This window comes from Gymnoscopelus braueri, assembly GCF_963280865.1.
Source record: "Gymnoscopelus braueri genome assembly, chromosome: 8".
Classification (NCBI taxonomy): domain Eukaryota; kingdom Metazoa; phylum Chordata; class Actinopteri; order Myctophiformes; family Myctophidae; genus Gymnoscopelus; species Gymnoscopelus braueri.
The window spans coordinates 24,214,128-24,358,306 of NC_137609.1; the positions used below are offsets into that span (position 1 = coordinate 24,214,128).

At 41.5% G+C, this 144,179-nt stretch overlaps 3 protein-coding genes across 6 annotated transcripts in view; 1 reads left to right on the forward strand and 2 right to left on the reverse strand.

Annotated features, from left to right (window-relative positions):
- Window positions 1-8,510: 8,510 nt before the first annotated feature.
- Window positions 8,511-31,257, forward strand: p2rx1 (purinergic receptor P2X, ligand-gated ion channel, 1). 3 transcript variants are annotated; one of them, XM_080436295.1, is made up of 13 exons: window positions 8,511-8,833; window positions 16,073-16,223; window positions 19,130-19,201; window positions 19,552-19,621; window positions 20,996-21,083; window positions 21,235-21,315; window positions 22,572-22,713; window positions 28,616-28,761; window positions 29,146-29,236; window positions 29,536-29,601; window positions 29,719-29,820; window positions 30,426-30,470; window positions 30,653-31,257. In XM_080436295.1, the coding sequence occupies exons 1-13, from the start codon at window positions 8,697-8,699 to the stop codon at window positions 30,659-30,661; spliced, it is 1,200 nt and encodes a 399-aa protein (XP_080292421.1). In that variant the 5' UTR covers window positions 8,511-8,696; the 3' UTR covers window positions 30,662-31,257. The 3 variants fall into 3 exon arrangements, with proteins under 3 accessions (XP_080292421.1, XP_080292422.1, XP_080292423.1); XM_080436296.1 differs by having other exon boundaries at window positions 29,719-29,809; window positions 30,424-30,470; XM_080436297.1 differs by having other exon boundaries at window positions 19,552-19,609.
- Window positions 31,258-31,389: 132 nt separating this feature from the next.
- camkk1a (calcium/calmodulin-dependent protein kinase kinase 1, alpha a) lies at window positions 31,390-79,816 on the reverse strand. Of its 2 annotated transcripts, XM_080435844.1 has the most exons (17): window positions 79,544-79,816; window positions 60,520-60,898; window positions 54,930-54,977; window positions 54,462-54,515; window positions 51,471-51,522; window positions 50,469-50,602; window positions 49,130-49,166; window positions 48,493-48,514; window positions 47,327-47,415; window positions 44,362-44,561; window positions 42,169-42,222; window positions 41,823-41,896; window positions 39,944-40,031; window positions 39,036-39,164; window positions 38,020-38,123; window positions 36,359-36,406; window positions 31,390-35,285 (listed from the first exon to the last, which is right to left on the reverse strand). In XM_080435844.1, exons 2-17 carry the CDS (start codon window positions 60,772-60,774, stop codon window positions 35,216-35,218), a joined length of 1,458 nt encoding a protein of 485 aa, XP_080291970.1. In that variant the 5' UTR covers window positions 60,775-60,898; window positions 79,544-79,816; the 3' UTR covers window positions 31,390-35,215. The 2 variants fall into 2 exon arrangements, with proteins under 2 accessions (XP_080291970.1, XP_080291971.1); XM_080435845.1 differs by lacking the exon at window positions 36,359-36,406.
- Window positions 79,817-95,989: 16,173 nt separating this feature from the next.
- Window positions 95,990-144,179, reverse strand: part of atp2a3 (ATPase sarcoplasmic/endoplasmic reticulum Ca2+ transporting 3) — a 62,006-nt gene continuing 13,816 nt past the window's right edge. Inside the window, 21 exon segments of the mRNA XM_080435515.1 lie at window positions 95,990-100,019; window positions 100,349-100,466; window positions 101,056-101,173; window positions 102,342-102,475; window positions 103,677-103,762; window positions 104,823-105,025; window positions 105,117-105,337; window positions 110,443-110,778; window positions 110,959-111,177; window positions 111,367-111,483; window positions 113,195-113,239; window positions 113,241-113,327; window positions 115,246-115,348; window positions 116,802-116,890; window positions 122,278-122,742; window positions 123,233-123,318; window positions 123,782-123,862; window positions 130,423-130,561; window positions 131,719-131,823; window positions 134,851-134,933; window positions 135,497-135,514. Coding sequence (XP_080291641.1) covers window positions 99,976-100,019; window positions 100,349-100,466; window positions 101,056-101,173; window positions 102,342-102,475; window positions 103,677-103,762; window positions 104,823-105,025; window positions 105,117-105,337; window positions 110,443-110,778; window positions 110,959-111,177; window positions 111,367-111,483; window positions 113,195-113,239; window positions 113,241-113,327; window positions 115,246-115,348; window positions 116,802-116,890; window positions 122,278-122,742; window positions 123,233-123,318; window positions 123,782-123,862; window positions 130,423-130,561; window positions 131,719-131,823; window positions 134,851-134,933; window positions 135,497-135,514 — 2,897 coding nt within the window. The 3' untranslated portion in view covers window positions 95,990-99,975.

Consider the following 144,179-nt stretch of genomic DNA (forward strand, 5'->3'; position numbering starts at 1 on the left):
AATAGCTTTATAATAATGTTTTACATTATCTATGAAACTATTATGCCCTTATTTTTTAACTATATGATTATGCCTAAACTGAGCTCCGAGTGCTGCCACCAGGGGGCGACAAGAGCGACAAAAAGCAGAGTAGCACCACGAGTCTACTCCATAGAGGTATAATATCATAGGTCTACTGACTACTCCATAGAGTTAAAGGTCTACTCTAGTCTACGCCAGTGTTGCCATGTTTTCTTATTATAAGCGACTTTGGGCTTCTTTTTCTGAAAAGTTGCTTGTAAAAATGGTAGCTGCAGGTTGAAGTTTTTGGCCTCGTTTCTAAAGTGTACTTAAGTTGCTTATTTAGGCTTGGTTCCAATGTTCAAAATCATTATTTTAACCAGTGGTTCTCTCACAATTTTTCATGAAAATGTTGTGTGTCCAACGGAGCATTTGTGTTGTTAGAATGTTTAAAAAATATTCAAAATATTCCAGATCTACAAGCTCACACAATGCAGGTTTAGAGTGCTCATGTGGCCTATAGTTGCTTCTTTTGGGCTTGTTTTCATGATTTGTGTGCGTGGGCCGTGGGAACTCATTCTAAACAAGCTTAGTGCTGTATGAGTTATCCAGTTTAGTAGACCTTGTATTGTGAATAAGTGAATTGTACTCCCATGTACTGTTTCTCATGTCATACTAAATAAAGTACATCAATCAAACCTGGTTGCTTCTTTCTCTCACAAAATATGGCAGCACTGGTCTACGCCACTGTTTACAGTAGCAGCACTAGCATCCATGTCAGCTCTAGACATAGCCTTGGATCAAGGCTATTATAGATGTATTTGATCGATTTTTACATTTGCATATCTATGATGCAAATATCAAAATCGATAAAATACATCTATAGTCTTGATCCATGCAAGGCTACTCCAGACAGCTGTGGGAGTTGGAACATACATTGTATTTGACAGTTTATGGTTTACTTCAGATTCATTTCTGCTAGGCTTTTTAATTCTGAATGTAGTTTACTGTGCTGTGCATGATATAGAAATTAATCTGTCGAAGGATTAGGAAGGAACCTTCTAATCAGCTTTAAGGGGGAGTTGCAGAATGACTGAAATGCACTCAGATGGATTTGTCAATGTGGTTGGTGGACATAGCCTACATTAGTCTGGCAGGTGGGGTATGACATTTGGTTAATAGGTTTTTTTTATTGGCCTAAAATATTGTCTATGTAAATACATTCATGAAACCACCTGCTGACCGGCTGTCAGCATTGAGCAATTATTTTTATAGCGGGTTATATGTGACCATACCTCTGTATTACAAAAATACACTACTGGAATTTTCTTTGGCTCAGAAATGTAGTTTTCTATAAAATGTTATTATTTAAATGTAATCCATAGGCCTTGTGTATGAAATTAAACTTTGCAAAAAATATAGTGTGAATTTTGCACAATTAGCATAATAAGCCAATGAATGGCCTAATATGCTAATAGAGAATAAACTTTTCTCTAGTAAAGTTAATGCAGTCCAACTTGCATGACGGTTAGACATCGACTTCTTCCTCATCAGAATATTCGACTTGGAGTTGCTTTGTTTTGTCATTGTTGCAGACTAACCTCGCATCACCAGTCTTTCCACCTTGGAGGAAAGCCTGGTGTCTGTTACTAAAGACCCATATGATCCGGTCTAGGCCACGCCTACTGAAAAAGAAAAAAGAAAAAAGAATCCTGTTTCCGGATTGTCGCGATCCGGTTTTGCGGTGCCGCTTTGTTTTGGTTCCCCAATCCCTATTTAAATGGAATAGAATTTCCCCGTGGGATAATACGGATAATACAGACGCTAAATAGTCTCCGGAAAGTACACTCACATTTATATTTAAAAAATAAGCTAAACTACGCCGCATCAAGGATTTTATAGGACGGACCTATTTTGGGGTGAGACGTGTTTCCGGTTTGTCGCGATCCGGTCGCTGATGACGCGGATGACGTAGAGCTCCCGACCGGATCATATACCCGAAAAGGAATGGTGCCCAGGCTAGTTGCAGACAGATCTCCCTTGACATTTGCAAAATATTGTGCAAGCCAGACTGGCTGATGCGCAATCACATTCCTTGGTTTTACAAGGGTTTTCTGCTGCACATGCACAACACACTATCTTTCATGATACAGTCTGGTGCAGGTTGTCTGGTATTCAATGGTAAAGGGCCTGGCTTGAGCTGGAGGGAGAGCAGAACTTTGGTCTTGTCTTTCTCCCTGTCTTTGCCATCGATGCCTTCACCCTAGCACCGGTTATTGATGTGACTTGAACACCTTGAACAGTTTTCCCCCATGCCTATTCCATGGTGCATTGGAACTTGGTCGCATCCAGTCACAGCATGAGCTGGTAATAGTTCGAGGCATAGTTCTCCAAGTTAATTTACTATAGCTCCTATGCCAATGAGGGCTCTTTCTTGGCATGTTGGAATTAATGTCATGGGGTAGTGATTGATTGGCTGTAATAGTCGGTTGCTGCATAGATAGCCTGTGCCACGACTATTTAATCTGCCTCCTCATGGGTCTTTAGATCCTGTCTTGATATAGTGATGCCACATTGCCACCTGCTGATATCTCAGTGGGGGTAGGGTCCTGGCCAGTAACAAAAAGTTTGCTCTGGTATCCTCCAGGAATTGTGGCTTCAGTCACAAGAGCTTCTACAATGATCTGAATAAGTTGCTTCTTATTGTTGAGAACTTGGTTCTGAGCAGGGAGTGGAGAGTTGGAGGACAGTTGGAACACCCTGTAGCCACCAGCGCCTCTAGCCTTGTGAGCAGAACACTTGGTGCTAAACTCAATGTAACGATCAAACACAAGATAAACATCTCCAATTCTCAATTTTTGTTGCAGGTACTGCTTGAAGGACTCCACATAGTCACTGTCCGACAAGAGCTTGGTTCGTTTCACTTGATGCTGGCCATGGGACAACCCATAGGATTGCACAGCCATCCAGAATAGTAGGCCTACAGTCCATCTAGTCAGCATTCCTCAAAGACACCTCAACCCTTGTTTTGGTCTTCAAATTTACTTTGGACTTGCATATCCTCATTTCCCCTGAGTCATCAAAAAGAGCGGTTGAGATGGGCTAGTTCATAGGAGAGAACATTTTTTAAATCTATAATTATGCAAATGTCTCAACATAAACTGTTTTTGCAACAATTTCATACACTAGGCCTATGGATTACTTTTCAATAATAAAATTAAAATAATTAATAAAATTAATAGAAAACTAAATTTCTGAGTCCAAGAAAATTCCATTAGTGTATTTTTGTAATACAGAGTTATGGAAACATATATCCCCTGATTTAAAAGAGTCAGCAGGTGGTTTCACGAATGAATGTATGTATATATATATATATATATATATATATATATATATATATATGTATACAACTTTTCATACTGCAGCCAAAAAAGGCCCTTTGGCTGCCGGACTACATGACAAACCTGTCAGCATGTGTTATTATTATATGTGTTATCGTATTTATTTACATAGTTTAAAAACTAAATATATTTGAATAAACAATTAATTTGTATTGGCTAATTATGCAATTTGCTCCTACTGAATGGGAATTATTCAAATGATCTATTTAGTTTGGGTATTGAGATTCTGTCTTGCTAATTAATTTAAAATTCTATAAATTCCAGTTTGCATACTTAGTCCATGAGCCAGAGGCCCAAAATTGAGCAATGATTATCGAAAGAGTGGGCAAAACCAAACCTATATTAAATTGTTCATAGGGTCAATACGAGTAAATAAATATATGATAACCTTTCCACAGGAGCAGCTTTCTCATGGTTATCACACATTTTGTTATTTTCCCCATACGTACATGACAGGTGAAAAAATGACAACATTTTAAAAATAGTTATCATAATGAAACTTCCCCAGTTGATTACTTACATGAAGACAATGATTTATTGTATTACAAGTTTTCTGAAATTGTATATTTAAATATGCAAATTAGGCATTTAGTCCTTGAGCCAGAGCCCCAAAATTGAGCCAGATATTGAATATTCCCTCGTTAAAAACCTTTGACTCCAACATCTTAACAAAATGAAATAAGAATGTTGACTCTGGCTTTGTCCAATGTTCCAATGTTGATTCTGGAAAGTTATGCAAATTCAGGCATATTTTCCTAATGCCTAATTTGCATATTTAAATATACAATTTCAGAAAACTTGTAATACGATAAATCATTGTCTTCATGTAAGTAATCAACTCAGGAAGTTTCATTATGATAACTATTTTTTAAATTTTGTAATTTTTTCACCTGTCATGTACGTATGGGAAAAATAACAGAATGTGTGATAACCATGAAAAAGCTGCTCCTGTGGAAAGGTTATCATATATTTATTTACTCGTATTGACCCTATGAACAATTTAATATAGGTTTGGTTTTGCCCACTCTTTCGATAATGAAATCTTGTCTGGCTCATGGACTAACTGTCTCAGACAGTATTACTGAGAAGTGAGAAACCAGAAATCTAGGAGTCCCAGCTTCCTGAAGACAGAAAATAAATAAGTTATAAATCTTGTAAGTCACGCCTTGGCTCCAAAATCTCTATGCTCCAAATATGGCCAACCAGCCACTGGCCAAGTATAAGCCTATGTATGTACTGGCTGTTTAACTCTAAATGTTGCCAAATTGTGAATTACAGATAATGCATCTTCAATAGCCTAAACATTTCAGGCTATTCAATTGTATATAATTCTCTGACTTATAATAGACTAATTACCAGTGGTGGACAGTAACTAAGTACATTTGCTTGAGTACTGTACTTAAGTAAATCTTTTTAGTATCTGTACTTTACTTGAGTATTTGTATTTTTGGATACTTTCACTCCACTATTTCAAAGACAAATATTGTACTTTTGACTCCCCTACACTTCTGAGGGAAAAGGGAAAGTATGAATTAACCACCCTAATTCAAATAATAGTGAAATTAGCAGATCTACAAGCTGTTACTTTCACTACATTAAAGCATGTACTTTTGAATACTTTTGTTGTAAGCAATTACTCTAGTACTTTAACTTGAGTAGGCCTAGGCCTACATAAATTTGACAGAGCAACTTTCACTTGTAGTTGAGTAATATTTGACCAGGAGTATCTATACTTTGACTCAAGTACTGGGGGTGGGTACTTTGTCCACTACTGCTGAGTGCATTTTAATAAAGGGAACTTATCTTAAGAAAATATCCACAAATGGCTGCTTATAAAATTCACTTCTGTAACGCTCCAGTCAGTACAATATCTCCCTAACATCAAATGGCAGTACAACAGATGACTTATAAGCTCTAGATTTGATCAGCACTGCTGAAATGTCATCATACCATAGAAACAAATATAATTTTCTTGAATCTGTTATGGCCTTTAAGAGGAGTTATTCACCTACAGTATATGCAGGAACCAAATTGAATCGGGGCCTCTAATCTAAATCTACTTGACAGTCAATTATTGCATCCTTGGACCACCCCTACACCACTAATTTTGTCATACACTGTATTACACTCACCTACAACAGTGACTGGACGTAATTCCCACAAAGGGAAGAGGGGGATGAATCAATATGTTTAATAACAATACCCAGGAGCTCCTGCAGTTGCATGCATGTGCAATGCAAGCCTCACAAATACTGTACACAGGGTTCTTACACTAACAGGAGGACAACAATAAATGGAGTCATGGTTGGTGAACATACTGTTAGGGCTGACACTGTGCTCACAACATTGAAACAAATGTATTCCAACCTAACCATTATTCAAGATCAATCACCTCTCCTGCATCCCTTCTAATACAGCCGCATCATGTCCCACCTCTTACACTGAAAGAAAGCAGCCATGGTATACGTCCTCAATATGTAAAAAATACTCTCTTATTGTATATAAACCGAAGGACTGACAGACTCAGTTGCGATGTCTTCATATAATTGGCACAATTTCTATCTACTCACTCTGTGTGACTGTGTGTCATTGGTGGGCTATGGACAGTTCAGAAACCTGCCTACCGATGACATCATCGATGGGGTTTCCAAGCTAATAGAAACCGCAACCTTAATCTTCATGGAAAGTTAACATGCTGAAATAGAAGCCATACAGTAGTTATTGCATTAATACAAATTTTAAAAAAAGTTTGAAATCTCGTTTGAAATAACCAAACTTGCCGACTACACGGTGCCATCTTATAATGAGCATTAGTGAGGACCAATTATAAGATAAGTTGAAAATGGGCGAAGTGGTCCTTAAAGTTTCCTTATTTCATAACACATGTTCCAATGGTACAGTGAGCCATACATCATGTAAACCACTTAATGCATCACAATGCTAGTTGAGCTTATCGTCCCTCTCTCTGCCTACCGTATATGGGTATTTACACTGACCACACAGAAAAGCATCAACACAAACCCTAGATGCTATAACTTCAGCTTACATGGTAACTAAGCATACCTCAAACCCTGCTAGTAGTACATGGTTTAACCTAAAAGATACATGTACCTAACTTCATGCTATTTAAGTTGCCTCTGTTATGGTGAGATGAGGAATAGGACCCAAATGCAGACGAACCGTGGAACTCAAAAGTTTATTAAACAAACAAAAAAGACTAGCCCAACTTCAGGGCAAGCAAAACACTAGAAACAGGAACAAGAACAAGGCTAAACAGACTGACGGCCAAAAGCCACACAGACTCACAGTGACATTGAATGACAAACTGACGAAGAGCCAGTTACACAGGGGAGTATATATAGACACAGGGATAACAGGACACAGGTGAACACAACTGACAATCAACACTGGGATAGGCTGGGAGACTAAGAGGACACAGGTGGAAACACAGACAATCACAAGACTGGTAAGACAAGGCAGGCACAGAACTACAGAGGCAGACAGGAAGGCACAGAACATACTACAAAATAAGATACAGGCAAAAGGCAGCAACAGAAATACAATAGGAACGATACAGTCCTAATAAGTCCTTATAAGGGCAAAATAAGTCTGAGGCCCGAGGAGCGGACCGTGACAGCCTCTTCATCATCAGTGCAGAATCTTATATCTCACGTTTGCTATTAACAATAGAGTTGCATGGTTTTTCTTTCATCCCATTTTGTGTTACCATTTACGAGTGCTGTCATAGTTGTCACATTATCCATACACTACAGTATAATGTATGCGCTAATGAGATGAAGGTGAATCCCTCCCTGTAGTCATTCTACACTAACAAACCCTTTGATGGGTAATGCTAATGCTAAAAATGCTTGAATGAATATCCACACTACAATGACACCAGTTTCCCAGAGACTGTCAGTGCCACATGGTGAATTCCACTGTTGTGAAGTAATTGCATGTCTTGCAAATTGATTTTTATTCATTTATATTTGGCTTAAAGACTTGACAGCAAATTGAGAAACTCCACTTATTCTAGCCTGGCATGGCCAGACTAATATCACTGCGTAGATATTAGTCTGGAATCTCTGTGTGGAACTTGCATTTCCGAGGGGCAAATTAAAAAAATGCCCCATATTTGCATACTGGGCCCTGATTGGTCCCTCACAACTTCGGAGGGAGAGAAATCAGATCTCTATTGAGAGGGGCCAGACCTAATCTGCCAAGGGCAATTTTTTTTTGCAATGGAAGATTAGTCTGGATCCAGGCTACACTTATTCCCTCCAGAAAGTACTGTACAGTTTTTTATTTATTTATACTATTTATTATGTGTCAGTTTAAGTCTGAGGGACAGTATGTGTTTAAACACATTGTTAATGGGATTATATATATTTTTTAAGTAAATATGTTAATTGTTTTTAGGCAAGGCCAGTGGCAGAAATATCAAAGCGCACGGCACAGCACTACAAGAGAAGGTATAAAGAAATGAGAGAAACATCATTCTGTTCCTCTGTGCCCCCCCACCCCCCAACACAACACCACACACACTCACAAAATAATGATAAGACATAAGGAGGCTTAATGTCTGCATTGGGTGACAGGAGAGTATAGGCAAAAAAAAGAAAAGGGAAAAATTAAAACCCAACTGTGACATGTTTGGATATTTTTGTTAGGCTTACAGTATGTGGTCTCTATCTCTGCATACCACACAGGAAGAGTGTGTCAAGGGGAAGTCTTATTGCATGAGGTTCATAATTTGTGTGACAGTCACTGAGAATTGGTGTCACTATTTGCTGCAAAAAAATTAAAAACAAAAATCTTCATAATTGAATATTCAAGGAAGAGATAAGGATAGAGGGAGTAGGTGGGAAAGACAATAAGAAAAATAGAGAGCAGAGGAAGAGAGTATAGAGACAATGATAAGAGTACAGGGTCAGAAAACACAATTGAATAAGAGGATGTGCAGGAGTGACAGAGAAGGGGACTGGTGCATGTGTGAGAGAGAGAGAGAGAGAGAGAGAGAGAGAGAGAGAGAGAGAGAGAGAGGGGAGGGAGAGAGAGAGAGGAAGTGAAAGTAAGGGAGGGAGGGAAGGAGCCCAACACTTCAAGACTAACTGCTGAAGTCTGTCAGCTGTTACTTATGGGTGGAGGCAGTGGACCTCTGGCATTAGTGGGAAGTCAAGGAACAGAAGCACATATCCAAAGAGTGGGAGAGAGGAGGTACGTGAATATACAGGTGGTTGTATCTGCACAAGTGGAGGGGAGAGACCCTCATCTCTCTGGGTCAGCCGACACAAGATGAAGAGTCAAATCACCAACGCCCTGTCGGACTTCTTCTTCGAGTACGAGACCCCACGCCAGGTGCTGGTGAGGAACAGGAGAGTGGGAGTGGTATGCCGACTGATACAGCTGGGGGTCCTGGCTTACATCATCGGGTAAGATCTCCCTTGCTTGTTTACTGTGTTGTTTGGGGGGACAACAGGGAGAGCCACAGAGATACATTGGCTGGTGTGGCTGCAGAGTCTGTGCGAGTTTCAGCATGCTGGAGGCAGAATCAGGGTCAGAATCTTAATTCTTTGTTTTGCCAGGTATTTTTGCACATACAAGGAATTTTACTCAGCGAGGTTGGTGCATTGTAGTAAATATACTATAACTAATATGAACCATACAAATTTACATTTTCTCAATACTAGATTAAGTAAATCCTATAAATTGCTATGTAAATAATTAAATTAATTAATACTTATTTAAATAACATTTCCTTAAACATGTTTTTGTTTCTGAGGGGTAAAAATATATATAATGTATGCATCGGGGAGAAAGTTTACAGTTTTTCACGAATAGGAGCGCTTTGCGGGGTGTTGACCTGATTCTGTTGCTGTGGAAAATAGACTTAACTTCATTTAAGAAATAGTGCAAAATAATGCCGCAAACATTGTCTGTGCTGCAAACAGGCCAGGAGCACAAAGGAGAATGACCCCACATAATTAATATTGCCTAAAGCATGCATACAATGCATTCTTCTTACTCCTAAATTCAAGTCAAGGCAAGATTACAGCATTCCTACAAACCAACTCATGTCGGCCTCTAAATATTGAAATACATGTTCTCTGGAAGATGATTCATTGTTGTACGTGTGCTGTGCGTGCATGTGTGTAATCTGAGGTTGCACCTGTAGGCGGGGGAGGAGGATTGTATATGATGAATAAGTTTAGACACATGCTATCACAGATAACAATCAAATACAACAAACATTTAAGGTATTATTACCATATGTTGGAGGCCACCAGAATGTAAAAATTGTAACAGCCAGACGATTCTATTGATTTACACTAATCTGGATTTACATGGCCCTCATTTAGTTTTTCTTCTATTATCCAGCATGGTTTATGGTCAGAATGGTCTTCTTATAGACAAGGATGACTTGTGGTTATTAGTTATTAAGTAGTTATTCAATTATAGTTATCAAAAAACACATAGCATCATCCTTCATTAATAACCACTTTCAGTCTGGTGTCCCAATTTAGGGCATCATTATAGGCACAAAAAAAAGAGAAAGAAGATCTACAAACTCAAAACTCCTCAGAATGCGACATATTGTGAGCTTGTAGATTGGCTATATTCGCTATTCATCGTACAAGGAAGTATAGGCTATAGGACACACAGGTCAAGTGGTTAACTCTCTGGCCTCGATAGCCTTAGGATAGCTGACATCGTAATGTGGGTTTAGCTTGAGCAAATGCAAGCAAGTACAAACAGTTCAGTGGTAAAGGATTTATATGTTTTTCAATATCAGGGATCCCTTAACAGAATTTGGCAGAATTTGGCCACTCCACTGTTCTTCCAATTTCCCTCCCTTTCCTCCCTTCCTTCCATTTCCCATCATCTGCTCATCACCAGCTATACCAGACATTGATGGGCTTTGGGGAGGGATGATGATTAGAAGAGACCGTCTAGGGTTCTGCTCTTCAGAAGCAGCCAGCAGGCTCTGACAGCCTTCCTGTCAGAGCACAGGAGCAGACAGCAAACATGCAGCGAGAAGATTCAAAGTGAAAGAATCTTACTCATGTTAATCTTGCCTGACATTTTTTTATTTTCAATGTAGTATTATTATTATTAGTAGTAATAGTTTAATGTAGCAGTAACAGTAGTACTACTTTGTGTCTGATTTGGTCAACAAACTAATTAAATTCATAGTTATCGTTTCCAAAACCAGACAACCAGCAATTAGGATTAAGCTGTTGAGGTCAAATATTCCTAAAAATTTGCCTAAAACCTATGGCTAAATACATTTCTAGAACATCCTTTGAAATTAGACAGAAGAGAGTAATGTGTATTCTTTATCTCTATTTCATAATCAAACAAAGTTTGGACTATAAAGCCCAGTCCACAATGATTCGCAACGCAACGAGTTGCAACTTGCAACCAGTTGCAGCACCCGTTGCAGGTCGGTACAGTTTTGGGATTCTGTTGCCACTGGTTGCAAGTTTCAAGTCGTTGCAATGATTTGAAACGACTTGAAACTTGCAACCACTTGCAGCAGAATTAAAAAATTGTGGTTTGCAACTGGACAGTCCACATCCAGGCACCAACCTGCAACTAATTGACTATATTCACACAGCTGCCATTTTGCTCTCACGTCATATTTGCGGGTTGGGATGAAATGATTATTTAATTAACTTAATAGAAAATTGCCACCGTCGGGGCGTCCGCTGGTCTAGTGGTCCAGGCGCATACCATTTATTCTGGTAATCCAGCTTGACAGCGTGTCGTGGGTTTGACTCCCGATCCCGGCGACCTTTGCTGTATGTCATCCCCCCATCTCTCTCCCCATTTCCTGTCAGCCTACTATCCTATCAATAAAGGCAGAAAATGCCCCAAAAAATATCTTTAAAAAAAAAGAAAATGGCCGCCGTGTGAATATGGTGAATTGCCGTTTCCACAGCAATAAGTGATAAACAGACAGGGCTGTCCCTAAACTGGACAGTGACAGATGGTGGCGCGCAGACACATCAAGACGAAGAGCAGAGATAGTTTTCCATTTACATAGCACGTCAAGGGCTGCCAACATTGGACTGTCAGAATCCAGGAGATTGTTTTTTGGGGGGGGGACTTAGATGTAATTTCCTGTGTTCTGGTGAATTTTGGGAGTTTCTCCTGGATTATCAGGAGACATGGTTGAAATCAAGGAGACTCCTGCAGGATCCAGGAGTGTTGGCAGCCCTGCATATGTTGCAACTTTTTTGTTTGCGATTGGACAAGTTTAACCTGCTAACAATCCGTGGGCCCGCTGGCGGGCCTGCGGCCGTTTTTGCATTTTTTGAAAGGTACATTGACGCTACAATCAACGCCGAAGTCAGACATACACAAACAAAAAAAAACATTCACAAAGCTGCAGCGACTTGTTGAAAGTTGAATTCTACTCGACATCAAATATTTCAACGTGTGATTAAGTGATATATAAAGTCCAAACCACTTTTTTACTTCAAGAACCCCACAGAAACCCCCATAGGACATAGCAGTGGCGGCCATTTTGTGATTCCACTCAAAAAAAGGGCATTCGTTTTTCCCATAGAGATTTCCAAAAATATTGATATCAATTATTTTAAGCCTAGAATCAAGCCATCCAGGCTACTGGTGAATCATGACCATAACACATTTGATTCTGTCAAAAATACATTTTGAAAACCGCAAAACAAAAATTTTAATTAAATATAGTAGGCTATATCATAAATTAATTAAATATTTTTTTTTTTCACAGAATGAAATGTTTTATGGTCATGGCCATGGGCTAGGTAAGGCTTCATACTGTGGCCACATTGTGTTTTCCAGCTCATATATGATAATAGCAGTGTTATAAAGGAATCTATTTATAGAAAATATTTAGCCGAAAATCTTAAACCTTCTATTCCAGTCATTTCAAACTTGTATAACTTAATGTCAGTTGCACAGAGTTGATTATTTTTGCTGGGGACAAACATCAAAGTGTTACCTTCAAAATGAGACCATGCCCATGCATTTATTTACAAATGGTTCAAGAACAACAATCAATTTACTTTGGGTATGCTGTGTATAGGCATTTTTTGCAAATTATACAGGATTGTTAACAGGTTAATCACTTGCGACACAATGAGCCGGCATACGCCGACCTGCAACGGGATAATTCAGACTGCTGTGACAGTCACTGCAACGTTCTGCAACGGTTTTGTCACTTGAGAATCTTTTAAGTCCAGTCCACACCAATGATTCGCAACGCAACAAGTTGCAACTGCACAGCAATTGCAATCACTTAAGGCAGCTACATGCTCCAAATTAATCCACCCACCCACCGAACTGGTAGGGTGGATTACTACAAAATGACGTCACTGAGCAGCGGTGATAAGTGGTGAGGTAGTCACCTAAGCACACGTAATACTCACCATCACCCACTCCTCCATTGGCGTGTTCGGGACCAGAGGGAGGCACGGGGTCAACCCTACCCGAACATCAAAGGAGTATGATGGTGTCTTATCAATAAGGAACTTTAGGTGGATAACTGAGTTCGGAGGGTGGATGGATTCATTTGGAGCATGTAGCTGCCTTTCCAAGTTGCAATCACTTGCAATAGAATCCCCAAACTGCACCGACCAGCAACGGGTCAATTCAGACCGCTGCAACTGGTTGCAAGTTGCAACTCGTACAACGTGCAAAACATAGGTGTGGACTGGGCTAGGTTTAAAACGGTCTACGCTATACAATCAACCAAAAGGCTACACTTGACAATCAGTGTTAATTTATCCATTTGTAACCCTGAGAGCATATAAATGGATCCAAATGGGCTCTTGTTGCAATTATGTTGGCTTCCAGTTCCAACTATATCAAGATCCAGTAATCATACACCAGATTATGGTGTAGATTAAGGCTAGTTCATAGTGGAACAATGCCAATATGGTTTGGGCAAACAAGAATATAAAATATTCTTTGAACTTTTTGAAGAGTGCCTTGTATTAATTTATTTTGTATTGTTGATGCTTTTCTCCTATTTTGGACCGAAGAGCACCTTCCAACTTTTTTTTTTTACCAGCCTTCAGAATGCCGTAGGCTTCCTCCTTTTCTGTTCTTGTACTGGGCAGCAAATCCTAAAGAAGATTACAAATCCTCCCTCTCTGTGTGCGGAACCAGATAGCGATCTTACTTCGCTTGCTAGAAGTGTAATAGTTATGAGCTCAGTTTTTTTGCCTTTCCCCTTGATTGCCAACTCTAACTTTCACAATCTGATTAGTGTAACCAGTTAGCTGCTTCTACTTGGTGGTGAAATTAATATGTTGAACACATCCTGTCTTGAAGGCTTTATGCCAACAAGCTGTTGCTTTACGTACTTGATACCAAACAGCAGTGTGTGTGTACAGTATGTGTACGGAGCCCCTGAAGGGACATTACTAGGTAGATTGTTTTTAAGGGTAGGTACAATGTTTTGAAGGGTCACTTTCTGTGTGTGTGAGTGTGAGTGTGTGTGTGTGTGAGAGTGAGAGAGAAAACCTTTTTCAAAGGGGGTCATATTTGAAAATACCGTAGGGCCAACTGCATCTCCTGTCATATACTGTACTTACATAACAAAGTCACGTACAAATGCATCACATAACAACAATATCAATAGTCTTTTGTTTGCAGTGTAGCCAAATGTCAGCCACTCATGCACGGCATTGCTAATATATTAACATATATTGTCTTTTGTTCAAATGGCAGTGTAGCTAAATGAACCGGGTGTTCTCTACAAAAATAAAATAAGAATTGCCTTTCTTTCTCATCTTGAGAATGAGACAACACAGCAGTTAGAGAACAAGCAGTAAGAAGTCCTTACAAATTCTACTCAGAAATAGCCTATCTGACCTGGTTAATTTCAAAACACTCAGAAATGATATTGTATAAATTTCACATAACTATATTGGCGGGCCATAGATAATACATTTTTAGTAAAGAAACCACAGGCCATATCAAATCTGCCCTTGGCCCCCGGGCCGGGGGCCAAGGAGAGAGAGAGGAGAGAGAGAGAGAGAGAGAGAGAGAGAGAGAGAGAGAGAGAGAGAGAGAGAGAGAGAGAGATGCCACCTTGCCAACGTGCATTCAAACTGCCCACCAGCTGTTATCCTGCTAGTTATAGTACCTGATTCAGGCTCATCTCCTAGACAAACAGAAGCACACAAACATGATTTCTGTCTGTCAACACTTTACACACAAAATGGTCCAACTTAAACAAAATGGATGAAGACATTACTATAAAACTGATATGGTTCCCATTTCACACATATTTAGAGATGTAACTGCAATTCACTGTAACTTACAGAAATATTAATAATCTGTGCAATTGGACAGCAGTTTGTCATTTGTGCCTGTGATAGTAAATAACGAGTAGGTACACCACCAGAGATCACATACTGTAACTACAATCTCTGTCATTACTCGCTACATGCTGCTTGAGGGGTGCCGTTACAGAAACGCTGAGCTTACCAATTAATCTACCCTTGCCTTGAGAGTTTGGCTGCTGAGATGCTGACAAGCCTAAAGCCTAATTTATACTTCGTCATAGGATGGTGCCTCATCACGTCATGTCATATTACACCGTTTACATTTTTACAGGTTGGCAAACCTGTCAATAAACAGACGCTGCAACTAGTCGTCACTTTCTCATCGCTTTCTCCTCACTGGCTGGCATTGGTTAAAGCGATCGGCGGGGTGGATCGTTGTGAAGAAAAATATTCTACGATTTTTCAAAGCTTAGTGAAAACGCTCGGAATCGCTGGCAAGGGCAGCTATAGATGATGTTTTAACTCTGGCAGTCAATGAGTTCGCAACAACCTGTGGTGACGATGTGCTCAATGTGATTAATCTTATAATTATTTCCTGTTAGTTTGCTTCTTGAACAACGCCTATGAAGGCTGTTTGAGCTGAAACACGTCCGTTGTTGGTCTCTGTGAAGAAAATTAAATAGTGAAAAGGACATTATGGAGTGCTGCTGGCTTGTTTATCTTCTCGTTGTACTTTTGGACCGTGCACCTAAACTTTCCTAAAGCCTTGTCAGTTTGGAAAGGTTTGGTTTCTGTTTCTGGATCATTGCCAGGCATGTCACCTAGTGGTTGACAATATTAATGCAGGACGCCCGGCACACAATATATCAATGAAAGTATTTAAAGTGGGCTATACAGTGTTACCGGTGTTGACATGCATTTATTAATTTCTATCGTCTGAAACCCTAGTGCCAAGTCTTCCGCATTTGGTTTAAACACACACACACACACACACACACACACATTTTTCACAACTATTGTCTTTATATATGGTAACCAACCTCTAAATGACATTTCATGCCAGTCTTGTTTTTCACTTCATTCCATTTTCGATGAGCGGCACCATTGTACGATGAACTATAAAATAGGTTCAACATTGATTAACAAATGCTAATAACGAATAAACCGCTGGGATCCACTGCTACTAGAAGGCACTGTAATTTTGACTATGCTTTCAAGTGCTTCTCCCATGTACTGTAGCTACATACAGTACAGTACAGTATACTTGAGTTTTACCTCTGCATTACACTTTCCGGTCTTTTTTACCTGTTGTATATGCTTCCTATGTGCCAAGCCAAATTTGTTATATGTGCACATTCAGTTTCTGCATCTCATTGTGTTCCCATACAGGTGGGTGTTCATCTATGAGAAAGGCTACCAGTCCGCTGACACGGCAATCAGTTCTGTCTTCACTAAGATGAAAGGTGTGGGCTACACCAGCGGGAAAGGACATGAGAGAGAGAGAGTCTGGGATGTGGCAGACTACGTCTTCCCTGCACAGGTTGGTGATTGCTTGGAGGAGGACCCATACTTGGCAAAATATGGAGAAGTGCATGCCTATGTGAATGTGCGCAGGAAGAAGGAAATACAATCCGCACTCTGTAGAAGTCTTAGGAGTCTTTTTTTAATAACGTTTATGATCCGCAGCAGCAGTCTACCTAACAGACGCGTTTCGGCACGCAGGCCCTCGTCAGTGTTGGTGACTAACACTGACGAAGGCCTGCATTCCGAAACTGCACCCAGTATATTCATAAACTTCTCCAGACCGTCCTCGAGTTGAGGAAGCCTTTTCCCTTAAAATACAGGAAGAAGACTGTCAGAGTGAATGAACATCACAAAGTCTTAACTTTGGTCGTCAAGCAAGGTCAAAATGCTTTAGAGCCTCAAGCTTCAAGTCAGTCACCAAATACATTTTTTATGATATTTTCCTAAAGTGTTTCCTAAATAGCCTTAAAGTGATTACGTAATATTGTGTTGGCTGAAGCGCATGAAATCAGTAAAGTTTCCACAAATTTAGAATTGCTGGAGGTATGAAGACACTTCCTTCCCACAACTTATTGCGTGCATCCTGCACAAAGTTAAGCAAACAAAGTGGGCAAACATAGTGTACTTCTTTGTTTGCTTAAAATGTCTTGTTGACTGTAGCAGAGAAATAAAAAAAAGACACAAAGATTGCTGTGTTTTCTTTGAAGTGTGGGTGTGCACACCTGTGTAATTCAGAACTGGTTGTACAGATGGGTAGACCGTACCACTCACTGACAAACAATATAAAAACGTCACTTGTTTGTAAGGTCGTACACTTTGATCTGATTCACACAGGACTAATATTACGTGGTGACCTCATCTAATTTAGACATTCAGCTTGCTCTTTCTATGAATTGTTCTAACACAGTATAATACTCTACTCTGAAAGTGTACAATTGTAACCAAAATGGTTAAGGTAAATGAACACTGAGGATTTTACTGTGCATGCTGTATGAGATGAGATGAAGTTTCACCATCATTTCCAACATAGCCTCTATAATTCTTGACTGGGAAAGAGGCAGAAGAAAGGTGAAACTGAGATGCAGATTCACACATAGCAGATGAGATGACCTCTGTGTTTGTTGAAATATGGTAGGTCATTTACTCAGGAATCTTTACTTTACAAATTATAGACTGGGCTGATACGTATAGGATTAAGACAACAGACAACCTCAACAGTTATTACAAATTACCAGAGGTCTCCATTTAATAGTCCCATGCGAATAAGGCTTTTGTCAGAACAATTTCCCTTGTACACCATCAGCATCTCAAGAATCAAGGAGGATTATTTGTCACTACTCGTATAAACTTCAAAAAGTAAGTGTGGTAAAGGCTGCAAGACAGTGTTAACACAACATAACAACAATAATAAAGATAAACAGAGATAAAAAATAACCCTATAGCTATAATAAATAAATAAAAAACAAAAAAATAACCCTATAGCTCCCTATAGCAGTTACAGTATAGGGAGGGCAGGGGGTAGCTCCAGTGTGTCATCTCTACACTTCCATCTAATTGTGTCACGTGTGTGTGTGTGTGTGTGTGTGTGTGTGTGTGTGTGTGTGTGTGTGTGTGTGTGTGTGTGTGTGTGTGTGTGTGTGTGTGTGTGTGTGTGTGTGTGTGTGTGTGCGCGTGTGTGAGAGAGAGTGAGATGAATGTTGACATAATACTGTATACCATAGTACAAACATCAGCTGTTCCTTTGTGCAGAAAGGACACAGGCGTTCAAAGTCATAGAGTTACTCACTGTGACAGAGTCACAGGCAGAAAAGCTCTTCAGCAACAACGCCTCTGTCATAAGGACCCTTATGGTCAACATGACCCAGGGGGAATCTGCTGGTGTCTTGTTTCCATGGTGACCGTTACAAAATGTTATTATACTTTTATCAGAAAAATGCCTTTTAAAGGACCCTCACCTGGGTCAAACGTTAACCTCTTAAATGACATATGACCTCACACCCCAACATCTTGACAAGATGACCAGCAGGGCCCTTACGGGTCAAATAGTTTTCAATGCATACATACATCTACCCATAGTAACAAAATAGCATTGGACTCTGCCTGTGTTTGCCACCTCCTGTAGTACCGGGGAAAAGTTTCACATCCTGCCTTTGGGGAAAACGTTTGTTTATATTTACGTGGCCTGAACAAATACCAGCTAATTTGTACTAAATGAAGCAGTCCTAAAAGTAAGGTCCCTCCCATTTATTCCCATGCTACAATAGCCAGTCTACAGATCATTCCACTGGAACTGTGACTGGTGGTAATCATCATAATTATATCCCTTATTAGGATAAACTATTTTGAAGAGGAATTCATACCGTTGAATGTAGTGATGATGTCATTGCATCCCATTGATAGAGTATAAACTGGTCAAATTACTAGTTTGTCCTTGCACACATTTGAGCTGTTTTGTTTTTTCCCTTACATTCCGATTACGACATTAGACACATGAGTCAACACGAACCCTTCAGAATTCTAATGTTCTATGGTAGTAGTTCTCTAACTTCCCCAAAATTAATGTATTTGGCTGCGGAAAATATTTTGTGCCACGGACCGCCATACACAATTTGTGTTAAAATGTTTCAAAAATATTCTCTATCTTTTCACATTTCTTCTGAAAAATAGCAGATCTACAAGCTCACAATGTGCCGCACTGTGACGCGTTGTGAGTTTGTTGATCATCTATTTTCAAGGGTTAAAGTGGTTAGACAGCTAAATTTTGCCGGGGACCCCTTGGAAGCTCTTCAAGGACCCATGGGGGTCCCCGGATCCCACTTTGAGAACCACTGTTATAAGGAGACTCTCATAATGTTGAAGACATGTGATTGTGATTGTATAAGACCTAATTCTTCTATCCTGCTCTCATTCCAAACATCTCAGGGAGATGCCTCTTTTGTGGTGATGACAAACTACATTATAACTGAAGGCCAGAAGATGGGAAAATGTCCAGAGGTACAGTATGTGAACATTCTCCATGTTCCTTAATGCACTTCCCTTTTTTTTCCTTTGCTGTTTTCACTCGCATATTCACTTGGAAATCATTTCCATATAAAGGAAAACAACATGCATAGTGGGGTCTATTCATCATCTTGAATCCGTTTCCATAACTGGGCATTCGGTCTGAGTTCTATAATCTGTATTGATGCTAATCATTTTAGGTTGTTTGAATGAGGAGGATTCTTTGATGCAAATCTCTTTTATAATGTCAATGTCTCAATCCGCTGGTTCAGAAGCATGCACACATTTACAGTACAGTACCAAAACACATATACAGACTGACCACGCATCCTTGTGTCTTGCAGCTCCCGGACAAGCATGGCTGCAGTTCAGACGCAGACTGTGATGAAGGGAAATACAAACGTACGGGACATGGTAAATCCTGACGGCGTGACAGTGTGTCCTCAGCACCGCTCACTGACTAACCGTCACTGTCCTCTTTAGACAAACTTCTCTTACCTAACCACACGCTTCTCATACCACGAGAAACCTCTGCCACCTTTTATTGATTCTGCTATCAATTGATCATAACCTACTGATTATTATTCTGTTTAGTTTTTTGGGGTCGTTTTGTTGTAATCAGAGAGAAAAATAAACTTGACACACGTTCTCATTACGTGTGGCCTTCTCAGGACACACTTCAATGACAGGTCTATCATCGTCTCCCTTGTGTCAATGAAGTGAACGACCACGTTGTGTTTTGGAGGAGTATATTTACAGAGGGTTGTGGTTATTTGGTACCCATAGCTGACACGAACAGCAGAAGCAAAGACACACTAGCCCACATCTAGCCCCCATAGCCCTGACTAATAGCAAATACGCAAAGATAAACATTTTAGCTATTCATGCATTCCTCTGCTCCTGCTCCAAGGGGGGAAAAAAAGAGATTAGGATCAACAGCCTTGGTCTTAGTAACCACACACAATTTGAGAGTAGCTTATCCCGTGGCTTGCAAAGTTGGCAGAAGTCAAGCCTGCCCCTGGCCTAGGCAGGTAGACACCCATGTATGCATATTGACAGGTGTATGCAGGTGGCAATAAGTATAGAGAGGCTTAAACACACAAATTACTAAGAATATTTTTTATAGGACTATGACCATAATCGCAGCCCTTTGAAGCGGCCATTATGTACTGTACAACCTCCCCACTGTCCCTAGTATATCCACATCTCTACAATAAAAATCTGCTTCAATCAGACTTATATTGGCTGATGCTTTAGATCTGTCTGTCACAACAGTCATGTTTACCTTGAGGTGCCTGCATCCTTGTTGAAGCAGTCAGAGTCACTAACCCTATAGACGTCTAAACAGAGGCACCACCCCTTAGCTATACACGCACTCGTAGACGCCAGTTAACAGTTAAAGGTCAAACAAAGATTCAGCTGAGTAAAAAAAAACAAAAAACCAGTGGATCTCCATCTATGACGTTCACACTCCTCCGACACAATGGGAGATGGTGATAACAGAAATGCTAATCACATGGAGGAAATTATACTTTGAAATCAGAGATAAATGGAAGTGCTGTTTCTGCATTTGCTTCCAGCTCGCTGAACCAATTTCCTTCCGTGTCTGCACGCTAATTGAAGATAAGACCAAAAGAAGTAGAACAATGTTTGATAGAGCTTTGCTGTGAAAGACAACTTACTCTTTCCTCTCCGGGTGCTAGGCACATGTGTTATGCTGTTACTCTGTTCGTGCTCTGGGTCTTTAAAGATTGCCACTCAATCATGTCTCTCCTCTGTCTCCCCAAGGGCACATGACCGGGGTCTGTGTGAATGAAACTCAGACCTGTGAGGTGATAGCGTGGTGTCCTGTGGAAGACGACCACACCATACCAGAGTATGTACAGGATTTTGTAATGGCTTTGTTCATGTAAAATATTATGAGGCTGCATATATATTATATACACAGTATATGTATATACAGTATTTAGTATGTATATGTAGAGTGTTTTCATGGAGCTGTTACTCTGTTATTCCATTCCCTCCAGTCCTCCTCGTTTGATGTCTGCAGAAGACTACACGCTGTTCATCAAAAATTCGATCACTTTCCCGTTATTTAAAGTTATGAGGTAACAGACTCTTTGTATCATGTTAAATTGCACGCTTAGTTTGTTTAAGTCATCAAAACATGTCAAAGCACATTAACAAATACAGACATCATCAACAATAGCCTAACTTTGATAAAGCGTGTGGGATTATCTATCTCAATAAAGTTATCTCTGAAAGTTGATTTTCATACACTGCTGAAATGTCGAGAATCGAATGGAAAAATCAAACAATTGACAAGATGTTTAGGTAAATAATCAGCAGTAATGTCAAGTATGCAATGAGTCGCATTCAGTGTATTAAATGCCAGACCGCCGAGTGAGTGTATATGGCTATGTAACTAGCCATGTTAGAAAAATGGCTTTTAAACTAAAATCCAAGTATTTTTTTTTTGTTCCTGCACTACTGCACTACTGAGGTTTGTCTCCTTGATATACTATGGCTAGTCACTCTATTCAGGGAGTAGATAGAGATGTTCAACCAAGGTTATATTTGTTCAAGGTTCAAGGTTGTTCTTTATGATTACATCTTGTGTACACTACAGACACATAAGAGTAAAACATATTTTTTGTTCGGCACAATGTAGCAGCATAGGTAATAATAATAAAGAAAAAAGGAAAGAGAAAGAGAAAAACAAGAGCAAAAAATAAGTCTGTAGTTTTATACTAATAGGATAATCAAAATATAATATATGTACAGTATATGCGTGGCATATTATATACACCATAAGCATTCATCAGTAGCTGCAACAGTACCTTATATATACAACAGTTTAGGAAATCAACATTAGGAAGGTGCTACTGAAATATTTTATACTTAAGTAGACTTATAGTCTACTTAAGGATAAAATAACACTAGGACACCAGAACATGACTGGAGCCAGACACGCAATCTATATATTCCCCAGTTAATGTTGTCCAGGACAAAATTCCAAGACATATGTGGTGAAACAGCACACTAATCTAAATAAAAGTTTTTCTGGATAAGACCATATATGATCAAGGCAGCAATGCATACTGTAGCTGGATAACTATTTAACCACTTAAGCCCTATATGCCGAATAGCGAAAATAGCAGATCTACAAACCACAATACATGAAAAATCATATGGTAGGATGTATGGAATAGGAGAGGTGCTTATAACTGATCATGGGCAATACAAGCACAATATTGTAAATCACAACACACTCTCTCTCCCCAAATGGCATAGTTTAATGCAATACAGCATTATGTCCTCATTTATCATTAATGATAACGACCACAACTAATTATCTTTTCAGGAGTAACTTGGTGGAGAATATTGATGCCAAGTACATTGGCAAATGCCTCTATGAACCAGAGAAGGATCCACTGTGTCCCATATTCAGACTGGGAGACATAGTGAAGTATTCTGGCTTTAATTTCACCACAATAGCCAGAGTGGTAAGTGTGCTGCATAGGATGTGTTGAATGTGTATGTATGAGTGAGTGAGTGAGTGAGTGAGTGAGTGAGTGAGAATGACATGCAAGTGAATGAGCATTGTTCCATTGGATTTAAATCAATATTACATCTGCACCTAGAACATTTTTATTTTGTTTTGCTTTTGTTGCTGACAGTAGGGGTGCAACAGTTAATCTTTTTTTTTTTTTTTTTGGTACAACAAGGTTGTATGACGAAGTATAGAAGGGCTTAAGTGGTTAATGAGACTAACTGATTGAGTCGATTATACTTTTTTTTTTTGATCGATAGGCCTATATAGACTGCTTCTGCTCTTGTACAGTGAGGACGCTTTTGCTGCTCGCTCTGCCCTATGCTTACATTCCTCAGCTGATATCCATGTTTTATTTTTATTTTTTTCCCCTGAGAAACCACGAATGGATCCTGGATATTTATAAACACATGGGACTCTATTTCTTCTATAGATAGAAGCTTTTGCCATATTTCAATATACTATTTTTCGATCTATTTGTCGACCTCCAGTGACTGGGTACGTGGCATATAGCCAAAGCTAATTAGCATCAGGATGTACCCGACTGTTTCAACAGAGGAATACCAAAAATTGCTTCAAAGGATTGCAGTGCTGGAAACGGACTTAAACTTTTTAAGAGTGAATGTGGAAGTGAATCAACATTATGGAATTCCACAGTCTCAGAGCAACGGACAAGACCATGACAAGGCTTTCTCATGGAACACTCTCGGGGCAAAGCCAAAGGCTTTGAAGGGGCGAATAACTGGCAGAACTCGGAGCCCTGTGATTACAGATCTGACCGGCTGGCCTGCGCTACCACCCGCGCGTCACCATCATCGATGCCCCTGGACACAGGGTACCGCGTCTTCCACCCCCCTTCAACAGCGGAAAACTGCCAACGGGAGATCTACAAACAAATCTCCCAAAACATCGAGTGCTGAGCGTCAACAGTGGAAAACTGCCAAGGGGAGATCTACAAACAAATCTCCCAAAACATCGAGTGCTGAGTGTCCGGTGCGGCTGGGAAATAGATTCAGCCCATTGCTTCAGGACCCCAGATGCCCGTCTGATGACAGACCAAACAAATCCTCTTCACCCAGCAGGGTAAGAACCAAGAGTAACTCAGAAGGAAAAAGGCTATATGATGAGCCTGAATTTCTGATCATAGGGGATGCCGCTATTAAAGATGTTAAAAGCATGATAAGAAGAAAGGCAAAAGTGTTATGCTTCCCCAAAGACAAAGTCTCTGACATGAATGACAGAATTCTGAATCTTGTCGCTGAACACCCAACGGTGAAAACCCTGATTTTGCACGTTGGCACATGTGATACAGAGGACAAACAGTCAGAAATCCTAAAACGGAATTTCACTGCCTTATTCAGCAAAATCAGCTCACTTGATGTGAAGGTGTGCATCAGCGGCCCAATACCACCTACAAGAGGCGGCAATGAACGTTTCAGTAGACTGTCTGCACTGAGCAAATGGCTATCAACTACGTGCACCAACAAATCTGTACATTTTATTGACAATTTCAATTTTTTTTGGGATAGAAGACACCTATTTTCCTCGGATGGGCTTAAATTGAACAAGCTGGGAGCAAAATTGTTTATGTCTAACCTTTTCTATAATGTTCCTATGTCTTCTGCCAAGGCCAGAGCACAAGATTCCATAACAACAGATAGTGCTCTGTTATCTGCTACCGCTGCTGAAAAACATGAATGGCTTTGTGTAGATGCTACCACACCACCCCCCACCGCTGCTGAGGGGGAGGGGGGCGCCACACCCCCCCCTACCAAGGGTGGTACCACACCACCCCCCACCGCTGCTGAGGGGGAGGGGGGCGCCACACCCCCCCCTACCAAGGATGGTGGAACATCCATAACAAATGAACTCTCTGATAACTCGGAAACAAAAACAAAGGACAGCGCAACTGCTGATAACAGCCTAACTCCACAGAAGGAGATTGCCACGGAGGAGTCGACTGCTGATGACAGCCTGGAGGAGATTGTCGACTCTGATGACAGCCTGGAGGAGATTGTCGACTCTGCAGCCACGGTCTGCAGAGGGTCACGCTGGGTCACGCTAGAAGAGGCCTGGGTCACGCTAGAAGAGGGAGGAGACACAGAGGAGTCTCTCGATGAGGAAGATCAACCAACTCTATCACCTTCCTCCTCCTCATCATCATCTTTTTCCCTGTCCCCAATACCCCTTCTGGAGTTCACCAGTAGCATGAACGACTTGATTAAAGAGGGGACTAGAATCACCCCCCAAATCAAACGCCAGGCCCCACAACCATCAACCGTGCCCTGCCCCCCACCCATCCCCCCTCGACGGTTGACGCTGTTGGCACTAGCGATACAGAGGCGCAAGATCAGGAACGAAGAACGTCAAGAACAGCGCAAGAACAAGAACGTCCTGTCGGCTTCCCTACGTCTAGAGAATACATTTGACTGCTGAGATAGGCAGGGTCCATTATGCATAGCCAAAATCATGTCTGGGCCCAAGGCTATTTCAGTTAGCCTTGTAGAAAACAAGGTTTACAATATTTCCACCGTTATCTCAAATAGAGCCTCCGGGACAAGGAGTGACTTTAAACACTCTGCAAATATAGCAAATTTAACACGCATTCCCTGTAGAGGCAACAGCCAGATAGTTGAATGCCTGAAGCTAAACCTGGCCCTATTTAACATCAGGTCACTTAATGACAAGTCTTCCTCTGTAAATGATATCATCTGTAAAGAGAAACTAGATATTATATTTCTAACAGAAACTTGGCTTGGATCTGATGGAGCGGTGCCCCTAGCTGCAGCATGCCCACCAAAGTACAGTTTCATTCACTCAGGACGTGAGGGAAAAAGAGGAGGTGGTCTGGCGAATATCTTTTCTGACACTTTAAAATTCAAACCTCTGCCAAACCTCGGCAGTTTTAAATCATTTGAATACCAGGCCACCATATTGGAGAGTCAATCCTCTGTGCTTATGATTAGTATGTATCGACCTCCAAAGTGCAGCAAAGCTTATTATTATTATTATTTCTAACAGAAATATCAGAACTTTTATCTATCTGTTCCACTAATTATGACAGAACTCTGATTACTGGAGATGCTAATCTACATGTTGACATTGTTTCGGATGTTGTGGCTATGGGTTTCCTACAGTTACTGCACAACTTTGACTTTATTCAACATGTTGTTGGGCCAACACATAAACATGGCCATACCCTGGACTTGGTGATCACTAAAGGTTTGAATATCACTGTTGTCAGTATTATTGATAAGCCCGAACTAACAGACCACTATTTATTGTGTTTTAATATGACTGTCTCTGATCTAGGGAAAAACAATACAGAATATACTATAAAAAAACGTTTTTTTAGCTCATCTGCAGCAAACGAGTTTCCTCGTCATCTGACGTGTGTGCAGGTGCCCCCCCTACTTGATGCTCCCTCAGTGAATGATATGGTTCAACATTTTAATCTCAAATTAGAGTCAGCTCTCGACATAGTGGCTCCTATGAAAACTAAAAAGAAACTTAACTCTAGAGTAACACCCTGGATCGACGAACACATGCGCTCACTCAAGAAAGAATGTCGTAAAGCTGAGCGAATTTGGAGAAAAAACAAACTCACTGTCCACCTAGAGATCTTTAAGAAGTCAACAGTGGCCTATAACAAAGCACTGCGCTTGGCAAGGCAGGCATATTTTTCACGCATTATCAATGACAACAAGCAAAATGCCAGAGTCTTATTCTCTACCATTGAACATCTCTTAAACCCCCCCCCAGGCTTACAAGGAGTCGCTCCCTGCTTCTAAAGCTAAGTGTGATGAGTTCGCATCCTTTTTTGAAAACAAAATTTCTAGCATTCGAGCTGGTATTATGAATGCTGCTGCTAGCACTGCAAATGCGGCAAATGGTGCATGGTGCAAAAATGTAGATCCCTCCAGAGGAAGCCTAATATCATTCTGTGCAATTAATGAAGAGGAACTCCGTAAAACTATATCACAGATGACATCATCATCTTGCTCACTGGATGTAGTACCCACCCCGTTTCTCAAAGAGGTTTTAGACAGTGTTATTGGAGATATCCTAAGAATTGTAAACAGCTCTCTACTTTCAGGCGTCTTTCCAGACTCACTGAAAACGGCTGTAGTCAGGCCGCTACTCAAGAAACACAACCTTGATCCATTGGTGCTGGGTCATTATAGACCAATCTCAAATCTGCCATTTTTGGGCAAGGTCTTAGAAAAAACTATCTTTCATCAACTGGATGTGTTCCTACAGAACAATAAGGTTCATAACAAATTCCAATCTGGCTTCAGGAAAGGTCATAGTACAGAAACAGCACTTGTAAAAGTAATTAATGATCTTAGGGTGTCCGCTGACGACAAAAATGTATCTGTTCTCCTACTCCTTGACTTAACCGCTGCTTTTGATACGATTGATCACACAATTCTACTACAGCGTTTGGAGTACTGGATTGGTTTGTCAGGCACAGCCTTGTCTTGGTTTCACTCTTACCTAACAGGCAGAAGCTATTTTGTCAGTCTAGCTAACTTTGACTCAGACAAACACAACATCTGTTCTGGTATTCCACAGGGCTCAATTCTGGGTCCCTTATTGTTCTCCCTGTATATACTACCGCTGGGAGAACTCATCGCCGATCACGGAGTGAACTTCCATTTCTATGCTGATGATACCCAGCTGTATCTTTCAGTAGCTCCAGACGACCCCTGCGCTCTAGACCCATTGTTGACCTGTCTGTCCAGTATAAAATGCTGGATGAGTGAGAACTTTCTTAAGCTAAATGAGGATAAAACAGAAGTTCTCATAATTGGCTCCAGTGAGCAGAGAGAATCAATAACAAGTAGACTTGGTAACCTGGCTGTAGAAAGTAACACCACAGTAAAGAACCTGGGGGTGATTATCGATTCTGAATTGAATTTCAATACACACATTAATCATGTCACCAAGATTGCTTTCTTTCATCTTAGAAATATTGCGCGAATTAGAGACTATCTGTCGTTAGACGATGCAAAGACGCTGATCCACGCTTTTGTTTTCTCTCGGCTTGATTACTGCAACGCACTCTACTCTGGCCTGCCAAAGAAAACAACTGACAGATTACAACTTGTTCAAAATGCGGCAGCCAGAATTTTAACTAAAACCAGGATGAGAGAACATATCACTCCAGTTCTTGCTTCACTACACTGGCTCCCGGTTGTTTTTAGGATTGATTTTAAAATTCTTTTAATAGTTTATAAAGCTCTAAATGGTCTGGCACCTACCTACCTCTCTGACTGCCTAGAGAGATATGTTCCAAACCGGGCCCTCAGGTCTTCAAGTGCTGACCTGCTCGAGGTGCCTACAATGACATATAAAAAATACGGTGAAGCAGCATTCTGCTTTTACGGACCGACAGTGTGGAATAAACTCCCATTACACTTAAGACAGGCAGCCTCTGTCGATAGCTTTAAAGCACAGCTCAAGACCTATTACTTCACTCTTGCTTTTAGCTGATTCTTTGGTTGATTTTTAATTCCTCACTGTATTTCCTATTTTAATGTTGTTCTATGCCTTTGCTTTTGCCTTTGCTTTTATTTTATTTTATTTTATTTTTGTTTGCTTTATTGTTAAATTGGTTCTAACTGTAATTGTATTCTTGCTATGTAAAGCACTTTGAGCTGCATTTCATGTCATGAAAGGTGCTATACAAATAAAGTTTATTATTATTATTATTATTATATAATAAACAGATCATTTTTAAAAAGGGGTTCTCGATTATTCGATCAATCGAAAAAGTAATCGATAGAATAACCGCTAAGGAAATCGATAGTTGCAGCCCTAGCTGACAGTACTTACCGTTTGTGTATCGTCAGGGAGGGGCCATTGGCATTGTGGTTGACTGGACATGTAACCTGGACCTGGATGTCACTAAATGTAAACCCAAGTACACCTTCCATGGTCTCTATGGAAACCCTGCTGAGACAGACAAAGCCAGAGCATCAATTGGCTACAACTTCAGGTAAAATATTTTAGCACCGTGTCGTTTGCTGAGTTTATATTACTTACATGTGAGATGCACTGTTACTGTATAAATTGTCAAATTAAGACATTAAGTTGGTGATGTTTTAAATTCAAAGTTTAAGATTTGGTCCACCTCACTCACTCTGTAGGGCTGTTCAGCAATCTTTGACCATAATGTAATAAACCGGGTCCATTTTTACCCTCCCATGGTTAAATTAACACTCAAGATTTTACACTGCAGGCTCTGCAACTGCTATATACAATTTTTTAAGAGGCATTTACAAAAGCAATTCCCACCGTCCCTCATTTATTTGATAATGTAAAACCTTATTTATACTCCAGAGTGTGACTGTTGCTTGACGATGACCTCTCCTATTTGTAGGTTTGCAAAGCATTTCTTGGAGGACAAGGTGGAGAAAAGAACCCTAATGAAAGTGTTCGGCATCAGGATAGATATCATTGTGCAGTCACTGGTAAGCACCATGTTGGAAAAGAGAAGAGAAATAAATATATATATATATATATATATATATATATATATATATATATATATATATATATATATATATATATATATATATATATATATATATATACACATACGTACACACAGCCGGACACTTTATTACCTTGACACATCTCTCCAGCTACACGTTAAAGTACATTTCTAATCAGCAATGCATTTAGGCCTGTAGACATGGTCAACACACAAATGCAAACAGTATATATATATGATTTAAAGGTCATTTTAACATCTTGCGGCTCTTTATAGGCAAGGAAATTTGATATCATCCCAACACTGACGGCTATAGGCTCTGGAGTTGGCATATTTGGCGTGGTGAGTTTCAACATGAATATACTGTATTACCAATGTGAGTTACAGTTTTCTATGATTATAGCCAATGTTTCCACTATGAAGGAGCATAAAAGTGATCGCTTATGATTTTCTTTACAGGCAACTGTGGTTTGTGACTTGGTGCTGCTAAATTTGCTCCCAAAGAGAGAATTTTACCAAAAGATGAAATTCAAATACACGGACACACAAACCTGTACACAGGTGAGCTGTATGTTGTACCCGAGTTTTCAGATAAGACAACCAACAAACATCCAGTTTAAACACAAGATGGGAGCAGAACGGCATTGAAGTACAGCTGTAATCACTTGAGTGTGAAAAGATGGACCCATAAGGGTCAGGATATGACTGTGGTACAGCTACAGAGAAGAACTTGTATGCGCCGTCTCTTTGAAGGTCACTGTGTTGTCCCAGTCCTCTTAAAGGAATGCAACAGAGCTTAAGTCAGCGTCTGCACAACATCTACAATACATCACTACCAACACCGATGAGATCTGATAAATGTTGTCTGGTGTTCTTTGAAAAGAACACCATGTTCAGTATGTACAGTAGATCATGTCAAACTCTACTAAGTCAATCATAGTTACAAGGCAACACAGGCAGCCCTGTACTCTTACAGAACCCCTCCTATCCCACATGGTTTAGACATTGATATAAATACAGGGACACCAAGCCAATGTTGAGTTCAATGTGCTCAATGAGTTCATCCTTAATATATTCTATCAGATGACAATTATGTAATGATGGGGAGATGTAGAGGGTATACACAGGGTTGAGAAATGGGAGTCTAACGTTGCGGATCTTTACAGGAACAAAGTTCAGACATGTGTATCACAGAGAAGAACGGATCCCAAGTAAGTGGCTATTGCCATTCCACTTTCCAGCTTATTTAACTATTCACGTCGGCATGTAGCTTCATTGTCCTTCAGTGTATTTGAATTGATATAGTTGGTAATAATGACGACATTTAATGATGACCCTAACCCTAACCCTGGAGTGATGATTGTCTTACCTGCTGTTTATGTGTATACTGTAGGAGGAGTGATGGAAGGGTCTACCCATGGGCCATGCTGCTGTGACTATACAATCTGCACTGGGAACCTGGATTAGCATTAATAGATTAATGCACACACACAAACAAGTGCGTGTGCACACGCACACGCACACACACACTTGATCAGAGTTCAAATAATATAGATTATGAATTAGAATATGACTTCAGTCTTCAGCAACATTCGGCATCTACATCTTTGTAAGTAGAGAACAAAGGACCGTCATCACATTCATGAGGTCACCCTTGGTGACTGACTCTAGCCATCGTATGCAGAGCCACAGATTTATTTTATTTAGCTCAGTTGTTCTTTTTTTTGTAGATATAGCTTTAAAAAAATGTGTTTTGTTTTCTTGATAGCTTTTGTCTTTCATTGTACCCTTACAAGTGAAAAACATTTATTTGTGAAACTCTTCCACTCTTCTTAATTGTGACTGCTTATATTCTTTTTGTATCAAAAACACAATCAATACACCTACAACTGGCTGTACCACTAGGCGACAATCAGAGGAGATCACACAATCATTTGATGCATTCCTCATTTTACAGTTTGTGATTGACAAGTGAAATCAATAAAACTTGTACAGTAATTTTCTCTCTTCTTTGCCCAATGTCGGCTGGTTGTATCGCATGACATTTTTTACAAATAGCATACAACGGTAGACAGACGCAAAAGCAGTGACTGAATATCAAGTAACTGATATTTGTTTTATTGTCTTTGATTATGTCTAGGTGTACAAAAGCATGCAAAAAATAGCATTTTTATCAGTACATATTTACATTGTAACAAATGCATTCCATATAGGGGTGCCATGCCTTTTTTTGTATGTAGGATTCGACTTAGGTCAGTGGATACATTCAGAGACATATGACACATTACAGACATCCAAACCACAGTGACAAAAGAGACCTTCAACACAGGTATCAGGACAGTAACATAACACATAGCAGCAATCCATGGCTTAACATTATGTACACATTGCCTTTTACACAAATCCTCTTCCAATGCATACATGGAAACAAGTATCTACCGTGTGTTGATGAATGATTCAGTGTTTAACCACTTACAACCTACTTATATACGTACTTTATCGTCCGGGTCCCGCAGTGGTCGATACGTTGTCTCCTCCTTTATTCTGCTCTACACCACATCTCTTCACCAAAAATATTTCTGCCGAATGTTTGCCTATTTTAAAATGCCCAGAATGGGGACGCTACAGTTTATGTGGTTAAGCACTGCAGTAGCAACGTGAAATTAACATGACAAGGTATTAACTGTATACTTTTCCACAGTTGTATGATTCAGGGGTGATCTGTTGTTAGAACAAGGGTACCCAAACCTTTCAGGCCGCGACTCCCCAAAATAATCATATTTGAACTGGTGACCCCCACCCTGACAATCACTTGGATTAGTAAGCATTACATTTAATTTGACTTGGTTACACAGATAAATATTGTGAAAATAGCCAAACTACAAACTCACAACTGAGCTTGTTTTCCTCTTTCTTACGTAATATTTGACAATTTGGTATTAAAAAGGTCTTAAAAGTAATTAAATTGTAACTTAAAGGTTTCATGACATCAAATTTCAATTATTATAAAATTTTTTCGATATTTATTTTTAGGTTTTCTGACCTCAATTACACCCAAAAGAACAGAACTTTGAACATTCTGTGGATTTTCTGTGGTCTGGGGTTTTCTGAATTGGGCTCAGAAAAGCACTGTGATTGGCCCGTGGACTTTGACATCACAGTCCATTCATCCCGGCGATGATTGACAGCCAAAATCCCTCAACAGAGACACCTGCATGCAAATCTTTAAAACCTTTGAAAGAAATGTGCAGATACCCTGTATACATATACTGTATGTTGGTTTCTTTACCGTTTACTGTTGAACATTAAGCTAATCATCTGGGGACCCCCCAAAATAATTTGGGAACCAGTGTTGTAGAAGGCAGTGGCTCTTTGGAAGTTACTGAAACCTTCCTTGCCACAGGGCCAGGGTGCCATCTGTACTCGTTACCACAGGAGGGAGTGTGCAAATTAAGTGATAATTGATTCCTAATTGTAATGTATGTGATACGGTAACTGGCCTATATTTCTTGAATTTATTAAGAAGAAATCATTTCAGCAGTGAAAATGTGCCCCAATTGACAGTATGACATTTAAAATGATAATCAACAGTTCTGGGAAGAGGTGATAAGTCAGTCAAAGAGAAGTCAGTGTAATTTAGTTGCAGCGCTCATTGCACCCTTTGACTTTGAAGTTTGATGTGGGAATATAAAACCAATCTAAAACCAAGTATTAATAGTCTGCCATATGAAATTATAACAGAACAAAACTGTATGAAACCACAACAAAAAAAAGGGGGGAGGGACATTGCAAGTGCATACAAATATACTTATTGTACAGGTGAACAGCGCTTTGTCCTTACTTCACAGGTTATTTTTCAGGTCAGGATTGAACCAGATACAATATTAACACGTGTCTTTACAGTAATAGAAATATGAGTGCTCTATGATAAGGGTTATGAAGTATTCATGTATCTATGACAACGATGACAACAATATTGCACTTCTTACATTAACATTTTCAGTACAAACACACAAAGTGAAGTCCACACACCGTTAACAAGATTCTCACATGTTCTTTGACGTGTTCGGTATTTTTTCTTTTGTGAGAAGAATGTTATTTTGAGTATTTCTGGAACACATCATTTGACATAGGTGGTTCAAGCAGCCCTTTGGTAAAGGTTTTCCTGCAAGCTGAGTCAGCTGACAAATTATGACAAGTTGACACCAAGTTCTTTTCAATTCCAGATAAAAGACTGGAGGAATGCAAAAGTTAGCTTCATCAAAGTCAAGAACTGTGCAAATCATGACTTGAAATTGCATATTCTGGGAAAAGCTGAATTGGCAAAGATAATTCATGCAGGTAATGACTATGTAGCTAGAAGCAGAAGTCAAGCACCCCATCACTTACTGTGCACAAATGTCTCAAATTGTTTTGTTTTTAGCATGCACTAAAAACAAATCATTTAGTCATTTAGACATGTACAGTATCCAGGTGATGAGTTGATATTTTACTGAATACAAAGTGCATGACTTGAACATACAGTACAGTATAGTAAATGTACTATATGTGAAATGGAAAATTCCACAGAGTACAATTTACAAGTCTGCATTATGCTTTCCTTTTAAACATTACCACTTCCTTTCTCTTGGTTGATCCAGCAATAGTAAACCCAGGACTAAAGGCTCATTTATACCATTGTGTCGAACAACAGTGATGCATTTACAACTGAGACAAAGTATAAATGAGTCTTGAGGCATTGAACTCACAGATTCTACTCAGCCACATGGGGATGGTGCTCAAGTGAATAGAGTGTTTGTGTTGTTGTCATAATCACCACATGTAATGATTTTTTGACGGCAGTGCATAACATCATAGACGCACTATGCCTTTCAACGTGTCTTCATTAATAGACAATCTATGCCGGCTGGCAGAATGTGGACGAAATGGAGAGAGAGTGGGTGCCTGCTCATCAACAGAGCACTTGCTTGATAATGACAAATATCTTGATGGCAGGATTACATCATGTACAGTATACACACATACTGTACATCAGGGACGGTATTTCCCCCCAATCACAGCCAACACCTACTGAACAGCCCCTCCCAACATGTAGGAGGCACTAGTGCAGTGACAGAGAAAGCACTCGCAAATATGGCCAATTGTGTTCATCGCAACCGCACAGGAATCAAACCCTATTTTTTTCAATGGTGGGCAGCTACCCCAGATGACCAACCAAGAGCACGGCACGACTTCTTCAATATTGACTGTCTGGTTCCAAAAAGAGAAGTTATAGATGGCACAGACACAGGAAAACAGATAAGAGGCGGATAAACAACCCCTAACAGCACACCAACACATCTACTATTATGTACAGTATTAAAACAACGTATCAGTGTAGATGGAAAAGCCCTGTGGTTTGACTTATTTCAACGAGTCTGGTGCGGTAGAGTTACATTTGCATGCATGCCATAATCTCTATAAGATCCTTGTGATGCGTGCCTGCCTGTGGAGAGGCCGATGTTCACCATGCATGTGATAGGTCAAAGTATTTAACATTTGACATGTGTTTTGTACACTTCTAGCACTGTCTGAGTGCTGCCAGTCCCACCAATAAATAGTGCAGCGGTTGATTTAAGTAAGATGATATATAAATTGGTCATTGAGGTGCTAACTGCTAAGAGACCTGAGACAGAAGTAAGGAATTGAGGAAGGTCCCTGGGTAAGGAAGGATCATCTGATTTAGATAGGAAGAGACATAGAAAGCGAAGAGCAAGCCTGAAGGGGAGGTGATTTACCACCATCTGCAATATATAGGATTTAAAAGTTGAGTGTCTGCGCAGCGCCTAGAAAGATGAGCCCAAAGTGCATTTCAGAGTTGAATGGAATGTAAGGTGAAGTGTTTTTGAGCATACTGTCTATGAGCAAATGGATGAGGAGGAGAAGTGGGCGTCAATAGAAGCCAGTCTGACTGGACTCAAGAGGGCTCATCTTCATGCAGGTCCTCCAGTTCGGCTTCCCTAGCTCCATCTCCACTGCTTCCCTTCCTGAAAGATGGGAGGAAAGAGAGATAGATTAGTCAGTAAAATGGCTGTTTGTACAGTATATGATCGCTTCTGCATACGTATTTGAGCTGGAAAGCTGCTCGCTCTGAAAGTTAAAGTTGTACAATGCAGATTCACAAATAACGATTTTTAGCAACCTCTGCTGGTCACTACCGTCACTGCATACAATTTCCTTAGTCCTCGATTACCCAGAATTCCATTTGTTTTCACCGGAAGCCGGAAGCGTTTCAAAAAGCGTTCTTTTAATTGTTTTATACTATCTGCGGATCGTTTCTCTTAGCCAGTGGAGCATTAGTTACCATGAGCTGTGCTTTCTTTTTCTGTTCTTTTTCGATCTTCCAATCCTACATTCTCTTAAAATCAGCGTGAGGTTCCTTTTTGTTATTAGCGCGGTAGTTCCTGGCCAAACAGGAAACCGTTGCGGTAGTTCCTGGCCAAACAGGAAACCAGTGCATTTCCGCCTCCGTTTTCCGTCCAGATGACGTCATTTTCCCGGGAAAGTCCCCCCCGACAGCGTTCAATAGAAAATATATAAATAAAAGGCTTCCGGTGGTGAAATTCATGGAGTAGGTGTTGTGAAACTTTTGCCACTCACAAAAGATATACAATTTAACTTTAGTTTTGTTGAAAACGTTACCTAGTATTACTTTAAGTAAAGAAAGAATTATTCACCATGGTTTTTCCTGCATGGATTAAGTTATCTGCATTATTGAGTCAAACACAGCAGAAACAACAAGGGAACACACAGGCAAACGTTGTTTTCCTCACATACTGTAAGCTCTGACTCATACTGAATGAATGAAGGTGGGAAAACGCCACAACACTCTTGACCCATTTAACACAACGTTAAATGGCAGCAACACAGAGATGACAAGGATCTCAGGATGGTAGATGGAGAACAGGCTCGTCCCCATACTACTCATGAGAGGGACAAACAGTGGCTGAGGGGTATGGGGTATGGGGGGTGTGTGTGTGTGTGTGTGTGTGTGTGTGTGTGTGTGTGGGGTAGGGGTAGATTTGGACAGACAGCGTGCCAGACCACATTGCACTGTTACCTTAGTGAGGGGTGAAGTTTAAAAGAGGGACGGAGGGGCCACGAATCCCTGCAGCAGGATGAAACAAACAACAACCCTGAAATGTCACAGCTGAGGGCAAAGGTCACCTACGGAGGCCAGAGAAGATTTGAGGAGTTTGTGCCACACGCTCTGCCAAATAGCTGCACCCCCGATCGGTGACCAGCTCATAAGCTTTGTTGAACTGCGTTGAGGTTTGAAATGTAGTGGCTATAAATGGTTCCTGGTGCTATGCCTGTACAGAGTGCTCATGTTGATCTCGGGCTTATTCCTTCCTTTGTCAGCAGGGGGCAGTAGTTCTCCAAACCAAAACCTCAGAAACCATTCTCCTCAGAAAGCAGCCTCTAGCTCTGAAATCCTGGTGCAGAGGCAAAGGAGCAAACCCAGGGTTTGAAATACAGGATTGCTACAGGGAGCTTGGCTCCCCTGAAAGACACAATCTCCCCGAAAGCCTCATTTGAGAAATTTAGGGGGATATATCAATTAATATTTTCCTGTATATTTAGGTTAAAATGAAATAAATCATAGGCTAAAAGTAAAGCACCTCACTTATCAATATGGGTGTTTATTCATGAAAAACTATTTCTGATCATTTGTCTCTAATAAACACAATGTTATCTGTTGCTGTGGCCATCCATCCATGCGTGCTCACTCAACGCATGTTACGCACATACGTCGTCTCTCGAGTGAATGTTTTCTAGTGTTTGATGTCCATAATAGTCATAGGATGCAAACTATGTCTGTTTAACAAAGTCATGCAAACCATAACCTGTCCACTGTGTACGTTGGCATTTTTATTGTTTAGCGGAGAGCAATTAAATAAAACATTGCAACGATGAATAATTTTTCTGTTTCTCTGTTGTCCCAGACTAAATATTCTCTGTGTGAATTTAAACGTGTCGATAGTATATTATTTGCATGTAGACGGGTACATTCATGTATGCACGTGCATGTATACAGTACCCTCTACCCACCCCTCCCCTCAAACCCAATCATATACTGATCCTGCCTATGCACTGGTGGAATTACAGTATAATCTGCTATTACCAATGACCCACAAACAGAAACACATAGGGAGGACCTAATACACAAGCAGTGAGACAGCCATAATACAGATTATCTTCCACTGTCATAACACTGACTGCACTGCATTGTACATGCTCCAATTTTCCCTGGGTTGGCTAAGGGCATGATGGGAGATCAGCTCTTCGCCCTTTAAAGCTCTCAACCCTCGACAGAAGCCGGTGGCAACAGCACTGTGGTGAGTCGGTCTCATTCTAATAACCTTGAAAGTTGCAAGAAGCCCACACAGAAACACTTATAAAAGACCTAAGCGCCACAGCATACGGTACGAGACTTATGAGTTATGGTGCTATGGCAACAGACATCAGCTGCTCCTGCTTTAGAAATGGATGCTAGCAGGGAAAGTGGTGAGAGTCTTTAACTAGCACCAATGTCAGGCAGACTGCTAAATACCACACTTGTATAACAAGTCAAAAGACAACAGGACTCCTGTGTGTGCGTGCGTGCATGCATATATTTGGGAGGTGACTTCGGTCTTCAGGGATTGAGGTAAAGAACAGTGGAGTGTAGTACGTTGGGTAAGTCACAGGTTGTTTAACTAGCGTATTTACTATACTCACATGAGCAGGTTCCCAGGAGCTGACATGGACCTCTCCTCTCTCCTGCTGGGAAGCTCAAACGGGTTACTGAAGGAGCGCTTCCTCAACATCGCCTTAACCAGGATCTGAAATGGGATCATGTGGGCAGGTTGCCAGTAGTGTAAACACCAGTACATACATTACAGGCTTGGCGTTTGTAGCGTTAACCTTTTCTAACCTTTTCTAAGCAGTGCCATTGTGCTAAATCTGCGTACGCACACGCACACACACCCCCCCCAATGGCAGCATTGCTTATGCATAAATCCTGCCAAAATGATATGCTACATATACATTAGTATCTATCTGCTAGCTAGCACTAAAAGCAAGTCAGGATAAAATAATGGCTACTGGATGAAAAGGAGTACCACCACATCCCCATTCTTTTGTATGTTTAGTGCAATAGCACTAGCTAAGCTAGGAGCCACTCTAATTCATTCACATTTCATTTCAGGAGATAAATGCCTGGAGTTTGCATACATGCATATGTGGTGAATCAACGGGCCAAGATAGAACACAATCTAAACTCACTGGAGGTTATTTCACATTTAAAAGTCAAATAACCTAACCCGGTGGTTCCCAAATGGTGTACTGCTGTACCATGAGACAAGTCCAGGTGTGCCTTAGTATTTTGTATCAACTGATGGTGATACAAAATGTTTTTAATGTACTAATCGCTGTAATTTCTGCATTTACTAATACAGAGGCAAATTATATACCCTAAATAATATATATATATATAAATATAAATATAGGGGTGAGTAGGGGCAATACAGTCTACCGCGGCAACTCCTTTGCTTAATTTATACTCCATAGGACTGTGTTGCACGCAGAAAACAGAAGATCTACAACTAAGCTCATGACACATCGCAAAACAAAGTCTAAATGAGGCTAATGAAGTGATATGGTCTTCATGGAAGTCACACGGAGGGAGAGTGTGCTAAATATTCCATTCAACAGGCAGTTGGTTGTGAACATGTCGGGTCCTGAGGGGGTCTTACCACTGCTGAGAGGCTGGGGACAAACTTGACTGAGTTCTGCACCTCCTCCTCAGTCACCTCCACCACAGAACAGTGTTCTTCCTCAAGAGGCAACGGGTCAGTACCTCCCTGGGTCACCCATGGGTCCAACTGCACACACACACACACACACACACACACACACACACACACACACACACACACACACACACACACACACACACACACACACACACACACACACACACACACACACACACACACACACACACACACACACACACACACACACACACAAACAAACAATTACTATGAAGCTCTCGCGATACCAAGCTTGTAGATTGGCTATTTTCGTAAGTATAATTTAAGCATAACGCTAATGGCCATTGGATGTATAAGTGTAAACATCTCTATTGTATTGCATGTACTCGCTCACATTTTCTATGCATGCTTGATGTACCTTGAATACATTGTGTTTGTATAATGTGATTTGTATTGTGTCCCAAGCTAGATCCATGGGACCAATGACACAATACATGTTATGCATGTACTGCAGAGTGTGTGTGTGTGTGTGTGTGTGTGTGTGTGTGTGTGTGTGTGTGTGTGTGTGTGTGTGTGTGTGTGTGTGTGTGTGTGTGTGTGTGCGCGCGCATGTGTGTGAGAGACTTGACAACCTAATTATATATTCCTTCACAAACAGTGTGTTTGGAGAGAGGGAAATTCACTGATCACATTGTGTCATGGAAACGACAAAGAGACTAGGGAGCATCCTTCATCTGTCCAGATTAACTATCTGCTCTATAGGGACAGACAGGTTCAGTCATGCCAACATAGTGTTGTTAATGAATCCCACTGTAAACTACTTCCCTAAGTCAACACCAAACGTCTAATTAATGACATCTTATTCAGGGGGGGGGGGGTGTCTCTACCTTTATCTCTGGGATAGTGATCCTGATGTCTGGGTCCTTGTCTAGCATCCGTAAGATCAGAGTCCTCAGCTCCTCGCTGATCGTCGGCCTGGGTGGGGGGGGGGGGGGGGGGACATGGCAATGTTAACATTGAGCTGTGGAGGGAAAATGGGGCTGTTGCAATTGTAAACAAACAATGCTGACTTTTGGGGGGGGCAGCAGGCCAGCAGCGTTTACTTTTTGAATGCTTGAGATCTGATCTCATGGAGATCGTAAAGCAAAGCAAGTGAAGGTCATGTTGTTATAAAATATTTCCAGTTGCGAGCTAAAGCATCAGATACAGTGTTATAATTCACAGAAAGGTATGAGAATGTGACATCACTTGCAGTTGGCTATAGCTTATAACCATAAAGAAATGAAAATTGTCCAAAGACACAAAGACAAGGCATGGTACAAAATATGACTATGCACCATAACAGCAGCGGTATAGAAATTGAATGTGATGATATTGGTAGCATAAACAGCTGTACAGCCATCAATTCTAAACATATCCTTCAACTGAGACCCCCCGCCAGGGCTGATTGTGGCTTGTGGCTGGTGGAGGACGAGGTAATATATATATTGATTTGTATAGAGATGCTCCATCTAGTACAGGGGGTTTGCTCTGGAAGCAGGATGAGTGTGCTAGCTCCCTACCAGCATCACACTAGGGGGAAGACACTCATCATTAGCAACATGACAGCCGACCCCAGCACATACTTCAGTTCCCACTCAAAGCCCCCTATATTTACACTTGAACCTCTCCCTCTAAATTCAATTAAATTCAATGGGGCTTTACTGGCATGAGAAACATACGTTACATTGCCGAAGAAAATGAGAAATAAAAGCAAAAAATGTATGTACAATTAAAGCTAAAGAATAAAGAAATGGGTAAAAACATATAGCAAAATTGTAATCAAATATAGTAGGTACAATTAACTGCAATCAGGCTGCAATCCATGTTCCACCCACCTTCTGGGAAAGAAGTCTTTTTGCAATCTTAACAGTACACTTGCCAGTAAATTGAATCTTTTTTGTGTGTGTGTCAACAACACAGGATAATTGGTTGTCAATTTGGGTGCTGAAAGTGAAAATACTGTATGGTCTATTATAACTAGTAAAAACCTCATTTGGGATTTGATCAAGACATTTAATATATTTTCAGTTCTCTCTCTCTGGATACAAAAACAATTCTTTCTCTTTTCAAGTTGTTATACTGTAGAACAGGCTACTCAACTTAAGATGGCTCAGGGGCCACTCAGCAAAATACCAAAAGTCCAAGGGCCGCAAGCTGAAAATGACGGTCCTATTTTGGATTTTTCAGGTGCGTCAACGAAATTGACGCACCTGTACATGTCTGTCTGTTTGTTTTTGGAAAAAAAATGAAGCAACCCATATATTTGAACGGAAATGTATATTTTTATCCTGTGCTTAAAAACTAAAAAAAACTAAAACTAAAAAAAAATACGGGGCCGCGGGTTGAGTAGCGCTGCTTCATGACCCCCCACCCCTCTCTCTCTGCTGATTAGTTCTTGTTCTCCTAACATTGGCTTATCCACCCAGGTACAGTAGTTCTCCATTTTTTGTTTTAACCTGCCGGTTGTGCAAAACAGGACAAAAACAAAGAAACTCAGGTATTTCTAATGACAGCACAACATGGGTGAAGTTTAGAGCTTAGAGCAAATGCGAGACATTGAGACAAGATAGGATATTTGAGATGGTACTGCGGGTACATATAGGTGAAGTGACCTCACTGTGAACAGACAAAGAAAGAGTGGAGGGAATGAATTTCCCTTGGGATCAATAAAGTTCTAACTGTCTATCTAAACAAAGGAAAGAAATGACAAACTGATAGACTTACTCTTCTGGGAATTCCACACACTTGCTCCTTATCATGTTGTGCAAAGCTAGGATGTAGTCATCAATGAATGGACACTGCATGCAGGGAGAAGGAAAAAGTGTGAAGATACAAAAATCTGACACTGACTACTGCAAGATTATGTAGGGACTAATCATAAAAATAAATCATTAAAAAGGGGTGGCCCTATTGACATTCTACCAAGGCCGACAAATGGTGTTGCTAATGGGCATAGCATTATAGAAAACAGCAACCAGCCAGCTCACATCACATTAGCTGAGGCTTGTGGGTCAGTTGAAGACAACCTATAAAAGAGGGACAAATGGTCAGAGAAAGTGTGCTGACTTGCCTTTCCAAAGACAAAGCAGTAAAGTGTCACTCCCATTGCCCACACGTCCAGCGCCTGAAAGGAAATACCAGTAGAGAGGTTAAATGATAGGTGAAGTGTAAACCCAGACACAAACCACAGACATTTAGTCACAGGATGAAGTTAACCACACATGGATGGAATTTCACAGATCTGTAAACACACAAACGTGCCCCACATAAATCAATGCCTAGTCTTTTTTTGGGAGTTTTCCAGCCCGTAAGAGATGGATTTTGTTTCAGATAGCCACGCTAGGCTGCCGCTGGGGCCATCCATCAGTCTCCTTGCCACTCTCTCACACGCTTTCACAGTAGCAAGCAATCTGTCTCTATGGTGTGATGTATAAGGCTTGACGACAGTGGCTTGGACCTGGTCAATCTATCAAAGAGCCACAGACTCCTAGCCAGTCTTTTTGACTGGGATACCAGTCCTACTGTACATTCAGACGTCCTGAGATTGACATCACTGGATTGCCGTGACCATTTGATGATTAGGCTGATTGACAGCCAATGATACGCGTGCAAGTGTTCCCATGCTCAGTGCGGACGTGTAAGCAAGCCACAGCACTTCTCAGAGTGGACACAGGCGGCTTTCGCTGGCCGGTGCTGGGAACAGGGCTTGGAATAGACAGACTGCCGCAGCTTGTTTCTAAACAAACTGTTCATTGTAGTAGTGTGTGTATGTGTTCGATCTGCTTTTTTTTTTTCTTGCAAAAAAATGCCAGGGATAAAGTGGTTACTGGTCTGACCAACGGCCTTGTTTTTTTTTCTGTCTCTAAATAGCTTCATATCACATTCAAGAATTGAGATCTCAAAAAGTACATACAGTGATGATAGTTAACACAGAACACAGAGCAGTCCTGAGCATGGCTTAAACACAACCTAATCACATATAGAACAGACTACTAATCAGAGAAATAGTGGCTCACATTTTCCTTAACAACTGTGAGGTCCAACCGCCTAAGGCACTCAAAACCCACTTAGGCCCTGATGGGTTCTGCCCACAAATCAAACATCTATTCTGGTCCGTAATTTCTGGACATGCAGGGGCTTTCCATGGCCGAATCCATTAACCACAGGACAGCCCATCTACAAGCTCACAAGATCGCCTATTTCCGGCGAATGTTCGCCTCCAGAATAGGGATGCCAAATCAATAAGCCTAAATAGTGATTACCATCGAAGGCTTCAGAATGAATCACTATTTTGTAAAAAGATCAGAGGATGACAGGAATGTGGAGGTGGGTGCGGTCAACTTCAATTGTTCCTAAAACGGCACATTACTGTAGCTTATTTTAGCAATATGGTATAATGCTGTCCATTACAGAGAGGAGCGAGGACAGATTATAAAGGCATCTCAGCTGGCACTTACTGTAGTTTACTAGACTGGTCCACCCCTGCGGTTATTGTTATCATGGCAATGGTTATGTTAACACATTCTATGCCAGAGTTTAATATCATAATGTACTCACCAGTGCCAGCGATTTATTGTTTTTTTCACGTCGCCACAGACATCGCTAAATCCGTTAAAATCGCGCGTTCAACTGTTTGTAAACACACAGGGGATCTGTGTGAAAAGCCCAGCGAAATCCGTTTCGATCGGCGATCCGCCATCTTGAAGCTACAGCGGTTTCATCTAAACAGCGATCAGCGATGAGAAAAACAACAACCGAGAAAATCGACATTTAGTTTCCGGTTTAGAGTGGAGGCGGATTCCGGATCCCGGATAATTCCGTTTCCGGTGGTGCTACAATGAAATGTGTCGTACCGAACGAGGCCTACAATGAAATGTGAACCTGTGAGTAAAAAAAAATGAAAAAAATACCACTTCGCGTAAATCTACGCGACTGGCACGCTGCGCAATTAAGTAGGTTCGCGTAGATCGACGCGATTGGCACTCAATGTGTTAACATTTATTATTAGGCAAACAATGGAACAGGAGTGCACACCAGTAGTACGGAGGTGCTGGCCACGGGAGATATATAACCGTTTCAAAGAAAAGAGGTTGCACAGCTCGTAGCCACGATGCAATAACTTTTTTTATTTCACCAACGTTTCGACACAATAGTCTTCTCCAGGGTTCATGTATCAAAACATTGGTGAAATAAAAAAAAGTTATTGCATCGTGGCTACGAGCTGTGCGACCTCTTTTCTTTGAAACATTAGACAACAACTCACTTTTCCACTGAAGCTTTGCCGTTTGTCTGAAAGGGCCTCTGGAGCCATGAATGCAGGAGTGCCAGCAGTACTGGAGAGCTGGGCATCACTGCCCTCAAACTCGTTGCTAACGCCAAAGTCCGCGATTTTCACATGGCCATCGTCCCCCAGTAGCAGGTTAGAGGGCTTGATGTCCCGATGCACTATCTTCTGGTAATGCACTGAGAAAAGGGAGAGAGAGAGTGAAGTGTCAGATTCCTAGAATTAGGCTACACCAGCTCCAAATGGCCCTTGTGCACTACTGAATCATGGATTATAATCCAGGTCCAATGTTGTCTCGTAATGTTTATATCAACCACATGAACTCTAGAGTTGCTATTGAGCTGAGCATGTCGTGATAGGCAAACATTCTGTGAAAACAGCAGATGTACAAGCTCACAACACGTCGCAACTCGATGCGTTGTGAGCTTGCACAGTGGGTATGCTATTCTCAGCAAAGAGATTTGGTGTAAACTGGCTTAGACTTTTTCCTTTTTACAGGGGCCAGTTACAATTTGCAGCCACCTGTAGGTGCTCTTTTAGACCGTTTTTTGAAGGAGGGAAAGGAGTCACACTGTTTTATGACTGTTGGTAGGGCATTCCATATTCTGGCGGCATAGCAGAATTTGACCCAATTTTTGTGCCGAAACTGGGTTCAGTGAGATCAGTGGGGCTCCTTTCTGGTGTTATGCCTGTGTGTGTCCTTTACGCTATTGGAGTAGTCTGACAGGTACATGGTTAGCAGCAACTGTTTTCTTGCTTATCTTGAAGATACGCGAGAGAACAGTTTTTTGAAAATAAATACAAAATAAATAAATATATATCTAAAAATATTTTGTTCCAGGGACCCCCAGAAGCAAAGATTTGAGTCAGATATGGTCACTTTAAAAAATATATTTTCAAATATTTTCAGACATTTTTACCATTATTTCAAAAATAGCACAGCGCGGCACCTATGAGCTTGTGTATCTGATATTTTTTGATAGGCAAAGAGATCTAAAATGACACTGATGCGTTCCCGACTTCCCGGTCTTAAGGGTGAAGTACCACGAGGTGCATGCATAGTCGAAATGACATTGGATGAGTGCTCCTGCTTGTGTCCTCGGTGTGTTCCTACTGACCACCGAGGAGGTCCTTGAGCAAGACACTGGCCCTCATTTATCAAAGTGGTGTAGACCAAATATTGGGCGTACGGCGAGATCACCGCCATTGTCGGCATTTATCATTCTATCGTGACTTTGACTTCAGCAAACGGCCTGCTCAGATCTCACGTCTAGTCTGAGGGCGAATAATATCCCTACAGTAACTGCTCCCGATAAGCAGGTTGGTGCCTTGCATGGTTTCCTCTGCCATCGCTGAGTGAGTGAAGGTGTGTGTGTGTGTGTGTGTTGAAATTGTGAATGGGTGAATGTAATAATGGACATTGTAAAGCACACTGGATAAAGGCACTATATAAATGCACTGACCTTGACTTGACAGCTCCAGTATAAAAAAACACAATGTGAATCACTGTCATTGTGAGTTCCCTTTAGGTAGAGAGGGAGATTAACATCTTCCACTTAAACTGTTGTCTAAGTCTGAACACTTGACAACCATCTGAGGCTTAACCGTGGACTCACCAGTGATTGGTCACGTGGTGCCCTCATGTCTAAAGAGACCAATGAAAGATTAAACACTTGACATTACGGGCCTCAAGATTTAAAGGAGCACGTCTTCACCCTTTTTTTTAATACCTTATTTTCATATAATTGGTCCTCCTCATGCTCGTCATACAGTGAGAAGGCACCATTTCTGTCTACTCACTGACTCTGCATCTCAGAAGAGTGGGCTGTGGACAGTTCAGAAACCGGCCTACCGATGACATCATTGATGGACACACACGCACGTGTGTGTGCACTGCAGTGCAGTCTGTGCACGCATGCTCAAAATAGCAAATACAAAAAAATATAAAAAAAATAAGTGAAACTGTGGTTTTCAAAGTGGGGTCCAGGGTTCCTTCAGGGGGTTTCAAAAGGACCTTTACAGGTCTGATGCTGCATGTCACACTGGCAGCAACAAAGATTCAGGCTACCATTCATTTTCAATGGAAGCCAGTGACATGAAGATATAAAGATACATCCGACGTATGTACAGTAACTGCTACAAAAGCTACAAAGCTACAAAAAATCTGGTTGCACACTCTCAGAGTTAAATAAAAACCACTGGTTTAAATAAATTGCATTGTTAAACTTTCACATATTGAACTGACCATAGTCAATTGGGTGCATCTCAAACCTCTGAGAGTTGTTATTGATCTACACCAGTGACTGAGCTCATGGCCCTGTGAAATGGATCTATTTCAGTAAAATGAGGGCAGATCCAAAGAGAAGCCCTTTTACTGACCTGAAGCTCATTACTGATTAGATTTATGACACAAGCCAGGCCTCTAGGGCATGGCCATGGAGAGACAATAACTATTTTACTAGTTTTCGGTTAGGCACGCACACACGCACACACACACAATTTGATTTACTGTGAGAGATGTACTACATCAATTATTATGGTTATTCTCTTCATTTATTTATTTTCAAATGTCCTTTAATGGTGTGTTTATTTTTGCTCTGTGTCTTAATATAGTGCTTCACAGGCAGGTCAGTGTTCAAATAACTAATAAAGCCATAAGTCAGTCAATAAAGTCTTGATACTTGATGTAAAGCACTATGAATTACCTTGTTGTTGAAATATACTACAAATAAACTTGCCTTGCTTTCTGTCATAGTTTAAGTATTACAATTGTCACTATCATTGACAAGAAACTAAACCAACCAAGTAAAAATCCTTGTAAGGGTCCATTTTTACCCCCTCAGAGTTAAATTAACACTCACTGTGTTATTGGCCAATAAAATGGATTCCGATTCTGAAATCCATACTGTACATGTTGCACACGGCACCTACATGTTATACTTACAATATTCTATGCCAAGGATGATGTCTCTGAAGTAGAGCCTGGACTGCTCCTCTGAGAAAGGACTGTCTGTGGGTACCTCCATCACCGGACTGAAAATACATGAGGCAGTCAGATGTACTAGATAAGAACCAAGCATTCCGACAGTACATTAGAGTAATACCCAAATAAAGAGCTTATCACCATCAGAGTCCACCCCACACCTCACATGCAGTACAGTGGCCATTTAATGCCCAAGAACATCTCTGTATCCAATCTGTGCCTGCCTCCCTGAAATCTTGTCAAAACCCCATTTCAGTATCTATTTGAAAGTGCAGCAAATTGCTCACAGGATTTAAAAAGGCCAGACCCTCACTTGCAAATGACTGATCAGCGCAAATCCCCCAACCCTCCATGATTCAGTCATCTAAAATGTAAATGTAAAGTAATCTAAAGTCAATCTACAGTAAATGTAATAATGTTTGTAGATGCTCTGGGTTAACCCGAGCTGAAAGCAGAGATTATTCAGACGGATCAATATTTATGAATAAAATGTGTTTCCCATGGCAAAGAAGTATTTCATAAAACCAACAGCGTATGAGTGGTGGTAGCCTGGGTATAGTAGTAGTGTGGCTAGTGTTACTAGTGGTCATCCATCTCCCTGCTATTTTGGTGCAACACTGTTGTACGACAAAGTATAAAATCAAACTAATCAATTAAGTTGATTATAAAAAACCAAATCGAATTTCTTTCACGTCATTTCATTGATATGTAAAAAGAAAACAAACGATAAAAAAAAAGCGCTCCTCAATTCATGGAAAAAGTAATCGATAGAATAATTGCTAGAATAATTGCTAAATAATTGATAGTCGCAGCCCTAATTTACAAGAAGAACAGCACTGGCTTTCCGTCCTCCTGATGTGCTTGGTAAGCGGGTAGCCCTCACATCAGAGCGAGTTTCCCTGGTGACTTGGAGTGGTTCCACAGGTGACGGCAGTAAATGAAAACATAAGCACATAATGAAGCCATTGGAAGTCTGAGATGAAGCTGAAAGGCAGCCATCTCCACCTCCCAGTAATGACTGAGGCCACAGCAGGGGGTGCGGTAGGGATACTGGTGGGGTCAAAGGTAAAGGGATGGTGTGGATAAGCATTTATATATAAAAAAAATAGGACATGAGTTATACTCACCCCTTGTGCATTAGCTCGAACACTGCGTGGAGAGAGAGGGAGAGAGAGACAACACAGCAATAGATAAGTCCACGTCCTTTGTTTTGTCATTCGTACAACTCTGTTTGTTGGCACACCTTAGCAGCACATTGAAACCACTTGATGAGGCTTAGTTAAATACCACTAGGCTATTAGCTTATTAGGCAGATGAAGAGTTTAACATCTCACACTAGCAGCTGTACCAAAGGATCATTTATATTTCTTCCTGTGTCCAATGGTTGCATCGTACGACAAAAGCGTAAATGTTTTCAACTGAAAAAAGTGTTGATACTTTTCTTCAGTTGAAAATATACCATCGTTATCATACAACGTGGTTGATCGACGGTTTGACAAAATGTAAATTAGCGTTAACTGTGCCGTCAATAGTGACCTGGCATTACTGATGGAAAGATTCTGTATGCATACTGCATGAGCCCTGAGGTGGTGTAGAGGGGCTGAAAGATGATCTGCATTACTAAGTTATGAGAGTATGCATTTGGTGGCATTTGTGCCAAGAGCCACAGGGTGAAAGAGATAGATGGAGAGATACAGAGACAGCAAGAGGGAGAGACAAAAATATACAAGGAAAATATGAGAGAGAGCATAATGGTGGGCATACCCATGTGAAGATTGTCCTCTGCAGGGTCATCCAACACCTGAAAACAAGTCAAAATGATCCATTGTTATGTGACAGCATTTCAACAGCAACCCTATGGGTTACAAGTAGATGTTAGTGTGGAGCATGACATTGCCTCTCCCTGCTTTAGCATTAACAGGGCTCCTTATTTACTGGTGGTGTTAATTTTGTGATTACCTGTTCAAATCCACTGACTACTAGTACATGTAATAGTTTTATTTAGGTTCAGAATCTGAACTCAGAAAGAGTGCAGGAGTAGCAGAAACCGTAAGTAATTTTTACTTCTAGCCATCCACCAATGTGATCAATCACTATCCACAAATGAAATCATATTCTTGAATTTAGGGTAAATACTGAAAAAGGAGGAGCGGTCTGTTCTTAACCATCTGTTGACACATATAATTTTCAATCTTTTCATCCCAGCCTGAGCAGATTAGTCTAATAGGTCCAATTTGGAGAGGTGTCCAAAAGAAAGGGTGTGTGTGTGTGTGTGTGTGTGTGTGTGTGTGTGTGTGTGTGCTGCAGTAGTGGGCACAGCAGAGCAGAATGTGTGCTGCAGTAGTGGGCACAGCAGAGCAGAAAAACGACTCCACTTATAAGACTGAGGAGCTCTCTGATAATGTCACCGGGGAGCAGTGGGCTCCAAGTCTATCTGCAAGTCAGCTCTCATCTTCCAAACCTTCCCAACCTGAAGCCTAATTCATGGTTTAGCGACAAAGTATTAAAAAATTACACTTTTTTTCATTTGAAAATAAGTTGTTTTTGTTGCACCCTGTCGCCGAAGCATGAATCAGGCTTAGATCTACAGTATAAGCCAACCTGAACCAGTCAGTGAATTTTCACAGCTCAGGGTGAAACTTTTGTTTCTTTCCAGCAGATCATGTACGGTCAACCCTGTCAACCACATGAACCCTAGAGTCCCTATTCTGGGCATGTCATAATATGTGAATATTCTGCAAAAATAGCTTATCTACATCTACACGCTCACAATGCGACACGTTGTGACCTTGTAGATATAGTATTTTCGTGAAGAGATTTGGGGAAAAAGGAGGGAGTAGACCATTGGAGGACACCTGTCAATGAAGTATATAAAGATATTTTTCAAATGGTGCAGTGAGAGGCCTGCTATCGTCTGTTTGGGTTACTTACACCAGTGAGTTATGTTGAAGAGATATGACCGGAGGGTAATCAACTGCATCTACACTGGAGAATCTAATGGTAGATTTGATGGCTTGTGAAATCGTATACAAGAAATAATACATTTTCTGGGTTTCCTCTTGGAGACAGACAAAAAAAACAAAAAAACAACAACACCACCAACCTCCACAAGTTTAACTACATTTAGATGGTCCAGTTTTTTTAGAATGGCAATCTCTTGGTAGACCCTTTCAAGCGGTGCTAAGACTTTGGGCTGCCCTCCCTGGGCTGCTTTGGGTCCTCTTGGGGGTGGGCGACCTGGAAATCACCAAACAGAAACAAAATGATGGTCTTTATGGAAGAGGGGAGGTGACCTGGCATGGTTCAGTGAGTTACGCCAGGGCCACAATTGATGTGACGTGCCCACGTGATCTAAATCTTATGGTCACAACGTGGCAGCGAAATCCTTATCTTGTAGCCACTAGAACCTCGATGGTAGAGCCCTGCTGTTTTCTTATTCCCGCTCGTGTTGGATTTCTGACCATTCCCTCCCTCTCCGGCAATGGTTTCATTTCTGACCTCCCACTCCCACCGGTAGCAAAATGTACGTATGTACGTGTACGTTCTTCAGGTGCGCTACATTCGGTTCATTGCGGGATGGTGCAGGACGGTGTGGAACAAGTACGTTTATTTTGATCGCCCATTTCCGCCCGCAGCAATTTAAAATACGCCCTCTCCTGTGAGATTTGCACTGGGTCCCGCAGGACCCCAATTTTAATGTAGGGCTCTACGAGATGGTTGTGGCAATGAGATCAGGATCTCGTGGACAAGTCATCTTAAGGCCACGACATACAGTAACTTAGCCTGGTTCCAGACGAATCTGCCATTGCAAAAAAAAAATGTCCTTGGCAGATTAGGTCTGGCCCCTCTCAATAGAGATTTTATTTCTCTCCCTCCGAAGTTGTGAGGGACCAATCAGAGCCCAGTATGCGGGTTTATCACCAGAGGCATTTTTTTATTTGCCCCTCGGAAATGCAGGTTCCACACAGAGATTCCAGACTAATATCTACGCAGTGATATTAGTCTGGCCATGCCAGGCTAACAGTAACTAACAGAGCCGCACTCTTAAAATCGCTCAAAGTAATTAGTCATACCCTCAAAATAGAAGAATAAAGAATATACATACGTGGGAAACCACATTGCTTCATTAACCTCTTCTTGGACAACTGTTTCATGGCCTGTGGAAGAAGGGGATGATTATGGACGAATATGATTACTTACTACAGCACAGCAGCAAAAAACATTGAAACAAAGTCAAAACAAAGTCTCACTTTTGAAAGGTGTAAAGAATTTCCACAGAATTTGTTTAGAATCTTTCCCCCCCACACATATAAGCCCATGGAGTTAAATTAGCACTCATGATTTTACTGTGATATACTGTAGGCCTAGTTTGCCTTTATACTAGAATGAACGATGTCACATGAACTAAAACTAAACTAAGAAAAGCTTGCCACTGTCACCAATCTGGCTGAACAGTTGAAAGATGTACTGTAGGTGAACATTTAACAAAAAATGACCTATTTTGAAATTTTGAACTGAATTCACTTTGAGCTTGAAGCTCAAAAAGCTCTTAAAATAGGAATGCATTTGGACATTTTACAACTATTATACAATTATGTTGTGACAAAAAGGGCTGTCAATGAATATTCCATATTCTAATATATATTAGAATATTACAAATAAAGGAATATTCGACTGTATATTTGAATAAAAATAAATTAAATAATCGGCCTTGTGAGTTTTCGTGAGGTTCTGGGCGCCTAAACCTTACACAACAGCTTGTGTTGCACGATCACAGAGCCATGGAGAGACCTCAAGCACAGATCCAAGTTACATCCACGCTGCTGACACACAGACTCGCTCAGAAGAACGCAACGCTGCACTGGATGTACGTACAACGTTGAATCACACGTCACTTTAATTGATTTAAAATGATAACAAGCTAAATCGGGCAATCCATTTGGTAATGATGTCAGACAACCAGACTTAACCGAGAAAGCAATGTAAAAACTATGGAATGTCACTCAAGGTAAAACTTCCTCCTTGTTGTCATATCTCTCATGTACCTTAATTTTAATTAAACAAAAGCGTTAAAAAAAATTACGCTAATGAGTCTGACTGAATAGCAGTGTTTGATTATAATTTGCCGTTTCATGTCAAGGGGAACATTGTTCCACCATCACAGCAGTCACTCAGAGCGATGTCTGTTCTTCAGACATGTCAAGGCTTGTATTTGAACCATAATATTGTATAAGCTTATATTAAAATGAGGCAATAGAATGTGATACACTTATATCATTTAATTTGATCTCACAAGAGAGCGAGTTTCTCAGCACCAACCTCGGCCGGCACATAGAAAATGAGAGAGATAAAGAAAAAGACGTCTGGAGTCTTTAAATGAAGTTTTAATGCATACAATATTTTATATTAACTCTCTCAGTGCCAAGCCCCAAGTTATCCCGAGTTTTCTCTGAATACCCTCAGTGCCAGAACGAGAAATCCAGAGTTTTAAAAAAATAATAAAAAAAGTTTTTTTTTTTGAAAAAAATGTTCAGAACCCAAGATATCATTATCTGAAGATTTGCAGCTCCATCCACTCTTTGTTTAACCTATAACTGAAAAAGGCTGTATCTCGCTTCCTAAGCAATTTTTTTTTTACTTTTAAAAAAAAAATTGCTGGCACAGTTCGCAATATTTTTTTTATTTCATTGGCACTGAGAGAGTTAAAATAATATATATCCAAAATGTGATATATTTCAATGGTTCGGATATATAATTATGTTTTCATAAATAAAAAGGAATATTCTATATAATATATAATAGGAATATTCTAATGCATTTGTTCAGCTTCACATACGAGGGCCAGTTGTGCCCATGTCCTGTCCTGACCTAACCTCTCTGCTCACTTTCCGACAGCTTATTCGGAGAGGCAGCAATTCAATACTTGACTGCAAGAGAGTACAATGATTCACCTTCTGAAAGTGACTAATTAGTCCTTTAAATTCTCATGCTCCAATGGTACTTTGGTTTTAGCTGAATTAATTCTTCTTCTTCTTCTTCTAATTAGAATTACTTGAGCCCCCTATGGCCCCCTACGGCTGCTAAACAGCAGTTGTGAAACCAGACCCCTGCCAATCAAACTGTCAGCATGTACATAATTACAGCAGAGACTGCACCAACAAACACACACAGTATAATAAAGGATGCTACAGTAATGCCAACGTTAAATTAATGCTCACATTTTATTGAGCATTAAACATACAGAGGTGAAGGGAAAACTGTAATTTATGCATCAAATGTTACTCAATGTGTTGCTCTACAATAAAGCCATTATTCTGCTTAAGTATGGGCTTCTGCCTTTCCTCCTAAAGCCTAATAGAGACTATCAATCATTTTTAAAGACTACCTGTACTGTGTGTGTCTGGTATGCTCTGGGTGAATGCACAGGTTGTGCTCATGCGGCAGACACAGATGCCAAATCCAATCAATACTATGTGAATCCAATTCCAAATGCCACAAAATAGAATTATCCTCACATGTTTCATTTCATCATGCCTCTTCCTCTTTGCCTTTCATTCTATCTTTCCTTTTTTCCTGTATGTCTATTTGAGCCAGGGTGGAGTGCTGTGCAATCTTTCCCAGCATGCACTTACAGGCCATTTTCCAGACAAAAGAGTGACTCAAATCAGAGAGAGAAAGAACATTTTCCATCCGTGTCAAAGGGTACAGTGGTGACGGGAGCGTGTCTATGTTCCCCGGGTTCTATGTTCCCCGCTTACCTAACCCTAAACCTAACCCTAACCTTAGTGGGGGAACATAGAACCCGGGGAACATAGATGACCCCGTGGTGACCACTAAGGCCACACTGCGTTTAAATGGCTTTTTATGTCTTACACAGTATGAAAGCTCTTTGCATATTTAAAAGGCAGTGGAGAGAGACAGTAAACAGAGAGTTAGCTGGGGAGGGACATGCAGCAAATGTCTGGCCTTGCTATCAGAGTCCATTGTGGTATGCCCCCTAACCATTAGGCTATCGGGTCACCCCAGGTTCATGTGGTAAATACTCTCTTGTCAAGACAGCAGATTCTGTGGCAGGATAGTTAAAACACTAACTTACATAATGTTTGTCATCGTCTTCATTGTAGGCAAGTTTGACCACACCATAGGAGCCCTATAACAAATTGGAGACTTAATCAGTTGACTCATTGATGTATCGTATCCCTAAACATAATATAATGTTAATAATGTTATAACACAACATAAACAGTGTGAAATTAAGGATGAAGTTATACAATTATTTAAATTGAAAGCATTGTTAAAGACATTAGACACATCGGACCACACTGAGCGCTACAAAGACAAGTGTGACTACATGTTATAAGTGTGATTTTGATGTTGAGTGACGTCACTATGAATACACAGATTAGCAAAAATCGATGGTTGAATGTTCACGAATGAATTGTGATTTATTACAGTAACTTTGTATCATGCAGTTAGGCCAGCAAGCGCAAGCAGTGTACACAAATGTTTGTATTTGATTAAATTCAAAGTATTAAAGTGACACAAGACCACTTAAGAGACTCACCTTTCCAATTTCACATTTCAGTTTGTACTGGTTCAACTGGATACAATCCTATAAGAAGACAGAACGGAGGACATTGTAACAAAAGTATGGCATCATCAAACCTCACCATCACCACCATAATCATTCTATCATCATAACCATCATCATCATCCTAATCACCATCACCTCACCTGGTAAAACCTCCCGGTCGCGGAATTCAATTTCATTTTCATTCAGCAGACCGCCCCGGTCTGCTGAATGAAAATGAAATTGAATTCCGTGACCGGGGGGTTTTTACCAGGCTAATCATCACCACCACCACAATCATCATCATCATTCAAACAAAGCCAGATGTGCCGCCTTGGCCAATGGAAAGAAATGTTCCAAGTTTCTGTGTGTCTTGCAAGTCTTATATCAGATGTAAGCAATGATGAAGCCAGTAGACAATGTTCACAGTCTCCAAATCCATTAGAGTGCTACAGTTTAAATGGACGATTTGCAGTTCCATAGCAACCACTGCTACAGACCCCAGCCGGCATGGCAGAGCTGAGCGGACCCCGAGAGAACATAAAGGTGAGAGGGGATATGAGGGGGCGAGAGGATGAGGTGGGGGGGTACAGTATTTCACAGATATGAGCAGATGGTAAAGCAGTATTGTAGCTCCTCCGCATTGGGAGAAAGCAAGAGAAAAAATTAGATTGTAAAAAAAAAAAAGTAAAAGCATGTCAGCGACATTTTGTACAGCAAAGTTGGTAAACCCTCGCACTACATCTTGATATATATTCCGTTCACAAACAGACAAATGCTTGCAAAAACACAAGCTGCTTGTCGGAGGTAATATATTCACACGTCTGTGGGAGAGACAGAAACAGCGAACAAGACACAAAAATAAATAAGAGTTGTAGCATAGGAAGACGGTTCCCTCATTACAGTGGAGGAAGCCATGGCTGTGCTGGGAGCCAGGGCAGTGCCATGGGCTTTTTACTGGAGCTGTGAATGTGTTTATAGGAACAGGCTCTGCTCTAAAAGCATCAAAAGAGGCGTGCATTGCTGCTGCGCTAGGGCCAAATGTCAAGCAATCAATTCAAAACCAGGCAAGCTATTACAGAGTATACGGTGTGGTTACTGGTTACATAATATGCATTACATTTGGCTTGTGCAGTACTTTTGGTGCTGCTACCGAAGGTCTGAGCACAGTGCAATGGTGAATTATGCACACAGACCCATGTGAAGTAAGCAGAAATCATGGCACATGGAGAGAGGGGGAAGGGGAGGGAGAAGGGTAAATCAGGTGAGCCACTACAGCAGTTGTACAAGTAGCATTAAGCAAGGGGTAGATTGTCCTTGCTGGAAAAAGAAAGATAAAGAAAATTGAGAAAAACTGAGCAAATAAATGAGGAAATGTTTACCCAGTTCAAGATAAAGATAAAGTGAAATGATGAGATGTGTAACCAGTCATGGGAATAAAACAGAAGGAGAAAGTGGGGATTGGGAGGCTGCTGGCACATGCTCGGTAAATTCTGCACTGCAGTTAATACTCTGTCGGGGTTAATGGATAAAGGACGGCCAAGCAGAAATCTGTCACACTTACCCTGCAACGCTTGCACACAAATGCACGCTTAGACGTGCACACATGCATATAGAAAATAAACCTCTGAAACTTTTTTGTTATATAATACATTACACTAGCTGTTATAATTGAACAGACACATGCTGCCACGGGAAATCATGAATTTCCACGGGAAAGCTAAATACATTATGATTTACTGATTAAGCCAAGCAGTGAACACCATTCTTCTTCCTTGTTTGTGTTTTGTCACCCTGAGGTGGAAAGGCGCGACTGATCGATAGGTGCACACACTGTTTAATCTTCCCTGGAAACCACAAAACAACCTCCCCATAGTGCCTGAATGCAGGCTTTTTAATAGCTCCATGGGAGATTCATGAATTCTGCCTTATGCTAGGTCAGCTTTTTAGTGTTCATGCTATACGCATGTCAGAAGTGAAAAACAAAACAATAATGCCATTCGCCATTTAAATTTAAAAAAAGGACTCAGCGAACAAAGTAGTCAAGTGCTGAACACTTTACTGCTTAATGCCTTCATACTGTAATTCCCGACTACGTTAATAAGAACTATACAGGGGGCTCATTCATGTTGCTGATATGTCCGTCATCTTTCATACAGTGATTGTGTCAAATCTACACCATTAATGGTAAATACAAAAGTCTTATTTGTCATTTCCATTTCTTACTAAGAAACTCTGAGGAAATCTATTTTGGGTAATTCAATTTTGTTGTGCATACATCGACCTCTTAGGTAATTGGAATTGATTAAATGACCCTTAGACCAATATGAGTTCAGAGAAAAAGGACAAGAGAAATACATAGCATGCAACACTGAGTAAATGGTCAGTAAATAGCATAGCACCATTATCCAAATTGGTTGCAGAGGCAACCATGCAAGGCGTAGGAGTTCGGAGTATTGTCTCTTGCTCAAGGACACTTTGACATGAACCCAGAAGAAGCCGGGGACAAACTGGTAACCTTCCAGTTACTTCCTCCTGAGCCCTGCCGACAGCTCGACACCAAGAGTGATTAGAAATTGAAAGAAAGAACCTAAAGTAGCAACCTCTCAACATGTCATGTTATTATTGAACATCAACTGTAATGGAGGTCAGGTCCTTCCCTCTCACTTTAACACAGCTGACACCTGTAAGCTACCTCCACGTTTTTACCTGTTCAGAATGCAGAGCAGGACAAAATGTATTTAATAAGAAAGAAAAAGGGATAAACTGTCAACTGCACTCGTTCCCTCATTACTCTGTCTGGAAAATGGCCTATCTGTATTCCTACGCAGTCTTGAAATGTCACTCGGAAGTCCTAGCTGTGCCAACATGGCATACTGTTCTCCCTCCCAGTCTGTCAAACTGTGTCCCCACTGCCCTGCGGGAGTGGGCGAATCTCCATGGATCAGTGACAGACCTGCAAATCTTCTTTCATGTAGGAACAGACAGTGGCAAGCCTCCAACAGCAGACTGTAAAATTCTGATCTTAAAGATGTCATGAGTTCAAGACATTCTCAAAATTATTTGAAATTTGTATCAATCAGACGTTTTTTTTGTTCTTTGTGTCTTTTATGTTTTTTGTGGTGACAAGTATATGTTTCACAGTGATGCTTATCTTATTGTTGATGTTTTTATGTTTTCACTGTATGTTTGTTTGTCTTGTGTGTATGGTTTGTATTGTCTCATTATGGTTGTTGGTGATATTGCTTTGACAAAGATTGTTTGTGTGATGTATGTTGTATGTTTTGTCTCACTATGCCTGTTTCGATGCTGAGGGTGATTATTTGTATGTCTGTCTAAAAAAAGAAGTACAAGTCATAAAAAAAAAAGATGTCATGAGTTCACTCACTGTGTGTGTGTTGATATACAGCAGGGGTCGGCAACCTTTTTGACATGAAGTGCCATGTTTTTATTTTCTTGACAGTCAGCATTATCAACATTAAGTTTAATTATGACACCACATCAAAATAAAATATTTCCAACAGATTCTGATTGTCCATAAATATAACAACTTTTCAGAGTTTGAATGAATGTAGAATTATGTGAAGGATGTAATTTGTATACAGATGTGAGGAGACCTCATTCAATTGATTGCATTTGTACAAATATTTTATTGTAAACCAAATATCATCTCTCTCACATACATGCCAGTGTGCCAGAGATTACCCTCCCCTGTGCCAATGTTGGCAGAACTTGGCACGCGTGCCTAAGGTTACCTAACCCTGATATACTGTGTGTGTACCGTATATAGTATACATAACCCTAACCTTAAGAAACTGCAGTAAATTAGACATGCTGTCTCCAATCAACTGGTTTGATGCCCCAAAATTTGACACACACACACACACACACACACACACACACTTTTGTATTACAATCAATGTCTCATTGAAATGGAATTAAAGTATGTTGTCCACACACCCTGGCAGACCCCCACCTCATTTTCATTATTCTCTGTCCAGTGGCATAGTGCTCACCAGACCAGACAGCATTTAAAATCTCTCAGCAACAAGAACACAATAACATTTGGTGCAAACTTAAGCCATTAGCCATTCCTGTGACCTCTGGTTATGACTACTACTGCTGGGATTAGGACAGATACAGATAATAAGGAATAAGGAAAGCCAACTATCAACTCTACAACAAACTGAATTCTGCTACTTCTGCACATGGACAGACATGAGAGGAATGAGGAACTCAATACGCAGGAATCACTTCACTGTTGCTTGTTCATGTGGAAACTCTGTTTGCAGGCTCACTGATTCTGCTGAGAGGAACTACAAAAACCCTGTGGGAGACATGGGCATTGTGAAGCCTTCATATGGGGACAAGTTGGCCAAAAACAGTGGCTAAAAACCCCAACATGCAGAGTACTGGCACAGGTATTTTATTCATGCGTTGGGGTTCTCTCCTTAACTGAGGTTCCAAAGTGTGGAATAACACCAGAAGGGCATGCCAACCAACCTATGAATGATGCCTTGATTTCGAGAGAAATACCCTGTCCACTCACCGGCTTCGAATGCTATCAATGCATTGAATGGGAGATTATCACGTTTTATCAGACCATTGAATGGGCGAGTAGGCAACGAGTAGGCGATAGTCACACCGTTCAGGACGGCAACTCGGTCGCTTTAGCTCCCTCGGTGGTCCTTCACGGGGTTCCACTTCGCCTGAGACTGCGCGCCTCCGTCATGGTCCGAAACCAAAACCAAAACCGAAACTGCACTATTTAAGTCATCTCCGTTGGTAGGTCAGTATGTCTTGATAACACCCAATGAATGGTCTGATAAATCGCAGGTAGGTCAGTATGTCGCCTACTTCGCCCATTCAATGGTCTAATAAAAGGTGATAATGTCCCATTCAATGCATTGATAGCATCCGAATCAGGTGGTCCACTACAATGTTATCATATTTATAAAAATACATTTATCTCGGATTTCTTTTCCCAGTTGCGGTTAAGGTGAAAATGTCACCTTAAAACCTTACAAAAAAAAGACATTTTCGGTGGAAAGAAGAGCCTCGTCTTTCCACAGACACTATTGTTTACATCCAGGGTGAATTTTTGGTTCTTTGGATCGTCAAAAAGACTCAAAATAAGGTAAAACCGCTGGCAGTGGCGGATGAATTAATTAAAACCTGGCAATGAATGTGTTAATTGCTCCATTTTAAATGTTTGTAATTATGTCACCAATTAACACCATTACAAGCAAACAAATTGGAAATATTATATTAGGGATATACGACACATAATTAATGCATGTAAATTACCATATGCAAAGTTTTCTGTTTTAAGTTCATTTCATAAATTAGGGCCAAGGTGTTTACAGTATGTCATGTTCATTTAAATTGTTCTATGATGACTGCTTACATAAACTTCATTCCCCTTTTATCGGTTTGTTTAGTTCAGAGCAAAATTAACTTCCCTCTCTGCTTTACCTGTAAAACCAAACCATATCAGCAATTCCGGAGGCGTAATTGGAGTAACAGGTCAAGATACAGTAACAACACAATCATATAGGAATTTTCTTTAAAAAAAAACTCTCACCTGAGTATCACCTGATATGGATACACGCTTGGACTCCACGGTTGGCCTGCGAGCCACGCGAGGGGAGCCTCTCTCCTGCAATGACAACTTCCTCCCGGAGTGTCGGGGGCGTGCTGGATAGGCCTTCTTTACTCCATTGGCAGTGGAGTCGCCCGTCTCACTGGTCGTTATGGCCGCCATAATGTCTGTGAGGACATTGGCCTGTTCGTCGGCCTCAGGGTCTGACCTGTAGCCAAGGTCACTGCTCATAGCCATGGAGGGTGGAGAGGAGCAAAACTTGCCGGAGAAGATGGAGGGGAAAGCAGTGTGATGAGCCGTCCACCAGCATCAACGTGACATGGGCCAGCTTGAGGTAGCAATGTCTAACGCCTCACCCCAGCTGAAAAGACAAGACAGGAGTGGATGTGAGCTAAAACCCTATATGCATAGTTGACTCAGGTCCCCCAGGGTTCTGTATCTGCTCTTATCAATGACAGTTTCCCGTCATACACAACTCTCTACAAATACTGACATGGGACATTTCAATGTTTTTCATTTAATAATAATATAGTGCTTTTCAAAACAAGATTACAAAGTGCTTTACAAAAACAAGATAACAATTATTGGAACAAAACATGAAATACATTAGCAAGAGTAAAAATAAGGGGTGACTGGTGCCAGTTGCATGGACCGTATGCTCAAAGGATGCAAGTTCGAATCTGACTCTGTCTGGCTTTTCTCTGACCTCGGACTGCAGAGGGAGGAAAGGCTACGAGCAGAGGGACTGGGACTATGATGAGGACTGTTTTTGCTTTAGACCATGGGTCTTCAACAGTAGTCCCGGACGCACTGTTTTTACATTAACCATGAACATGAACTCTAGCATCCCTAATCTCAGGGGAACAAAAATAGCAGATCTAATGGAAATGGAAGTAAAAGTACCTCAAAGTAGTACTTAAGTACAAGTACTTGAGTAAATGTACTTAGTTACTTTCCACCAATGCTGTACATAATGACCAATGATCATCATCACGCAACACTGTTGTGTGATGATGAAATGTCATTCATTAACATTAACCCTAACCTTGGATAAGCATCCTAACAACTACTCGTGAAATTTAGTTGTCCTCAGTCTTTCGAGGTGGCGCTTGTGTAAAATATTGCACTGCACTTTTACATCTGAAAGGTGCACAATGGAGATCCGCCAATAGTGCTATAGCAGTCGGCCACAATGTGTATTGTTTTGGAGAAGACACGAAGATTGAAGTGAACATCTTCAACGCAGTGACTTTACACTAGATGAAGTTGCCCCCAGTGACAACTGGAAGAGGAGCACGTATTACTCTTGAGGTTCCCTACTGTTGATTCAGCCATGCAGCTGTGCTGATACAAGCTACATCTGGGGAGGTTGGAACGGGCATTTGCCACATGCTTAATGCATTTGATGTTGACACCCACAGATGGCTCAAGACAATATTTTCTGGGACTGTTCCAGAGTGGAGGGGAAACTCAGCCTGTGTCTTGGGGATGGTCATGTATATCTATAGAGTGACCCAGATGGCTGACTAAGGACACTAATGACATCTACAAGTTGGACACCACCACAATGGTCGGGCCTTTAATTAACACCAGAGGCACTCCGCCACCTGGTTCATCAAATCACTCTGCCACCATGATTGGGACAAAGATGTTTGAAGACGTTATGCAAGCTACTGTAGCAGTTATTCAGTACGGTCTGGAGCAGTCTGGACTCCCATAAATGTTGTCATATGTACAGTACTATGCCATTTCACATTTGCATGCGGCCCTGTCACGTGTGAGTGCATCTTTGGTGCCAGAAGATAGTTCTAACAATAAAGAACTGAAGAGCTGGAGGTTTCCCATGGTCTGGTAGGCTAGATGATGTTACCTTGGCAGGAGCTCATAAATTTCAATCAGTGCCCATGTGATGAAACCCAATCTAAACCCAGCAAAGTGCATTATGATCTACAGTATGTGATTGTGCACGGCTCCCTGTATCCCACGCTAATGCTTGTAGACACACACTCACTCCCTACCTCACTCACACACAGATTTAATGTTTGTGAGCATATATGTGCAAGTTGTGTGTGTCTCTGTAAAAAGGATCCACACATTTACTGTATTGATTTGATTAATATGCACTTTCCTTTTAATCTCTAAAAGAAATTGAGATTGCTATAGACAATAAATATGAAAGGCTTACAGCAGAGCTGGTACAGGTGCTGAAGATGAGAGAACAGTGTGTGTGTGCGTGTGTGTGCGCGCGCGCATTCATGGGAATAGAGGTTATAGTCAATACGTACGCCAAGACAACAAAAGAAGAAATAGAAACAACGAATTTGAACACAACCATTTCATTCGTGGACAATGTTAGCACTTAGAAAATTAGATGGGAGGGTTTCAGTAAATGGGCCACCATATGCTATTCTTGAAATGTGTCAGGATGCAAGAAGTCCTCTACTAAGTCAAAGTCAATGTTTTACATTCCAAAATAATACTGTGTTGAGTGTGTTCCACTTTATTGAAGGGAGGGGGGTCAAACAAATACATTTTGTTCCATGTGCTACACTGGCTCATTCTCAATAGGAGGTCTTTCCACAAAAATAATTCAAAACTTTGAATGTATCGTCTCATTACCTACACAACAATGTGTACACACACACACAGAAAATACAGTACTACGTTTATGAAACACAAATGGAAATCTTCCACAAGACAGTTTGGCTTGCCTCCCTTTAGGCCCAATTAAAAGTAACAAAGAGGCAGCAGTGCTGCTCTGCAGGCTGTTTACATCCTTAGAACTTAAGATGCAAACAATGTCCTTTGATTTACTTTAGTTCATTTTGCTGTAATGTAAATGTTGATAACACGCATCAAATGTGTTCCTCACATACTGCAAACACCTTCACTCTGTTTCCCATCAATGTCAAGTCATTTGATGCACACTTTAACACATGCTTGACTTCAGCTTGACTTGGCTAATAAGCCAAATATGCCTTAATACATATATATTATAATTGTATCTATAACTAAAATGTCAAATTAAAAGCACCTTAAATATTTTAGTTATTTTAGAAATAGTTTCACTCAATAGGGACCCGGGACCGCTCCCGTCGCAAGTTGATGATGTCATTTGTCCATGTGTGGTCCAGCCCTATGGAATTTATGGAATGCATGTGAAAATAAAAAGCAACTTAATACTTCCTAAGGTTAATATGATGAGCACCAAATCAATATTTTTAATTTTTTGCACATGCATTCCATAGGGCTGGACCACACATGGACAAATGACATCATCATCTTGCGACGGGCATTGTCCCGCTTGAGTAAAAGATTAACCGTTTCTAAAATATTTTTGTGCTGCGACACGTTGTGAGCTTGTGGATGGGCTATTTCCGGTGAGCGAAAACGATGTGCAACCAAGTATAAATCAGGATTCATTCCTCCTACACAAGACTAACAAGTGAAATCCAACCCTCTTACTTTCTGTGAGTCTCCATCTCAGTCATCAAATCAAGTTGGAATGTAATCAGCTCTGCTGATTACATAAATGTTGTGCAAAGGCTGGAGTGGAAGATCATTTGCATAATAACCAATATTTTTGCCAAATAAAGGAAGTCAAAAGTAAACAACAGCAGTTGCATCATTTATTGTGCCGTCTGTGAGTGACTGTCGAGTTATTGATTTGTGATTAGCATTAGCTGTTCACAAACACACAGATGCACAAACACACAGACAGACAAACAAACAGGCACAAAAACGAAATCACACAGAGCCAGTTGCATCATGATCCAAGGAATAGAGGGAAGAAAAGATTATGATTGTGATTATGGGGCGGCCATAGCTGAGTGGTTAGTGAGCCCGCCTAGGGAGCCAGAGGCCCTGGTTGCCCCAGGTACGATTCCAGGCCACGCCAGCATATGTGTCGATGAAATGAAATTTGTCCCTGAGCAAGACTCTTAACCCCTAATTGCTCACAGGACTTTCATGAACGTCCTGTTAAAAAAAAAAAAAAAAAAAGGAATTATCCTATTGCACGATTGTACCTACGGTTCAAGTGCTATAGGGCAATACGTGAAGTGGGTTACATAGTGGCACCATGAGGTGATTTGAAAAAATTGGGGTGGAGGTTCTTCCTTGGCCTAGTGAGAATGTGCGTGCAAAGTTTCATTGCATGTGTGGAAAATAACACATTGTGTCATGTCATGTTGTAAAGATGCCACCCTTGCATACTTTGGAGGCAAATTGTATGTAATCTGACAAGTACGTCTTGATGACACAACTACAGAGATAATAATGTGTACCAACTTGCGTGAAGTTTGGACAAAATCTGTCATAGTAATATAAAAACTCATGATGGCGCTATAACAGGCCGAATTGGGTGGAGATTCTACCTTGGCCTACTGGGAGTGTGCGTGCAAAGTTTCCCGCCGATCGGTCCAGTGGTGGTGGCATGTCGTGCAAAACAAGCCCCTCCAGAAAACTTTGAAAGCCAATCGTAGTCAAAAATCTGACAAAAAACATCTTTACATTTGGGTGAGGTTTGGACAAAATCGGTAGGCGTAGTAGCAAAAACTATGTTTTGCAAAGAGAACGCAACATGGCGGCAAACTTGTCGAGTGGAAATGGGGGTGGCTTATTTGGAGAGTTCCGTAATGATCCAAGGAATCCAAGGGAAAAAGAATTTTGATTGTATGACCTACTGTACAGTTAAAAGAAATGCAGGATGGCATTTCTTCCTTTGCCTAGTGGGAATGTGCATGCAAAGTTTCAGTTCACGAATTGAGGCATTTTGATAAAAACGGGCCACTTCTGCAAACTTTGGAAGCCAATCAGAACGGAATATGAAAAATCTGAGAGATGAGTCTTAATCACATGACCATAGAGATAATGTGTACCAATGTACGTGATGTTTGGACAAAATCTGTAGACGAATTATCAAAAAAAGGGTTTAGCAAAAATCGGCATACTGGTGGCGCTATAACAGGCCGATGTGAGAAATTCGGGGCAGAGGTTTTTACTTGGCCTTTAAGGAGTATGCATGCAAAGTTTCACACCGATCGGTCAAACGTTGCCAAAAATGTGCTGCTCATAGTCGGACACACACACACACACACACACACACACACACACACCCCCCCCCCCACACACTGACACACGGACGGAGGGGGGCGAAAACATAGTCTCGGCCAAGCCTTCGGCGTGGCGGAGACAAAAAAACATTAAAGACAGTGATTACATTAGAAAAGTGCAAACAGTATAGCAGGACTTTGTAGAGGCAGACTCTTTCCTATTGGTTCACCTGACAGTGCCACAGACTAATCCCTGGAACCCTTTAACTCAATCCAAGAGATTAGCTGGTAATTGTGAGAGACACAAAGACTAGCCTTATAAACCTGTTAAACAGATCCCCGTTAACACACATCAATCTGGCGATGATCAGGGAAAAACAAGAATTTTGGTTCTGCAGGCCAGGTGCCGTATAGTGCATAGAATAGAGCATTCAGCATCCAGAAGCAGCCATCAGTCTCACTGAACTGAAATAGACCCTGGGACAATCCCAGACAAATCCAGAGCTAGCCTCTCTGAGACTGGTTGCCCCAGGCAATAATAACCGCAGGACAGAGGAGTGTAAACAGACTAGTTGGAAGAGCCAAAGTTATTTTTGCTCTACTCACAACAAGAAATCATCTGGAGCTTCAGCATACAGTAGCTGACCAAGAATTCCAAAAATGTCACCCTGACAAAGAAGCCAGTGACAAGGCTGTACCAGAATCACTCCCTCTAGCCAAGATGTAAACAGATCTCCAGTTTTCCCCACAGAAGAGTGACGTTCTGTAGTCTGTACTGTATGTGATGAGATGGGTGGAACTGGGGTGGCATTACGGCTCCACCCATCTCTCCCCTCATACAGTCCAACGGAATGACTGGCTCGAGCGACTAGTTGAGTCTATTTTTAGAAGGGGTTAGCCCTGGGATCAGGAGGGAGTGAAGCAGGGATAGGAAGAGAGGTGAGTCTGTGGAGGATAATCTGTTGCTAGAAGAAAACAGAAGTCTAGTGTTTTTTTCAACCCCTCTCCTCCACATACATGCACATCTTCATCTGTTGTGTCCTCTAAATCCCTCTGACTAGCACAATAGCCCAGGAATCTCTATCCCCCCTTAGCCCCGTTGTCTAGCTTTTAGTGAGGTAGAAGTCATGCTAACCCCCTCAAACCACTGCACACACCTCCAAACTGAGGAGGTAGGTTTAAATGCTATTTAGGAGATAGAAACCCTGGAAGGCTCCAGGGCCAGATGCTGTCTCCCCCTCCTCCCTTGAGCATTGTGCAGTACAACTAGCGCCCGTCTTCATGGACAATTTCAAACGATCCCTGCAACTGTGTCCGCCTGCTTCAAAAGCTCCACCATAGTATCAGCCACCAAAAAGCCAAGGATCTCACCATGGGTCAGAAAGTACATAAAAGTATTTTCGCATTGACAGATGACACAAGCCGGCCGGGACAAAAAAAACTTTCTCTCTATGACAACGAAGGCGGATCTACTGTGTGTGTGTGTGTGTATCTACCGTGTGTGTGTGTGTGTGTGTGTGTGTGTGTGTGTGTGTGTGTGTGTGTGTGTGTGTGTGTGTGTGTGTGTGTGTGTCTGTGTGTCTGTGAGTCAGTGAGTCAGAGGAATACATGACAGCTGTCATCTTACCACAACAGCTTAGCGCAGTGAACCCCAACCTGGGGTTCGGACCCCCAGCTAATGCTGCTTCCACCTCAAAAAAGGTGGAAGCATTGTGCCCATCCCAACTTCCCAAGCTGATCTCTCAACAACTCTTTCCCCCAGCCCCAGACTGTCTGTCTCACCCATAAAGACCGTAAAGAATATGGACGAAGGGAACGGTGACGTCACCCATTGGTTTCTACAGACCGTAAATGAAGCCGATTGTTCAGGAACGTGCAATCTGCCATCTTTAATATATACCATTGGGCACGTCGGAACTCAAACGCTATTGCTTGAGACCAGACATGTGACCAGGGAACCAGAAAACATATCCTCAAAGAATGCTATTGGTTGGGTAGCTTGTCAATCAAGAGCGGGGGCGGGGAATGAATGCTATTGGTTGTGTAGGTTGTCAATTAAATCATCTCGCCCCTCCTGGAGCATAGCCTACTTTATCGTCAATTTTAGAATAAATGGGACCATAATTTAGCAAAACGCATGTCATGATGATTGAAAGGAGACTTTAAACTAGCGACTGTCTGGAAGTATAGTATTTATGACCATTTTTATTAAGGTAAGAAAATCTAGTCTAAAGTTCGTCAAAAACCCATCCGCTTACAATGAGAGAATATTCCTTCCGACACCTGCAGGGGTAAAACAGCGCCATACAGGCCATTCATATGAACTGTCTCTCTTCCGTATCGGCCTCATTGTAAATATGTCAGGCTGGCCCCTTGGTCTCACCAGATGTGCTCAAACAATGCCATTATTAAACATGCAAGACAGCAACAAACTTGGTCTTCCAAAGTTTAACTAAGCATATAGGCTACTGTGCATAACCCAAAGTCCGCAAATACTTTTGACTGCGCATATCCCCAGGTATGGCTTTGCTGGGGTGACGGGTGATGGGTGACGTTACTGGTGGGGCTTAGACCTCAGGCTGTGTTCTTTGTCAGGCAAAGGTGAGTAGAGGGCTATGGTAGTAGTACCATGTACAATAATGGAGGAATACATATCACATAAGTAAAACCCAACACTACGTTTCAGTTGCGATTAGGATAATAAGCTTTCGGCATGATCATCTGTGTAAAAGCAACTACCATCAGAAAAGTTACAGCTTGTCCAGCAACCTTATCTGGTGTGTAAATGTACTTGTTCCTTGACAGATTCTTCTTAAGAAAGCCGAGCATTCCTCCCTTTATCAATAATGATGGAGGCTGCCAGCTGCATTAAAGTACCTTGCTCTTTGTCTTTGCACTGGTGCAGTAAGCAAAGATTTTTTGCAGCCAGGGAGCAGCGCTAAGGTTGGTTAATTTTCCCCTGACTGCATTGGGTTCTGTGGAAGCGCTTGTCTGTTGACAATATTTGTTTGGTTGAAACAGCTTACTAGTGCCGATTGGCGCCAGTCCATTTTTTCCCCCACACTCCTCTAGGAATACATCAGAAAGACTAAAGGCAATGCTTCCGGCACATGAATGTTTTTCTTATGACTGAAACGTGTCTTTTGCCTGTGGCACCTCAACACGTGCTGCTTCTTTCAACCTCTTTGATCAATGCAACCTTTCCCTTCTTTGAAGTGCCCACATCTGTTCAATATGGAACATTAAAATGAAAATGAAACCCCAAGTTTAACAAATAACCTGCATGTGAAAATATGCCCTATATTTTATTCTAAATGATTGCTTCCCCACTATTGACATATTGTATCTGCAAAAGTCTATGTACAACATAGAGGGCTTTGTAAATTGGTTAATTGGACTGATTGTTTGCCTACTATTTAGAGGCAGAGTCCTGTCTCTGTTCTTTTATGTTGCAGTAGACCAGGGCGACTGTGTGGACTGAGCTGCCCTGCAGCAGCTCATAGAGTCATTTACATTAACTCATTTTCCTTGTAGGACAAATTGCTGTTTAATAAAGCATGCCGTGTAGCATTTATGTTAATTGGTGGTCCAGAGTCATTCATACTGTAGATAGAAACTCATCATAATGCTTACAGTAAGTAGCATATTAAAAATCCTCTCTAATGTTCACCAGGCGTGACTCTGCTGGTGATGAATAAGTGCACACAGAGACACAATGTCCCCAAGTAAGCCAAGAGGCCAGCATAGTCAGCATACTGATATTGCACTTCAAGTATTTGCCTTACTTATTACGTGCAATGACTTGCAAATGTAGACATCCATAGCTTCACAGAAAAAAAGAAAATTATATTGATCACTTAACTGTATCTCACATACTCTCTTCACAATTTTAAAGTTGTAAAATTGTGCAGTTGTGACTAACTCTTCTCTGTTTCTCTGTTCCACAAAACTGCGTGGCATTGCCTACTATCCATAAAAGTAAAATAATCAGAATTGATGTACTATAGAATGAGAAGAAAATTTACCCAAGCATGGATGCCCAATGTATGGTCTTAAACCACACAAAGACCCAACAGTAGTAGGAGTTAATGGCTGTTGAAAAAACGTTCCGGTTAAAAGTAGCCTAATCGAAAGATTAAGGTCTCCCCAATCCCAGGACAAAATCAGTCAACAGAACCAGGGACGTGTTTTCAATGAGTCTAGCATGGAGTTTCAAGTTGAATGGGCTTATATAGAAGGGGGGTGTGTCTGATCAAATTAATATCAGTTATCTATTAAGTAAATATTGAATCAAGCAACTTAAAAACTATCTGGTTTGCACACAAAAGGCAGAGTAGAAGTTAAAATGACCCCAGAAGTGTTTTAAAGAGAAATTCCCCTTAATACAAACATAACTGTGCCTAGTCTTAACTCAAATTAATTAATTAAACCCAACCCATACCTTTTGTTTACCATACTAACAGAGCCTAACCTAGATTAAAATGAACAAATTACCTAAACATAACCAAAAGTATGTTCCCCTAGCTAGAATAAAACCAAGAACCCTTTGATTACAATGAATGCACTGACGCTACCACTACACCATGAGACCGACAAACATGTGGATTAGTATCGGGTGTGTGATAATACAGTCTCAGCTAACCACTTGAAACCTAGCATCCGTATTCTTGACGTGTCATAAATAATAGGTGAAAATTCGCCAAAACTAGCCGATCTACAAGCTCACAATGCGTCGTGACACGTTGCGAGCTTGTAGATCAGCTATTTTTAGGACACTAACAAAAGGAGGAGGCCAAGGATAGAGCCCTGGAAGACACCGACCAATGACGTTTATAGGGTTTAAGTGGCTACGCCACACACAGGATTGTGTGTGTGCAGGTATTTCAAGTAAATGGTGCCTCTTGGAGAAACCAGGAGGAGGTGATGTCAATGTCACGAGTCTGATGTTGCTTAAGCTGTACTGTATGTCTCCTACTGCATTGAACTTATAGCTGGCAGAACTTGATGAAATGAAAAACGTAGGTGATCAGTCAAAAAAGGCAACATTTTGGATTTGTTGCTGAGGACAGATAAGACAACATGTGTATCCACCAAGCTTGCAAACACATTTTACCATTCAGAAGCCTTTAGCTAGTAGCTACATGGGATAAGAGTAAACAATACTGCATCTTCATTTATGTTTATGTGCATCTACAGTACGTGGTGCAACACATACCAGTCCCCCTTGGCATCAACATCCAACCCTGCTCATATACCGATACAAGACTGCTCTTGAATCTGTCATAAAAATCAACACCATCTGTTAGTATGCATCACAACACACAATGTGTTTACACAGTCGGCTGGCACATCTGTGAGTTGGCAACATCTATTCGGCACATTGCAACAGACTTAATTGCAAGTCTATTGTAATCAAGTCTGTGTTGGCCTTCACTAATGATCAGAAAGGTGGAGGTAGAAAGATGGAGGGCAAATTGAAAAGCACAAAATAATAGATTTTTCATAAGCAGACTTATTGCCTTTCACTGCTCCTCCCCTCCACGCAAACAACTGTCATATGCGGGACCCTCTTGAGATCCTGTTCTTGAGACAGAAAGCTGCAAAAGGAAGGTTAGTCTAAGCCGGGGTTGTGGGTTGGACAACAAATAGACAGGCTCCTCCACAGAGTGACAGAGCAGTATGAAGGAGTAACACAAACCCAGCCCAGCCATCTGTTACCGTTGCTCAGTGAGCTCACATGCTGTGGAGGATGCACAGCCTGTGCCACTAAAACAGGAATCAAATGGACTGCATTCAGTAGGGCTGGACAATTAATTGGCAGTAATCGAAAATCGTGATTTTAGGTTTCACAATTATATAATCCTGAAACTTGGCAATTAATTTAAACATCTTAATGGGTCAGCTGTTGTACCCTGCCATAATTTCCACATTGTGTAAGGGTTGTTAATCAAAATATCATACAAGCCATTTCCCCATCCATCAAGCTCACAAAGGAACAATAAAATCACAGAAACCGTTACATAACATGACATGGTGCAAATAAGGACAATGAGCAACAAAGGTATTACACATTTTACAAAAACAATTTTTCCAACAAAAACAAATCTGCATCAATAGTAATAATGATAATCACAATAATAAGTCTGTTTATAACAGGAGGACAACATTGTTAAGTAGTTGCTCGGCCTGGTTTATGTGTGTTAATTATTAGGATAGGTTCAATAGATAGATGTCCTTTATTATCCACAAGGGAAACTCGTTTTGCTCGGGTCAATGCTTACATTCAAGACAAGACGATACATAAATATACACCACAATTAAAACACCAAGCAAAGTACTTCAATTCTATAAAAGGTAAGATAATTCTAAATTTAAAAGGGTCTTTAAAAGAAAGCAATGTCCTCTCCACACTTGTGGAATGCCCATAATGTGTTTGCGTACGCTTTCATGTGTGTGTGTATGCTTTCGTGTGTGTGTGTGTGTGTGTGTGTGTGTGTGTGTGTGTGTGTGTGTGTGTGTGTGTGTGTGTGTGTGTGTGTGTGTGTGTGTGTGTGTGTGTGCGTGCATGTCCATGGAAGCTATTAGCACACAGAGTCCAGCTCATCTAGGCGCCTGCCTATCATGTCATGGGGGGGCATTAGCAAGCTAGTCCAGTTTGACCAGGTGAGGGGGGTCAGGAATTAGGTTTGTTTTTTATCAAGGAGCCTAATGGCACTATGGCAGAGGGGATTTAACTGGCACTGCCCTTTGCTTTCCTGAATAGAGAGGCACCATATCGCCTACCCGAGGAGGCAGGACCTCAATGTTAAAATGGAAGGGACTGCTACAAGTAGTATACTACTGTGGCTTTCCTCTGGGTGCAGTCATTGCCAGCCAACTGCTCTTATCGCTTGATAACGCAATCAGCCCAATAAAAATAGCAGGGCAAAGGCAGATCACTTAAGTACTTGTTTGACAAATGCTCAACAACTTGTTATGATTGCTTTGTGTCTTTAAGTGCTTTGGGCACACTTAATAGCAATCCAAATAACATTTCTGGGAAATACAAGGATCTTACAAATGCCTAAAGTTATCTACTCAAGGAAGAATGTAAGAGCACCCATTTTCAACCTCATCTTCATATAATTAGTCCTCACTAATGCTCATTATAAGATATGGCACCATTTCTGTCTCCAGTCCACCAGCTCAGTGGCCTTGTAGTTAGAGTGTCGGCCGCTGAAATGACCAAAGATGATGTCATCATCGGAAGGAAGGTTTCTGAACTGTCCAGTGTCCACAGCCCACCTCTGAAACGCAGGGCGAGTCGACAGAAATGGTGGCATCTTTTAATTAGCATTGGAGAGGACCAATTAAATGAAGAGAAGGTTGAAAATAGGTGGTACTCCTTTAAGTAGTACTGTTGGATATATTGCAAAGTCTTCTTAAATGTGAGATTAAAATGTTATACTTACTATTGTAGTTTTTCAGATAGTGTCACCACACTTTTAAAATGCATGTTTTGTAAAGAAAATACATTTATATTAAAAAAATCACACCCTGTGTGAAGTGGGCGGTGCCTTGCTAGCTAATCACAATACTGAATGGAGTCAACCAATCATGTACAAAAGATAAATTTATTGAAACACTCTTTATGATGGAAGAAACCATAACTTAAAAAAAAACAAATTTATGGGTTTTTTTAAGTTATGGTTTCTTATATAGGGCTATGCACATGTGTCATGTGACACTGGCCAATCACAGTCCTGAATAGACTGTGATTGGCCAATCACGGTGCAGGGTTAGGCGGGGTAAATTTTTGTACATTTTTGTACGTGTTTGTACATTTTTGGCCAATCACAGCGCAGGATTTGTTGTACAAATATCCAAACCTCACTTATAGGGGCGGTTTCACCGCCCAAAAATGCAAATTAGTTAAATGAGAAAGGACTTCCATGTGAGCAAGCATTATAACTTGCATGCAAGTAATGTGCATTAGATATATTTACATAATACATACATACATAACACCATTGTCCTAAACATATTTTTTTTTACAGAGAAGAATTTCACTTCCCAATGTAGGATGATGCTTACAGGAAGAAATCTATGCTGTTAGTACATACATTATACACCGTCAAATGCACAAGTGATTTCAAAGGTGAAAAGCATGGACAGATGGAGGGACCATTAAACGTCCATAATACCATAAATATCTACATGTAATGCATAAGTGAAGGTAGATAAACATTTCAAGAGAAACAGAGAGCTGGAATATAATTTGGGATTTAGTGAGCATCAGAGACCAGAGTAAATGATTCTCCTTTAAACAGTGAAAAGTTTACAATAAAGAATGACAGGAAAGACGGAAGACAAAGATGGGAGACGGCTGTTGCATTGATGAGCTATCAGGGTGACTTTAGTACATGATTCTAACATAAGATGTATATATGCATGACCACATGTACTTAAACAACCTTGCCTATAGTGCGCACAACATCCTGGTAAAAAGCTGTCAACAGACACTAAGGATGACTCAGCTGACCCTTGCCTGTGTTACTCCATAAACATGCCTGCAGCTTTTCCAGGAAATTATACACTACTAGCTGAGTCACTACTGCGACTTTAAATGACTGTGCAAAAAAAAGCAAGGTTTGGTTTTGTTTGATGTCTCAGAGTCATTCTCGGTAGGGAGCCTAAAACTGTGTCTTACGCTTGCAGACCGCATGACACACTTAAATCACTTATCATAAGTATTCTATGTCTCTATGGGGTTTATAGAGTAGTGGAGCTATTTATCTTAATCTCTCTTATATTCTGTTTAAAAAACAGACATCTTTTAAAGCCATTTTTGGGGGGGCTTTACAACAACGCCTTTATTGATACTGAAGTGAAGATAGAGAGGAAACGGGAAGAGAGAGATGGGGAGTGACATGCAGCAAAGGCCGTCGGGATCGGGACTCGAACCTGTGACGCGCTGTCAGGCTACATTGAGCCTAGGTGCCCAGACCGCTAGGTCAGCGGCCCGGGCCAAAACAGACACATCTTTGTAGTCTCCCTTCATTTGACATCACATTGTACCCGAAGTGCCTAATCCCCATGTTTCATAGTCCTAATGGATCGAAGCATGAGACAGACTAGGCTGTCAAAAAACTGCAAAAGCAAGACAAAAACCTGGGAGTCAAAACCCCAGTAGGGCAGTTCACACCAAGCACGATAACTATAACTGTAATCTAAAGACATAGTTTTAAAAACCGTTCTAACTCATGTGGATCATGGCAGAGTTCACTTAACACCACAACTATTATGCAGCTAATGGACTTAAGGTTTGCAGTTCCACATAATTGTTGCTGTAGCACATGCAGAGGAACACCTTATTCATCATAGTTCAATACCCCTGCTGACAGGTGCCATTGGCTAACCTGTTGGAGTCACTAGTGCAGTGACAAAGAACGCCATCCCTCCTGCAAACACGGTGCCTGCCTACCTAGGCGCTGCCACTGCGTCTTACTATTTAGTCGTTTTGGGATGCAAGATAGAGCTGTATTTGGTTGATGACGTTAAGGCAAATGTTGTCTATTCTTTGGTCCTGAAGTCAAGAGCAAATATTGTGGACATAATGTATGGGTAGATCTATGGTCAGTATCTTATTGTAACTACACAGCAAAATCCCGGAAGGTTAATTTAACTTTGAAAGTGTAATATTTTACCGTTTCTGTGTACAGTCTCACACACACACACACACACACACACACACACACACACACACACACACACACACACACACACACACACACACACACACACACACACACACACACACACACACACACACACCCCAAAAGGGCTCAAGGAGCCAGGAGCTGTTTCCATGTACTCTTTTTTGAGTAGCTGGGTCATACAGCGACTTTGGTGCGATTAACAAGTACCATGAAGAAGTGTTAATTTGTTACGCTCCAACAGCCCTTAGTCATCTCCCACAGTCAGTTAGAGCAGCCTGGGTCCCCAACCTGGGGTCCGCGGACCATTCGCTGGCGGTCCGTGGCGCCAGTCTGCATGACAAAGTTATTTTGATAACTCTTGCTATGCATCCCATGTCTATATGCATAAGCATACTTTTAGTTTTAATGCCTTATAATCTGCTTAACACTGTGTAATTTATAGTTATAAGAACTTGTGTAATAATGTGTTATGATTATTGCTATAAAGCAATAAGAGTATTTATGAGCTCTTACAATTATACAGTGTTATAACAGGATAATAATGCATTATAAGTATGCTTATAATGCATTATAGACATGGGATGCATAGCAAGTGTTACCGTTATGGTATATATAATATTTGCAACCATTATGATTATGTACTGTAGGCTCCAGTAGGACAGCTGCCTCTGGCGCTTGCATAGTTTTTGTGAGGTTAAGGCTAGGATTAAGGTACCTTAGCCCAAATTGCAACTGTTAGTCAAAGTTGCAAAAGCGCCAGGAATACGGTGGACACTAGGAAGAACAAGGAAGAACTGCCAATCACAGTGGGTCTTGACAGAATGAGGGTGTAGAATAAATAGCATGTCTCAACCAGTTGCTTAATGCCATTAACAAGCAAGACCGCAAAAAAAAAATGTTGTGGAAGACAAAAACATGCATTTCAAGATCAGGAATGCGCTTCTGTATTCATTTAAATTCATCATCAGCTGTTGAAATTCTCTTCAAATAAAACATATTACAAACACAAGTCAAATTTAAGGATTCAAAACAAAGATCCAGCATTAAGATTGATTTAAAGAACTGCCTGATAACAACATATATGAATTTGGCCTGTTGAAGATATCATGGTGTGTGAAAATAAACATGAGCACAACATTTTTATGATTTATGCATATCCAACTTTATCATGGTTTAAAAGCAACATAATAGAAGGTTGCGAGCCTAGCACAGAATTCCTTGGTAAATGTGTCTGCAGACAAGTGGAGATGGGAGCAATCCTGATACTATTAGGAAATGAATTTTCCTGAATTGAATTTATAGAAACAAAAATGAAGCTGTCTAGCAATAAAAAGTAGAAAACCCCTTGACCTGTGTTGTAACAAAAACTGGTCTTCTTTGCCCTTCCCTTGAGAATACTGCTGCAAACTCAACAACAACCCACTTAATTGAGCCCCACCCCAACAGGCCCATTTCTAGAGGAGAGCCATAGACCGACCCATTACATGAAGAGTCATACAACTCTCCTGTGGTTCAGACATCAGCCAGAAGGAAATGCAATGTGCAGCCTGATCATTTATATTTGATTGTCTAAACTAAAGGCTGATTTATACTTTGTGGTACAATGTTGTCGCACCCTGAAAATAGCTGCTGCTCTACAAGCTCACAACATGTTACCGATGTGATGCGTTGCGAGCTTAGAGCCGCTATGCTATATTTTCAGCATGCGACGTCATCGTAAGATGTAGCATAAATTAGTCATTAATAACTAATATGCTATATTTTGCATAACAACTGGCATGCATTTGACATCTTAAATATGTGGTTCTCCGCTGGTAGGCCTACTGTTGTGTTTGCCATGTCTAGCCCTATTCTTCTGCCTACACATACGTCATGTCCTAGTATGAGCGAATAGGGGAAGGGGATCAACGTTACATGATTCCCTTGTTTGACCTGGCAAAAACTTGGATCCGTGTCTCAAAGAATATGATTATTGGCAGAATTTAGAATATTTGGCGGTCCCGTTAAAATCTTTCGAGATTGGTGGTTGTTGCAATTACCTGCACTACAATACTTCACCATATGTTGCGCTATGACGAAATAAACCCACAAAATGTTACAATGTGTACGTTCTGTAATGCAATTCCAATGGTGAAAGCCCTGTTGTTTCACCCGGCGAAGGAATGGCGGATTCGGCGTGTCCCAAAGAATTGTTTAGAAATGTATTCTAATAATATTCAGAACATGGAGAGATCCATGTCATCATATTGTTTACTTTGACCGGTGCACTAGAAAATATAGCACAGAATGATTAAAACATTTGAACTGAAAAATTGCCTTGCTGACATCCTTGCAAATATTGGTCTGTGATTGAACTGCAGTTCAAAGAATTGTGGGACATCCATTATACTCGAGGTCAAGGAATGGAGCTCATTTAAGAGGTTGTCCAATAGGTTGTGCACATCCCTGGGAAATGGATGGGACACTATTGTTGAAAGTACACCATTTAATGCATTCTCATTCAAATAATCTACTACAGCTATAATGCTTTTAGTGAAAAAATGCTTTTCAGAATCATGTTGAATCATGATTGAGATTACCCAAAATGTGAACAGTATCATCTATAGGCATTCAACTCAAGTTCCCTTTACTAGATGAAACTGTATAACAGTACTTTTATTTCAATGATGATGATAACACTTTATTGATATGGGGGGTGTCAATAAGCTACATAATCACTGTGTATCATAATGATTCAATCAATCAAAATGTCATAACTATAATGACAAGCAATAGGGATAAACAACACAGTAGACAGCTGACCTGAATGATTGCTAATGACATTGACAGTGTAGCTACGTCCCAAATGTGTCCAATTTAAATGTGTCCAATTAAAATCTTAATGTGACAGCTCCAGTCGGTAACCGGATAATTCGCCCCAAAACACGCTCACCCCCATTTCTTTCGCGGACCAGCGGTTCTTGTATTCATTTTGACTGAGGATAAGGTTAGAAATAAGTTTAGGGTTAGGCATAGTTTTACTGAGGTTAAGTTTAGGAATAAGGTTAGGTTTTGGCACCATTTTACTGAGGTTGTGTTTAGGAATAAGGTTAGGTTTTTAGGCATGGTTTACTGAGGTTACGTTTAGGATTACCAGGTGAATACCACCGGATTTGCCCCGGGGCGACTGTGTTTTGGGGCGAGCGTTTTGGTATTCCTCCAGTCACTATGCATAATGCGCCTATAATGACAGGTGGGTTTCACCACACAACACACAATAGTGTCAGCGAATTCCCGTGGGTGTGCGTGCGTGCGTGTGCGTGTGTGTGTGTGTGTGTGTGTGTGTGTGTGTGTGACAAATAACCATCAAAGCAGGTGTGCAATGTGTTACACATTGTTGTCAGTGTTACCAGATCGTGTGAGAGAAATAAGCAGCCGGGTCTACGAAAACAAGCCCAGAAGAAGTGACGGTGGCCACATGAGCGCTTAAAAATCTATAATCCTATGCATCGGCTATTTGAAAATAAAAAATAAAAGCGGCACGATGCGAGACGTTGTGAGCTTGTAGATCTGCTATTTATTTTCAAATCATGGGAAAGAAAAGGGAAATGTGGAATACTTTGGACAAAAAAGATCTTTCATGGCACAAAATGTTTTTAGATGGGGATGTGCGGAGTCCGCGGACGATTACATATTAATCTGGGGGTCATTGACATGAAAATGTTCGAGAACCACTGGTTTAAACAACATTGAGGAAACAAGCCCAAAAAACTGCAACCACCAATATTTACAAGCAACTTTACAGAAAAACAAGCCCAAAGTCGCTTATAATAAGCAGACATGGCAACACTGATATCGTGTGTGTGTGCGTGCGCGTGTGCGTGTGCGTGTGCGTGTACAGTATTACAGTGCAGTTCCACGCAGACAACTCTACGAGCGGCGCGTGCCACACACACACACACACACACACACACACACACACACACACACACACACACACACACACACACACACACACACACACACACACACACACACACAGTGTAGCACATTGATTGGCATTGTAATGCAGTGCCATTGTGCCTGCTATACATTAATTAAAGCCGGCTTTAATTGTGGAGAGGATATAATACGAGTGCAATGAAATCCACTAGCAGGCGCGTAGTTCTCTTTTTTCTATCAAGCACCACAACACAAGATTACTCTGGCATGAAAAACAAATAATACACTAAAACGGGCATTGATTGAATCGTATCACATAAAAGTTTAACTTACCAAAAAGTGGTCTTGGTCAAATGTTGGTCACTATTTGAGCCACAGCGGGATCCGATCAGCGTCCAGTTGATAAATAAACAAAGCTGCAAACTGACTGACTGACTGCACACGGGATCGGCCAGCTCACTATGCTACACCAATACTTAAACGGTGCAGTAAACGTGGTGACAAGTGACAACTGATTCTAAAACACTCGCATCATCCACATACACGCTTCCCCACACAGTCAGCACCGATTGTAGTCATGCAGCTGCAACACTGAAATGTGTCCCATGTTTCACACCCTCTCTTCCGGAAAACACACTAGACAGCACAGCAGTTCAGTTCACTGGCGGCGTTGCCATGTCCGCTTATTATAAGCGACTTTGAGCTTGTTTTCTGTAGAGTTACTTGTAAATATTGGGGGTTGTGGGATTGCGTGGGCTTGTTTCTAAAGTGTAGTTGCTTGCTTCCTAATGTTGTTAGATCAGTGTTTCTCAAATATATTCAGGTCAAGGCCCCAAATTAATATGTATTTGTCTGCAGACCCCCATCTGGAAACATTTTATGCCAGGGACCCCGACCCTCATACAAGATTGTTGTTTTTAAAATGTCAAATTGTTTTCAAGATTTAAAAAAAAATAGCAGATCTACAAGCTTTGCATCGCGACGCGTTGTTAGCTTGTAGATCGGCTATTTTCAAAAAGCCAATGTATTATGTTCAAAGGGCGAAGGGCTCGCTTCTTTTGGGCTTGTTTTCATAGACTGGTTGCTTGTTTCTCTCTCAAAACCTGGCAACATTGTTCACTGGTTCACTCCCCTTTCTGCTACAATCTGTCCCTGCCTGACTGTGCTTCAGTATAGCCTACTGTAATGTACTGCAGCTACTAGTGTAGCCTACTGTAACATACTGCAGCTACTAGTGTAGTCTAATGTAATGTACTGCAGCTACTAGTGTAGTCTACTGTAATGTAATGTACTGCAGCTACTAGTGTAGCCTACTGTAACATACTGCAGCTACTAGTGTAGTCTAATGTAATGTACTGCAGCTACTAGTGTAGTCTACTGTAATGTACTGCAGCTACTAGTGTAGCCTACTGTAATGTAATGTACTGCAGCTACTAGTGTAGCCTACTGTAACATACTGCAGCTACTAGTGTAGTCTAATGTAATGTACTGCAGCTACTAGTGTAGTCTACTGTAATGTACTGCAGCTACTAGTGTAGCCTACTGTATTGTAATGTACTGCAGCTACTAGTGTAGCCTACTGTAATGTACTGCAGCTACTAGTGTAGCCTACTGTAATGTACTGCAGCTACTAGTGTAGTCTACTGTAACGTACTGCAGCTACTAGTGTAGTCTAATGTAATGTACTGCAGCTACTAGTGTAGTCTACTGTAACGTACTGCAGCTACTAGTGTAGTCTACTGTAACGTACTGCAGCTACTAGTGTAGTCTAATGTAATGTACTGCAGCTACTAGTGTAGTCTAATGTAATGTACTGCAGCTACTAGTGTAGTCTACTGTAATGTAATGTACTGCAGCTACTAGTGTAGTCTACTGTAACGTACTGCAGCTACTAGTGTAGTCTACTGTAATGTAATGTACTGCAGCTACTAGTGTAGCCTACTGTAATGTACTGCAGCTACTAGTGTGGCCTACTGTAATGTAATGTACTGCAGCTACCTACAGTGTAACCTACTGTAATGTACTGCAGCTACTAGTGTGGCCTACTGTAATGTAATGTACTGCAGCTACCTACAGTGTAACCTACTGTAATGTACTGCAGCTACTAGTGTGGCCTACTGTAATGTACTGTCTGCAGCTACCTACAGTGTAACCTACTGTAATGTACTGAAGCTACTAGTGTAGCCTACTGTAATGTACTGAAGCTACTAGTGTGGCCTACTGTAATGTACTGTCTGCAGCTACTCGTGTAACCTACTGTAATGTACTGCAGCTACCTACAGTGTAACCTACTGTAACATACTGCAGCTATTAGTGTAGTCTACTGTAACATACTGCAGCTACTAGTGTAGTGTACTGTAACATACTGCAGCTATTAGTGTAGGCTACTGTAACATACTGCAGCTATTAGTGTAGTCTACTGTAACATACTGCAGCTACTAGTGTAGTCTACTGTAACATACTGCAGCTATTAGTGTAGTCTACTGTAACATACTGCAGCTATTAGTGTAGTCTACTGTAACATACTGCAGCTACTAGTGTAGTCTACTGTAACATACTGCAGCTATTAGTGTAGTCTACTGTAACATACTGCAGCTACTAGTGTAGTCTACTGTAATGTAATGTACTGCGGCTACCTACAGTGTAACCTACTGTAATGTCCTGCAGCTACTAGTGTGGCCTACTGTAATGTACTGTCTGCAGCTACTAGTGTAGCCTACTGTAATGTACTGAAGCTACTAGTGTAGTCTACTGTAATGTAATGTACTGCAGCTACCTACAGTACAGTGTAACATACTGTAATGTACTGCAGCTACTAGTGTAGCCTACTGTAACTTACTGATTGATTGATTGATTGACAATTTTATTAGGCAAAATAATGTAAAACAACACAGTTACATTTATAATGCTTTTGTCTAAAAGGTCCGGCCAAAAAAGTCCTTGTGGACTTGTTTCCGTTGGGGTCCTTGAATTAATTTCATAGACATATATAGTAGCAACCAAACAGTTCAAAAATCAACATGAAAATACAGATAATACAGAAAAAATACCACTATGTACAAAAAAAATCACACCCTGTGTGAAGTGGGCGGTGTCTTCCTAGCTAACCACAATACTTAGCTAGAAAATCTTTTTCGCAATAACATTGTTTGCATTCTTGATAGCATTCTTGCTTTTCTCAAACATCTTCCATTTACCGATTATCTTGGCTACTGTGTTCCAGGAAATCTTAACTGCAGCGGCAATTATTTTGTAAGTTTGGCCAGATCTGTGCTTTGCCACAATTCTGTCTTTGATCTCTTCTGGAATACCCTTTGATCTTACCATTATCATTTTATCCTTTTGCTTTTCCTTTTTTGGGTTCTTCTTTACGTTTCTCACCAAGTCTCGTCTCTTACATTTATGGATTATGTTGGTAACTGTGTTCTTAGAAATCTTAGGTTTGCCTGAAATTCTTCTGTAACCTTGGACAGATCTATGCTTTGTCACAATTCCATCTTTAACCTTTTCTGATATATGCTTTGATCTTAAAGAGCCACTTCTAGGAAGACTTTCTATTTTCTTCTCAATATCGGTTTTCCCTTTTCTCATTTCAGCCATAGTGATCTTTGACTTCTACTTTACTGTTCTCACGAAATGGACAGTATCTAAGTAATATACTAGTGTTACATCACAGTGGTTTTAGATTAGTTTCGTCATATGTATCACTAGCCAATCACAACATGTGTCTTGCTAGCTAATCACAATACTGAATGGAGTCGATCAATCATGTACAAAATACAAATAAATACATTTATTGAAACACTCTTTATGATGGACAAAACCATAACTTAAAAAAAACTTTTTTAAGTTATGGTTGCTTATGTAGGGCTATGCACATGTGTCATGTGACACTGGCCAATCACAGTCCTGAATAGATTGTGATTGGCCAATCACAGCGCAGGATAATTGTACAAATTTCCAAACTTCACTTTTAGGGGCGGTTTCACTGCCCAAGATATTTGTAAATTTTTCCAAATCTCACTTATAGGGGCGGTTTCACCGCCCAAAAAGCATGAAAAAATAAGAAAATATGTACAAAAAAGGGGGGGGGAGCATGGAAAAATAAAAATTATATACAAAAAAAGCATGAGGAAATAAAAAATATGTACAAAAAAAGGGGAGGGGGGGGTCTTCTGTCTACAGGGAAACTGGTACTAGCTCCTCTTTAGGCCTCCAGAAAGATGAGTTTTTAGGGCTGTTTTGAATGAGCCCAGCGAACTGCATTTTTTGAGGGATGGGGTTAGACTATTCCATTCCTTGGTGGCTGTGCTATAGAAGGAGAATTTGCCCATGTTTGTTTTATGGGTGGGTGGTACCAGATTGTTGTTTACGCTCCCTCTAGTTTCGTGGCTGTGGGTGTCACTAACTTTTTCGAGGTATTTATACAGATATGCGGGTATAGGGGGCATTTCGGGCAAATCTGCATTTACAATTTTGAAGACCAGTCCCATTTTTAGTTGTTTAACCCTGTCTTCCACCCTGAGCCAGCCTAGGCTGGCAAAGTGAGTGGGAGAGAGGTGGGTCATGGGCCCCAGTCCGAGAAGTAGTCGAATCAGTTTGTTTTGGGAGGTTTGAAGCTTAGTCTTCAGTGACACTGAGGTGTTGGAGTACCAAGAGGAGCTAGCATAGTCAAAAAGGGGCTGAATCAGGGCCCCTGAGAGGGTCCTGAGGGCCTGAGGGTTGACAAAAGAGGAAACTCTGCCCATAAATCTGGTTCTCTGGTTTACCCCTTTGACCACCTTTGTTGCTATGCTTTCACCTTTCAGAATTTGGGACCATTCTATTTGGTCCCAAATAGAATGGATTCAGTTTTCCCAAGGTGTAGTGACAGTTTGTTATCGGTAAGCCAGGTACGGATTTTTGAGAGTTCGGAGCTGAGAGCTTCCTCAACTTGCAACTTGTCCTCACCCGAGATCAGGAGTGCCGAGTCATCAGCGAACAGGAACAGTTACAGGCAGCATTCATGTCGTTAATGTATAGAAGGAACAGTAACGGCCCTAGAATGCTGCCTTGAGGAACCCCGCAGCTCACCGGGAGGGATGAGGACATGGTTCCGTTGATGTCAACCACTTGTTCTCTACCCTCCAAGTAAGATCTCATCCAATTTAGTGATGTGCAATCAAAACCAACCGCCTTCAGCTTATCAAGTAGAATTGCGTGGTTTACAGTGTCAAACGCCTTTTGGAGGTCCAGCATGACCATGCCGCAGTATTTGCCCGAGTCTACCTCACGTTTGATGTAATCGGTCAAATATAGTAGGCATGTGTCAGTGGAGTGGGATGTTCTGAAGCCCGATTGGAATTCAAACAACAGTTTACGCTCGCTGAGGTAGCTGTTGATTTGTTCTTGGATTGATCGCTTTATAACCTTTGAGATGGAACAAAGGATGGAAACAGGCCTATAGTTGCCAGGATCTAGTTTGCTTCCTTTTTTATATAGAGGGATTACTCTTGCCAACTTGAATTCTTGTGGGACGTGACACTGACTGATGGATAAGTTTGTAATGTGGGCTACTATGGGAGCAATGGAGACCGCTGCGTCTCTGAGGAATCTGGTGGGGATGTTGTCAAGGCCGGTGGCCTTGTTTGGCTGTAGGGCGAGGAGTTTGTTTTGCACATCATCAGTCAATACAGGTTTGAAAAAGAAGGAATCTTTTTTAGCCCCTAGTTTCTCATAGTGAGCTTGAATGTGGTCGGGGCCATACAGACCTGAATGCTGAGGGAGTTTGCTTACCAACTGGGTTGCAACTGTGGTGAAGAAACTGTTAAAACAGTCCGCTACCAATTGCTTGTCGGTAGTGAGCGAGCCACTTGAAATAATGCAAATGTTTGTAGATTTTGTCTGAATTTTTCCGTTGCAGCCTAATTGTTTTAGTGCCTCCCACAGTTTTTGTGGGTGGCTTTTGTTTGCCTCTATGTTCTCATTTAAGAAATTCTTTTGGCATTTATGATCAATTTAGTAACTACATTTCGTAGATTTCTGCACTTTTCAAGTAGCTGCTCACTTTTGTTTTTCCTGAACTCGGAGTAGCTTTCTACTAGTGTAGTGCTTCTACTAGTACTGCTTCTACTAGTGTAGTCTACTGTAACGTATTGCAGCTACAGTGTAACCTACTGTAACTTACTGCTTCTACTAGTGTAGTCTACTGTAACATATTGCAGCTACAGTGTAGCGTACTGTAACGTACTGCTAGCTACAGTGTAACCTACTGTAACGTATTGCAGCTACAGTGTAACCTACTGTAACGTATTGCAGCTACAGTGTAGCCTACTGTAACGTACTGCAGCTACTAGTGTAGCCTGCTGTAACTGCAGCTACTGCAACCACTTGCAACACAATCTCCAAAGTGCACCGACCTGCAACGGGTCAATTCAGACCACTGCAACTCGTTTAGAGCATGTATTAGAACCTTGTTTATTGCTGCCATAACCAAAAGGGAAGTTGATTGCAATTTCCCTGGCAACAGCCACAGTTTCACCATACAACACACACAAACTGACACGGTGGGACAGGGTGCAAATTGTTCTCCTTCATAGCATATTCACCTACATCCAAACAATCTTTCTCTTTCACTCTCACACACACACACAGTTTTAAGTTTCAACGATCTTCTCAGAGCATTTGTGTAGATGTGTGTCCATGAGTGTGCTCTCTCTTGATCTTACAGAGCCTCATTCATGATGGAAATTATCCACAATACAACCTACAGTATGTGCATGGTCAGGTTGGTCAAAGTTGTGCCCAAATGAGCTCTGATATGATGACCTTGTTAACTCAAACATTAAAACACTGCATAGGCAGTCAAAAACTAAGGTTGATGGCAGTGATACTATACCACAGAGCAATTTGAAAATGTCCAAACATTTGTGCATATTAATATGTCGTCAAGTCTATGTGCAGGGTGTTGCTGAAAATGAACACTTGCGCTCAGCTTCTACCCTGGGTTATAAAAAAAATGTTTTCAGCACAACTTAGATTTATTTTTCCATATTTTCCATTTGAACATACATCATGTTTTCCTCTGTAGGGGAGACCAGGGCTAATTGTCACATGTTTGCTTACCAACTGGATGTTTCATTCTAAAGAAAATTAACCATAGGTGTCAATTCAGGAAACAGGCCATATTGTATTCAAACAGCACAGAGTGCCGTTTAAAGTAAAGTCAACCTAATTAGCATCCCAATTTAAAAAAGAAGCTCACAATACGTTACAATGTTAGTTAGTTTATTTTTGTTTCGGTCATGGTTTAAAAAAACAAACAGTTGAGCATACAGAATATTTTCAACAAGATCATTTGACCGAAAAGGTATGGCCTGAAGCCGAAGCTTATTATGCCCACCTTATTAATATTGAAATTAAATTACTTGTCACAAAAGAAAAGGAAACGGAAATGTGACGTGTTGTGAGCTTGTAGATAAAACAAGACCAGGAGACCTGGTTCTGCCAGACCCAGAATGAAGTCCTCTCACTGAGCTTTACTTACATACTTGTGACATAATAATGATGTCATGAATAGTTCGTGACGAAAGGGGACGAAAGGGGGACAGACTTTTTTGGCTGGGGCCGGGGGACAAAGTGACATACCATGTATGGAGAAAACAGATACAAAGCCCGACCCCTTGGGTCTGGCAAATATATATATATATAGTTAAAGTGTTAATTGGCTCAGTGGTTAAGTAGTGGATTTCATTTAGGGCCTATCATGATGATTCTATGCTGCTACTGAGAGACTGTGCATGAGTATATCAGTACAAGTAGAAAATTGCACTTCTCAGAACGCAGATCTCTGCTAGGCCGGGTTGCCTAACCAGGGCTTTGTCAGTTGTGGGGTGCAGCCATCAGGACACGAGAAGTTGTGGGGGAATTAGAGTTTGTACGACAGACACAACTGACAGGTGTAACAGACAGGTGTAACTTTTTGCGTTTGTGGCACTCCCTATGGGCAGAAGTGAAAGCGCTTTTGGACATGTGCTCTCTAGAGGCCCCTTGGATGTTGCGTTCATGATATATGCTGTTTTATGTACGAAATATGGTCCCGTCCACAATTTTATGTGTCTAATTACAGGCAAACAGTATGGAGTATGAAAACCCTGATGTGATAGTCATTGTCATGTAACGAATGAGAGCATTTGTGAATAATTTGGTGGTGGGGGTCAGGGGGTCACAAGTTTGTGTAGCATTTGTGGTGCCACCTATGCATGATTTTGGCTCTGCTTTTTTTTGCTTTGAGTCCCCTCAATGTGTGACTAAACTTTGGAGCAGATTGGATGCTGTGATTTATGGCCCCTCCTCAGTGGTGGAAAGTAACTAAGTACATTTACTTAAGTACTGTACTTAAGTACAATTTTGAGGTATTTGTACTTTACTTGAGTATTTCCAATTTCCATTACTTTTACTTCTACTCCACTACATCTCAGAGGCAAATATTGTACTTTTACTCCACTACATTTACTTGAAAACTTTAGTTACTAGTTACTTTTCAGATATAATGAAACATACATTAACCACTTTAGCCCTATTTTATACATAGGCTATTTGAAAATAGCAGATCTACAAGCTCACAACGCGTCGCATCGCGACACGTTGTGAGCTTGTAGATCGGCTATTTTCAAATATTTAGTACTTTTACTTTTGATACTTTAAAGGGTAAGACCACTTTGGTAGAGGTTTGGGTTGTGTAGTTACCTTGCCATGATGTAACTCCAAAGGTGGGCAAGAAATCAAAAATAATTGCTCCATTGATTAGAAATTGATAATTCAAAATATGCTCCTCATTGACTTACATTGTACGGTAAAACAGCTCTCAAAGTCACTCTTTTAGCACATAAATGAACCCAAACATAGCTGATTCAGACAATATAGAGCATCACCAAACCCAGTACTGTTTGTTTTTTGAATAAAAATGTCAACTTCCTGTTGATTTTACTATTTGAAGATCTGGATCCGGATCCGCGGATCCAGTCCAGGTTTTCTACTTATTAAAAATGGCAAAATCAACAGGAAGTTGACATTTTTAACAGTAGCAGTAATTTGAGTACTTTTCCCACCACTGCATATTAGCTGTATGATAAATAAGTAAATACTAATATGTAGTGCAGTGATTCCCAAACTTTTTTTGGATCAGGGCCCACTGTAAAATGTGTAAAGCGTTTGCGGCCCACCCATCTGATCTGGCTGCCTAACACTGCGTGCATTTTCAGAGGATGTTTATTTTGATGATGATCAGTCAATCAATTTGTGTTTCCGGCTCGGATCAACGGTACTTAAAGGGATAGTTAACCCCCAAAATTACTTTCTTTCTATCGATTGGTCACCCCATGGAGACTTCAATTCGTGGATACTTTTTTGTCGCATTCCTAAGCCAATAATGTGGTGACAAATGGACTGTGACATCAGAGTCCAGGGGCCAATCACAGATTACTTTTCAGCCTAATTATTCAGAGAACCTCAGACCACATAAAATCCACTGAATGTTTAAAGTTCAGGTTTTTGGGGTCTAATTGAGGTCATAAAACCCCCCAAAAAACGAGCGTATATGTGGTGTGCTAGATCACGTATTATATAATCATTATAATTCTCCCTCCTGTCAGAGGAGTCATTAATTCACACAGAGAGTGTGTCTTTATCACAACATGCCCAAATATGGATTACTGATGTCATAGTATTGACAAAATTCAGATCATAGATTTAGCTGAAATAGACATTCAGGTTGAGTAACGTCATTAGATATTCCATATAATGATGTCATCACGCAATGATATCACAACATCATTATGACATCAGATGTAATTGTCCTTTTAAATGTCGTTATTGTAGTTTATAACAAAACAACATTCAGCAACTTCTGGAACTAAATTGCCCTGCCTTCTAACAACCTTTCTTTAAATTAGTTGCACTGATTCACAGTGGTGCTGGTGTGTGAAATGTTTCACTGGACGATGCATCTGAAAGGACATGATAATTACAGCCCAGCTGCTGTGGTAGTCGGACACAAGGTGTACTCATTTGAAGGAAACTATTACAAGATCAGTGTTCAAATGGAAGTCCACATCTTTAACACAGTGTCTCTACGCTGGAGGAAGTTGCCCCCATGGACAAATGGAAGAGGAGAAGGTCCCCCTGATGTTCCCTCCAGGCGCCGGGGCAACACAGCTGTACTTATAGCAGATTGCGTCTACATCTGGGGAGGGTATCCTTACTGCAACCTGCTCTATGGATTTGATGTCGACTCCCACAGATGGTTCAAGCCCGAGATTTCTGGAACCGTTCCAGAGGTGAGGTCCAACCACACAGCCTGTGTCTTGGAGAAGGTCATGTATATCTATGGAGGAATCAACGACCGGACGACGAATGATATGTACAAGTTGGACACCACCACAATGGTCTGGGCTTTAATTAACACCAGAGGAACTCACCCACCTGTTTCATATTGTCACTCTGCCACCATCATCGGGACAAAGATGTTTGTATTTGAGGGCGTCTACAACATCAGAGTGTTTGACACAGAGACCAACAACTGGCTGAACACACCTCCTGCACACCCTCTCCCAGAAGAACGCTGGGGTCATTCAGCCTTTGCCTACAATGGAGAGCTGTACATATATGGTGGCTACGACGGGAAATACTTAAATGATGTGTGGAAATTCAGCCCAGTGACCTTCACCTGGAATAAGGTTGAACTCAAGGGAAACAGCCCTTCTCAGACGTTTTATATGTGCTGTTGCATGGTGGGAGATCGTATCATACTCTTTGGAGATCGGAAAATGCAACTAGACTACCATCTCTCTGATGGTCTGTACATCTTAGATTTAAGTCCAACACTGAAGACATTATGCAAGCTAGTAGTTATTCAGTACGGTGTGGAGCAGTCAGAACTCCCTCATGACATCAGGTGGGAACTGGCAGCCATGACTAAAAACCACTAGAAAGGTTCACATGCTCAGTGGAGCGCACATCTCTGCCAGTACAATATTTGCCTCTTAGATGTCGTGGAGTAGAAGTAAAAGTACTGAAAATTGGAATTACTCCAGTAAAAAATACCTCAAAATTGTACTTAACTCTCTCAGTGCCAATGAAATAAAAAATATATGTTCAAACTGTGCCAGATATATATAAATATTATTCTTTTTAAGTTTACGTAAAAAGGTAAAATACGGAAATAAGAGGTTTCTGCCCGACAGTATATGCAAAGTGGCCCTCTGGAGAGAGTGTCCATCATCAAAGTTGCTCACCCCTGACGTACAGGCATTACAACAACATAAACGTATTAGCTGTATGATAAATAAGTAAATACTAATATGTAGTGCAGTGATTCCTGAACTTGTTTTGGATCAGGGCCCACTGTAATGTGTAAAGCTTTTGCGGCCCACCCATCTGATCTGGCTGCCTAACACTGCGGGCATTTTCAGAGGATGTTTATTCTGATGATGATCAGTCAATCAATTTGTGTTTCCGGCTCGGATCAACGGTACTTAAAGTTATAGTTCACCCCCAAAATGACTTTCTTTCTATCGATTTGGTCACCCCATGGAGACTTCAATTCATGGATACTTTTTTGTCGCATTCCTAAGCCAATAATGTGGTGACTAATGGACTGTGACATCAGAGTCCAGGGGCCAATCACAGATTATTTTTCAGCCTAATTATTCAGAGAACCTCAGACCACAGAAAATCCACTGAATGTTTAAAGTTCAGGTTTTTGGGGTCTAGTTGAGGTCATAAAACCCCCCAAAAAACATACAAAAATTGAAAATGAATGTCATAGAACGAGCGTATATGCGGTGTGCTAGATCACGTATTATATAATCATTATAATTCTCCCTCCTGTCAGAGGAGTCATTAATTCACACAGGTAGTGTGTCTTTATCACAATATGCCCAAATATGGATTACTGATGTCATAGTAGTACTGACAAAATTCAGATCATAGATTTAGCTGAAATAGACATTCAGGTTGAGTAACGTCATTAGTTCCATATAATGATGTCATCACGCAATGATATCACAACATAATTATGACATCAGATGTAATTGTCCTTTTAAATGTCGTTATTGTAGTTTATAACAAAAAAACATTCAGCAACTTCTGGAGATTAATCGCCCTACCTTCTAACAACCTTTCTGTAAATTAGTTGCACTGATTCACAGTGGTGCTGGTGTGTGAAATGTTTCACTGGACGATACATCTGAAAGGACATAATAATTACAGCCCAGCTGCTGTGGTAGTCGGACACAAGATGTACTCATTTGAAGGAAAGAACAACTGTGGTCAAATGGAAGTCCACATCTTTAACACGGTGTCTCTACGCTGGAGGACGTTGCCCCCATGGACAAATGGAAGAGGAGAAGGTCCCCCTGATGTTCCTTCCAGGCGCTGGGGCCACACAGCTGTACTTATAGCAGAGTGCGTCTACATCTGGGGAGGGATTCCTTTCTGCAACCTGCTCTATGGATTTGATGTCGACTCCCACAGATGGTTCAAGCCTGAGATTTCTGGAACCGTTCCAGAGGGGAAGTGTTACCACACAGCCTGTGTCTTGGAGAAGGTCATGTATATCTATGGAGGAAAGTACCGGACTGGAAATACTAATGACATGTACAAGTTGGACACCACCACAATGGTCTGGGCTGTAATTAACACCAGAGGAACTCCACCACCTGCTTCATATCATCACTCTGCCACCATCATCGGGACAAAGATGTTTGTATTTGGGAAATGTGGGGACGGGGGCGTCGTCTACAGCTTCGGAGTGTTTGACACAGAGACCAACAACTGGCTGAACACACCTCCTACACAGCCTCTCCCAGAAGGACGCCGGGGTCATTCAGCCTTTGCCTACAATGGAGAGCTGTACATATATGGTGGCAGCAGCCAGGAATTCTTATTAAATGATGTGTGGAAATTCAGCCCAGTGACCTTCACCTGGAATAAGGTTGAACTCAAGGGAAATGGCCCTTCTCAGACTTATTGTATGCAATGTTGCATGGTGGGAGATCGTATCATACTCTTTGGAGATCGGGTAGACTACCATCTCTCTAATGGTCTGTATATCTTAGATTTAAGTCCAACACTGAAGACATTATGCAAGCTAGTAGTTATTCAGTACGGTGTGGAGCAGTCAGAACTCCCTCATGACATCAGGTGGGAACTGGCAGCCATGACTAAAAACCACTAGAAAGGTTCACATGCTCAGTGGAGCGCACATCTCTTCCAGTACAATATTTTTCTCTGAGATTTCTCTGAGACACCGGGAACGCATCTATGTGTCATTTTTGAGCGGTGTAGCCGCTCCTATAAGTGGGGTTGGGACCCATGACCCATCCGTCGTGAAAATTTGTCTTTCGCTGTACTGTGATTGGCTGATAAGTATTCAGACCCTTTGCTCAGTATTGTGATTGGCTAGCGAGACGCATGATGAAATTCATAACCTATAAATAGCACCACGCACTTCAAAAAAAAATATTTTCTTTTAAGTGAGCTTCCATCACTGTGATGACCTTAAATAACACCGCTCACTTCACACTGGGTGTGATTTTTTAAAATTTCTTTGGCTATTCAAAAATAGAAAAAGGGAACCAGGAGACCTGGTACTGCCAGACCCCTAGTGGTTGAAAGATCAGAGCACTACGTCACGCTAAGCTTGGCCAATCAAGAAGAGGACAGAAGACAGACCTCTTTTATGCCCATGTATGGACGAAAACGTTTGGAGAGGGGGACCGAACAGAAGACAGACCTCTTTTATGCCCATGTATGGACGAAAGGGGGACCGACAAAGCCTCATGTAGGCCCGACCCCCTGGGTCTGGCAACAAATAGCAGCGCTATGAGCTTGTAGATCTGCAAATCTCTGCAAATCACTGCAAATCACGGGCTGCCGTGATTTTTGGTGATTTTTCCCCCCCCTAAAACATGATCATCAGGTATTATGGTTATACTAGGAGGAAGATTTTTTTCAAAAAAGTGTACAGAAAGTGTTAAAATTATGTTTTTATGTGGACACGCCTCCAGTTCATTAACTCATTCCCTGCCAGACTTATTTCTGTCTGTGTTTGCCCACTGAAAAAAAATCACATTTTTTTTCTTCATTATGATCGCAATTCCCATTACTTTTACTCCACTACATCCCAGAGGCAAATATTGTACTTTTACTCCACTACATTTACTTGAAAACTTTAGTTACTAGTTACTTTTCAGATATAAATTATGATATAATGAAACATACATTAACCACTTTAGCCCTATTTTATACATAGGCTATTTGAAAATAGCAGATCTACAAGCTCACAACGCGTCGCAGCGCGACACGTTGTGAGCTTGTAGATCTGCTATTTTCAAATATTTAGTACTTTTACTTTTGATACTTTAAGTATATTTTGATGCCAATACTTTTGTACTTTTACTCAAGTAAATTTTTTATTCTGGACTTTTACATTGCAGTATTGGTACTTTTACTTAAGTAAAGAATTTGAGTACTTTTTCCACCACTGCCCCTCCTGCAAACTTTGGAAGCCAATCGTAGTCAATTGGAATGGATATAAAAAATCCAACTGATACATCACAACCTTCAAGAATTGTAGGCAACAAGTTGAAGCGGCCTGTTATAGCACCACCATGATGTCAATTTGAAAGATTTGGGCTGGAGTTTCTTCCATGGCTTACTGGGAGTGTCAGTGTATGTGCAAAGCTTCACGCCGATCGGTGCAGTGGTGTCCGAGAATAGCTGCACAGTGTCTCTCAGACGCACTGTCAGATGCAGGGGCGAAAACATAATCCCTTTCTGGCGGAAATTATGAAGCCTCTGCCTAAATTCAACCAACTTGCCACGTCACATTGATACTAATGAGTTCCACTTCCTCTCTCTTCAGAGCCCTGGGATTCCCCTGGAGCTCTGGCACTGCCCGTGGGTATGGTCTGCATGTCCCATTTCCACATGTGAGGCCTACTGAAGCAGGAGGTTCTTAGTTTAGATTAACCCATGAGCACATGAGGGAGTGTGTGGGCCCTCTGGTGGCCCTATGCAACCAAATAGTCTTCATAACAGCAAGAAACAGCCCTGGGGAGGGCCCCAGTACACAGGTCCACCGCAATCCACAGCAAGTCCCCCTGGGGTCTATACGTGGACGTATCCCTAAACTAGACATGCCCGAATAGGGATGCTACCCATTGATGTGGTTAAAACAAGTAAAGGTTCTAGGGACAAGATACTTGAGTCAGACAAATCCATATCCAGCTGAGGGTGTTGGCCTGTGTGGGGAGGGAAGCCGGGCGGGGAGGCTGATATTTGTCTCTGCAGGTACTGGGACTCCTATGGGTTGGGCGGCGCCTGTTAGCAAGGAGTGTTGGGCGGGGGAGTAGGATGACGGCTCTGTCCTCCCGGCGGGGGCTCCTCATTGGCGTAGGATATAACAGCAGCAGCGACAACACACAAATGTGTGTTGGGAGGACTCAATTGGCTTAATGACTAGACTAATTACTATTGGGGAGAAAAGGGGGTAAAAAGCACAAAAAATGCTTATGATTTTCTTTCTTTTAAGCACTAGCCTATCTTAAAAGGAATGGCTGCTAGACAATAAAACCTGCAGTCACTTGCAATTAATTTGCACTTTAATACCATTTTATTCTCCAGTTTTGTCTTCTATTTAAATGGCAAAGTATTTATGTTTTAAAACAGACAGTTTAAGTTATATACATTGTCATTTTACTTGTTTTGTATCCGTTTTTATCTTGTACTTGTCCTACTTTCTATGTCATCTTGTGTTATTGTTATTTGTCAGGATGAAAATGTGCATTCTTGCCAACTCCTGAGTCCTGTATACTTACACCGCATTCAAAATGTACTGTACTGACTGACTGACTGAAGGTCACAGACAAGGTCAGCGAGAGAAGGATGAGGCTGGCTAGGGCACTGCTCAAGACCCTGATGCTAGACAGGAGGGTGTGGAGGGCAGCGAATCAGGAGTCCCGAGTTGGTGTTGGCTAGACCGCACACACTCACGCATGTGTTTGTTCAGTAAAAGGTGTCTCCCGCTCCATATCTTAAGTAAACAGAAAGTACTTTTGAGTGGGAACTCATATAGGCTACAGGATAAACAAGTGAAATTGGGAATGATGAAACAGAAAAATGTACAGACAAAATTGTAACACTGTGAAACTGATGCTGATAAATGTTCTTAGTGGGGTTCTTTCTCCTGATTGGACATATTTGGTATCCTGACCTAAACATTTATTTCTGTTTACTAAAGGAGATGGAGTGACCCCTTACTGAACTCTATAGCAATGATTACTATCATCAATGATTACTAAAATTCTTTTACTTTTCTTTTCTCAAAGAGATGTAACATTGCCCTCTGCTGGTGGAAATGTATTCGTGCACACGTTTTGTTAGAGCATGTTTATAGTCGCTCTGATGTGGCTGAAAACCTGAACCTGAGTAATAGGCTATGGTTGGCGGAGTGGAATTCTTTGTTCTAATAGGCTAAGTGATCATGAGTCAGCTATTAGTGTCACTCCACCCTCAAATGACATTATTTGGTGACCTTAATAGAATTTTAGCATGGAGAGTTTATGACTTGAGAAAATTAACTCACTCCCTCCTTGATCGGAAGACAAGATATGGCTTTGTTTGAACTGTAGCTAATTTAACCTATGCTTGATTTTAGAAAGATTTCTGACGAGTGACAAGGTCTTATGCCACAAATGCATGCTAGTGTGGTCCAGAAGAAGGAACATGACCACGGAATAAATAACAAGATAAATAATCTTTATTTCCACGTCTTTGTCATTTATAAAATTATGTGTCCACAATTAATATCAACAAGGCAATACAGAGAATGCGTTTAATTTCTCAGTGGTGGGAGTCAGGCTCTAAAGACCAGTCTATGTCACTACTGCGGACAACAGAAGAGCAATGGAATAGTCAAATGTCAGCAACAGCAACATGATTCTCTTTTTAAATAATATAGGAGGTTATTCGTTTTAGAGGACAGGAGAACTTGAGTGCCATACTTAAGACATATGCATTCCAAATGGTCGAACCCAAAAGGTTTGTCAAGGGTCTCTAGATCCTGCAGCCACACTGAGCCCTTCAATGTACATCCATTATAAACTTCATAACTCATTGTCACTCAGTGTATAAGCTCATTTATACTTTGGTGCATGACCCTTGTGAGTATCGCTCACCTAGATTTGTGCAACAAAGTAGAAGTCAGCCTCAAACCAGACAGTTTTAAATATTCTCAAATCAGACTATCACTGAAATTATCGTCATCATCACCACCGTTACTGGAATTAGCGTAAGCACGATTCTTGCCCATCTTAAACAATGACACATCATATTCTTTCCCTACAGTAAAAGACACAAAAACCCAGCAACTGTAAAAACCAAACAGAACAATGAATAAACAAACTTTCTAGTCTACAAAAAAAAGGAGATTCTTAGATACTATGTGCTCAAATAAAAATAAAAATGGTTTCTCGCAATTCGGTTTGTCGTTGGTAAGTAGGCTTCATCGATGCAGGTTATAAAAAAAAACATTTTTTTAAATAACATATACTGTATAGGTTATTAATTACAGTAACAAGGTTCCATGCGACCATCTTTTCATCTTCTGTACAGAGTTTGAGGATTCAGTAGTAAAGAACAAGGTTATACAGAACTATAGTGCCTGGTGGCCAGTGGTGGCCACAGTGCCATAATGTCAAAGGGCCACAGCGTAAAGGGGCTGGTGCAGTAGCTAAGAGGGGGTCAGTCACTCCGGAGACCTCAGCTTCATTTATACTTTGCTGTACGACCGCATCACATTCTTTTCTTTAGGTGAAAACCAGCTACAGCATTTACGCCGACTGATGATGAGGTCATAATTATTACTATGTATAAATTGGGCTAAGCCACTGCTGGTATGGAAAAAAGATACCAAATGTTGACCTGGTTACACATTCATAAAGGAAATTAAGCTGATGAAATAAATGAACATGAATACCGTTTTCCGTACAGTACCCATGTTTTCAAGCTCATCTTCATATAGTGGTCCTCACTGATGCTCATCATAAAGATGGCACCATTTCCGTCTACTCGCTCTGTGTGAGAGGGCGAGTGCTGTCGACAGTTTAGAAACATTCCACCCAAGACATCATCGGTGGGGATTCCAAGCTATTGGAAACTACAGCCTCTCTCTTCCTGGAAAGTTCGCACACTGAAATAGAAGCCACTGTACTTGCATCAATACATAAAAAAAAAAAAAAAAAGAAGAAAAAAAGTTTGACATCTTGTTTGAAATTACCACCGATGATGTCACTGGAGGAAACGGATGATATTTTTTCGTTGAAAGAAGGTTTCTGTGCTGTCTTGTCCACAGCCCACCACTGAGAGAGCAAGTACACAGAAATGGTGAGCATCAGTGAGTTACAATGTTACGAAGATGCTACTTTAAAAAGGAAATTTGTGAGTAATGCAAGAATTACACACAAAGTCAGCTATCCCACATTGAAATAGTGGCACTATGAAAGTGATCTGAGCAATGTCTGCACACCCTGTTAGTTACTGTATCAGCCTGGCCCGGCCCGCAGAGTACCGGGACCCACAACAAAACCCACAATTAAGAACTAAAGACACAATCCAAACCCCCTGGGTTTATTCAGTCAAATACATTATTATTTAGTCATTATAAAACAATACCCACATGAGCCTGCATTGCTAAAGCGCTGGGAGCGAGAGGAGCTGAGGGAACAGTACACAGCGAGTACACAATAGAAGGGAGCGGTAAACGATACGTATTAGACCATGCTTAAGACATTTAGAGTCTTCAAGACTAAGTGCTCCAAGATAATTACAGATATGGCAAAGATGAATGGAAACAAAGAATGGATAATGCGAAATCAAAAAGGCTTATAAAAAAACATTCTTTTTGACCACATTACTCAGTGGGCTATATAAGGCATTGATGTTGATAATGGAATTTACATGGGCATGTTCTAATGCGTAACAAACTAATTATCAAAGGCTGAGAAAACCAGATGTGTGCTTGATATTCATGCCACATCAGCTGTGCAAGTCAAAGACTGAAAGACCTATTTCACCCAGACCCATTAAGTCAACATCAGACATCTGACAACTCGGTTGTATATGACAGTCAGCTGGGAGAGAAAAAGAGGCGCTATTGATAACTGTACTGTATAGTCACTTTTCTACTGCATGGTACGGCTCAACTCAACTCGCCTTTTTTGGTTTTCCAGTTGAACAAAAGCAGTACCTAGTAGCTGGTAGCTAGTACATTTTTGGTATCACCTCTGTCGAGGTTCCAAGCGAGCTGAGACGATACCAAAAGGTGACGTAAAAACACAGCGGACTTGGACTTCCCCTATACTACATGTAAGTTCCCGAATACTGTTTACAGCCTTTTAAACTAGCCATTGTTGAGTTGAGTGGAGTGGAGCTGAGCTGGTACCATGCAGTGTAAAAGCACCATAAGTATGCTGGTTTGGTACGGTTAGACATTTCACATTTCTTTCTGCTTATTATAACTATTATTGTTTTGTTTTTGTTTTCTGTCTGTGAGCTGACCCCAGCTCCTCATATAAGAACTAAACGAAGAAGCCAAGCAGCATAAAGCTATTCACAACTTCAGGAGGGGAAATCCCTCCACATCCCAGAGTCCTACAAGTCCTCCTCAACAGAGAGAGAGAAAATTTGAGAGAGTGACAAAGACACACAAACAGAGAGAGAGAGAGACACAGAGAAAGACAGACAGAGAGACAGACAGACAGACAGACAGACAGACAGACAGACAGACAGACAGACAGACAGACAGACAGACAGACAGACAGACAGACAGACAGAGCGCAAGGGGGGATGTAGCAAGGAGAGGGGAGGGGGGATGGGAGAGTGCAAAATTGCGGGGAGAGTGCATAACCTTGCAACAAATAAGAGGAAGAGGTTCCATGTGGCAAGAGTAAAGACAGCAGGAGATGGAGGAACAGTGTTATGACACACTGGCCAGAGATCAGAGATGCGGTTTCACTTTGTTGACGGGCCCTGCTCATACAGAGCTGGCCACTGCCAGTAGTGTGGGTAGCAGGAGATAGCTCAGAGATAAAGCTTTTATGGTGACACACACACACACACACATATAAGAGAGAGACGGAGCAGGGGTGCGTGCCACCCTCCAGATGCTCGTCACTGCCCGTCTTGCCAGTGTGAATAGCGGACTCTCTCTGTGTTCTCCTGGGAAGGCCTCGCCTCTCAAGGTCTCTCTCTGTTCCCATGCTGATTTTAGACACCCCGCCAGCTTCTCTAAACCTCTGTCCTCAACCCCCCCAAAGGTCTAGCTACTGCACCAATATTTTGAATTGTACAGCTAGGGAAAAAAACAACAACAACGGGCAGAGATGTTTGAAGCCCTGGGTATTTTTTCTGTCGCACTTTCCTAGAACTGTGAAGTTGGGTCACAGCTAAGGTAACACCTCACAAGTCACTCACATTCACGCCTTATCTCACACGCTCAAAATGTATGCTAAAGACGACACATGCACACTTTCTCACTCTCACCGTCTCATGCAAGCCCTGCTGATTACTAGTGGTGGTTGGCTGGGACATGCAGGACCAGGGACAGGACAGGAGAGAGAGAGAGAGGGTGTATAGTGAAAAGGGGAAGAGGGCAGGCATGTGGCTAAGTATGTGTGTAAGTGTATGAGTGTGCGTGTGTGTGCGTTTGTGTTGAGGGAGAGGTCTTAGTCCTGCAGCCGTCTCCTCCTGTATCTCTTCTCCTCATCACCTGCCAGTGATAAAAGAAAAAACAACACACATTTAGAAGAAGTGATACGTTGTCCTACCAGGCTACTGCTAGGAGTTGCTAGTTTAAAGCAAAGAAGAGGAGAAGTTGGAAATAAAGAGTACCTTTTCAGAGAAGGTGAGAAAGAATTTAGGCTGCATTATAAATGCATGAGAAAAGAGAGTAAAGAGATTAGTTACAACTGAAAACTGACTTCCAATTTGACATTGCACGGTCACTCAAGAACTTGAATTAATTGAATTATTAAAGATTACAGAACTGAGATCAAGGTGCATTGCTTTTCAAATGTGCATCAGCTAGGTCTACCATACCTTCTAGATGGTTCCTGGAGATGTACTTCAGGGCCTCATCCAGAAGGATGACTGGGATGGAGATCTTCAGCACCACTATCCACTGGCCCAAGTGCAGAGGGGTCACCTGGAATATCAGCTGAGGGACGGAGACCAGAAACGGTTAATACGTCTTCCGATGACAGACCGAACACGGTAATTGGTCTAGTCGTGGATAAATCATTAGATAGCTGCAAGCAGACAGAGATGCACCAGTCTCCTTAAGACAGAAGGCCTTTATCTCCAAGTCTTTATTTACAATAAATGCAACTTAACTAATGGAAAGCACTACTTTAAAACAGGATAAGCCTGGTGCAGTGGGAAACTTTGATCTTTAATTAAAAAAACAGTATGTTTGAATATACAAAGGGATTTGTCTGAGTGAGGTTGGTGTATTACAATGACACAATAGCAACATTATTACAACAATTTACACAAAATATATATAGTGTTTATATCAAACTAATAATGTGATGGGTATTTCCCTTTGCTTCCTAAGTGCTCTCTCTGCCCACCGCCTCAACGTAGGCTAACGTTTCAGCAGCAGTCTGCTCCTGTGTGTGAGTGCCTCTCCCTACACAGTAAAATACTGTGTAGGGAGAATGTTAATTTAAGTCTTAAGATTATTGTTTTTAATGGGCCCAAACTGTAATGTGCACCATCTAGCATCTTGACAGAGCACTACTCACAGGCAGAGGCTCAACGTGGAGGATGAGGAAGTGAAGGGAGAGGGAGAGGATGATAGCTCCCAGCAGCCAGAAGTTGACCCAGGGAGGCATCCTGACCAGGGACTGGTTCTCAGAAAGGCTAATTTGTGTTCAAATAAATTGAAACAGGAAATTAAATTGAGGATTAGTGACTAACCATGAAGCAAAATTATATCAGACAAAAAACAACAACAACAAAATACTGAACTTGTGAAAACCCCTAGCCTAGAGGCTTAAAGAATCCAGTTTTGGATCTTCCAGTAAGGATTGAGGAAAGAGCAATTACTGTACAATTAAAGGCATGCGGTCACACGGAGAGACTTCATGATGATTCAAAATTAATAACAACGCTGACTAAATCATGACAACAGACTTCCCAAGCTAGTGTAGCTAGCAACCATGTAAACATGTGGTGGACCTGTCACTTTTACTGTCTTTTTTGGCTGGGGATATGAACCACAGTAGTGTGCCTTTTCATCTGCGAGGGAAGCCCCTCTCATTTAGAATTCTATTCCTAAAACACTTTCCTATAATGAGACATTAGTCTTGGTTTCTATGGGGAGTATTTGACAGGCTTGCTCCATGAGCAACCCTGGCAACGACACCGGGAGTTTTCCCCTCACACTCATCATCTTTCACCCCTTTTCTGCAATTGCATTACACATTATTAATAAGTGCAGCTAAGCCTGATTCCTTTGCAACAAGTATCCAAATATTAGCATGCAAACAATGTGTGAATTATTATTATATAATGTATGCATAATAATATTGTACTGCATACAGTCAACACAGTATTAAGTCTTGCAGAAATGAAGGATTCTGGCAGTTTGGGACTCCAGGAAATCTATTTGAAGCCTAAGCTAATTAAAAATAAAATAAATTCAGATTTATCACCTCTTGGCATAATGTCCCTACTGACAATGTTGGTAAAGATGGTCACCCAGTTATTTGAAAAACACACTGACAGTAGGCATATGGCAACTTGCCACGGTCTGCTCATATGATCTCACTAGTCCAGGAAGTAGTTATGCATAGCCAGACGATCAGAGATCTACTCTGACTACCAATACCTGTAAAGACATCTAAATTGCAAGTATGGGCTAAAACTGTGTGTTAACAATTCGGAGATATAAAAAAATAACAGCATTGCATTACTAATGCAAAGACTTTAGGGGGCAGGCCACATAATACACCTAATCGGACAGTAATTACATTTTGTTGTGTTTATCACTATACCCCTGACCTGAACACAGCAGAAGATGACTGACCTGTTGAGAGCGTTGAACATTTCAATAGTGACCAGCACAGACAGGGCCATCGTTGTAGGGTAGCGGGATTCAAAAACATCACAGTCTATCCCCTGGAACATGGGGTTCTCCTCAGTGCAATGCATGAAATGTCTCTGTAGAGAGAGACAGACAGGACACGCGTGCATTTACAGTATTAGGTACACAGTCAAATCCAATTAACACTCTGCACTTTACTATATAGGGCACTGTTTGTCAACGTGCGGCCTGGGGAGTGGGGACCCCCAGAGGTCCTTGAGTGGATTCCAGGGAGTCTCCGGCTAAATGATTGACAGTTAGGGAACAACTGGACCCTTACAATATGTCTGTAACTCCAAGAGTGTACAAATGTACACAAATGCACACATTTGTACACTCGTAAGAGTTACATTAAAGGGATAGTTCACCCCAAAACATTTTTTCCCCCTATCGATTAGTCACCCCATGGAGACTTGAATTCATGGATTTTTTTGTATAGGTCGCATTCCTAAGCCAATGATTTAATGACCAGCGGACCGGTAGGCAGCGGTTCTGGTCAGACACAAAGGAGACTCTTTGTGTCTCCTACCGGAACCGCTGCCGGTCATCAAATTATTGGCTTAGGAATGCGACAAAAACTAAAAAATATCCATGAATTCAAGTCTCCATGGGTGACTAATCGATAGGAAAAAAAAGTCATTTGGGGGGGGGGGGGGGGGTATCCCTTTAACACTAAGGATTTTATAGTGTAGATTGGGGTCCCAGATATTAAAAATAACAAAATCATACCCCCCCCAGTCAGTGGCCTAATTGAAATTAAAAAGGTTGATTATCACTGATGTAGGGTTACTCAAGCTGTGTGTGTTTACGCTTGTGTGCATGTATTTGTGTGTGTATGCCAGCATGTGTGTCAACAGGATATATGGATAGGACGTCTGTGGTTTGATGAAGCTCAGATCTGACAGTGGAGCAGCTGGGGAACCCTGGCCCTGTTCCCTCCCACTATGAAATTAAACCACAGGGATCTTGCTTCCCACCGACACACTATCTATTTCTGTAGAATGCTGGGATCGCCAAATACTGCTGTGTGTCGAGGGAATGCATGGCAAAATGTAGATCAAGTTCTACACAATAGAGAATTATGCTCCGAAGGAGGGGCTGTACTGTAAAATAATGCTTAATTTGTACTAACAAATTGAATTTTCAAATTGAATTTGTCTGACTGACTTGACTGACTGACTTAAAGACAGAAAATGTATGATAGAATTTTCTATTTTTGTATTCATTCTGAATGAGCTTAAGTTGGAGTCTGATGAGTTGGGAGCACAGCCTACTCACCAGCTGATAGAAGGAGATTTTAGGGCCTTCATCATCGTACATGTACCACCACATAGCAGCACTCACTGTTCCAATACCCACATATCCTGCAGGGGGAATCAGTCACAGTTACATCATGTAATGTATAATACCTCAATAAAACATTATTGTGTAACAAAGTATGATGAATAACAAACAATGTTAATTTAAATTAGTATTAGTTAAAGGGGGTGTAAGTGACCCCTTTTTTATATGTATTGATTGAATAGCTCTATATTCCCCTAATATTCATTGCTATAGAGTATTTGTCAGTTACAGGGGTCTCCCCAGCTCTCCAGCTCTTTAGGCAACAGAAAATGTTCAGATCAGGATAACAATTTCATCCAATCAGGAGAGAGAACTCATACAGGATAAACATGTGAAATTAGAAGTAATGAAACAACAACAAAAAAATAGAAGCTGATGAATTGTTTCACTTTCCTGATTGGATGAAATTAGTGAACCACCTTAACATTTACTCTCTGTTTATTAAAGAGCTGGAGGAACGGGGAGAACCCTGTTATACAGAACGTTTCGTTTTAACTTTTAACCAAAAAAGATTACTTCCACTACCTTTAAAACCCCTTCCCAAGCTAAGATCACCCGTAGCCTGGTTGCAAAGTAAAATGGCTTCTAAATCAAGTAAGTAACTAAGTAACTATGCCATACTGCCTACTCATCCTACGTTTCTAACATCCATACTGGAAAAGCCAACACCAGAGCCAGGAAAAGCGTATGCCACCTTCTGGAAAAGGGAACTGCAATTATACACAGAGTGAGCCTATTCCTCATCTACTAACATGAATAAATGAGGAATAGTTACAACTTTAGAATAACGTAAATAAACTATTGACATGGACTTAACAAATGTATTTTACAAACCTTTAAATCATGATTTGTTATTTACTTCTTCAGGGCTCTGGTCTGGTGTTGGCTTTTCAAGTATGGATGTTAGAAAAGTAGGATGTGTTGGCAGCATGGCTTGTACTGAACGTTGTTAATCAACGTTAAACTTAATGTATCAGCTAGTCTGCACCATCGCATTGCATATCACCAGCATACCGACAGTAATGCGAACTAATATGGTTATCTACATGATAGTATCATGCAGTGCTACAGGTATGTTACCTCCAATTGCCAGGTATCTGAAGAAGAGCCAGCCAGAGATTAGAGGTTCTTTGGGGTTACGGGGCGGCTTGTCCATTATGTCCAGATCTGGTGGGTTGAATCCCAAGGCAGTGGCAGGCAGTCCATCAGTAACCAGATTAACCCAAAGCAACTGGACTGGAATCAAAGCCTCAGGGAGCCCCAGGATAGCAGTCAGAAAGATACTGCATAGAAACAAAATAGAAACATTGAGTAATGAATGTGTATGCGTGTGCGTGTGCGTGTGCGTGTGTGTGTGTGTGTGTGTGCTCTCACCAGACAACCTCTCCCACATTTGAAGAGATTAGATATCTGATGAACTGCTTCATGTTGTTATAGATGGCTCTGCCCTCCTCCACAGCAGACACTATGGTAGCGAAGTTGTCATCGGATAGAATCATTTCAGAGGCTGACTTGGCCACCGCCGTGCCGGAGCCCATGGCAATGCCAATCTCTGCCTTCTTCAGGGCTGGCGCATCATTCACGCCATCTCCAGTCTATGGGAAAGGAGCGGATCATTAACCATGGCATCCCTATTTTGGGCACCTACAAGATTTTCTAACTAGCCAAACAAAGTTATGTGCTCTGTAGGAGGCTATAAGGTTTGTGTATCTGTCTCTATGTCCGGAGCTAATCTCACAACCCGCTGGACCGATCAGTGCAACATTTCTTGTGCAAACGTGCCATTGGGTACATAAATACCTTGACAAATGTTTTTTTTCTCATACGTTTTATACTTTTTGAAATATTTCTGATCGGGCTGAAACCTTGCCCAAATACTGTATGACTGAAATCATAAATGACTGACATCACAAGCTGGCCACACAAAGTCAGAGATCCACATTGGAGCCACACCATTCCCAGGTGTATTCCCAGATTCACATGATTAGATTTTTCATTTACCCTCTACAGAGCAGGGCCATACAGTGTGTTAACTACCTAACACAGATGAACATTTGTGTTTCTGCAGACTCTAGCCTTGAGAGACTTGCTTGACACACAAAGACAATTATCGGGCCAAATGAGGCCACGGCGCATTTGTGTGTTAACAGTTATCATTCGTGTTTCCACTAGCAATGGACCTGGAATCAGGAGTAGGACGTCCCTTTGAAAAACCACAGTGACATAAAAGTCATGGACAAGTTAACAGTAACAGTAGGATGAAATTTGAAAGACGGCAGACTTAAACTGATTAGAGTTTGGACAAAATAAATGAGAATGAGATCCAGTTGGTCAACATTCTGAACTAATTTCGGTCTCACTATCGCAAGTTGTGGATAATATCCATGTATATGACCGATAAAGCGCAATGGAGTACAATATACAAATGGTCAGAAATGTATCAGGCTTAATATAGTCATGACTCAAGACCAATTTTTTTGTCTGGTGAGAACCTGAGCTAAATTTACCTGACCTCCCATTAGCTTGTTATGCGGCGTTAAAAATAGCATGTTTCCTAAAAAAATAATCAGCCGAGATACAGGATTTTTAAGTAATAAATTAACCAGGAAGTGAATCGAGCAGTACATCTTCGGATCGCGTTATCTCTGGTTCTGTGTGGGGAAAAAAAAGAAAGGAAAAAAAAAGCAGGCTGTGCCATAGCAGAATGACGAGAAATCTCGTCCATGGCAGTCAATGAGTTAAGGAAAGGGTTCTAAATAAGCCCATTGTCAACTTTCCTTTTTTTTACCTTTCACTAAATAAATTAAATAAACAAATAGCCTGTAATTAACCATGTGATAATATGCAATGAATATACAGTAGTTATTGTGAACATTTATTTTGAAATTATATTTATTATTTATTTTCTATTACATTTCACTGTCTATACCAAATTTGAAATCATGTTTATATGTTTGTTTGTCAGGTCCGTTTCTTTATTCCACTGCATTTGTTACAGATTTTTTGTCTTTTGAAAAGGAAAATGTGACAGCAATAACAATATGGGGGGAGGGATGGGGAAAGGGAGAAAATGAAAAAAAAAAAATGTCTGACTGCCAACATGTCTATGCTGTGATTCTAATAAAGATATTTGTTTAAAAATATATATACTGTAGTATACTATGAATAGTTGTGGATTTAGAAATGTTGGGTTGTCGCTTCTCAACTGTCCAGCAGTATACTCAGACAGGCATTTTGTGCTGACCTTCAGAGTGCTTTCTCACTGTATGTGTATGGTCTAAAACCAATCCTTTAATCATCATCGTCATTAAGCCTTCCTACCGGATCGGTTTGGCTGAGCATGGTTATGCTGAGCACGGTTAGCCAACCAAGCTGACTGGGCAAAGTTATAAACCATGCACAGCCAAACCGTGTGCCTGTGGAAATGCAATTGCACAGTAACCGTGTTCAGAAGTGCTTGCAATGTTTAACCTTTTAAGGGACCAAAGTTGAACAAACTAGCAAAGTTTGAACTGTAGCCTGTAAATATGCTTTGAAAGGTCTCATTATATTAGATCCAGACAGGATTAGGCTAAGCCGGTCTTGAGTGAATTCACCTCCCATAGTGGGGCCCACAGCTGCTTTGAGCTGTGGTGAATGATGTGTCAAGACTTTATGACAGGCAAAGTTGATAATGTTTGTCTCCCTATCTTTGCTTTTCCACTCGCTATTTTGAGACATGTGTCAAGATACCGCAGGAGCAGCGGCAGAGAGCACCCCAGTGCCACTAGCTCCAGTGCACCCATTCACACCTCTCCTCTAGTGTTGTGACATTCATGAACGATTCATTCGTCTTTTGTGTGAACGGGAACAAATTAATTTACTTCCTGAAACGTCATCGTTCCTCGGGTCGTTCATTTTCCTCCGTGTGGAAATACATAAGTGTGGGTTATAATGCATTAAAAACTCAGTGGAACAGCACAGTATAACTACCAGGTAACACTTTACGTAAAAGGTGGGGTCTATAATGCATTATATTCACATTCATAATGCATCATAATGCACTTACAATGCTTCATAACACTTGTTATAAACGTTAATAATTATATAACAACTTAATACAAAGACACTTTATAACTAACTAAATCCACTGAGCTTATAATGCATTATGACCAGCGCTTATTATACGCTATAAACATCAATCATGTGTGACAAGTTGTCACACATGATTATAAACATCTATAACGAGTGTTATAATGCCTTATAAGCGCATTATAAATAAAGCAATATAGACCCGACCTTTAAGTAAAGTGTTCCCCCCAAAAAAAATGTTATAAACCATTAAACCATTTTAAAGTCCCTGATTTAGCTTTTATTTATCATTATTCGTATTAATAAGAAGTAGCCACTGAGGGAGGGAGGAGAGTGTTGAGGAGAGCGCGCGCGCGAGAGAGTGCGATATGCTGTTTATTTCAATAATGACACCTTATTGAAATAAACAGCAAATAAAACATGTTCAAGGATGCCACATTTTGGTTTTATTTTTCTTTCTATGCTCAATGTAGGCTACAGCAATGACATGTCATCTGTAGTAGTTGTGGGGTTATTGCGCGTCCTGTCGCGCGTCCCGTCACTCCCGTTGTTTTTTAAAACGCTAATAAACAGCTGAGATTTGATGAAATTGAGAAACGGGCTTCGCAGTTGCGTTCAGATCGTAATGGTCAATGGCTGTGTGCAAATTCAGATCAATTGCTCCAGCCAGTGAGGAGAACCGGGCACACAGTTTTGCTGACACGACGGTCGGTCACAGAGGTTTGTCAAATTATAGGAGGATATGTCAAGATATCTCAGATGTATCTTGGACATAAATGAGGTCCACATAACAGGAGATCACATAGCAGGACTTAGGAAGGCGTGATTCTGAACTGCATGTGTCAAAGCTTGACTACTTTAAGGCCTCCCGGCATGTTCACTTAAGCCCCTCCAAATGTGCTGCAGCAGAATTTTCATGTCACCCTTCTTCTCCCTTCATTGGCTCGCGGTTGCTTCCTGTGCAGACTAGTACAAAACCCTGATGTTGGCCTACAAGGCAACCAAAGGCATGGCACCCCCATACCTTCAAGGTCTGATCCAACCCTAGAACCCCTCCTGCTCATGATCAGCTAACACAGGAAAAAAATGTGCGAGCCTTCCCTAAAAAACCCTGGACAACGCTCCACATATCCTAGACTCTTCTCCCTCCTGGCTCCCAAACTGTGGAATAAACTCTCCCTTGCAGTCAGGACTGCAGACTCATTCCCAATTTTCGGTCGTAATCTGACTCCACCTCAACCCCTAGCACTTCACTCTCCCTGTACCCTTTCTTAACACCTTTTTCTTTCAGTTGATGCTAGCGAATGATATGGCTACTATACAGACATATCTTGGTCACTAGTTCTCATGTATTTCTTATTCTTAGATTTGTTTGTTAACCCCAACCCAAAAGACACCCATGATTAATTAAGAGACTAAATGCAACCCCTTTGCTCTACTTTGCGACCAGATTATGAACCATCTAACTAGCTAAACTGGAGTTGGACATGCCCAAATGTGCTTGAGCTATATGCGCTTTAGATCTTGCAATGTAGATAATTTGAATAGGGCTCCAAGTTTTTATTTATTTTATCTTTATTCTTATCTCTCTGCTCTCACCTGTACCTATCCTGAGTTTCACGCTTACTGCTGTTGCTGCTATGACACCTGAATTTCCCCACTGGGATCAATAAAGGTTCATCTTAGATGACAGCTCTGACAGTATACAGTGCCTGAGGGAGCAACCCTTTAAGAGACCTGAAAGAAGTCATGGCTCACTGGCTTCTGCTGATTCATACTTCTTCATACACCATCCACAGAGATGAGAGAAGAAGCACATTTTTTTGCACAGAAATACTGTTAATATATACCGTGCACATATATTTATGCTTCTTGAGGATCTAGAGCATGGGTTTTCAACTGGTGGTCCGTGGACCACTGGTGGTCCGTGAAGGTATTGCATGTGGTCCATGCATTTAGTAATGTAGGAAAGTGAAGATTTGTATTATATTTTATTTTATCGACCACTAGTTGAGAAACACTATGATGTATGATGACGCATCAATGTTGTCAGTTACTTGGAAGTCGGATGTCAAGAACTTCCACAGAAATGGGAGTTAGAATTTCAAGGGAAACTGTACCGGTTTACCTGGTTGAGTCATCATTAGTAGGAAATGTGCCCATATCAATTGCATGTGCTTGCTCATACATATGTTGCAATGAATCAGTTAACATGAGTTTAATATGGAAGGTTAAGAGAACAGAATAGGGGCAACCATGGGAAAGGAATGGATCAGTGGTTCTCAATCGTTTTTGAGCTCTGGACCACTAGCATATCCCAGTTAAATAATGACTGTTAATTTAATTTCTAGCTTTTTCTCCCACACCACGCCCATATCCCCCCTCCCAACACAACAGTGGTCCCCAGGTTGATTCTCAGTCAGGGTGGTGGTCCCTGGTTCATAATCAGTTGAAAACCCATGATCTAGAGAGAATCTAAGGTGAGCGCAAGTTTGAAGAGAGAGAGAGAGAGAGTAAGACGCAGAGAGAGAGAGACACAGACAGACAGACAGAGAGAGACAGAGACAAGGCATCAGCAGCAAGCTCATGACACTTTAGGAATATTCTGCACTGCACTACTACTGCTCACCATGGCGGTGATCTCGTCCATGGACTGCAGGTAACCCACAATCTTGGACTTGTGAGCTGGCTCCACGCGTGCGAAGCAACGTGCACGTTTGACAGCATCCTTCTGGGCCTCTGGCGAAAGGTCATCAAACTCGCGGCCCGTGTAGGCCTTTCCTGTCACATCCTCATCCTCACCGAAGATGCTGATGCGCCGGCAAATCGCCACAGCGGTGGCCTTGTTGTCTCCCGTGATCATGATGACGCGAATGCCTGCCTCTCTGCACAGTTTCAGGGAGCCAATTACTTCCTTCCTGGGAGGGTCCAGCATTCCAACACAGCCAACGAATGTTAGAGACATCTACATGGAAACAAGAGGAGATGGAAGGAGGAGATCAAGGATCAAGAAAGAGATCAAGGATGAAGTCAAAACACACAAGAACAAATCAAACAAACCTGCCATTACATTTGTTTAAAATGAAGAAATACAAATCATGCTGAACCAGTTTTTCTTATCCAATAGAGTTCTGCAGGATTCTACCTCATACTCTGCAAACTTGTTGGAATTCTCCAGGTCCATGACCTCTTGGCGTGGTGGAGTGTCGCGGGTGGCCAGGCCCAGGCAGCGCAGTGTGTCCCTGCCTGTCCCCCATTCCCTGATTTTGGCCAACAACTGCTCCCGTAAGGCAGCAGTCAGGTTCACCTTCTCTGAACCCACACGCAGGTATTGACATCGCTCAATCACATTCTCTGGCGCACCCTAGAGAGAGGGATCAAATGGCCAGACACTGTGAAAGAAGCTGATGACAAGTATGTGTATGGTAACATATATCGATATTTGCAACATTTTATATTTTCCATTTGCACTGTTTTTGCATATATGTACATTCTTTAACAGAGTTTGCAAAACACAATATAATGTTTTGACTGGAATTAAATGTATTTCTACCTTGACAAACATCTTGCTCTGAGAGCCAGCCTTGGTGGGGGTGCAGTAGACGGACATGGACTTGCGGTCACGAGAGAACTCCAGAGTGAACTCCTTTTTCATCAACTGCTTGATCATCTGATGGATGGGAGGGAGAGAAGAGAAGGAATTATACACATACTGTAAGAGATAAAAGAAGAGTGAAAAGAAATGGTAGTGCGAGTGCTAGAGCTAAGTAGCTTTATTTGTGAGCAGCTGTCAGGCTAGTGGCAGGTGACTTAGAGGTTTGGCTGAGTACGATCACATTACCCCTGTTCTTGCCTCACTGCACTGGCTACCCGTGGCATTCAGAATTGATTTAAAATTTGTACCGTTTGTTTTTAAATCACTGGGCGGCCGCAAGGGCTCGACTGTAGTGGAATAAACTTCCACTGGAAAATGGAAAGGCTAATTCAATGTTCACTATGAAAAACATATAATAATAGCGTTTAACTAGAGGACAGCTAGTTTTTGCTTTCACTCTTAATTTTCTTTTATTATCGCTTTTATGTTCTTATTTCTTTTATTGAATTGCTTTTCCAGTTCTTGTTTGCTTTTATGTCTGTGAAGCAGTTTGTAAACCTTTTTTTTGACACACATAACTAAAACTAAATTTAAACATACTTTGTATCCGTTTCAACAGTTCCATAAAAATGAAATTATAGTACTAAATAAATCAAATGTGTGTGTACGGTATCAATGTCTTATTATACCAGTAGGGGTCCCTCTACCTCTGAGCTTGACCCATGGTGGTACTAGCTAGAAGGCTAACACATCTCCTCCTCTCTGCCAGAACAGATGGTTGTGACGTAGTCACACCCTGCCAGGGGACTCCATACACAGGAAAGATTGTCCATATGACAAAACTCCCATCTCTATCCCAGTTAGTTTGTGTTGGCACAGCAGGGTAGGAAATTGTCCTTTCATCATACATTTCTAATTTTAATCTCTCTCTCACACACACACACACACACACACACACACACACACACACACACACACACACACACACACACACACACACACACACACACACACACACACACACACACTTTATTTAAAAATGCGTTAGAACACTTTGTCACCAAAGCATAAATCAGGCTTAAGGCTACAGCTACTCTAAATATTAGTCATGACCTCCAAAACTGTCACTAACAGGATTGCTTCTCCCTTAGCAGTGAGACCATTAGGGATTTAAATGACCTTCATCTAGAGTCGAGTGGAAAACGACTGTCATATTTTGCACATTTAACAATACATGCCTCCCACAAATACAGAAATACTTTTTTATTTTTCTATTTATACTGGATCAAAATCCAGTCATGTTTTCTTCCTGTAAAAGAAAATGCTTATGTAGGCTTGAAACATTCAATTTCAACCAATAATATCATGACCTCCACCCATCTATCTATTCTACATATTTGCTAAGATTTTTTTCACCATGTCACTTTTTGCACTTTTGTAATATAAAGATTCTATATTTTCTTGCATGCAAAGAGCCTCAGCGTTCATCCGTCAGTGTGCAAGCCTTTTCTGTTGTTTATGGACCAAACATTTTCAAATCTAATTCCTCAGTGATGGATTCAATTAAAAATAGTCTAAAACAGGTTCACAAATCTTATCTAAGCCAAACCCATCACTGAAACAATGTGTTGTAATCTGGATAGTTCAAAATGATATGTGTAAAACCTCAGGCAGGTTTTATGCAAGTCCCTAGAGTACAGTACAAACTGTACTGCAGTGAGTACTGAGTGAGACAGACATCTCATACGTATTGATCTCACTTCAGGATCACGTTAGTATAGCTCACCGAGTTACACGCTCCAGCGCGTTCCACCTTGCTGATTCCTGAGAGGGTCAGTCTTGAAGACGTTCATCTTCTCCACCAGGGTCGTGAGAGCAGTCTCTGTTGCCTCCCCCACTTTCTCATACACCCCCTTAGCCTGGGAGACACAAAAGACAGGGATTACCATGACCCCTACAGAGTTAAAATGCTCCATGTTAATTTGACTTTGAGCATGTACAAATGTACATGCTCATGTACAACCAAATGCACACGTAAGGGTCCATTTAGTCACTTTTGTACACTCTCTGAGTTACAAATGGATAAATTAACACTGAGCATCTTGTACATGGTGCCTGCAGTTGAACACATTACACATACATCCACTGTACGTGATTTGAAAGAGATTCAACGAAATTCAATGAGGGGGTTCAACTTAGGGTATTTTTATCTTCCTCTTTAGCACATACAGGTACAGTATCTGTGCATGTGTAAAAGACCTGGACTATAAACTAGTCCTACTATTACGTTATTAGGATCACATAATGTTTACAAATAACTTATTCTTGGTAAGAAAGAAAAACAGGTGTGCTTCCTCTGGATGCATTTTTAGTTTAGGCAGTGGGGTGCTCAGCTATACATATAACTATAATCAAATACCACCGAAGTGGTTCTTTAATAATATATATATTCTACTGTGTACACTTTATTTTTATTTTATTTATTTTCTGACTTGTTTTCATTTTTCATTGCAATTGTGTCTTATTTTTCTGTATTGTCCTTTTGTTTTAATGGTACAAGGAGAAACCAGGGTTGTGGCTCTTTCGGAGCGGGAACTTTGGGGGGGGTGGGAGGGTTAACATACATTCACTGTTTTTTGTATACTCATTATTATAGACCTGTATGTGAAAATATAAAATAAAAAAACCTTGAACAAAAAAAAAAATACCACCGAAGTGGAAAAAGCGGTACTCCAAAATAAAGTATGCAAGACTGGCTCAAATGAAAATGATGCAAGTACATCTGCCGTTCAACTCCTGGACACTCAGACACGACAGAGTCGAGGTAGAGAGTGACCTCATCGGGTGACATGCGGAGTAGGTAGATGAAGCTGTAATGGCGAGCCACACATAATCTGTACTAGTAACCAAACACTGCAGGCAATAAAACACCTTCCATAAAGCTGCAATCCATAACTTTCATGTCCTGCCCGGGATTTTAACCCAGTTCTCCCGCCGGAGAGACCGCTCAGCCGATAAGGCATATTGGAGATATTGCGCTATGAGTTCAGGCAGTACTATCTGTCAACCAGCTAGTGTCCTACTGACATCAGGGTCTACATTTCTCATTGGAATGGACGGGAGACCACCTCTAACCCCTGCAGATGTGCTAGTTATATTGTATTAATATATACAGATTGGTTAAAATCACGTTTTATTCACAATTGTGTATTCAAGAAGAGTTATTTCTCTCTCTCTCTCTCTCTCTCTCTCTCTCTCTCTCTCTCTCTCTCTCTCTCTCTCTCCTCTCTCTCTCTCTCTCTCTCTCTCTCTCTCTCTCTCTCTCTCTCTCTCTCTCTCTCTCTCTCTCTCTCTCTCTCTCTCTCTCTCTCTCTCTCTCTCTCTCTCGTCTCTCTCTCTCTCTCTCTCACTCTCTCTCACTCTCTCTCTCTCTCTCTCTCGTCTCTCAGTCTCTCTCTCTCTATAACAATGGTTGGTGAGAGGTGAGAAAACAAATCTATGCCAGAGGAAAATATCATACACAGGGAATACTTATGATTGTATTTCTGTGTGTATTCCAACGACACTGTTCATGCAATCATGGCATGAAGTAATGTTATGCATGCATATTGCATATTGTACATACTACAGTATAAATGAGTCAAGGAGGACATTTATAAAGACAACTACAGTATGTTTGTACATGTGCTGCAGATGAGACTTTTTAGCATAGCAACTGTAGCCTGTCCCTCCTCCCAAGTTAATGACATCAGGTCTCACAGCGGCGGCAGATGTGTTGTACACTCCTCTATCCCACCTGTACTGTACACTTGATGTACATGTGCGTGTGGTACTGACCTCATTATAGTCAAGTGAAGAGTCATTGCACATGGCACAGATAGTGGCCAGCTCCAACAGCCCATCATAGTCTCCACACTGGACTGGCTGATCTTCTTTCAATCTAGAAGAAAGCAAACAAGCATAATGTACACGCAAGTCACTCAAAAGAGCACTCACAACGCAATGGATTATGGATGAATGCACTGCATTTATGCACATGAACTCTGGTGTCCCCATTTTGGGCATGTCATATGCAAACATTTTAATTTTTATATATTTCTTTATGTCAAAATGTGCAAAAAAATCAGAACTACAAGCTCACAATGCATCACGATGCATTGTGGCCTTGAGATATCAGCTATTTTCACTATTCGTATGTGGACTAATATACAGGGCTTAAGTGGTTAAACCCCAGTCACTTCATAAGATGTTTAGTGGTACATTGGGTACTTTAATTAAAAGAGGGTAGAGCCCGCACAACCATGTACTGTAGGTACAAAAATGTCTTTATCTGGCTGACAACATTTCGATCCTGTTGTGAATCTTCATCAAGTCATGTGATAATGCACACCGTTTTTTCTTTTCTAATGCAGCACCCAATCTTTTACTTTAAAAAGCCTCTGATGACCGGGGAGGAGTGGTTTTAGAAGTTAAAAGTGTGTGTTGTTGCAGTTGAGTGCATGATCACACCATGGATCTCTGCAGTTAGAGGGCAACTGTCGCTAACAGGGCTCCCACCACTACTGTTATGAAATACACACATTCATGCACATTCAGAATACAACTGCACCGCAGACAGCCATGCGGGTTTGTAGGCATGCCCACTGAGCAGTTCCTTATTCACTTTCTCGTCAGCACTACTTCTAACCGTTAGGACTGTTCTGCTTTTTCCTCTGGGGGAAGGTGTGTACAGTATATATTGTACTGTACATGTGGTCATCAAAAGACCATTACTGTATACACTGTAATATCCTGAGCATTAATTTAACTCTGAGAGTGTACAAATGGAACCAAATAGAACCGTTGGTTATATTTGTACACTCCCAGAGTTACAAATAGGTAAGGGTCTAGTTTGGTTCCAATTTGGTTCCATGGTCAGAGTTAAATTAACACTGAGGGTATGTGCTGTGTACCTGGGACATGATAACTGGGAACTCAAATCTTCCCTGTTCTGTATTTCCCCATCACTACTTTGTGGTTCTACACTATTTATTCCAATCCAAGAAAAATGTATTGTTAAAATTATTCCTGAACTTGCAACAGCGATTAATTGGGAATGTGAAAATGTATCCTTAGGGCAATGTGGTGGTACTATGGAGTCGCTAAAGTTTGGAGCACAGTCTTTTCCACCCTAAAAAAACGATGCATGTGTGCCGCCTGGCAAACACACATGGCCTCTCCAAAATACAAGCAGACACCACACAAAAGAGAGAATGGAAACCACACAGCCAAACCATCAAATCTGTAACCCTAAATGCAGCCACCAATGATATGGGCTGATACAATCACACGTTAAGCTGGATTTATTTTTATGTATGGTTGGTGATACATTCTTCAACAGCAGAGACACTCACATTTGTCCTTCAGGTGCGTATGTAGAGCCGGTTATACAGAACTCATGAAGTGCGCAACTTGAATCTTGCACCTTGTCTGCAATGAACATCTGGAGAGAAAAACACAAAGGTTATATGAAGAAACATCAATGTCAAATTTGTTTCATAGTTGAGCCGTGAAGTAATTACACATCTATAGTAATGAGGCTCTGTGTCTGTGTATGTCACTCAAATCAGAACACAAGTGCATGTAACGTGATATTAGATCTGTATCTCAATATCTGACACACTGTGTAATGTGGTGCAACTTGGTCAAGGTCAGTGATGAGCCAAGAGTCAAGCGACTCAACCCAGCACACCTCTAGATTACTTTGCTATTTTCAGCAAATGTTCACCTATGATGACATGCCCAGAATAGTGATGCTAGGGGCTATGAAGAGCCTGACGCATCTGCGGCATTTGGATGAGAAATCCTCGGTGCAAAGAGAGTGTATGTGCACTGAATGTGAAGTACTCTGCAGACTGGAGAAGGGCCAGGGAGAGCTGAAAAGGGAGAGGTGATTTCAGGCCAGTGACGTCAAGGGGAAACAGAGTTAGAAAGACAGCATATCTCCTGCCAAGGGCTTTCCTCCACTCAGAAGCATGATGCCTCTGTACCAGTCAACATTTGTTCTGAACCTCTTTTTGGGACCACTTATTTGCTTTATTTAGATATAGCGCATTACAGAGACAGGAAAATGAGGCCAGAGAGGGAAAAGGACATGCAATGCAGGTCCCAAGCCAGAATCGAACCAGGGGGTGACGTTGCGTTAGCTAGTTTGACAGTGTGTGTGTGTGTGGTGTGTGTGTGTGTGTGTGTGTGTGTGTGTGTGTGTGTGGTGTGTGTGTGTGTGTGTGTGTGTGTGTGTTGTGTGTGTGAGCACAGTCAGCACACCCACACCCACAAAGTACAGTAGATGAGAGAGAAAGATTTTGCTACAGGGCATCCTGAATGTGCTAAAATACAGTATTGTATTACATTCTGTCCCACCTTGAGTCTTAGAAACCAAGAGGACCATATCCTGAACACTAACACTGAATTATATAATCTTTGGAAAAAAGAAAGAAAAGAACAATTGAAGCAAAAACACAACTACCCAAGAACATCATAATGCCCTCAATGAAGAACAGACACAATACAGGGACTAAAGAATCATTATAATTAGCCTGTTTCCTGCATCTTTGGTCAACCATGCTTCCTACCAGTTATTCTATCACCATTTCATCCGCTGTGGTCACCAAGGAAACAAGAGACAGCATGAGCCATGTGACTCATTAGTGTGGCGAACGTTTGTGTTAAACCATTCACTTCCTCTGAGGTGGTTTGTATGCAGATGGATGTGCATGTGTGTGTGTGCATGTGAGTGCAGGAAAGTGTGCTGTTATGATACGGTGGGGGTTCCCTGGAAACATCACTATGAGGGGGATATCCTCAAGGCCGGAAAAACAGGGCTGGACAGCTGGGCAGAGAGATGCATATTCCTATCAGCGGCTCAGGACAAGGTCCAGCCCAAGAAAAAAACTAAAAGATTGGACAGATGGAAAAGGCTGGGTAAACAGCGCACAGGGACATAAAGGCTATTTCTATTCGCAACCAAGTATAACTCCGGCTTAAACCATTAACAGAAAAGACAAGTGCATACATTCACGTTCTCTAAAAAGTTTATACATTGACAACTAACAATAGGGCTGTCTTTGACAAACTACCAGTGCACATTACCTCTAAATTGTCTTTCACACAAAACTCTGATAAACTTAGGGTTCCCTTTCGATGGACTGAAGCTAGAAAGAGGAGTTTCTCTCTGGGCCTGGAATGAGCTTTAGGGCTAACTGAACTTCAGCGCCCTCATCTCTCTTAAAAAAGAGAGATGAGGGCGCGATAAAAAAGAAGGGGGAAAAAAACTGTTTTTTAACCACTTCCTGCCTTAGTTCCAGTTAGTGATAGTGATCGGTCTTTGTATTTTGTTGACAGTCCGTACTGAACGTTCTCCTACAGTAGTTTGCCCATTTTAAATTCAAATTACTCTTTGAGAGAGAATTAGTTTTCGTTTTGTTTTGACACTGCCTTTGATGTTGATGCTATCTTGGTCAGGTCTCCCTTGTAAAAAGACATTTATCGCAGTGGGATTTCCTGGAAAAATAGATGCTAAACAAGAATAGTGTGCTCCTCTGAGCACAGATCTCCGCCATGACTGCTGGTTGCCTACCCAGGACTGTGTAAGTTGTGGGGTGCAGCCAAGCCCCCAGAACCGCGGTATAAGCAAGCCCCCAGAACCCAGTGGTTGCATTGGCCCCTGTCTAAGTCTTATCCTACCCCCCCCCCCCAACCCCCCTCCCCATTTTTTTTTTCTCTTGTACATATTTTTCACTCTTCATACCAGTAACCTGTAAGCTGATTGTATGACGTTCTGTATAGTAGTGTGTATATCTGTCTGTCTCTTATACGTCATCATGATTTGTGTGCATGGGGATCTCATCTTAAACAAGCTCAGTGCTTAATGAGTCTTCCAGTTTAGTAGACCTTGTATTGCGAATTGGTACTTCCATGTACTGTTGTTCTCATGTCTTACTAAATAAAGTACATCAATCAATCAATTGAAGTGCATTGGACATGCTGGCCATTCATAGGTACTGCAGCTGGGGCCACTGTACATGAACGAGCGAAAGCGGTTTCGACCAATGGGCTCGACTCGCAAGCTTGCGCACAAGCTTGCGCACGGGGCTGCTCTGTGACGCAAAACGCGTCCAGTCTGGCAATGCCAGGCTAATTAAAATACTGTTCCCCTGAAAAAAAATCACCAGTACAGCACTGCCAGCAGGTGTCTATTCTTGGTCCCCTCCTTTTTTCCCTCTACATCAAATGTGTTCACCAAAATATTTATAAGCTCACTAACACGTTGCAGATCTTCTATTTTCGCCTATTATGACATGCCCAGAATAGGGACGCTAGGGCTCATGTGGTTAGTTAACAACCTTGAAATTACTATCACCAGGAAACACCATAAAAAAAAACCCACAGAGGCGGAAGTCTGACGTGTCTCTGTGTGTGTGTGTGCCTGAGCCGTCCACCAGAGAGCTATCAGTAGCAGCCCATGGAACTGAGTTGAGAGCAGAGGGTCAATATTTAACCAAGCTTGCTTGCACTCATTCTCTTCAGGGTTTTTTTCAGGGTTAGGAATGAGATATCTCAAGTCCACGGCTACCCCCACCCCTCCCCCACTGGAGGGAACTCCCTAGTACTGCAAAGCACCCACGTCATCACAGGGAGGGGAGGGAGCAGTCAGGGAAAGCTGCTCCACAGGAAACGCACAAAAACCACTGAGGCACGTGCTTAGAATTCCCTCTACAAAATATACTGTAGGATTCTTTTTTACACACACACACACACACACACACACACACACACACACACACACACACACACACACACACACACACACACACACACACACACACACACACACACACACACACACACACACACACACACACACACACACACACACACACACACACACACACACACACACACACACACACACACACAGTATCCGTTTGAACTGAACAGAGGTCTTGGTTTCCCTGTCTAAGTCTGGCTGACTGGAAAAAGACAGTGAGACCTGTGATGCATGCTTGTGCAATGTGCACACCACACATGTTGAGACACAACCAAAGTACCATGTGTATTACAGTACTATACAGGCCAAGCTAGTGTTGCAGATTAGTGGTGTTAAGATGTTTGGCTTCAGTGTCCCTTCCTGTGGGAGACCTGGGTCGAAGCCCTGGCGTTACAAAAACTCTAGTTCAAGGGAACTGCAGACAGAGAGTAAACACGTTGTAATTAAATTCACGATTGATTTAGGTCAGGTTTCATATCTATTTAACAGAGCAAACAGAGACAACTCAAAACACAAGCTGTGTTGTCACCAAGAAGGAGCTTGCACACTTTCTGGCAACTGTGATTGACCATAGGAAAACTCCCTGTCCTACTTGATGCATCATGTTACACAGGATAATAATGCACTACAAACTCCTAACCATTGCGAGAGCACACTGTTAACTAGCTAAATTCATAATAAAGTACAATTATGTGCGCTGGCATTCATACTTAGGTTATCAGGCTGACAGCCTTGGCCAGTAACTTTGAGGCCATTAACTGAGGAGAGAGGTGCAGGATGTAGAACAAGAGGTGTTAACTGGGAGGTGTTAACTGTGTGTGTGTGTGTGTGTGTGTGTGTGTGTGTGTGTGTGTGTGTGTGTGTGTGTGTGTGTGTGTGTGTGTGTGTGTGTGTGTGTGTGTGTGTGTGTGTGTCTGTGTGTGTGTGTGTGTGTGTGTGTGTGTGTGTGTGTGTGTGTGTGTGTGTGTGTGTGTGTTGTATACATAGGTGTGTGTCAGAGCCAGATGCCAAGACAAACAGAAGCACAAGTATTGCTTCGAGTAGAACTGGCATAACACACACACACACACACTCTTCTGGTTGTGAATAAGTATATTTTAAAACGAGTTATCGCTGTGACAGACAGACAGACACCAGTGATTTCAACATATCCACTCTGCTGTGTGGGGGGGGTATTGAATACAGATTAATACAGTTAATTATAATAATATTATAATCTTTAAGCTTTCGGGGGATGTGACATTGTAAAAGCCTGCAGAATGTGAGGGAGGTGTTATGGGTGCTGTTGAGTCATGTCAGGCTGTACTACTGCACCAGCGGTTTTCACGAGTCTGTCTGAGGAAGACAAACATTAGAGCACCGCAGGCATTTTCCATCGCACTGTGGAACCCACTTGCATTGGGTAAAAAAAACAACAACAAAAAGCCACTAAAATATGAAGAGGAGCTCTTGGCATAATGCCTTAAGGCAGAATTTGCATATTGGACAATTTTCTGAGAAAATTCCCAGAAGCTATTCTTTACAGGTATGGTTCTCAAAGTGGGGCCCTGGGACCCCCACCTAAAGTTTTTAATATTTTATACTTTGGACATTTTTGAAAATGATCAGGAAAAATCGTGATTTATTCTTTTTAGAATTTGGGGGTCAATGGCACAACATATTTTCAGATGGGGGTCCGCGGCTAAATACATATCAATTTGGGGGTCCTTGACATGAAAAGGTTTGAGAACCACTTCTTTACAGAAGTGTCATCACATGCCAGACAGTGGGAAAAAAAAACACCATGCTTCCACCATCTTGTTTTACTGTAAGAAATACACCTGTCTTAAACTAGTGCACACTTCTACCTGGCTAAATAGTATATATATTTTTTAGATAATGTTTTTGTCAGTCTTTGCTTTTACAGTGTGTAAAGAGATAGTAAACCAAGGTCATAGAGAGAGGGGAGAGAGAGAGCGTAAACGTTATTGTTCCCGAGTGTTATAGATTACTTGCACCATTCTCTCAATTCAAACAAAAAAAATCCTACGAATGTATAAGAGCCCCTAGATGCCACTCACCCTGCAAACAGACATTTGATTGGTGGTGAGGGTGCCCGTCTTGTCAGAGCAGATGACGGAGGTACAGCCCAGCGTCTCCACAGAGGGCAGGCTGCGAACGATGGCGTTCTTTTTGGCCATGCGTCGCGTGCCAAGGGCTAGGCAGGTGGTGATGACAGCAGGCAGGCCCTCAGGAATGGCGGCCACAGCCAGGGCTACGGCGATCTTAAAGTAGTAGATCGCTCCTCTGAACCAGGAGCCGCCGTGGACGGGGTCCCCAAAATGGCCGATGTTGATGACCCACACGGCCACGCAGATGAGGGAGATGACCTTGGACAGCTGCTGGCCAAACTCGTCCAGCTTCTTCTGCAGGGGTGTCTTCTCTTGCTCCGTGGCTGCCATCTGGTTACGGATCTTACCGATCTCTGTGGAGACCGCGGTGGAGACAACAATACCAATGGCTCGGCCCGCTGCGATGTTTGTGCCCTTTGGGGTGGGGGGGGCATAGAAAAGTACTGATGAGAAATCAGATGCTCCAATTCCATGACTCAGACGTTGCCTGACTGGAAGTGGTTTACCTCTCGCTCACGCTCACCTGATTAATATACATTCTAGTGTACTGCACAAGACTGGCCCGGCATTGACAGGCATCACTAATCATCTAAGTGCTACAGACAAGTCAGTCTACATGTAAAGTACTATGTATACAGTCAACGCATTGTTTTCTACATATATGTAGGGCTGTCATACAGTATAAATAACTGAGCATTGAACAATTATCAACTATGGGGGGGAAATGCGCAATCGATAATAATAATAATAATAAGTATAAAAATACAATACAAAATGCAAGGCTAAAATACCAACAAATGCAGAGCAACTAGTCCGAGCTAACAAAATGCAGAAAAAGTGCTGGTAGCGCTTATTCTTCATAACATGTGAACAGTGTGAAAACACCCAAAGGAGGTATACTCACAGAAAAAAGCATGTTCTTCTTGTCCTGATTGACAGCTCTGGGGTCAGGAACGGGGTCAGTGTGTTTGATGACCGACACAGACTCCCCTGAAGAGACGATCAGAACCTCAGACACATGTGAACACTCCCAATGCATTATAAAGTATCACCAATCCATACCTGCACACTACATTTATTTTTAAACCCTTAAAAGCATTCTGGACCACGATGGAAACAAGTCCCCAGGACTTCTTTGTGTTATCCTTTTAGCTTTAATGTCTTACTGTACCACGTGCTGTTTAAATTTCTGACTAATAAAGTATTCAATCAATCAATCTGGAACTTAAACTGCAGTTCATTCATCCAACATTTATGTGACTTCAGACAATAGATATCAAATTGCAGTCTACGTATGACTTGACAATTGCTATACTATGACCACTTTTGACCTAGATCATGGTTATAACTTTTCTTTCTACACAACACTGTTAATTGTTTTGTAAAAAAAAGAATGTAGATGATGTCATACGGTCAAAATTGAGTTGTGCTCGACCATGATAGATGACAGTACCTGTGAGGATGGACTGGTCCACTCTCAAGGTGGTTGACTTTATAGACGTCAACCTGATGTCAGCAGGCACTTTGTCACCAACTAAACACCACAACAGAATGACAAAAACAACAAAAGACTGGCATTGATTTAACTACTTAAACCATATACATTTCGTACACAGGGATCCTCCAGGGATCAATACTAGGCCCCCTCCTTTTTTCCTTCTACATCAGGGTGCTATTTCCCTAGACATCAGGGTACTATTTTCTTTGCTGAAAATAGCCGACCTACCAACTCACAATGTCTCAACGTGAGGCCTTGTGAGCTTTTAGAGCTGCTATTTTCACTTAACTGTTCTCCCCAGAATAGGGACATTACCTGTGAAACCACAGACAACACCCATCTACATTCAGTTATGTGTTCAAATAGTGAAACCCTGAGCAAAGAAAACGGTGAGCATGCTGTAAAATCCTGAGTGTTAATTTAACTCATTTGTTTCCATTTGTATGCTCTCAGAGTTAACCCATTAAGACCTGAGGCGATTCTTTAAAAAAAATCTAAATCCTAACAGTTTTTTGAAAAAATAGCAGATCTACAAGCTCGTAGCGCGGCACTCGGTGCCGCGCTATGAGCTTGTATATCTGCTATTTTTGAATAGCCAAAGGCATCTAAAGTGACACAGAAGCGTTCCAGGTATCAATGGGTTAAATGAACACTCATTTGACTGTGCAGGTCAGCACTGGCTCTCTGTTAAAGCAGCAGTCACAGGGAAACAACAGCTCAATACAATGCCTTCTTAAAATGATCAATACTACCCTCTCACTCTTGGACTGTCCTTTCCCGTGTTCAATTCTTCTTTTCTCTGATAAACTACTTTCTCACACAGCAGGAACAAAGTAGAGTCAATGTCTGCTTCACATCTGTGTAATGGATTCGTTCTACTACCAGTGTGGGATTCAACCTGCTGAATAAACTCACCGTCACTATACTGCACCCGAGTTGTTCCTTTTCACTAAAACCAAGTTTAAAATAAGAATTGAATACATTAAATATCAAAGCAACTGAAACTGAGGCAACGGAACGTCTTTTCAATGGCAGTGGATGGAGAGAGAGGATTTTTGTCCAATCCAGAAACAGCAACCAATGGGCGCGAATGAGGGGCAGGAACACAGGCAAGACTTGACAAAGGGTGAATTGCATACTGTCATGCAGCCAGCTATATTATTTCCAAGCACCGAGCGAGAGGACATGTCACATCCTATCATAACACGATATGCTCTCTTGTACATTACCTGCATACCTCCACATCTTTGTTTGCTCAAATTATTCTCCCTACACCTCACCCTTTCACACCAAAGTCACAAATTCACCTCCTTTCTACAGCAAAGACCCAACTCAGTCCATTTGGGGGTTTCCTACCACTGAGGGTCAAGTTCACTCCATTCCAACATGGCCCAAGATGTTTGTCACCCTACCCCATTCTAAGAATCTTAAAGTAGTGAAAGAGTTTCATACAGTCTTCAAGGAAAAGAAACAGAAAGGAGACGGAAGACACTTCATATGCTCCTAACGTCCTCGTTTCTTAATTTTTTTCAACAGAAACAGACAGAGCTATTCATGAGACAAAGGATGCAAAGTAACTTCAATTACAGAGATCTAAGTCCTTAGCTCTCAGATATATTCACCACTAATCACATCCAACGCAAGGACACATGGTGAAAGCAATGCTTAGTTGACTCAAGCTGAATGATTCTGAACATCCTTTGTCACTTCAACAAGTGTCACGGGCCTAACGGCGTTCTCTCATCTTTGATTAAATTACATTTTTACTGCCAATAATGAGGGTTGAGAGTGGGAAAAAACTGAACACCTTATGTCCAATATCCCCTGTGACACTGTATAGGAGTTATTACAGGAAATACTGGGCCATTTTTATTTATTTTTTTTACATCTGGTACGTATGGTGGCTCAGTGGTTAGCACTGGGAAGTGAGAAGCCTTGCTAGGAGGCAGTTGGAAGCAGTGCTTCCCAGCAAGAAGGTTCTGAGATCCAAACAGACTGAAACTTTTCTGTATTGGGTTTCAAGTGGTCTCATCCAACACCAGAAGACATGCATGTTAAGGACATACTCCTGCCAGAGTCCAGGTTCTGGCCTCAAAGTCGAATTCATACCCTCCGTGGAATGTCACTGCCACATTCTGAGAAAGCGGCGAGATTCAATGCATTGTCCATGGAGAGGAGTGACTGCTGTTTTCTCCACCATGGCAGGAGGAGAAACCAGCAAAAAGTGAAGCACCAGAGTTTAGAAAAGGTTAACTTTGCGCTGTCGCTGTGTGGCGAGACAGAGCAACAGCCAACCAGGAGCACACCATGCTCTGAAGTAGGCATGGACTAGGCGTATAGACAACACCAGAGAAACTGTGTCAAAGAACTGTAGCAAAAGGTTTTAAACTAGCAGTTGCAGATGTGATTGAGCAACTACATGGCCTATTTCGTACCCAAAATGGATAAATTGTTTACAAATAATCTGCCAGACACCAGCATTGAATGTCTGTGCTTCTCCTGTCTGTGAGCGCTGCTGGCTTTGATCCGCTCAGAGCAGCGGAGCTCTCGTTGGAGCACAACTGGCTTATTTATGATGGTGTCACTCATACCTTGGGCACACCCGTTTAATTGCATTTTGCAAATGTTCACACCACGGATATTCGCTAGTAGCTGCAGGTGTGAATTCAACTTCAGAGCTGGAGATGGATGAGCAGGCTAGGAGATGGTCCCCAGATGCTGGTGAATGGCTGCCCACTGCTCTTGATTGTAAGGATGGGTCAAACACAGAGGACAGATTCTATTATGTACAAATGTACTTATAAAATAAATAATCTCCCACATTAATACAGAGTTTGTGTTATGAGGGAGAAGGTCCTGTGGAACGAGAAGTTGCATTTGTGTGTGAGCTGGCTGGAGACAATAGGTCTACAGCGGCAGACAAGGTACAAAAGACGTTTGAAATGCCAAACGACAGAAACCTGCTTCCTTGCTCTCACTTAAAGGGGAATTTTGGACCACGGTTTTCTATGATGTTATGATGATATCCTAGGATGAATGGTAGCAGTAGAAAAATGTCATAACTCCATCCCGGGTCCGCAACAGCTAAAAACGCACCACACCGGAAGTCTCGCTAGACTAGATTTCAATCTCGTCTAGCGACACTTCCGGTGGGGCGCATTCAAGACAATCACAATCACACATCAATCACATAGTGTTCTGTCACTATGAACGTCAGATCTAAAAAAAATAAATAAAAAAAAGCAATCAAAATATGCGATCTAGCGCAAGGCCTATAGCGCAAGGCCTAAAAGGTAAGAAAACCGTGGTCCAAAATTCCCCTTTAACCTTCTACAGGCACTCTACATCCGCTAGAATAGAAAAGCTGCTTTTGAAACTCTGGTGGATATGTTTTGTTAATGCTTGGGATGATACGTCATGTCTTTAGGAGTCATTGTCACAGTTACGACTGTAATGGTCAAATATCTGTTCAACTTGGTCAAAGATTTTTTTTTCTTCTCAATAACTCATTATCAATAGCTCGATTAATTGAATGAATGACAGATCACCAGCTGCATTATTTCCATTATCATGAGTATTCACTGCCATGAAGTGAATAGTCCCCCATGGGTCAATCCTTGGCCCCTTCATTTTCTCCCTCCATACCAAATCTCTATGCCAAAAATAGCAGATCTACAAGCTCTGCGACGCATTGTGAGCTTGTAGATCGGCTATTTTTGCATGAAACGCTCAGAATAGGGACGCTAGAGTTCAAGTGGTTAGAAACACAGGAAAGTTCCAGTGCAGGCGCAAATCGCGTCTATGGCGTAACCCTTGGCTGTCACTGCTGACAATGAATCTACAAGTGGACAGTCATCGAGAATGGGTGGAAACTTGTGTGTAAATATATTTATGTGCTTTTCTATCCTCAAAAGGCATTTGTGGTCTACTGTATACCAGTGTCCTTTTTTCCAATGCCTCCAAGTAGCTTATTTGATCCCCTAACATCCAGTTCCCATGGAACAGAGGCTGGGTAATCTGAAGTGCAGAAAAGCTTGGGAAATTTGATGGCGGAAAGGAAAATATAAAGTTGTTTGTTTTCTTTGTCACCAAACCCCAAATGTGTTTGAGCCAGGAGGGCCCGCTTGTGCTTCAACATCACTGACACACACTTTCTGAGAGAGAAGAGGAAGAAAAACTGTGTGGTGGTGCACGACCAAGCGCAAGTGTTTACCGCTGTTTTAACACCGCTTAGCAACAAGATTATGTCAGTCAAAATGAAGAGCAGGATATATGACTGTGTTTATGAAATATGTGCCAGGCTGCAGAGTGCATACTAGCGCTAGATTGTCAAAACACTTCCACAGATGTGTGCAACTCTTTGATAAAATTACATTCTTTTCTGAGTGTATTTATATGCCAACCATGATCCATGTACCTCATTATGCTCATAACATCCCCTTCACTGGCAGACCGAAAGCTCCTTCCTAACCAGCTATTTCCACTAGCTAAAAAAATATTATGGCCCAAGTGTGCCTCAAGTATGACTTCTCTTTAAATGGCGTTTTAACTTCAAAGTCAGTTATTCTGCAGCAAGCGACATGATCATACAACAAAGTGTAAATTAACGCTGCTGTTCATTCTGAGAGATGAACAGTACTGAAAGTCATCACATGACCACATTCCCACAAGCAGTGACGTATCAAGCTCTTAACCCATTAACTGCCGGAGGTATTTTCATATTTTTTTAGCCAGTGCCAGAGTTTTTCATTGGAAAAAAAAAAGAACTCAGGAGCCGAAATATAGACTTTTTAAGTTTTAAGTTAACAAGGAAGTGGATAGGAGTCTAGATCTTCAACTAATCATATCTCCTTGGTCTTTGGGTGAAATTGGAAAAAAAAAACATTACGTAGATCTACTCGATTGGCACGTGGCGGCTTTAAATCGGTTTGCGTAGATCTACGTGATTGGCAGTGAAATGGTTAAGAATGAAATGCACAGAAGGCTATATGGGAAGCAGAGCTAACCATAATGCTCCCTGTATTCCAATAGCAGATAGGTCATTTAAGTTAAATAGTCGTCTAATGCTAGTCTATTCCACAACCTCGGAATGCTCTATAGAGTGTAACTACACCTCCTGAAAGCCAAAGACGGAAGCTGTCATCTGTTCGTCAACTCTTTTTTTATAGTGAGTTGTGTTGCAGTATTATATATAGCATCACATACATGAACAATAGTGCATTAGTTTAAAAAATATTTTGAAACCAAAACCCCCTCTTCTGCGCTTCCTTTGCACAGACTGTATGAGGGAAGCATTTGAAAACTGTGTCAACAGTCTGGCTCAAGAGACTATCTAATTGCAGGAGATTTCCATACTGATCCAATCGTGACATCCACTACTAATGTCTTTCTTTGGCACCAGGGACAAAGGAGTCATTGAACCTCAATAGCTTGCATGCTCGAAGATATCACAGGTGAGCTACAGTGAGGGAGGTTGTCATAGTGACACTGGTGGTGTTGTTAATGGTAAGAGTGAAGGAAGGTGGAGAGTGTCAGTGTTTATGCAGTTGTCATCTAACTTGTGTGAACATGATTGTGCGTGTATGTGCACGTGTATGTCCATGTTAGTGTGTGTACTAGATTACAGTTATTTGTTGGGCTTGCAAGGGCCACCGTCTGAAATGACACGCACCTCAAGGGCCACCGTGTGCAATGGCGCACACTTGTGTGCTTGCACTTACACTAATAAAATACATTTTATTTCCAATGATGCCTGCAGGTAACAACAAACTCCACTCTTGCTCACATGCATCGTGATGCCGTGATGAACCAGTTTAGTGAACTTACTTGACACCATTTGATTAAATGTAAGATTGCAGCCAACAATGTCCTTCCAGTACATGTGTGTATTTTACAATATCTATATGCACGTTCACACATGACTCTCCATACAGATGTTGCAGAACCAAAGTAACAACAAGTCTATTTTTAGATGGGACTGCCCACACATGGGCGAGTTTACAGCAAGGAAGTGTGTGTCTATGTGTGTACTGTATGTTGGTGTGTGCACGTGTGTGTATTTGTGGGGGTGGGGGTGGGGGGTACCAGCTAGGAGTGTGAGTGAAGCTGACAAACATCCAGCAGCGTCCAGGTGGTTAGACTGAGAGCATGGAAAGCAAAGGGAAGAGGAAAGCTGTGGAAATTTAAATAGGACCCTAAATACAGAAACGACCGCAGCCACTTACACAGTACCACACACACAGAAAACAGATACAAACATGACTGGATACTGGCCTTGGCACCTGCAGGGCCAGAGAAAAGGCACTTATGTAACCTGGTTTGAGATATTCCAGTAGTTTCCAGACTCACTGGCTTGTTGGCATGGGTTGTGTGTATGTCTGTGTTTGTGGACATGCTAGTGCCAGCAATACTGGTCCACAGGCATACAGGAGGCTATGTGTGAGTTGAGCCTAATTTATGCTCCATTGTACAACAGCGTCGCAGACCGAAAATAGCAGATCTATAAGCTCACAACGCGTCACATCCATGATGCGCACTCTAACCATGCGCTGTGAGAAACAGTTTTATTTCTTGTATTTCAGTTTTTCATTGCATACCTGCCACCTCCACTATGTCTCCAGGAACAATTTCCCGAGCCTTGATCAGCTGCACAGCCTTCCTGTTCATACGATACACCTTGCCCATCTCTGGTTCATACTCCTTCAGAGCCTCAATGGCATTCTCAGCATTCCTTTCCTGATGGAACAGAAATACAGACAACATTGTTTAATAAAGAAATGTACCTGCAAACTCTGCAGCTGTAAACCATGCAAACCTTGCCAGCGACAACATTTGTTAAGTCTCTCGATTGTGACGTTGACCTTTTTAACCCAAATCTCAATAATCTCTTTCTGGGAGACAACTGTATCATTCTCACCAAGTTTACTAAAATCAGCTCATCTGCTTTTTTGACCGTGATATTTGTGACTTTTTAAACACAAAAAAGGTACTCATCTCTTTGGGACAGCTGACTGATCACTCCCACCAAGTTGAGCCTGATTGTGAACCTTGAGACCCAATACTTACTGAACCTTCTGCCCCTACATTGTCAAGTTATCTTGCTAAGGAACACACACATGCACCAAGAAAATTTTACAGACTACACTACCATACTGCCCTGCCATGCATTGTGGGCAGGGTAACAAGCTTACAATTATAGATGGCTTGCACTTGAACATTTTGGACCAACTGACAGAGTACAAGCTGTGTGGTTGCACAAAATAATACAGAACAAAAAATCTAAACTCTACCAAAACTTTAGAGGATTTAATAAGATTTTATATTGAATAAACAACCTGTAGCTTGTTTTCAGTGCAGTGGTAGTGTGTGGCGGTCACAATGTCACCACCAAAATTGAGGAAGTAAGTAATTAATTATTTTAAATTAATGAATTTGATTTCAGTTGGTAATGTATGGTAATGTATTCTAAAATCAAGAACTGAACCATTTATATAAAATGCCTTAAAGTATGAGATTTTATAACTGCCGCTTTCTGTGCACCTGGTGATCCTTCTGCTATTTGGCCTGCGGATAAATCTATAAAATGTATCTCGTGCTAAATTGTGTAGGTGTTTAAAACCAGAAGTTATCGTAAATTGATAGTATGCCAAGTTGCCCACTACTTCATAGTAGAATAAACCACTGACTTCAGCTACAACACACCATCCCACGATGAATGGGTAAAACCATGAGAGTTGGGGTTAGTGCAGGCATAGGACATAATACTCTTAGCCTTGACATATGTCATCCACTCAGCACAAGTTCAAAGCATTTCTTCAGGGTGTATCAGTAGGCACACGCACACACACACAGGGTGTATCAGTAGGCACACACACACACACAGTGTGTCTCACCTGCCAGACCCCGATAACAGCATTGGCGATGAGAATGAGAAGGATGACGATAGGCTCAACGAAGGCAGTGATGGTCTCCTCTCCTTCCTCAAACAGAGCCAAGACCTGAACACACACACACACACCAAACATTTTGTGTTGCGTCTCATCATAAAGTCCTGGATTAATTCACTCTGAAAGACTGTTCAGGTGTGTGGAGTTTCATTTAAACTATAATTGAAAACAGAGCTAAATTGGTAGAAGGTAAAGGTGGAGGAATCCTAATGCTTACAGTATATGATCTTTATTACTAATTAGGTGTGATGGAACTGAGGACAAAGATTCTAGGCTAAAGTAGCTTTTTAAACCAACCTTTCCCTAACCAAATATGAAGCAAGCTGAAGATTTTAGTGAGCATGATTTCAACCATAGACACACATTTTATGTACCCAATATTGTGTATTAGTGATTAGTGATGAAATGTGAACTTTCACATACTGTATATGAAAAATGAAATGCAATATGAATATTTTTAATATATCCACAACAGAAAGACAGAAATACTAAGAATGAGAGATAGACTGAGTGTTGCATTATTGGTGATAGCAGCAGCACATCAGGAAAAAGCTGATTCTCCATTCAGGATACGGCTGCTGCCTACCTGGTCGATAACTCATCATTACCTTTCATTTGGGATGGCAATTCACCCAACAACTACGGTAACTCTCAGTGAGTGGAGTCAGTAAAATAAACATGGTAATTCTGAAACTGAGTGGGTAGAAATCATGGGAGCTGAATGGAGATTTACAACTCACCAAGGGGTGTAATGGAACTTTAACTGCTTAAACTTGCAGATCCATATTATACAAAAATAAATCAAGTAGAGTTTTACACTCTAGCTTAGATGTCGAAAGTTGAGTCAGTACACTAAACAAAGCTAAAATGTAATAATTCAGGGTATTCTACAATGGGTCATAGCATAGGGTTTCAAGTAATGAATGATGACAACATGACAACCCCAAAATAAGGTATTTTAGTTGATTCTTTACACTGAGATACAAACCAACAGATGATCTGTTTTACAGCTTTTGTCAAAAACAAGGAGTAAAATGCTCGTAATATGACTAGTTATATCAAAATATGTACCATGAGAAGTATATCCAATTCAGTGGTCACTTTAGTCCACAATCTAAAATGTCACCTCAACTCATGCTAACATCAAAACATGGGGAGCAAGTAAGAAAAAGAAAGCCAGCCTTCCTCCTTCCTTGAAATCAAATGGAGGAAGTCAGTAATTGTTTCAGGTTACCAATGGAGATTTGGTGATTGGCACTGCCTTCTTAATGCTTGTCAAGTGACTCCTTGTTCCTCAGTACTATGGACAGAGATGGCATATCAAGAGAACTGGCAGGTCGATTGAGGCAGGGTTGGCTGACTGGCTGGAGGCTCACAGAATTGCATTACTTGCCCCATTAAGCTAAACCTTCTCCCAAAAGCCGATGAAGAATGACATACAAAGCAACCTAAGAACAATATGCAGACATTTTATCCTCCTGGCTAGTGTTGCCATATAAGCTCATACAAATAATACATGCAAGTCCAATGTCCCAATTCGAGTGTATTCAAACACACAGACAAATTAGTTAATTTTATTCGTTCTTCTTCTTTTTTCCACAACACAATGTAACCATTAATAACTGCATCATAAAAAAAATCATGAAGCACTTAGGGGCAGAGGTGGACACCATAGGTCAGTGAGAGCTCAATTCATCAATGGAAAAGTTCAGAGAGACCTCTGTGCTTACAAAAGTTGGTGTGTTGGACCTAAGGGGAATGACATTGAGAGACTTGCCACCCTGAATAATGAAAACATGCAAGGCAGCTCTCAATATTGTACGGGCTCTTTGGGAGCCATGCACCAATGGAACAGGACAGAGGCCTTGTTCCACTATAAACAGCGCATTTTAAATTACAACTAAGGGAAGCCCAATTCACATTAGGAAAAGTAAGCCCACACTCCAAACCCCTGCAGTTACAGCCCACGCCTGGACTCCAGGCATCTGGCTTGGAAAAGCTGCAGCACAGAGCGCACACGGTTAGAGGAGATATATTGTGTCACATATACATTTTTATAGCCGTTTTCCTACTCTCAGAAATAGCACAGCAACTCCACTCCGAGGCACCAGGGACTCACTGTAATAGATGGAAAAAAGTTATTATGTTGTCAGAATTCCCCTCCCCTGCCCTCCCTACCACGCCCCTCTCCGACCTGAACTTGTGTCACCATTTGAGGCCATTGTGTCATAGGGAATTTTCCTGTTTTTCTGAGACATGCATGTGCCCCCCATAGAAGGAATCCCTATATCAATCCTGGGCAGAGAGAAAGAAGTATCTATAACAGTAAGTATGTATTAAGTATGTACACGAGGTATGCACATGAGCAGGTAATTATGTACATGGTGTATGAGGAGGGAAGCATGTGCATGAGGTATGAGGGGGGAAGTATGTACATGAGTTATGCACATGAGGACGGAAGTACGTACAGTATACGCACTATGGACATGATGAAAGAAGCATGTATACGAGTTATGAGGAGCGAATTATGTTGATGAAATATGCACATGAGGAGGGAACTATGTACATGCGGTATGAGGAGGATAAGTACAACCCGGGACATGATGCTAGTATGTTGCAGGGACTTTCAACCCTTGAGTGCCAAGCAGGGATGCATCGGGTACAATGTTTCTAATAGTCTTTGGCATGACTCAGTCGGGCATTGAACCCCGACTGCCCATTCTCCGGGTGGACACTCTAACCACAAGGCCACTGAGCTCCAAATGCGAAGGGAAGTATATGAGGGATGCACTTGAGGTGGTAAGTATGTATATGAAGTATGAACACGAGCGGGGAAGTATGTACATGAGGTATGCACATGAGGGGGGAAGCCTGTAGTTGATGTATACTCATAAGCAGGGAAGAATCTACTGTACATGGAGGTATGTACATGAGAAGAAAAGTATGTACATGAGAAATATAGAGCAAAATACCAGGGTTGTGGAATCACTGTGTGAACTGTGTCTTAAAATGAGATCTGTGCAGTCATTGGTGAGCAGTGACATGTATTGGTAGCTGGTTAGTGGTCTGGGTACTTACAAAGGAGACACAGGCAGCTAGCAGCAGAATCCTGACCAGGAGGTCTTCAAACTGCTCCGCCACCAGCTCCCATAGCGATTTGCCTAGAACATGCATAGTCAGTCATAAATGTTCATCAGCAGGCCCAGCATAAAACCAAATTAACTACTCTCAACCTGGTGTCCCTGTTTTGGGCACGTCGTTGTATACAAAACTATTCCAAATGTTTTAAACTTGCTAAAAAGGTTCAGGGGAAAAAATGCCATTTAAGCTATAACTAGGCTAAGTTTGAACTTAGTGTGAGGTGGTGCAACTGGCTCCTGATGTATATATTCTTTTCTTAAAAATAGAAAACAGTGAAAATAGCAGATTCACAAGTGTGCATGGTAGAATGGCTATTTTCGCTATTCGTCATACTGTACATAATCGTATATTTGGATCTACAAAGTATTAAGCAGCTTGAGTCATCTGTGAAGCTAGCCGATCCATCAATGTATTGACAGAGGAGTTGTAGTGTGTATGTCTATGGGTGTGATTCTGTGGCTGTGCACACTCTCCAAGTTTACCTCCCGGCCTAAAAAACACAATGGGTCCTATCTGAACAATATTAATCAGATAGTAAAGGGAGGAGGATCACAGACAGCACACTGGAAAAATCTATATTTACCTTCTTCAGCTGGGAGCTCTGTGGTTGTCACACCATGCAGTTTGTAGAGGAATGACAGTGTTGGAGGGGCAGATGGTGGGAGAAAGACAAAAGAGCAATTAACCATATGAACCCGAGCATCCTCATTATCGGGGGAACATATACAGAAAATAACAGCTCTAAAAGCTCATGACAAGTTGAGAACTTGTAAATGGGCAAAGAGATTTGGGCCACAGGGAGAAAAGGAGCATACAAAGTACAGAGCAGACCCTGGTCAAGTAAGTATTAGTTTAATAATGCAGAGTTCACACTACACGATTTTAGCCCCCATCATCCACTCAGTGACATTTATGGAGCTTAGCCCCTGATTGGAGGCAAATCGGTATTTGCTACCAAATTAGGTTTTGCTCGCTGTGTAAACTGTTCAAAGACGCGAGCCAAGCATGATCCCAGGGCTGGCCGAGACCTCGCTGAACGCCCTGAGATATCTAAGCATGCTAGATATCTAGACCTGTCAGCGATTGCAAATCATGCAGAATGAAATGTGTTGTGACCAGCGAAGAGAGCGAAGACGTGCAACAGCTAATGAGACAGTGGACACAGGTATACTTATTTAATTGTGTAAACACAAGTTATAATTTTTTATACAGACAGAGATGCCTTTATTGATCCCCATGTGGAAATTAAGGTGTCATGCTGGTAAAGCAATGTTGATCTGGAGTTTTAAAAATAGTTATGGTATAGAACTTGTTGGGATCTGCACCATGGACCATAGAACATTCAGCCTGACGCTGCGCTCCATCGTGTGTGTGCGTATTTGGAAACGTCTGAGTGTACACAGAGAGACAGAGAGAGATAGATAAAGAAATTATTTAGAATAAATTAAAATAATCTATAGCCTGCCCGCCCCGTCTCGTGTGTAATTTCTCGTGTCAAATCCTGTGTTTTTCCATGACCAGACAGACTTGCCGGAGATGCAGAGATAGAATAGAAATATTTAATTGCTCTTGTAAAACAAACATGAAAGACCATAACCAATAAATATAGGATAACATTACATTAAAATATATCAGAATAAATACAGTAAAAAGAACATCGCACATCTGCATATTGCATTTGTATATCCGGTCCTGGTGTGAACTCATGTCGCTGATCAGTTAACTGTACGTAGTCTGGAAACCACAATGACGATCTGATAACTTTGAAAGTTGTGCAGTGTGCGAGGCATAAGTATAGAGGGTTTAAGTAGTTACAGTACATACATTTTATTATCACAGCCTGACATCCAGATGCACCGACATGTACAGTACAATATAAACTCTGTAGACTTACGCTGCTCGGTTCATGATTAAATATATAACATACAGTACAATACATTCAAGCTGTACGGGATTCAGCAGTGAGTTTTTTTTTCCAGAATTGAGGATTAGATGGAGGATTAGCATGTGTTGTCATCTTGTAATTGAAACTACTGACCTCACTCTAGGATATCTATCCTGTTTACATACAGTACAGTAATTTTTTTCATTTATCACTTCTTCACCTTTCCAAGTATCTTGACTTGAAGTACTTACTAGGCAAAGATAAATATTGTGACGCCCATGCATTCAACACGACGTCAGCAGTTTTTGACGACATCATGTCCATATTTGGTAACAGGAACAGGATTTTCGAGACATCACCCTTTCTATTCTTAAGTTGTGGTGATTAATATTGCATGCAGCAGCCTGTTCTTAAACTGCATTTGGAATCAATCAGTGGTAGAGAAATATCTGTAATGAACCCTGGACCACAAGCATGTCAGTGATGTCACTGTACTTTTCTTTCATCTGATCTTGCCATTTTGCATTACTCATCTGCAAAAGTTGTTCTTTAGAAATAGAGTTACGAGTTGAACATCTTAGCCACAACACTGGTCAATACTAGTCGTTTAGAAATAACAATACATCAATAATGTTGTACCACTGATGGGCCACAACAATGAGACACATACCTGGCTGGCTCATCATCTGTAATTGGCTAATCAAGTCTACCACAAGCCTATGATGAAACCACAGGGCTATGATGAAACATCAGTCAGAAGATGATGAAAAGGCTATGATGAAACAAAATGAGTCTGTCTGCCTTTTTCACACACTGCCAATAGGCCCCGCCTTTTTTATATCAAAACCTATGAGAAATTACCACATAGGCTGCCACCTTTAAAAAGTGGACAAACCTGATATCAGATCTGAAAGACCTGCTAACTCGGTGATGCAGTGGATGTGTTGTGTGATGTTTAATTAATAGAGTGGTGGAAGGAGGGCGGGGTGGGAAGGGATTGGGGGATGAAGAGTGGGAAATGGGAGAAGGGTGGGGGATACTGAGTTCAATGATGTTGGTTTTTGTACTTGAAATTTATGTAAAAATCTATAAAAAAATTAACAAAAAAGGCACTGTTCAGTGGGTTTTTTTTGTTGCAGAGAGGAGCGCTTTCAAAGGTTGAGAATAGGATAACTTTGAGAATTTGCATATGATGTGGACCGCTTTAAAATGTTCTTTTATTAGATGACCAACCTTCCCTGCACACACAGGGAAGGTTGACAGGAATCGGGGTGAGAGGATAACATGTGCTCGTTGTACTGTCTAGCAGCTTTAAAATCACAGCAACAACAAATTCTCTATCCGAAGCTCTGTTGGGCATTACAAAATTAACAACTTTTTGCTACAGCTTGTTGATATTCACATTTATTTATTTACGCATGTATGATGAGTTACGAGTATAACAAAACCAATGTTTACTTTCTCCAGTTTCATGTTAAAATCAGTGGCCGAAATCGGTGAATTTCCAAAGTCTGTGACTTTGCATGCAAATAACAGTCAATATGCATGTGCCCGTTTTCACCATAAGCCACTTTCTCATATGAACACTGGAAAATGTCCGGGGACTCAGGTCGGGACATTTATAGTTAGTAATGGCCGTTCACACATGTAGCATGCAACAGGAGAAGGTCCGTTTCAGATGCGTTCACACATTAAGGTAAATACTCTGTTTGATGGTGAGGGGTCTGGGTAGTAGACGCACACATTAGCGACTCCCACGTAAATATAACACAGGCACAGCCTGATGGAGATGCGAGGATCAAATGCAATATTTTTCAGAGAATATTGCTGTCTATATACAGCCAAGTGCGCACTGCGGAGCGAAGCGTCAGGTGTAGCTCTTTGTACACAATTAGGCTACTGCGGTACATTTCCAACTCAAACTCTAATAAAAAGCAGAGGGGAGGCTCCACCCGTCGACAATAGAAGCGTCATCAACACTTCCACACGCTGAATGTAAATTCACCTGACAAGCACAGCGTCCATTCACACTTAAGATCGGTTTGAGTCAAGTCGGACATTACCCGGACTTAAGTCAAGGGTCTTGCGGCCCGCATAAAATCTGTCGCTTGTCCGATCCTACAGAGCCGGAATGTTGCGTTCATACATACAGCCGTTTGAACTCTGGAAAACTTCCATAATACAGTGCATGTCTGAAAGTGGCTTTAGTGAGGGGGAGATTCCCAGCTAGCAGTGGCTTTGGAAGGGAGGCGTTGTCAAAATTCAATATCTCCCCTGAACAAACAGGTGTGCTCTATTAGCTCAGTGCGTGGTAGACCCGGGTTCGAATCCCCGGTAGGATATGAAAGTAAATGGTGCATTTATATAGCGCTTCACCCATTCACACACCGATGGCAGAGGAAACCAAACCATGCCAGGCACCAACTTGCTCATCGGGAGCAGTTTGGGGTTCAGTGTCTGTTGTCTTACTGTCAATGTCTGTTGACATTTCGACACTAACCCAGGGGGAGCCGGAGATCGAGCCTTTTCTCAAACAAATGCTGTGTCACATAGTGTAGCTTTAAGTCAGGCAGGGACAGCGTTTCACCATTGTGTTGAGATTCTCATAAGCCTCACATCACATCCGTTTATTTAAAGCAGTGGAAATCCCATGTTTCTCTGGTGTGTTTTGACCACACTAAAGCAGTAGGTTTCAGCTGTGTTACATTCCCATCAAACGTGACCCTGTGAAGAGGGGAGGTGGAAAGAGGAAAGGCCATAATGTGAGCCCACAAGCTCCTTCCAAAAACAAAACTCTAAAAGCCACTTACATTACACATGTGCTATGAAAGAAACAATATTTGAGATCACGACCACCGGAGTCACCAAAGAACTTTGTAATGAATAAGAGCCAAATGATCCTAGACACAAGACCAAGTTGGCACTTTGGCACAGTCAAAATGTTCCACTTTACAAACAGCAACATGGAACATTTGTTCTTTTAATTCGTTTTATTTTAGGTTCAGTGAGAGTGCATTGTCGAACACACAAAGAGACCATTGTGTTTTTAAGTACACAGAGGTCTAGTCTCTATTTCCGAAAATATGCTATTTGAGTAGGCTGCATGAAGGCCTATATTGTGTTTAGGAAACTTTGATTTGAAAATGCCCTCAGGCAACCCGGCACATCAACTAGTGAATTAGTCAACAAGCAGCTTCCTGCACATTAAAAGCCTCAGTGTTAATTTATCCATTTGTTATTGTTGGTATTTTGGCAGAGTACAAAAACATGGAATTTGTCCACTGCATTTACTAAACCTAACTATTAGGAGCAGTGGGTGGCATTAACACAGCACCCAGGGAACAGTTAGGGGTTAAATGCCTTGCTCAGGGGCACTTCAACACATAGTGCAGACTGAGCAATTTAACCAGATGGACCCGTAAGGTTATTGGTACACTCCCGAGTTAAAATAACACTCAGGATTTTACTGAATGAGACAGATACCACATCTCCCATTAGCTACGGAACAGATCATCAACTTGTGTAATGATAGTTGATGAACCATTGTGCTCCAAGTTTTCAAATTTGCTGCATGGTGGGTTTTCAGATTTTCAGACAGGGGCATCATTTGGGGACCCATAGGATGGTAACTGCCACCCACTAGCATTTGCATTTCATTTTTAATTTATTTTATGCATATTTTCTCCATTTTTGCAGATTAATTTCATTATGAGTGCACCTAAAATATCAATCAATACATGTAAACTTGTTATAGACGTATGTATTTGTTGCAAACCTCTAGTTTTCTTCCTGAAATTACGCCTGTTTTCAGGCTTAGCACGGTTTAACTTACGGGTGAGTCCTGCACAGAAAAAAAATCCTGACCAGAGTGTCAACTTGACTGTAAAAATGGACCCTCTTAGACTTAAATGAAAACACTCAGGATTTTGCTCTATGCCAAAAGCAGCAGAAATGTGTCCCGCTGTTTTCCATGCTCCACCAGTCTGACATGAGCCCTCTCCCCGCAACTCTGCCTCCCATACTTGTATAATGTTTTTTATGACAGACAGGCTGACTGCAGCTCCAGTGCTAGACACAAAGGCAGGCATACTGGAGGGAAGAGACAGAAAAAGGAAAAATAAAGAGGGAGGGAGGGAGGGAGGGAGGGAGAGGGCTGGAGGAGGTGTTGATCGGGGTTCCCCGTCTTCCCTCTGCCAAGGATTCCCTCACAGTCATCTGGGTCGTGTCAACCCAGGCCTGCCCAGGCACATTCCTGCAAACTGACTTCACTACCTCGCTCTCTCTCTCTCTCTCTCTCTCTCTCTCTCTCTCTCCCCATTCCTCCCCTCCCAGGCCAGACAATGAATAAAAGAGCCAGCTTGTTTACACTTTAGCAGTGATGTGAGCAAAAGGGAAACACTTCCTGGAGACCGTTGCCAACAACAGTGGGGAGTGGGTGCCCCATGGCCAGAGAGAAGGGGAGAGGAGTAGGAAACTTGCCATTCATTCTTCAGTGTTGCAAGGGATCTGCCGATATGGGATCACTATATCGACAACAGTCATTCCTCCTCTAGCGTTCTGCCTCTCTCTTTCTCTCTCTCACACACTTGTTAACAAATTAGAGGCCAGATTATCAGGACCCGATAGAAGTATCTTATAACTCGTTTGTGAACTGCAAATATGAGGACGTTTTCAGAACTGTTACCATGGCTACTTGGCTCATGAATCTTCCAGGAAAAACAGTTTCAATAGGTAACGTACTAACGTGCCACGGTGGCAGAATCAAAACTTACCAAGAATAACTTGTTATGCAATCTGCAGGGCCTTGATACAGCATGCATGGCCTCCAGGCATCATAACTAGATTTTAATGTATGAACAATAACAGTTTTACCACGGTTCTCCGTTTACTACTCACTATGGGGGATATCAGCGCCCTCAGGCGATGAGACAGAGCAACACACACGCTCCCGGTGCCAATACTGATTGGCTAAGGGTATGTCACGAGTCCGGAAGACCCGGGAGTATAAAGCTCCCTCGTGACGTAGGCTCTTCCTCTTTTCTCCACTCTGCAAGCGAATGCGCAGAAATTCACACACAACAAAGCAAGGAAATTTTCAACTTAACCCAACGCGGGAATACGGAGTATATCCCCACGGGAAAATCCTTGCAAATAAGTTTTCTCACGGAACTTATTATTAAGTATTTATTTATTTACCTATCCTCTCAGTTTTCCTTACTTCTTGGTCTGTTCTGGAAAAGCCGGTTAGCTGAAAAAGCCGGTTAGCTGCTAACACCGGTTAGCAGCTACTAGCTCATTCATTCATTCAGTGGCTAGGCTAATACTAGCAGCTACTAGGCTACGCTACTGGCTAGGCTTTAGCCTGTTGTTTTCCCAGACCGAGGACCAAGATGGAACCACCGAGGAGTTGCGGGGTCGCGGAATGCGACCCCCTCATCGCCGCAGACGACCCCCACCGCGTCTTCATCCACTGCTTGGGGGTCGATCACGCGTTCTGCACCAGGACCCACCCGGGTGAGACAGATGCGTGCCCTAACTGCACGAGGTTAACCGTTTCTCAACTTGACGCTCGGCTTGTCAGGGCTAGAACCCTGGTCGGCTGGACTAGACGAGATAACGGTGAGACCTCCACCGCCACCGGACCGGGGACCCCAGTCGGGCAGCACGAGCGGCCCCCCGGCTCATGGGACCCCCACCGGTGCCGATGCCAAGACTAGAGCGTCAAGCGTCCACGACGCTGACGCCACCTCCCGCCTGCGATGGGGGCTTGTCCCCACCGCAGCATGCTAGCAGCGGCCCTCCCTCCCCCCCTGCCAGCGAGGAGTCGATGGCTCTTCACGATGACGACATGGCGGAGGACGGGGAAGATTTCCTGGAGCTCCCGTCGTACCAGGACACCCAGGAGGTGTCCACGAGGAGCCCCGGACGGGGAGAACCTCCCGCAGCCACCGAGGAAGAGATCCTCGAACCTGTGGCGGCTGGTTTTCAACGATTGACTAGCCTCACTAAGCAACAGGTTGTTAGCAGCGCTGTTCTAGCTTAGCTTGCTAGGACAACACCAGCTCGTTAGCCTCTTCAGAGCCGGCGTCTGTACCACGAAGAACGAGGCTACAATCGGGTGCTTGAGACACATAAAGGGTTTTCATAAGAGTATGTTGAACTGTTTATGCTGTTTCCACTGTTCTGTGTTTTATTCTGTTCCATTAAAATTTCCCAAAATACACAAGCACACTATCCAGCCCCGGCCAGGAGGTCACGACGCTAGGGGTCCCTGGGGGTCCCCGGGCGTCGATGCCCTCCTCTATAAGCCCATTGTGCCTATCAGGCCTGCCTTCACAGCATGATAGACAATAATGGGATACTTCTCTGCCTGTTTTCGACAACTGTCGGGGTGCATCGATGCATAGGGATCACTAGGTGGTCCCCGTGTTGATAACCACCCCTTATAAGCCCAAAGCGCTTGGAAAGTCCCTTGGTGACTTTCCAAACGCTGCTGGGATGAATACTGTGCATGATATGAACAAGACAAAGGTAATAAACCCATTGCTATTTCTATACGACAGTGTACATGGGTCACGCCAAAAATGTTCCAATTCTACCATCCATCCGGCAGAGGGCGCCAGAGGCCCACTGTGGGAAGGAAGGTTGCAAGATGGCGGCGCGGGTCGAAGGTCACCCCAATATTTACAACCTGCCAAGCACCGTGTCACGCCAGCCTCTGGAGGGCGACAGAGTGCTTCCTTCGGTGGAGGTGGCTCCGTCGCTTCCTTTAGCCAGGCCAAGAAGCCTAGACAAGATGGCGACGGACTTTGTAAACACAAGGGAGCAGCGTGGAATGCTTCCGTACTCAGTCACGTGACCCCCACGCTTGCACGGGCCCCGTGGGTTAGGTGTCGACGTCACCTGTTTCCATGGAAACGGATGTCAACGTCTCTTCACTCTTGGTGAGTTAGCCGTGACTATTACTAGCTATGGTATGCTAGGTTGGCATAGCCTCCAGTGAGGCTGCTGTTGTTTTCACTTAGTGGCTGACTAGCCTCACTAACATCGACACAGTTAAAGAGCAGTGTTGTTTTGGTGCAGTGCTTAGACAGTCCCCTAAAACAACACGTGGTGGCCATAGCTCTCCTTCGTTCTTGGTTAGCCAAACAACTACAGGTAGCAGCTAAAGGCTAAAGGCGACCTGTAGCTAGGCTAGACTAGACCAGGCTAAGCTTACAGGCTAAGCTAGTTAGCCCTTTGTCTACACTACCACGATGGAGGCTCAGGTTCACTGGGTGCCTTGAGACAAACATAAAGGGTTCTCATAAGAGTATGTTAAACTGTTTATGTTGTTTTACACTGTCTTTGTGCTTTATTTTGTTGCATTAAAAATGTACTA

Excerpts from the sequence above, each read along its gene's own strand:
- p2rx1 (XM_080436295.1), top strand. The coding sequence starts at position 8,697 with ATGAAGAGTCAAATCACCAACGCCCTGTCGGACTTCTTCTTCGAGTAC. Across the intron at positions 8,834-16,072 it reads GTCCTGGCTTACATCATCGG|GTGGGTGTTCATCTATGAGA; the intron begins GTAAGATCTCCC and ends GTTCCCATACAG. Across the intron at positions 19,202-19,551 it reads AGATGGGAAAATGTCCAGAG|CTCCCGGACAAGCATGGCTG; the intron begins GTACAGTATGTG and ends TGTGTCTTGCAG.
- camkk1a (XM_080435844.1), bottom strand. The coding sequence starts at position 60,774 with ATGGCTATGAGCAGTGACCTTGGCTACAGGTCAGACCCTGAGGCCGAC. Across the intron at positions 50,603-51,470 it reads GAAGCAATGTGGTTTCCCAC|GTCGCCCACCCCCAAGAGGA; the intron begins GTATGTATATTC and ends GGTGATTTCCAG. Across the intron at positions 38,124-39,035 it reads TCCCCAGCCTCTCAGCAGTG|ATCCTGGTTAAGGCGATGTT; the intron begins GTAAGACCCCCT and ends ATCCCATTTCAG.